General features: G+C 37.9%; 1 long non-coding RNA gene across 3 annotated transcripts; it reads right to left on the bottom strand.

Annotated features, from left to right (window-relative positions):
* Positions 1-9,146: 9,146 nt before the first annotated feature.
* On the bottom strand, positions 9,147-100,446 carry LOC110363921 (uncharacterized). Of its 3 annotated transcripts, XR_010471384.1 has the most exons (5): positions 99,855-100,446; positions 53,995-54,226; positions 44,823-44,996; positions 31,150-33,435; positions 23,396-30,598 (listed from the first exon to the last, which is right to left on the bottom strand). It is a non-coding gene; the product is annotated as an uncharacterized LOC110363921 (long non-coding RNA). The 3 variants fall into 3 exon arrangements; XR_010471385.1 differs by lacking the exons at positions 23,396-30,598; positions 31,150-33,435 and adding an exon at positions 9,147-14,533; XR_002422322.2 differs by having other exon boundaries at positions 23,396-33,435.
* Positions 100,447-107,615: the final 7,169 nt, after the last annotated feature.

Below are 107,615 nucleotides of genomic sequence, written 5' to 3'. Positions count from 1 at the left end.
CTTTCCTGGATGTGCACTATGAGGGAGCAAGTGCCAAAGCCAAGGCAAAATTGCGAATGGAGCCCTGAGTGTAGACGGTGCTGCAGAGCTGAGAAGATCTCAGATCTTGGTGTATGCCCTAGTCATATCCTGGTCCCTGAGGAGTATGATAGTGAGGTGTTCAGCAACTGTCTTTAGCACTATTGTATTCTACAGCAGGAAAACTCAGACATCTGGGTTTGAATAGGACCAAGACCCTACGACAACCTGTAAAAATATTTGCCACTCAGTCTAATGTCTATCTTGGCATCTTCTTTGAGTACTGCTATTGAGCCAAGCACAAACTAAGAGAGAGCTACATACTCTTTGGGGAACAGCCTAAAAGAACAACCTGAAATGTTAAGTACATTTACTTCATTCATAGTAATGCATTTTAAGCATATCTTTAGGCAAACATTTATGTATTTAAGTTTTACTAGTACAAATATTCCAGAAAATACATCTTCTCTTGGTTGCTTGCCCACACAGATATGAGTACCATTTGTTACATTCTTAGTCTTGGTAACTTCCAAAATTTTCCACCTTTCCCCTTTCACACAGCTAAAAACATCTATTTCTCAGTAAATCTTGTGTATAAAAGACACAAATATTTCAAGTTATTCCCCAGCATATGTGTTGAAGGAATAAGGGATGGGAGAAGAGAAGAAAAGCAAAGCAAAGCAAAGGAAGACTTCCCTCATTGAAGGAAATATGCTTTTTGCCTTTTGATAATACAGAGTGTACATAGCTGATTGGACTCTGCACAAATTCACCTTCAGGCAGAGCCTGAGGAAAGAAAATACGGTGAAAATATTGGAAAAGTGTGCACTGTAATGAAATGTGCTACAATTTTAACTTTAGTGAATTTGCATAAAATTAAAAGATAATGGACATCATATTTCCTCCAGTTCCTGAGCTCCTGAGCTAAAATATTAGAAAGTTTAGTATATCGAAAAGAATATAAACAGCATTTTCCCTTCTGTTAATCAGACAACATGAAAAAATAAAGGTAAAGCTAAACCACACATATAATTCAAAACATAAGCAGATTCTTTAGCTTATGCACATAGTGTCAGAAAATACTTCGGTAAATAGCATCACTGTGCTCCCAGGAAACAATGGCAGAGCCATGGCATGACTAAATATTCAGAGGTTAACATATCTTTACACAACAATCTGTAGAATTTTTGTCTATGCATCTTGCTTTAGGATCTATCATGTCACAGGCGTGTCAATCATGTTGAATTAAAACTTCTTTTCCTAAACTGAGTCTTTCTGTAGTCATGAGAGGGCAGTTCATGAAAAAACAGGTTTCTGCCTCTCAAAAAGTTCTTGGCATACATAGGTTAATGAAACAAGCACCCTTACTAGGATTTAGAAATCTAAACTTGAGATTCAGTGAATTTTGATGAGTATGGTACAACCAGAGGTCTAGACTGAAATGTGGTATGTGAAGCAGGTATTTCTACTTAAAGTAATTGAAGAAAAAGTAATCCTTTCCACACTACAAAGTTTTAACATGGAAATCAAAGCGTTCTCTGTATAGCTTCTTGAACTTCTCTGGATGTGACCTTGAATTCATATTGCTGTTGACACACAAGGATTTGATGATTGGGCAGTATTTCCAGTCCTTACATAACGGCTAGATATTTATTCCCAGCAGGACCACCTATGTTGTAACCATAAAGCAGACACAACGGGTAGAAAAACCTTATATACTATCACCCGTGATGAACATTATATCAGGAATGAAAAAAAACAGAGACAGAATTATATTATACACTTCTTAGCTGTGGGGTTTTTAAATATTACTGATATATTTACCTCAAAACTTAGTGCCTTGGTTCAGAAAAACCTCAAGAGCTGTAAAATCAAAGCCATGTGATTTCTACTACTTACAATAATTGAACCCAGGAAAGATACTGGGCGAAGCATCTTGGTGCTGCTGGCCGATTTTTTAAGAAGGTCCAATGGCAAGATGAATGGACATGTACCTAATAAAAGGTATTCAGAAAACCTTAGTGAACTGTAGTGGAAAAGTTGCATTCAGACTTTCATTGAAGACCTCAGTTAACTTTTATCAAGTAGATACTGAAGTGTAGAAACTTGACTGTACTTCTGCTGAAGTCAGTACAGCTTTGACAAGTTAAGGAAATTAAGCACAGGTAGGTCTATTGTTCTCACTCTGAGTAATTGCATGTTTCAAATTAGATATTAATTAAAGAACACCTAATTGAAGTAAAGAACTGCAGTGGGAAGAGGATTAGTTTCTACAAAACTGTCATTATTCACTGCTCTGCACATAGGCAAAGCTTCTTTTCTGGCTCTGTGTCCAATGCGGTAGGTCAGAGAAGATAAACTTTTACAGTGAACAGAGTGACTTCAGCTCAGTGAAGCTTACAATATGGCTACAGTGTTTACCTTGTATCAGAGTAAATTGTTGTAACTCTATTTATTCTGAATTATCGGTCGGAGACCTACCAAGCAAACCTTGTAGGAAATCTTTGTAGCCTGGAAATATTTGTTATTTTTAAAATTTTCCTAATATGTAGCAAAAAGAAATAAAATTAAATTAATGTAAAACCCAAGGAATTCCATGTTGTACACAAATCAAACACTGAATAAGGCTAAGATGCTGACATGCAAGGTCATAGCAGCTGTGCTAAGACTTGGCTTACCTCCAAGGTTGCCCTGACATTCCTCGTGTTATTTATAATTCTGGAAGTTAAGAGCAGATTTATTTACTTAATAGTAGGCTAAATCTATTGCTCCAGAGCTACCTTAGTAGAAAGGCCAATATACATAAAAGGCTAATGTTTATGGCTAGCTGAAAATATAAGGAAAGCAAACCAAAATAGACTGAAAACTCAACAAGAGTCTTGAGATGTACCGGTAAAGAACAACATACTTCTTTTAGTTAGATACTCACTGTAGATTTAGATGAAGAACATGATTTCATCCAACATTTTTGCGGTTAATTTGCAGCCAGGATGTTTATATAGACTAGAATTGGAAATTTGATTCCTTGCTGACTGGTTATATTTCAAATCAGAAATGAATTTCATGAGCTGAGCTCAGAACCTGGCTTTTATGCAGCCAGTATTTTATACTCACATCTAGAACTCACTCAGTATCTTTCTCTTGTCCCTGATTATTCATTGCCATCCATTTCTTTCACACAAATACAAAAGAAATAGAAAAAAGGTTATAAAATACTGTGGAACTATAAACTCTACTCCCACACTTCAAAAAAAGTGATAAAAAAACAACCACGTAAAGTGATGAAAAATAGTTTGATATTGGTTAGTTCTGGAGGAAATTATAGTATGAAATGACACCATAGCATATTCAGAAAGCAGTCTTTGGAGTTATTACATTTTAGGAGTGGACCAGCACAATGTATCACCCTAAACTAGTAACTGATTCATCTGATCAGTAACGAGGATGTGGAATACAGTTATTCTGCTGTATGATGCTGACCTAGGAAATAAATCAGGAAATTCAATCTCATGCCAAGATTTTTACTTCAGATTACAGGTTCTCATTTTTTGCTACGCCTCCTAATTTTCCATTTTTTTGTTGTTGTTTGTTTGTTTGTTTGTTTTTCAAGATGACTGTGTTATGTAGAAGATTTTACTGCACAAATAACCTGGATTAAATTTAGTCATTAAAAAGAGTTTAAGAAAGGCAGATTCTGGTTTTAGAAACCATGTTGGATGGACATTAAATCAGACACCTGCATATAGAAGAAAGATCAGAAAATGAGGATTCAATCCATTATTTATTTTCTTTTTAAACTTTCCCATCGAATACTGATATTTGGGGCACTGCTTTACTTGAATGCTTCTCCCAGCTGCAGTTAAAATTCTGGGTTTTTTTGCTTCATATGAAGGTAGCTATAAGAAGGAGCAGTTTCAATTAACAGATTTCTAGAGGATGCTCTAAGGCAAGAGAAGCTCAGCCTGCATGAGAGTAAGAAGCATGTTCATGTAGCATTTGCCTCTGTCTTTAGGCATATACCACCAAAGCTGCTAGGATTCAGAGGTCAAGCGTCACATTCTCAGACTGGATATTCGACATGAAAATCCAATGAAAAAAAGATAATTCATCGCTATCAAAAAAGACTTTGAGTCTTACGTGGTCACAACCATGCCATTGCAGTCTCTAGCCATGTGATTTCCAACCTGCTAGAGGGTCTTACAATTTTGAGAGCATTTTCAGCTTTGCAAAGGTCAAAAATCTGAAATGAACATCATATCTCACAGTAAGTATTTAAAGACATGACTCCTTTATGTGTCTGCATAGTTTTTTTTGTTAGAAACAATACTGTGGCAAATATCTTAATGGGTTCTATTCTTTTGACAGAAAATACTAATCTAGTCAAGAGAAAAAATGTTTATCAAAAAGATTCACCTTAAACCGGGTCCTGTAAAAATGAGACTTTTTGTGGTTAAGGCATTCAGAATATTTTTTTTTCTAGTTCAGAAATTCGTTTTGTTAATTCTTAGGCACTAGAGTGTTTTCCTTAATGGCATACCATTGTTAATCAAAAGGTCTCGTCTGTATTTCTCAAAATAAAGCCAAAGAAAAATCACACTGTGCCTGAAGGGCAGTGCAAATTATATCTCTTGCTTATCGTCTATTTCACTTCATTTTTTTTCAATAAATATTTTAATTTTCTTTCCTAAATTACATTCAAATACAGTTTTATATATGTACATCTACCATTCCACTGCCCTCTGCTGGAAGGAAAATATCCTATAGCCTATTTATGAAAAATTATGCAGTGTCATTGAGTAGGGGCTGGTGTTTCTGAACTCAAAAATCGTGTGTTCCTCCCCTTGGTGAAGCCTGCAAGCAGTTGCCTGGTACATATTGTATGTATCCACAGGCAGATATGTTATCTGTCTCCAGCACCAATAAAGATTCCATTCAAAAAAGTAAAAACACCAAGTTAAGAAAACATGAAGACGGCACAGTTAAGTATCCAAAAGTCAGGAAATGCTGGAGGTAAAGTTTCACATGGAAATGTGTCCCTAATTTCATGTGCATATGCATTTACAGTGCAGATTTTAATTACACAGAGGAAAACCTAACTCTTTTTCTTCATGGTTTTGAGATGCTCTCAAATTCAGGTACTTTTCATTAAGGTTAGTCATAGGTAGGGATTTGTCTAAACATATTCCCTATGTTAAGCTCCCCAAAACAATTTCAGCTGCTTTTCTGCTTTTTGTTATTGAAACCAGCCCATACATAAACAGAACATGCAAACTAAATTAATTCATAAACAGACTCAACACACAAAGTCAATTGGAATTGTTTGAATACTCTGATCTTCAATTAATAAATTATTTGTAGAATAATACATCTAACCATCATTTACTACCAAGCCAAATAGCTGGTATTTTGCATAAGCAAAAGACAATTAAATCAGGACCTACCTCACTCACTAACCACATAACTGCCTGAAGCAAACGAAGGATGAGTTAAAATCACTCATACAAACACAAAACATTAAATGAAAATGAGTAGATCTCTCTAATGCACTATCATTGTTAAAAAATAATCAATAAGGCAATGCTGATTAAGTATTTGTCTCACTGCATTTCAAAATTTCTCTATGTTTTTGAATGGTGCAGCTTCTCACTGGAAACTAGATTTCTTTCAGGTCAAGAAAAGCATTGGTACATAAAAAAAGACGGATAAAAGAGACTGGGAAGCAAACAGCATACAGAAGGGAAAGTCTTCCTATAATTCTTCTGGTTTTGATTTAGCTTGCAATGAAAGACCTGGGAATCACTTCTCTTATTCTGAATTCATTCTAAAAAAGAGAGAATGAGAATCAAAGAGTTTACTTGTTTCATCAGAGATATTCTCACTAATTAAGATTTATTTACAGGTTAAGAATAAAAAATTGGACATGTGCTGTTAGCTTCAAGGTAGTACATATCCTATAAGTGACACAGCTATAAAATATATTTGTAAAATCATTTATGTTTATTTCAAGTACAGTTTTGCTATAAGACAACTGAAGTCAACCACAAGAAATATTTTGTTTAAAATCATACCCAGCATACAATCCCGTCATTCAAGTTTTCATCAGAAACCAGTATTGTTGTTCACTTGCAGCTGCTTTTTGTCAGACTAAATTTTATTTTACAGAGCATTACAGTAACATGAGTAAACTCCTCCTGGCAGGAGTTTGCTGCATATTGAAGAAGCCCTGCTCCTATATTACCTGGAGGCAGCACAATGTTCAGCAAGTCCCTTGGATCCAAGTGTATGTGGTGAGAAAATATAATTAAATGGATCTTATTTTTTTTTCTGAGGCCAGTGGTTTTGCATTGCTTTGGAGCAGAAATGCTAATAAAGCAGTGATAGACCCAGCTGTGTTTTGCTGCTGAGGACTCAGAGTACAGAGAGTACAAACACAACATCCTCCCAGACCTCGGACAGGGAGACTCGTGTAACCTGGCGTTACCAGCACAGTCGGGCAGTGTTAATTTCTCCACTTGAAGGCTTCAAACACAGATGTTTAAGGTTTGTTCTTACAATTTAAACCTATGAAGGAAAACAAAACCATCCTGACTTCCTTTGCTGAGGGAAATTTTTGATTTGGGTATGTCTGTTTGACACGTGCTTACTTGCTCTTCCAGGTCCCAGAGTGTTCCAGCAAATAAGCCACAAAGCTATTCCCCACTTGTCCAGGCAGGAAAATCTCCCCATACAAAAACATATTTTTCTTTCCCTTCAGCTGAACCTTTGCCCATCTTCACGTAGTGGGCCTCACTTTAACAGAGGGATTATTCCCTGTGTATTTAAATGCATAGGAAATAGGAAATTGTCTGAAGAACACAGTGATCCCATGGCTGTATTGCTTTTCACACCAGCCTATTTTGAAGACTAAGGCAGGATCCTGGGGTTTGCAGCTCAAAGCCAACCTAAGAGACTGGTCACCCTTGCATTCCCTCTCTTAGTTCTCAGCACAGTGAAGAAGAATCAAGAAGCATGTAAATGTTTTGACTAACACATTATTTGAATGTTAATGCACAAAATGTTGCCTTAGTTAGTGATTTCGTCGTCAATTTGGTGACATTAGGGAATGCAGTGAAGTGCAGTGACAATGGATGAAATGGAATAAACTCAGTTTTTAACCTAAATTAAGTTACTGTTACGTGTGTGTACAGAACTAGCATGAAAATTAAGTTTAAAAACAAGAAAACAAACAAACAAAACCTCAAGCTAACTAGAAGAGACTGGTGAATAAATTATTTAAAAGGAGATTTTAATTTCTAGAACCAATTTAAATCTTCAATGGCTAAAGCCAGGTACAGTAGTATAAGGTAACTATTAGTTTTACAATAGCACCTCACAAACACTCAGAATCACAGAATGTTAGGGATTGGAAGGGACCTCAAATGATCATCTAGTCTAATAACCCCGCTGGAGTAGGAACACCCAGATGAGGTTACACAGGAATGTGTCCAGGCAGGTTTTGAATGTCTCCAGAGAAGGAGACTCCACAACCTCCCTGGGCAGCCTGTTCCAGTGTTCTGTTACCCTCACTGAGAAGAAATTTCTTCTCATATTTAAGTGGAACCTCCTGTGTTCCAATTTGTACCCATTGTCCCTTGTCTTATCATTGGTTGTCACCGAGAGGAGCCTGGCTCCATCCTCGAGACACTCATCCTTTATATATTTGTAAGTGTGAATGATGTCACCCCTCAGTCTCCTCCAAGCTAAAGAGAACCAGCTCCCTCAGCCTTTCCTCATAAGGGAGACGCTCCACTCCCTTAATCATCTTTGTGGCTCTGCACTGGACTCTCTCCAGCAGTTCCCTGTCCTTCTTGAACTGAGGGGGCCAGAACTGGACACAATATTCCAGATGTGGTCTCACCAGGGCAGAGTAGAGGGGGAGAAAAACCTCTCTCGACCTACTAACCACCCCCCTTCTAATACACCCCAGGATGCCATTTGGCTTCTTGGCTACAAGGGCACAGTGCTGGCTCATGGTCATCCTGCTGTCCACCAGGACCCCCAGGTCCCTTTCCCCTACGCTGCTCTGCACTGACAGGTGTAATAATAAATAAGGTATCTCATATTTCTGTCTTACAATATGAGAAAAATACATTAATTTCTAGAAGCTTTGGGAAATACATGGGATTATTCTTGTATACATTCTTGCATCCTTATGTAAGGTATTAAAGGGAGTTATGTTAAAGAAATGAGTTTCAGTATTAAAATATTTTGTTCTACTGTAGTGAGGCATGGGATGGGGAAGAGGAAGGGAATAAATTGCTCAGTCTTCTGTCATGAAAATTTTCTTTTTCTCAGAAGCACCTGTTGGTTCATTGTTTATGTATTTCAATGAACTACAGCTTTTATGAGACTGCCTGAAAAAGAAAAATCTCCCTCACCAGTAGCTTTTAAGGAAAGTACTGAATCCTAAACCAAAAATCTTCCAGTTGACTTGGAAGCTTGTACATGCAGCAGAACATCAGGCTGGTGAGCTCTTTGCAGTCTGTGTTGCTAAGGAGACCACGAGCTGATTTTGGAGAGCAGTGTAAGTACATTTATATAACAAGGAGTTGCAGGTTTCAGTACCACAAGTTTACTGATTTCTCCAGTAACATGTACTGGGTACCTTTGAGAGGCTTGTTTTTTTCTCTTCAAAACGTATCTGGGAGAAAAAAATGGAGAAATATTTGAGACAACTTTAAGGACATTTTCCACTTATTTATATTTATTTATTCTTGCTCTCATGCTATGTAGGTAATCAATAGTACTGGAGGAGTCAATAGATTCCAAAGATAAGAACAGACTTAATCTAAGCCAGGCCCATACAAAATACTGCCTGGAAGTTGTACACTGCTCCAGACTCATTTGTATGGCCAGCCAACAGCTGTCAGACAGCAGCCAGCTGTCTGGTGAAGATTCCTAGCTCCAACCCATGAACACGCCTCCTCCCTTGCCAAGCAAGTAAACAGAGGTAGGGCTGACTGGGATAGAATAGCTGCAACCTGGTGCTGACTAGCTGAACTTGCCTATCATTAATTTGCAGGTGTGTCGGATGACAAGGTGTGTTGAGTATAAAATTATTTTTCTAAAATGATTCCCTCTTGCCCTGGTTGAGTTTTATCCAGCTTTTTCCATTTCAGCTGTCCATTTTGACACAGTATTGAAAAGGCTATACTCCTCACTCAGGTAGAGTTTAGCAGATTATATTATTTGTCTTCCTATTCCACAAAACCCCCCTTCCATATTAATAGCTACTATTTTATTTAATAATTTCAACACCATGTAATAAGAGAACAATACTGAAACATAGATATTTCTTTTTTGTTTGGCATTTCACATGGAAATATACAGACATGTTGGTATACTGGGAAACATATTTGTGTATTGGGAAACTATGTCCTTTTACTGTCAATGTTATGTCATCAGTTTTGTAGTTAAATCAAGACCTTTGCTAAAGGACTTTTTGAGGGGAAGTTAATTTGAAGAAATGAGTTTTGCGTTTAATTCCAAAAATTACTGGCACTGTAGGACTGTAAAGCTGCAGCTCTAGGAGATTTTTGAGCACTTATTTCACTTCGCAAAACGCTAGCAGTTATGTTAATATATCCACTACAGAAATGAGTGTGAACAGTTCAATTTATTCACTTATTTACAGAGATACATAAGACTGCCTAAATATGAGAGACAAAAAAATCTTACAGATGGCTACCAAGGTTAAAACTAATAACGACTGTTGGCCACAGTTTCCTGCTTCTCATGTTATTGGAAAAAAACAGACATTAATTCCTGCTTCCTAAAAATTGCGTTGATTTAAAGGGGAAGGAGACAGTCTGGTAGCCCTTGACTCAGGTAGGGATAACAGAATTGTTCATCTACATGCTGTCCCACCCAGGATGACCTCAGGACAGCATAGTCCTTGAAGAAGTTATGACCAGAACTCTAGAGGGCTTCCTAACTGAAGTCAGGGGTGGAGAAGTGTTGCACAGTGGCTTTTGAAGTAATTTGAGCTCCAGAAGACTGTGCTTGAAGAGGTGTGTCTCCATGCTGATAATGTCACACTAGGACATAGTCTAGTCTGTCACCTGGTATCATACGCTACACCCTTTGTGTCTTTGAAACAAAATGGCCTAAAGGATGTTTGAATTCTGTGGACTTCAAATGACAGGATTTAACTTTTGACTGTTCTTCCAGAGGTCTAAACTTGCAGAATGATTCGCAGAGACTAATGGATTTGCTCTCTTGATAGTTCTGTGATCAAGGAGTTGGCGACATCAGAAAATAGGTTGAGCCCAAAATGCATAAAATAAAATAATATGACTCATAGCACCTTATTGAAGATCAGTAGTGCTGTAGGGAATCTAAATGTAAGATTTATTTGATACTAAGCTCTGCCCCTTGTAAAAGATGAGAAGAATGTATTTAGATATGAGAGCAGGTGTCCTGTACGCTGAAAGACACAAACCAATCTCTCACAGAATGGGTGAAATACCAGTGGACAAAACTCAACTTCTATTTAATGTAATAGAGTCTTCTTCTAATCAAGTTGATACTAAAATTTTCCTTAGTTTAGAGCACTTAGCTCCTATAGTGTTGTGGTTACAAATGACAGACTGTTTCCAGTTTGTTGGATATATCCCATGTATATTTCCTGCTATGCTAAAGAGGTTGCTTGGGTGGCAACCAAGAAGAAAGTTGTATGTTTACCTCACTCTAGCTCCTGTACTCTGAGTCAAATTGAAATATCTGGGAAGGGGAAGGAAGTGGGGAATTGCTTCTTTCCTCAAGGGCAAGCTCAGCTCTGCAGAACTTTTCAAATGCGGTGTGGAAAAGGCAGTGAGAGAAACAGTATGCAGCACGAGTACAGATGGATATTCCTGAGACAACCAAACTGCTTGTCTACAGTGTGGTGGTGCCTCAAACCTGAGCTCTGGAGAAAACAGAAGAGAACCATTCCTAAGAATGCAGAGAAGACTTCAATATTTATTTCAATCCACAAAGTCATTGTCAGTTGCTAGCTTGGGTAGGGCTTGAAGAGAAAACACACAACCTGCAAAAAACATTGGTTGGGATTGATTTTTTTTCATGCTTCGCACATCTAGTAGGTCTGATGTTCTGTACTTCCTCCTTTATCTTCTTCAACTGCTTTGTGCTAATGTCACAAATAACATTAGACTATGAAGGCTTTTCACAGCTTATGTAAGAGAAAGTGTGAAAGGAAGATAGCACAGTGGTTCTGCTTCAAGATTTTGGCAAATTCAGCATGGAGACAGCAGAGAGACGTAAGTACAAAGTAACCCCAGGCTGGAAGTGCAGGACCCAGATATCCACTGTGTTCTGCTAATGCATTTGTTATTAATCTGCTCTTCACCTGACAAGGATTATAGGATTAGAGGGATAGGAAACGATGACACTAAGTAGTTCAAAGGGCAGCTACATCAAACAGTAGATATCACAGACTCTGCTGAAGACTGCCTATCATCCAAAGTCTTGAAATCTGTAATTCCAACTAACTCAGCTGTGCTCAAAGTTGTTTCGGTCATATTCAGTGTCACACATAACAATATTGTAGTGACTTACTTGATCTTGGAAAGAGTTCTTGAAAATAGAATATCTTCCACTAGAATTTCTAGGTTGCCCAATATTTAGTATTTGAGTGTGATCAAACCATTAGATTTACAAGCATTCCATTCTGATGGACCATTAGCCTTCATTTTTAAAGATGCCAGATTTACATTCATTTCCATGGGGAAAGAAGTAAAAGAGAAAAGGATGATTATTTTTTATTAGCCCCTTTTTAGTCTCATCAACTACTCCTTTTTTTTCCCCTCTTTTGTTCCAATCAGGCCATAGACAAAACTACTAAATTCAAGATTTTTAGCATGATAGGATGATTTGCTGAATTTAAAATAACCAGTATATGACAACCAAAAGAACAAAGTTAGACATTAGGTCTGCATTATCAACTACATTAAAAAATCCTGTGCAACAGACATTAATGAACATGTGCAACACTCTCATAGATTTCTGAAGTAGCCTATGAGGAAAGAGATTTGATCCCTGCTCTTCAATTTGACCTTTAATTTGATGGTCATAGGAATCAGGTCACTTGTGGCCTCAGTCAAACAAAATGTTTCATCCCAATAAGAGTAGAAGAACAAATCCTAATCAGACTAATGTGTTCACAGCTATTTGTTCCACCATAGAATTTAAGAAGATACTAAAATTAATGATTCAGCTGATTTGCATTCCTGATGACAAATGATCTTAGGAAGTGTGGTAGTGAGAGTTCTGAAGGAAAACAACTATAGAACAAGACCAGTAGTAGTTACTGGGGCATTTTTCAGAAGATTCACTACTTAATCTTTCTGGTAAATCACCAATATTGTCTGATTCTAAATTTTGTTTTTGTTTTCCAAAACCATTATATTTAACAGAATATTTTTTAGAATTAAAGAAGATTTGGAGTGAAGCTTCAACAGCATCCAAGTAATTTTTAAAACTATCTGAGGTTTCTCTACAGCTATAAATGATCTTTCTGCCACTAAACCTAAATACTTGCTCATAACACTTTCAAACTAGTCCTTATATCCTGGCAGAAGACATATCTCAGCTTCTAGCAGGAAGGAAAGCTGTCGCTTGCACAGTTTTACTGGATTAGTTACTCTCCAGGGAAGCTGCTTTCTTCAAATCTTCTTTATCCAGATTCAGTCTTTCCACTAGACTAGCTTAAAAGCAAAAACAAAAGTTTAATCAAAGAAAACCAAAGCTTTAGTTCTTGATTTCCAGACTGGAAAAGTTACAAATGTGAAGGAAACCAACAAAATATAATTACCAGTTATACTTATCAGTATTATACCTTGTGCTTTGAGGAATTATGTCAAACATTTCTACTGAAGGAACAGCTTCAGCTTGTACCACTCCATGCCCATCGATGTTACTGCTTGTCATGTGGATTAGGACTAGTTAGAAGGTCTGAACAGTTCCCATATTGCTGGAGTTTATCGAAGACTTTTGTGATTTATTTTCTCCCTTTACTCAGAACAGAATCTTACCCCTCTTTCTTTTCTCTGGCATTGTAGGAATATAGCGTAGGAACATAGCTTCTGGATCTACACAATAATGACTGTGTTGACTCTACTCCTCCCACCTTGTCTTTCAGAAGAAGCTATAACAGGTGTTTTAAATTCAGATAATTGATGCATATATGAAGTGCATGTGATCGCCCACAGTGTTAATGCATATGGATAAGTAATGAAGGTGAAAGAAAAGTTATTTCCAATGACGCCAGTTTTTCTGCATTCTTCTTCTGCACTCTGTCCAAGCCTCTCCTGCAGGTGCTCCTGTTGTCAAACGGAACTGGCCTCTCATCTACCTGGCAAACCAAAGAAGAGGAAATACATCTGCCCTCCCAGCACTGTGAGGGCAAAAAAGTGTGTGCTGCTTTAATAAAATATATTATCCCTCACAACAACTGTCTTCTCTTATATTCTTGTTTCATCGTATGTACAACAACACTGCTGTACATGCACTGTAGATGTTGCAACTGCAGTTGATGTTACATTTGTTGCTTAAACTCTGGTGGTGCACCTCTCCATCTCCTATAGAGAAAAACTACTTTGGTAGCTTTAACTATTCCTAACGTATTATCCATCAGGGCAACCTCTTCATGGAGGTGGCTATTGCTGTTCAATTTCCTAGGTGTTGAAACACAGAAATATTAGAAAATACCAAAGTGGACTTGTTACGTGATCGAACCAAACTAGAACTTGAGAATCCTGGCTTTACTGAGCCTTGCTAGTGACTATTATGGACCACAGGTCTCAATGTTTCCAACCTAACATAGTGAAGGGGCAGAGTATTTTCAGTGTCAGACTTAGGGTCATCAGTCTCCTCTAGCACTGACAATAAAGACAGATTTGTAGTCAGTATGAGTGCCAAAGCCTCTTGACTGTTTGAAAACCTCTTGACTACTTGGATTCAAAAAGAATCCACTGTCTGGACAAGAAATACCGATGCAGGTACAATTTGCACTCTGCTCATGCCCAGGAATTAAAAAACAGCAGCTTTAGTATCTGTTCAAAACCAAACCATAGGTGTCTATGGCAAAAATATGGTTGCTGAAACACGGACAGGCTACAGAACTACCTGCAGCAAGTGGCAAGGTCATGATAGAAATATGAAGAATATTTCCTGGACTGGAAATTCCAAGGTAATATGGGGAGAAAGGGCATAAAAGTTACTGTGCGCTCAGAGCCAAGTGCAATCTTCATATTGTTTTACAGAGTTGGAGAAATGAATATGAAGCAGAACAAAACAAAGCAACTCTCCCCTAAAAGTGGTGAATAAAATAATACACAAAGAGTTTTGTTTGGGCAAAAATGTTTCATTTCACTGGTTAAGTGTTCTGATTCAGCTGAGTAGCTGAGATGATGTAGAGCACAGGGGCATCTGGAAGATGAAGGTGTATCTAAGGCAAAACGGAGTCTGTATTAAGCACCTGAAAAATGAAAACACATAATAATGTGAATATGCATGCAGATGACACTCAAAAGAGAAATATTTTACTTTGCTTGTCTCAGCTGAGGTGATTTATGGAAAATTTCCAATTTGACTGACAAAATATGTCCATCTAAGCCTAACTTTCAGCACGACTTAGACTTTTAACTGTTAATGTCTGTCCTAAAATAACACTTAAAGAACAGTCTTAGTAACTATTTCTTAATGCAAATGTTGTCGGCTATAGTCTTGCTCCAGTATGATTTAAACCTTTGCTAATTCAGACCTCCAGCAGAAATTGCTTCCCACTCAGTAGACATCACCACACAACTAAATCCATTCTTCTTTTGAAAATTCAAAGCAAAGAAAAGGTTGAGGACAGCCCACAATACTGATCAAAACCCACAAATTAAGTAACTGAATGAGAAAATGAGGAGGCATTTGGCAAAACTTTTCTTTCACAATAACCCACACAAAACTTGATTCCATTTTTGCACCAAACATTCAGAGGTTTTAAAATCTAGATTACTCAAAACTAGGAATAAATGTTGAAACAAGTGTGTTCCATCATTCTGGGCCAGTAATTCTGGGCCAGTATTTAATACAACCAATGCTCAAAGGCAAAGCTGGAAGATGTCAAAGTTCCAGATAAGAAATGAAAGAGTAAACCTCTTTTATTTAGAGGTTTTCATTGCAATTGTCTTCACTGCATCTAAAACATAATTTTCTTTGATCGTATACATTTGAAGCCCAGAAATTAGTTAGTTAGTTAGTTAGTTAGTTTGTTAGTTTGTTTGTTTTGTTTTGTTTTGTTTTGTTTTCGTTTTTTTAAAAAAAGAAAATAATAAACCAGATCTGCTGCACCCAAATACTGGAAATTCTGCAGATGTGCAAGTCTAGCATGTCTGGGAAGTCAAACAATAAATCCAGAGTGTACATGCTATATCATGGTCTTACTTCTATATAGGTGCTTGTGTTTGTGTGTTTGCCTATGAAATCTGGATGCTGCTCAGTGTAGGATGTTGGACTAGATGACCTGTCAATGTCCTTTCCAGCTTTATGTTCACATGGTTCTATGATTCTGGAATGACCACGGCAGACAGTTTTACTTTAGACTGTTTACAAGCATTCAGTTATAATTAAATGCTACCATTGTATGCATGGATATTTGAAAATGTTTAAATAAAAACCTGTGATTTTATCTTAGGGAAATCATGTGGAGAACAAACTGGTCCACACCATGTCACACCATGTTTTTCTGGCAAATGTGTGATGTCATATCATTTCAGTGTGAGGCTATGCAGTAACGAATCTTAGTTATTTGACAACACAGTAAAAGTCTTCTCTGTGCCACCAGTGTCTTGGAAACTACTCTCTATGCTTGTGCCACATCACATTACTGATCAAATCAATTTATCTTGTGTCTATCACTGGAACTTGCTCATAAAGTTGCTGCTCTTCTTTGCTCTGTTGCTGGTGACCTACTCTGTCAGGTAGAGCTGAGCTGAAGGTTGATGTTCTTTTAAAACTTAGTATTTCATAGGCTTCACTTGTGACATGTTTTGTGTATCTCAAGAACACTAGAAATCTTATGAGGATTTTTTTTTTCTGTTTGGTAAATTTATCACAAGCAAGATGCTTCATGCAAAGATGAGAATCCCAAAAGAAGAAAGAGAAAATGATTGTTCCTTTTCAGAAATCTTTTCAAGTTTTCTTGTTTTATTTTTAGCAGTCTTTACACAAAACCATGCAAAATGAAATCAGAAAATTTCAGTTTCATCTAAAGGAAATGGCTTAATAATATTTTTTTTTTTTTTTTTACAATTTTCCTTCAGAGGAAATTCTGAATTTTTATTACTTCATTCTGTTTTGCAACAGAAAATACTGAACTTGTGAAAATCTGTTTTGTTCCCAATTCATGTAAAGCTCTGATTTTACCTGCATAATACATACATTTATCTTTAAAATGTCAATAACAGATTGTAGTCTAAATATTTAATTTATTCATTCTCCCAGCAGCAAATCAGTCTTTTCTGCCACATGCAAAATTATACCAACCTTTTTTTTTTTTTTTGCCTAAGAAATCTTCCCAGTATTTTTTAAAGTTATATGGAAAATCTATTATTCCTACAAACTCCACTTTTCACTGTTCTCTTATCTCTATTTGCAAAAGCTAATATAACAGTCATGAAGAACTCACATATGTAGCAACGAAGTCAGACCTGAGAGATAATAACAGGAGAGGAGTGGGCTGTGGCTAACTAAATATTCAAAATATGAAGAGTCTGTTGTGAAGAAGCGGTAAAAGTGCTTGCAATGTACAATGTATGGGTGTTGAAATGTGAAAAAGGGTATGTACGTTACTGCTTTGTTTGATTTTCTCTTCCCTCTAAGGGGGTGGGGAGGATTTTCTCTTCTCCTTCTCTTTTCTCCCCCCAAAATGCAGATACATTCTATACCAAAGAACTTGAAAGTGATTTGTAAGTGCTGCTATTAGCACTGTCTGGTTGAACTGCACACTCAACTCATTAGCTTTTACTCATCAACAACACAACCACGTATAACCATTCTTCTGGATCCTTTAAAATATTGGGCTCTGCAGACCCAGATGTGTAGGTACATCTACAGAAGAGTATCCCCATATTACAGTGGGATTTACCCAAAATCTAATCAGTAACTCTGGGCAAAACTTACACCAGTGTGCTTAATCAGAGCTCTTCCTTGGCAATTTGGCAATAAAATAACAAATTACTAAAACTCAAATTTGTGGAGTAAATCAGCAGAAGTAAGTATGCTCAGCAAGACAGCCTACAGGAGAATTCAGAGCTGATTCAGGTAGGAGGCTGGCCAAAAGAAAGGGATTAGCACTTTGAACAATCATGGCAATTGGCAACTCATACTCAATTTTGTTCTACATGCCTGTGAAACTTGGCATAATCACATGTGAGCCCAGGCCAAAAATTCATAGGTACTACAGTAAATCAAAGAATAAACATTTAAAATTACTGAAACATTCTGCAACAAACTACAACTGAAAGTAGTTGAATACCTCTCTTGATGTCTTCAAATCATACCTGATTGTATGGCTTATGCATGAAATCAAGCAATATAACCTAATGGCACCATCTGGTTTAAGAATTTGTTAAATGCAAGTCAGAAGTAAAAGATACCTATGGGCTACATTTTATCAGAAGGTAGTAATCACTGTGCTGGCTGCTGTAATTGTGGCAACGGGAAAAACAGTTTTGTCCAGAGCCTGGAAAATGCTTTCATGCTTCGTGAGAGTCTTTCATAAGCTAGTGACGATATGCCAAACCTAAATTCAACTACCTACAAAAATCTATACACGTCTCCATCATCCTAACAAAATTAATTACAGACATGTGTCTCTTTGTTTTGGAATGGTATATACTTTGTCCTGGACTTAACACTGGTTTTTAGGTGTGATTATCCATTCACTTGAAATCAATGATAGCTGCACAAACACAGCCCAAGGGAAAGTGATGGCTTCAGAAATGTGCATTAATATCAAATACCAGAAGACACAAGAAGCCCACAAAAATATCCTCTTGAGGATATTGTTAATGATGACTCCATCTCTCTATCAGTCAAAACGGCTGTGGTGCTGACACCAAAATACACACCGAGTGATGAAGGGAAGGCAAAGGAAAGTGTGATCATCAGTTTGCTTCCAGCTCTAATAAGTGAGCTCATTAGTGGGAGTGACCATTGCATTCTACTACAGCTGGTCTGGTGCAGACTCTGAATGGACTGGCAAAATAATGCCATCGGATACCATCAGTTTTGTATACTGCTGCCTTTCATGAATTTAATAACCAAAATAAGGAAAAGTTTTCATGGTTCAGAGAGAGTCAAAATAATGAAGGACGTACCATGCATTGCTGAGACCACACAAGCACAGACAGAACAGCTGGCAAAATAAAGGAGGTGGGCTGAGAGGGTACAGCTCTTCTGTCTAAGGAAATAAGTGTGTGCATTTAATTCAAGAAACACAAAGATTTCACAGGATCAACTATCAAACCTACCCAATCCAAATCTCTTCTTCCTGACCTTTCATTTGCTGATTTACTTCCATAGATAACCAGAAACAGAGTCCTCATCTGCACCTGCAGGTTTTCCCCATAAGCATTCCTGGTCAGAAAGGAATGAGACTTGGCAGCAAAATGTGGCACCATGTTTCTAAGTGCCCCATTGCAGCAGATCACCTCAGGGAATTCAGGTAAATAACTAAATATAAGGGCTCTTTCAGGCTAAATCACACAGCTGGAAAATAACCATAGGCTTACATGAGAATTGTGATTAACAGCATCCTAGTGTCATTCGACACTGCCCTTGCCACATTCTCATTGCACTTACAGTGATTTATAGAATGTGTGTCTTTATGATTACACAGTAAGCTATAAAACACTTTGGTTGCAGCTGTTTTTCTATTTTGATAATGCATCAAATTTTTTTGAAGTCTCAGATAAGTATATTTGAACTGCCTTTTTTCTGCCCCCCCTTCTTTTCTGCCAAAACTAATGTCAGTTTGTTTCAGATAGTGATGAAGGATGGTAAAAAAATGCAGAACAGTGTGCTTGTGAAGTTGGAGTGGCTACCTAGCAGCACAGGCAATGCACACAAAGCAGCCAGGTGGTGTTCCAGTGAGACAGAAACTCTTTTTATTGATATTTCCTTTCCAGCTCAGAGAAGTCTGCCTGAGCTGGATTAAAAAGAAAAAATAAATAAATAAATGAGGAAAGTGAAGGGAGCTAGGTAGCTTGGCAAATACTGGAAAGAACGTGTGCATGCACATACTGTTTGTGCACATGTGTGAGCAGGCACGTGCGTGCAAGTACATGGGTGGATGTCTTTTTTTCCATCGCACTGTGAAAGTGGACTGAAAGGGCACTGCCCACACTCCCCTCCCAGGACTTGACCCAGTGGCAATGGCCTCACATTCCTCAGCTGAGAAGTGAGTCTGTTTGCTTGAGCTGAACCAGATGAAAGCAGCACGACCAGGCTCTTGCTTTGCCTCAGGCCCTTGCTTTTGAAGGAGCCAACCCCACTGTTTCTCTTTGGGACTTATTCCTGGTTTGAGAAGACTTGGCTAAAAGGAAAACCTTCCACTTAGTAAGAAGGGAACATGTATTTTTCATTTGCAGCTTCTTTTATTTTAAATTTAGCAATAGTTTGAATTTTATGCATGAAAATCGCAGTTAAATCCCCCAAACCAAATCAATGCTTTCATAAACTGGAACACATTTTGTGTAAGGCAGCTTCTTACAATTTCATTAATAAGTAAGAACACGTTTTATCTCTACTGTTGGTCTAGTATTTCAGTAGCTGGGGCATTAGAGAGTGTCATTAGGAGTGTATTCCTGGTGGTATCACTGACCAGCTGCTTGGGCAAGTCCTTTCACTTCATTGTGCACCCACCTTCAAAGGAGTACACGTTTCTGTCCAAAGTTATACTGTGGATTGGGCAGAATGGGCACCTTTTCTTCCATCTACATGTTGTACTGTGTTCAGCATGGTTATAGTTTTAAAGTGTCAATATTTTTATACTAAATTATGGTGTCATTTCTCTGAAGAGGCTATCACCAAAATACTGAACATATTAATATATTTCTTGATGTAATCACCCTCTCATGAAGAAGCCCATTTAGTGGAAGCCTCACGTTAGGTCTCATGCACAGGGTATGAGACTGTCACAACAGCTTCCTATGTATACTCTTCCAACCAGATCTATATGTTAACATAATGCTGTGCAGTTCTGAAGCATCTCTGAAGTGTTCTAACTCATATCTGCTAGAAACAGTTAGCCAAGCAACCTGTTAACCAGATGCATCTGGTACTTCAGGTCACAGCAGGAAGAAGCCAAGGGACAGTACTGCAGCAGGAAGATGCGCAGCTCTTCCCCGATTGCTTGTTTTGGTACATTCATTACATGATCTAACAGTACTCCGGTGCACTTTGTATGTTTTGCAACACAGAGATGCCAACACACATGGTACAAAGAGATAGTTGTGGGAGATACAGAGCTCTCCACATACAGAACAGTGTACCACCACGGTATTCAAATATTTTTTGTATATATTTTTCTTATATGAGCTGGTTGTAAAAACATTTTAAAAACCCCATAACACAACTTTATGCTTCCCAAGGTGGAAAGGTTCACTGGAACATCTCTGTTTTTCACATGTATACACACCAACAAAGTTTTTTCATCTAACCTGTATTTTATTTATCACAATCTCAGTTCATTCTAAAGTTTAATACTTCTCCTTTTGAGACCAGCTGGTTTTTGGTTTGGGTTTTTTTTTTGTGTGTTTCTTTTTTTTTCATTGGAAGAAATTAAGGCTGAGTCAAATGGTTTCAGTGGCTTTTTGTTCTTTTCTAGTGTTGTCTGGAAGCAATTTTCTCAAGCTTTGTAATTTATTTGTCATCTTCCTCAAAATCCCCACACAAGAAAGAATGAAAGCTTTTCTTTGGAATTAAAAACAAACAGAAGAAACCTTGACATTTGATTTTTATACATATCTTTCATATCCTGAGTGTAATAAATAGATGTTTTTAGCACTGATGGCTGGGACCTTGAGGAAAAGAAGTCATGATTGAAGTCAGGTCTTCTGGAGAAGATAGTTAGTGTCTCCAGGGATTCACTCACCTAATGAAAAGCAAGCTACCACATGGTTTTGTGTTGTAAAATCTAACAGATAAAAGGAGAATATGTGTTCCAATCTTTAACCTGATCTTTAGAGGTTGCTACTATACTCCAATACCAACAAAACAATTCCACAGGAAAAATAAAATCTGATAATATTGCCTTCTCTTACAAATGCCATTTTCTTTTTTTCATGATCTGGGAAGAGGTTAATGGTCTCTTGAGCACACAAGAAAATTAAATATTGGTAACATAACACCAAACAAGAGACAGAAAAAATTGATTCAAAGCTGAAGGTACCTAAAAGAAAAAAATCCTTATATTTGGTTGTTTTTTTCTCTTACATTTTTACTCATTTATTCTTCTAATGTCTTGATCCAGCTCAAATACTTCCACCAAGCAGAACTGTGCCAGAACAAGAGAGGGAATAAAACAGTTTCTGAAACATGTAGGTTCTAAATCATTCTTGCAAAATAATCTGTGTCTTCAACTGCATCTGGAAATTTGCAGAGACTTTTGTAAGAATTCAGTTTGGCCTGTATGCTGCCAAAACACAGTGCTCAAGTGTCAGGTGTCACATTCTGTACCAGCTATGGTTTCTGGATTGATTTAGAGTTCAATCCCTCGTAATACATGCAAACCATGTAATCTCAAAATGGAAAAAGCCCTGGTCTATGTTTAAAGCAGACCAAAGCCATTTACAAACCAAGGATGGGCAATAGCTTTCCTCAGCAATACCAGAATGTGACTATTTTACAGCAGCCTGAAATCAACACTACAGTATTTGGTAAACACGAGTTACGAAAAATAGAAACACTCAATAAGAGGAACAGGTATAATCCCTACACATATCCAGCTACCTCCTATAGCTCACCAAGCCTACCTCAGGTCTACTGGACTGAATGCTAGTCAATTAGCTGACATCTATGCATGATTTCTTATCAAGGACAGACATAATCACTCTCAAATATTAGAAACAAATAGTGACATTGAACTAATTCCTTGTTATCTTAAATTTGGTTCCAGACAAATCCTAGACAAAACAATAATCATGGTCTTCATCCAGTTCATTACTTCATACTGTCTTTCTCACCAAAAACATAAAAACCCAAGCTGAATAGTTCTCCCTTAAAACCATGTGCATTCTCAAATTTTCCTCCATTATCCAAGCACAGATATACTTGTCTCTCACTAAGAAGTCATTTTTATAACTGAAACTTATGTGGAATTATAATGTTGAATTTACATATCTGACAACATAAAAACCTGTCAATCTTTTGCTGTTCCATGTCATATAATCCTTTCCATGAAGGAATCAAAAAGTGGCTAAGATGCCTACCTACACTACTCCTACTGGAATCCTTGAGACTCATACCTTTGGTGGCTAGAAATATTATTCTAATCTCCTACCTAACTTTATTTATGACAAGTTTAAGAATCATTCTTTTTCTGGTATAAATGCACCTCCTCACTGCATTTACAGAAAACACCTGTTATTTCTTCTAAGGCTTCATTTTGCTGTGGCAAACAAACCAAGCTCTTTTTCTCATTTAGTATAACAGCCTTTCTCTTTCCTTAATTGCTACTTCAGGCCTCCTTTAGATCTGTATTTCTGTGATTCTGTGATTTCATTTCAACAAATGCACCTAAAAAATAAGCGAGTAGAACTGCATACAATTTTCTAGATGAGGGCTTTCATGAGCTACCTAATCTTTTCTACAAAATACGTCTCTAGGTACATCTTGGGAATGTGTTTTTCCTTCATAGCCACAGCAAGTAGGGGACCTGTGGTCGTTTTCCAATTAGCTAACCTATGCTAATTTTTTCCTCTCCTTTCTTGTTATCAGATGATGAATATCCATCTTACAGAGGACATTTTCATCGTTAACAAGATTGTTACTTTGTACTGCTAAATTTAATTCAATTTAAAATTATTTCTTCCTCAGTGGTTCCTCAAAAATCCTATGTTAATAAAGAAGACTCTGAAGTTTGTAGAGAAACTGAAGTAGGGAAGTTGAGTGACTTTACAGCAAAGACAGTGTTAGAAACACGATTCAGGATTTAAATCTTGGTGTTTCTTGTACTTTTCAGTCCAGTAGACCTGAGGTAGGCTTGGTGAGCTATAGGAGGTAGCTGGATTTGTGTAGGGATTATACCTGTTCCTCTTATTGAGTGTTTCTATTTTTCGTAACTCATAGTAACTTCGTATTTTTCAGATATTTATGTTTTTTAATTACTTGGGCTGAACAAGACTATTCTTCATGAAGTCGGATATGAGAGGGTATTGTGCTCTCATTTTTCTAGATCCTACATGAAAATGTGGAAATACCCACACTTTTTTCCTGCCCTTCTACTCCCATCTAAATATGTGTATAACCCAAAATTCATGGAAGCCAAATGGCTGTAAGTAATAAAGTAGTTAGTAACTGAAAATTACTGCAATTGGATTTCCTAGGACATTATTCTCTAATGAGTTACTGCACTTTGGACTGCGAGATCTGAAAATAATGTTGATCAGCATGTTGGTATATCTTAGTCAGAAGACTGATTCCAGGAATTAAAGTTTGGAGAAAAGGACCATTTTAATGTCCCTGTTTTATATTTTTGTCTTCCTTTTTTTAAATTTATTTTCCTTCTTTTTCTTCTTTCTTACTTTTATGTTTACTAGATATTGCAGAAAGACTTTTGTTAACACCATTGAGCATGAAATACATAGCACAAACCACACTGTATGAGGAGTTTACATCAACATCTTGCACTGGTGACTCTGACAGTATTTTCTGTAAGTGAAGGTATTCTTTTTCTGAACTGAAAATCACGTCTGCTTACAATCCATGATTCATTGGTGTTACGCTATGAAATATTCATGCTAAATACAGGTTGCTATCAAATTTTTCATCTATTTTCTTAAAGATTTATGTTATTTTGACAGGGTTTTTTTCTATTGTTTAGAAGAAGGGACAGAAGAAAGTGGTTACATGTAGAAGCCTCTACTTCACTATAGGCCATTTAATGTTACAGCAGACTACGTAGATGTCTGTCCATGTTTACTATGCTGCCTGTGGATATAATAAAAATATAACATTTTTTTCAGTACAAGCAAGTGTGCATGTTAGAACTTCCTCATGGGAATGAAGAAAATGTTGAACATGTAGGAAGTTTCTTCTCTCTTGCTTATGTTTCTACTAAATGTAAACAAATCTGTGTCTAATTTCAAGAGGGCCACTTCTTCCTGTGCCACCAACAGAAGACATCTCATGCTTATTCATTTTGCATATGTGACAAATCAAGATTCTGCAATGTTGCAATTTGAGCTCTCTAGAAAGTATTTGTTGCCTCTACCACGGTTTCTTACATCTTAGATAAATCATTATATATGCTTTTGTTAAGTTTTGGTGGTTTGTTTGTTTGGTGGTTTGTTGTTATTGTTGTTGCTGTTTGTTTGTTTATTTGTGTAAGTTTTGAATTTTGTAGTTGTTTGTTTGTTTGGGTTTTTTTGGTAGAATGTGGTGAACTGCATGAGAGGCTTTAATAAAATTCCAGGAAATAGTAAGAACATTTTAAATTCATTGCATTTTCTTGTGAAAGACTTTGGATAGTAGTAAGATGAAACATTATCACCCAAGAAAGGTTTTTAGTTGTACATAAATGTGCATTTTGTTTGTTACTTTTAAGGGCACATTCCTTAGTCTTGTGGATAAATTGTAAAATACTTTTCTATCTGTATAAAAATTTCTCTTTTTGTAGATAGAGGAAATTTTTTACAAAGCAGCTTAAATCAATATTGTTCACATTAATTTCAGCATTTCCGGCACTTTTGCCTACACAGCAAGAACTTTCCAGAGGTATGAAGTTGGGACAGTTGAATCTCCATGTAAATAAGACGTTTTAACCTGTATTTTACCCTTGCTCTACTGAATCTGTTCCAGTTTGCTACTTACTTGTATATTTAGTTCAAGTAATCTCTTAATGGAAAATAGCTATATCTGTGTGCCCATTTAGCTTCTACAACCTGTTGCTTTACTTTCCTTGATAAATCATTGTTTCATTTATGATGTTGGCTCATACCCCAGTGTCAAGTTTAAAATTAATGACTCTTTGTTGGTTTTATTTAACTTCGCATACTACATTTTTTATTCAAAACTTACCACAGCTCCTTTAGAAAGTAGAAATCTAACATCAGTTATATCTAGTTAAAATGTAATCTATTAGTTGTAGTGTATTATAGATTTGAAATCTAATTTTCTGCCTCATCAATAGGCCTTAGACACTATTCTTTTTCCATATGCTTCCTCCATAGGTTAATTAACAGTTGAGATAAAAGAGAGGAGGAAAGACAACTCGGCTTTTAGTGCTTTGCAAGAAGAAGTGGCAACGAAGATCAGGCTCCTACTCTCAGCTGGATTACCGCTTCAAAGTACGTGACTCAAATGAGGAGGGAAAGCAAGCAGCAATGAACAAGGGAGGAAGAAAGCTTGCAATAATAGCATGGCTATTTTGAAAAAGAAACACACCCATTTTGGTCCAGAGAAGAAATCACTTATGAGCAATCGTAAGTAATTTCTTCATATAATTTGTTTATTCACAAAATGTTTCCTCATACACAAACTGTCAGGAAATACACAGAAACTTCGGCTAACAATCTACCATTCTTCAAACAAGAAGCAATTGTATTTGATTTTGTTCCTCTTTGGCACTCTTTCTAATCTGCTCCAGACCTGCTTCAAACCCAGAGATTTAAACCTGACAAATACTTTAGCTTCAGGCTCTCTATGGGAGAAATTATTTTCTTTTTAAAGTCAGTCATCTTTTGTTTCATTACTCTGTCAGGGGTTTAATCATGAGATAAAGGAAAAAAATCTTCTACTGAGACAGAGTTCTTACTGTTATGAACATTCATATATTTATTAATGACTTCAAACTTGAATCCTAGCAAGGTTGAACACTGTAAGGTTTAAACACTCTAGAGCAAAGATTATATGCAAATACAGTGGTCAAAAATCAAAAGACAAGTGCTTAAATTTGTAACTATTTTTTTCACATATAATATATTGGTTTTATCTGCATATACCTAAACTTGAGTCACTTTTCTCTGGTACAAAGTTTGTGTAAGGAGAAAATTCAAAACACCATCTATATTTTATCACATTCCATAGGAAAAAAAAAAATGAAGTGTTAAAGTAACACAGGTCTCTGAAATCAGATCATAGTAGGAGGTCTTAAGCTTTTAGCAGCTTTCTAGCCTGCAAGACACTGTGCCAGAAATTCTAGATCTAGGTCTGCTATGACCAGGAATTTAATTGTATAACTGTAGCAAAAGCACTTCTCACTCATTCAGCTAACCTTCTCACTCTAAGCTGCTTCTGCAGTAAACAAGATAACAGTCACATATCACTGATACAAAAGTGTTCTTGTTTTGATAGTGGCCTTTCTCATAATGATTTAAGGAATGTATTAATTCTGAGCCATTTCTCCTCCAGGAGTCTACATTGTAGTATTTTGTCCTCAGGAATTTTTTTGTTTTTAAGTTTCAGAAAACTTTCATAATGGAACCTTGTTAAAATGCACACCAAGGTACAAGATAAGCAACGTAGCAGAATCTTTCCTCTAATTATTTTCAATAATGATTATGTGCCAGGAAACTATGTAGTTTACTATATAGTACTGACAATGAAGTTACATCTTCACACCAGAGTGTTTCAAAAAGATGGACCCAATTTGAAATCACTATATCTCTGCAATCATAAACTGCCCATGAATGAAACTCTTACCACTTGGGAACATAGAGCATTTAGGGTTAGTAAAGGTTACTAAACCCTGATAACTCATTAAACCTTTTTTAAGTTTTTGTGTAATTATAACATGTTGCCATCTTGAAATATACTGCTTTGAAATTGGGTCCATCATTTTGAAACAATGAACTCTGTTGTCAAAGAATAAAAGTATGGTAATAGTCAACAGGGAGAGAAAAAAATAAAACTATTTTGAATTAGTCACACACAGACTTCCTCTGGAAAAATTATTCTGAATTTTAAAGGATTTTTTAAAAAATCAGTCTCTCCAACATCCTGGAATTATGCCATTGTATCAGAATCTAACATCTCTATAATTGTCTCCAGCATTTTTTATTTGTGCATCTCAAATGTTAAGACAACTATCGATAGTTCGGTTTTTCTGTTTTAAAGGTGCAGAAACTGAGGCACAGAACAATTAAACTTTCTCCCCAGGTTCACAAGACTCAGTGCTGAAGGTGGATATACAATCTGTTTCCCAGAGACAGATTCTACCATTCAGAAACCTGCTTTGCTAACAAAGGCTGTACATTGATAAGGTTTGTTCAACATTATTTGAAATATCTAGATATATTAAGTAAGTATTGTAGCAGTAGCTCTAAAATGAATGGGAAAAAACTTCCTTCTCTAACAGAGGCATGGCTTTTGACCAGAAACATTGGAATGACAAAAAGCCTACAAGGAATAAAAATATAAACAAACTGGGGACAGAAAGGGAAACGTGAGGGTAAGAAGAAAGGAACTGCTGCAAGACTAACAACATAACAAGATGGAAAGAAAAACGGCCATTAAATTACTTTTAAGTTCTGTAAACTTTGAATCCACACCTCCCTTCAGACTCTTCTCAGGCAAGACTGTGTAGGAGAGAAACTCCTCTTAAAAAATTGTCACCACCCTAGCTTGTAAGAATCCTCATCTAGAAAGCCACATATTTAATTGCCATGGTAGAGTAACAAAAGTGTGGCAGAGGAGCGAAGGCTGTGAAGAAAGGAGTGAAGAAACTGCAGTTATAGACATTTTGGGCAAAGGAAAACTACCAAGATTATAGAAACTATTGAAGAAAAGCAATCAGTAAATTTCGGCATAAGTTAACTGCACACTTCTCTCTTGGTTGTGTCATGTGATATAAGGATGCAGGTTCCATTTATTCATCTTTAAAACAGGCAGAATTGCCCTTTGGAAGAGCTCGTTGCTAACCACTGATTGTGAAAGGAACCTAGCTTGGACTAGGTGGGTATAATTCAGATATTTCTCATGAAGTGAGATTATTCTCAACATCACTACTCACTAAAGCTAAGAGAGTTTCCTCCTGATTACAGAGTAAGCTTTCAAGAAGAGAGAACAAAAGTCACAAAAGAACTGTAAACCCCATCCAAACTTATTATGTAGTACCACCCCACACCCTGCTCTTGTAAATATATTCAAATATGCTTATTTTAGACATGACAAAATGATTTAGACTTCAAAATTAAACCTCTGTCCTCATTGGCACCAGATCATCACCCTTTAACCCTACTCAAAAATATATTTTTTTAACTTCAGAATTTCAATTAGAACTTTATTTCCTTTCTTAGCATCTTTGTATCTATAAAAGCTACAAAAATTCAACTCATGCACAAAGCAAAATAATATATAACTTTACTGTTATAATTGCCCGTCTCTTTACATTCTATGGCAAAGGAATCTAGTGTATTCCTATGATGATGAAGAATCTAAATTAGAACTTCATCTCAGCCTCCTCATATTTAGAAAAACTACAGAAAATTTCAACTTATACATAAAGCAATCTATAAAGTAGTTAAGGAAAAACATATAGTGGTTAAAACAAAATGTGATAATGATGATGTGTCATGATATAATTTTACTGTTATAATTTCCCATGTTTTTACATTCTATGTCACAGGAATCTAGTAGATTCCTCTCATGTGTTGGTATTTATATTTCTGCTTCTGTTTGATACCTATACCTCTGCTGATGTGCTGGTACCTATAGAGTTGGCAAAGCAAAATCTGTTACCCCACAGTTCATCTGTTCCTGTGGTCCTCCTGAGTCAATATCTTTCATATGCTTGTTACAAGCATCATTCAATCACTTTGTTTATTGACTCATTAGCTTTAATTGGTGCAGTGAGTTCTATATCAGTTTCACAAAGAATTTTACCCTGTTCAGTATGCTTGGCACTCATTATGTTATGTTTTCTTTATTCTACTGAAAATGATACATTTTGGTAAATTTATTCAGTGTATTATGTCAACTCAATTGTATGTTTAATTTATTTCTTTCTGAGTTATATTGTTCTTGGAACACGTCACACAAAAGCTCAGTATTTTCCCACTTATTGCTTGTATAACTCACAATATGTTATGCATCCTACAGCATTGTTAATCTGTAGCTTGCCACTTTCTCTACTATGAATGCATTTTTCCATCTTTCTTTCTGAAAGGAAAATAAATAGCCTTTTGATGAGCAAGTCATTTTGCATTTTGTAAACAGTTGTGAAATCTAAATAAAAAGTTTCTATTTTTTTTTTTTTAAGAAGCAATTCATTAATGCAGCTCTAGTGCCAACACTGCTTTCTTTTATGTCATATTTAGCAAATAAAATAAGTAGATGAGTGGGACAGTAAGACAAAAGTACTTGTAAATGTGTAGAATTCAGGAGACCAAAGGGGTACTGTCATCCTGAGGTCAGCCAGACATTCCATCAAAAGTGCTCAAGTGTTGGAAGTCTTAAACACCTCTTAGGTTTGTTTATCATACAGAATACCTTCCTTGCAAAAATCTCAAAGATACTACTTTAATATCTACTGCCTTTGTCCTGAAATAGCCGTGCTTCCTGCATCAGTATTGAAGAGTGCATTCAGGGAGAAAGATTAGCAGATTAACCAGTAATCTTGATTTTCCTCAGGCTGTTCAGATTTCAGGACTGCTGCCTAAGCGAGGAAGATACTCTTTCTAGACAGTAGCAGTTACAGAAATAAGGTAAATCATGATCCTATGTGTAAGTTCACACAGAGGTTATTACTCCTGAAAAGCAAATTTGTGGTAATTGCCTGGAGAGCTACCTTTTTTGCATAAGTACGGTGTTCATGTCAAATACAGTAGGAATTTTCTTTTTTTTTGATATGTAGACTGACACTAACGAAGCAACAATTAATTGTGACAACCAAACAGGTCAAGTTACTTATGAATTTAGCCAGAATGGATGACCTTGTTGATAGGCACATGATTTTAAGTTTTGATTTTCTTTTCATTTTGTCATCTAAGCCATTCAAGTTGGTTTTCTTTTCCTTACTGTGTCAGCCTTGATTTTTTTTTTCTAATTTGAAAAAATAAGACAAAAAGTTTAGCCTTTTTTTCCCCAGTATGGTTCAAGAAATATAACTTTTATTCCCTTGCAAATATTTCACTGATGAATTCTAGTGTCTCCAAAGTTCAGAGCACAAACAAAATTTGGCAGAAGCATCTTCCAGAAGCCAGGTAGTCGTATGTTGCTTCCACCATCAAAACTATCCAAACTGTAATTCAGTCAAATCTTCTAGCCAGAAATTGCTCAGTAAAACATTTCTTTCCTACAAGTGTCCCAGCTTCAGGAAGGAGAAAAAAGCCTGTACAGAGATGAGAAAAAAGCAGGAAAAGGACAACAGCTGAAAATCATGAGATAGTAAGGGAAAGTAGTGACAAAGGGTAGAGAAAAACACATACAAAAAGCCTCCAAGTCATCTGAATTCATTACCTGCAGACCATGCAATGAACTCCAGCATTCATGAATCACAACTCTCTTCAGGAATGTGATATAGTGATGCATATCCATGTATGTTTGCTTTAGCCTGTTAACTTGCCTCTCTCTCTCTCCCGCTCTCTTCCTCACTCTACTATCTCCAGTCCTCCGAACTCCAGCTGCCTTTTAGTGCCATTTTAGTGGCTTTTTTTTTTTTTTTAATATGGTAGCTAGCTACCTGTAATAGACACATATAAAATGGAAATCTAAAAGTTTCAGGAAGATATTATATTCATCTGAATTCACAGCTGTAACAACTTTGTAGGGCTGAAACAGTGCACACATGCACTCACTGCTGATATATTAACACACACATGCACGCACACACATACACATGCCTACATATGACTATTTCAAACACTGTGGGTCTGTACTCACATTTGGACTCTCACATTATGTTAATGTTCTTCTAATACAGATCACAAAGTATTGCACTTGCAGGCTAGATGGCTTTTGTTTTTTCTGTGGGTATGAATACAACAGTTTATTGCCATTACCATATAGTACTAGAATATGAGTTGTCCTGTGGGACTTAAAGGGATTTGTGCCCTTAATAAGTTGTACAAAGCATCTCCTTTGTATTCACTGGTAAGGGAAAGAACACAAAATAAATGAGTCGGCATAAGAACAAAAAGCACATGTAACAAATGAACACTACTGTGGAAAAGTGAATTCTGCCCTTATTTGTGTCTCAGATTTCCCACTACAGTGTTTTCAGCAAGTTAGTTAAGCTATTTTCATATCCTTCAGTAAAATAAACTAACCTGCTATTGCACCTCATGTCATCACAGCTACATTGCTTTGGGTACCCGCGCCGGTTCAGAGCTGCTGCTATTCAGCCCTGACTTCCCCATAATGCGTGCCCATGGGAGACAATCTGCATTTCACAAGGGGACCCCATTCTCACAAACTTGATCCTACTAGTTCTTAACTTTTGGGATTCTGACTAGAAATTTTGACACTCTTTTCACCTTGATCAAAAAAACCTGAAGTTTTCTGGAAGTGTTCTTCTGTGAAACACCAATGTGCAGCAGGGGCCGGGGCTGCCTCAGGGATGGGGAGGCAGCAGCTGAGCACAGTATGATGGCCAGAAGCTACGGGGCCTCACCAGACCTACAGTGCCTGAGAGAGACACATGGGCTGGCTTCAGCTGGGACTGCTGCTCATCAGGTCAGTTCATGGTGGTGGGACAGGTTCAAAGTTAAACTGGATGGTCTGTTCCACTGGTCAATACCAGGTCTGGTAGAGTATAGACTGTGTATGACACAGTTCTGGGATCACTGAGTAGGTCAATAGTGATAAGAGAGGTTAAGGGTCAGGGATCAGACTGACAGTGTCCATGGCTGAGCTAGAGGCTGGTCCTACAACACAGCAGCATTAGGACTGAAGGGCCAGCGGTTACCTGATTATGAGGCTCCTGGGACAATGGGCAGGAATGGGGTGGAGTCTGGAACACAAGAGGTTGCACTTAAATTTGAGAAGAAACTTCTTTTCAGTGAGGGTGACAACACTGGAACAGGCTGACCCCTTAACATACTCAGCAAAGGTCCTGACATGAAGTTCATTAAAACAAAGCTTATACATTAAAAAAAAAAAAAAAAAAAAAGGCAGCAGAAGCTTTAAATTTATCATTTTTTATGAGAGATACTGCAGCAATTGCTGGTTAAATGGATGTGCAGTCTGAAAACATGTGCAGAAGCATGTGCAGGCCTGTCTTGTATTGCCCACGAGGTTCTGATATTGTTGGCTTGTTTAAAAGAGTGCCCTTGAGGAAGCACAACATGTTCCGCACAGCTGTAGTCCAATCCGATGGGATAAACTAGGGAATGCATATTGCCAAAGTACTTTATAAAAGTCAGTCCCTCTTGTATTTGGGTTTCTAAGAAAAGGAGAGTGAGAATATATTTTTGGTTTTATTAAGGTTAGCAATTAATGATGACACCCACAGACTGACAGTGATGGCAAGAGTCCAGTGCAGTGAGCCCTCCCACCTCAGAGCACCTATTGGATTCAGGGTCACATACTTTGGGTTTGTGGAGTTTCTGTCATGCCTTGAGCAGGGTTTACAAAGGCAAAGCTCCACTTGTTGTATCAGCTCATGACAAATGAAAACTACCTCCTCCAAAAAAGCACTCAGACCATCATTACAAAACCTAAGTCTAACTTTATTATTTCGCTAAATTCAGATCAGATAGAACTAAAACACATAGCATTGAAAGCTGCCTGCCTAATCCAGGCTCTTCTTCTGGAGACCTTATTCAGGATTAAAGTCCTCACTCTAGAGAAAAGCTACCAGCTCTCCTGGGTCCGGTAGGAACCGAAGAGCCACATCTGCCAAAATAAGCAAGCCAAAGGCAGTCAGCATCTTTTTGCAAGTTTTTGTGATTGCCTAAAAAGACATCTCACACTATAGCAGGGATCTACACATTTTGTCCGAAGAATTATCAACATCTACTACCACCTTTACCTTCCAAATATTTGGGTAACACTCTATAGTCTTTATATAAATTTAGAAACCATAAATTTGGGCCAGGGTTGTGATAAGGACACTAACAATGAAACAACCTACTGAAATAAATACCAAATACTCAAATATAGAGTTGAATTGTATCATCAAATGTTTGAGAAAAGCAAGTGAGGAAAGCAGAGTATATTTTGGTTACCCTGTGAGGAGAGAAAGAAGTAACATTCAAATTATCCAAAATGTATTATTCACTTGGATTTCATTTCAAGGCTAACAGTATGGCCTATTCATTATACCTGAAATCTTTAAGGAAATATTTTTAATGTAATTTATAGCTCTATTCAAACAAATGGCATTTTTGACAAAACAAGTATTTTTGCCTGGGATCATATTGCATGCACCAACTTTTCACAAGGTTTACCCAAGCAATCAGTGCTCAGAACAAACAGGAAATTTCACTGAGAACATTTCAAATGATGCCACGTACCATCTAGCAGCTGCTGTATTAGTAATGCCATAAAATAAATACCAGCATCTTTTATAGTGATCTTCTTTCACGGATCTAAAAGCATTCTGTAATGAAAGACAAGCACTGGCTGTCAAATTTGCCCCCAGCTCTTGTGCATATACACTTTAGTGGTGGCTTATCTTGTCATTGCAGGAGACAGAGCAAACAGCAGGTGGAGGGAGACAGCACTGCAAGCAACCAGGCTCTCGAATTCTGCTTAGCAATTTCAGGCATCAATATGAACTGAATGCCTGAGCCACCCTCACCCAGCTTGACTATCAGAGTGCTGACTGGGAAAAGCACGTGAACTGTAAAGCTTGTCTGTTTTTCTCAGCTATCCAAGGAAACTACATGTCTTTCCCTATTAGCTTGGCCTCTCATGTATCCCTATACCATCGTGGCTACTGCAATGTGAATACCACCCCAGCTTTCAGTCCAGTAATGAAGAACACTAACTTCATCTCTCGAGTTTTGATAATGTGAAAACCTGGTGGGATGGATGTCAATAATTTAAAAGTAAATTGGTCACCACTGAAGGCAGCAAAAGCAGCAAGTATTAGCAATCTAGTCTGATGATCACACCTTCCTCTCAGTTTTAGGGCAACCACAATAATCTGATTAAATCTTAATCTTCATTCCATTTAAATATTAATCTTCACAATATGTCAACATTTCTTTTTTAAATACACCAGTTTGTTTGTCATTTATTCACCTGGTAAATCTTTATCCCTCTTCCTTGGAAGTTATTCTCACGAACTTCTTTTACAGCAGAAAGCCATGACATAGAGGGTGTTCCTCCTATTCAACCATGACATCTCCTGTGCAGTGCGTTCCTGGATTTGTTTCCTCAGACTGATTAGGACTAGTCTCAGCTGTACCCTGTCTCTTTAGTGGAGAAGGCTGCTTAATCATCACTTTCATCTTTCACTGCAGGCAGCTCTCCCTTTTCCATTTTCTTTCCCATCCCTCTGGTTTATCTTTCCTGAAGGTTATAGCACTCTTCAGAGGTTCAGTCAGACAGTGGTAATGAAGACTGGCCTTAGGAAATTAGGTCAGATATCTGTAACTTTCAGGATTAGCATCACAGATGCCGTCCTGTGAGCTTATGCATAGGTACATGGCAGCTGATGATCTGCAAATCAGTATTGGGTTTCCTGACATTAATATTCTCTTCTTGTTCCCTAGTGTCCCAAGAATGGAGGTCCACATATAGTCCTTCTCTGAACCTCATGCCCTTGAGCAACTTGATAACCAGGGAGGTGGATAAGCAGCACATCCCCAGCAGCTTCCTTGAGTTTCTGGAGGGTGGCGGTTGGTGACTGCCTGTGAAGGCTCAGACTCATTCTGAAACTGCCCTGAATTCAGAGGCTTGATCACAGGATATGATCACCGACATGACACACTCGGGGAAGAACTTGCCAAAAGGTTATGTGGTGAGTCCCTTTATGGAAGAAATGTTGCGTAGAAAAACTTCACAAATTAGATATACAAAGCCAATTCAGGGGTAGAACACGTCCAGTTCAGGGACCTGGCTGCCTTTTCTGTACTTATCTTTTTGAACTGTGAGGTATGAAGACATTGCTACTGTCAAACCCAGTTAGCAGAACAATCCACCCTCTGAATGCCTGCAACAATCTTTTCTGTTCATCTAACCACTCACATCCTTTTAAAAGTCTTTTCTTACTTCCCTCAGATGCCGCTGTCAATGTACTTATGTTCCCACAGCACTTTCATTAAACCTGCTGTTGTCCCAGTTCAATGTCTCCTAACAGCTAATCTATTTCTAGTTTCTCTGAGTAAATATTTTTTTCTGCTGTGTCTGCCTCTTGGCTTATTCCCTATCTGGATAACAAGAAAGTTAAGTACTGAATAAATGGAAGCCCTATGGCTTTTATAACGATGAATGAGTGTTTGCTCTTGTTCCTAAATGAATCTCACTTTCAATTGGTGTGCACGGCTGTACTGAGTCTATAAACTATAAGGAATGGCTCCTCAGGTGTCTAGGCTGTGAATTATGAATTTTCCATGTAAGAAGAACTGAAACATGAACAGAGATGGCAAAGTGCACTACATGTATACAGCACATATACAAGAGAGGTAACTTAAATAGCTGTGCCATAAATATTCTTCTGTGCTGAAGTCCAGATATATTAGAAATAGCATGGTCACCAGGACTAGGGAAGCGATCTTCCCCCTGTACTCAGCACTGGTGAGGCTGCACCTTGGATACTGTGTTCAGTTTTGCACCCCGGTCTACAAGACATTGAGGTACTGGAGTGTGTCCAAATAAGGGCAAGAAAGCTGGTGAGGGGTCTGGAGCACAAATCTCATGAGGATCAGTTGAGGGAACTGGAGCTGTTTAGCCTGGAGAAAAGGAAGTTCAAAGGAGACCTTATCACTGTCTACAACTACCTGAAAGGAGGTTGTAGCATGGGGGGTGTTGGTCTCTTCTTCCAAGTAACTAGCGATAGGATGAGAGGAAATGGCCTCAAGTTGTGCCAGCAAAGGTTTAGATTGGATATTAGGAAAAAATTTCCTCATCAAAAGGGCTGTCAGGCACCGGAACAGGCTGCCCAGGGAAGTGGTCGAGTCACCATCCCTGGAGGTATTAGAAAGACATATAGATGTGGTGATTAGGGACATGATTTGGTGATGGACTTGGCAATGCTAGATTAATGGTTGGACTTGATGATCTTAAAGGTCTGTTCCAACCTGTACAATTTTATGAATCTATATAAGGAATTTAGTTGTTTGATGGTGGGGGAGTCAATGGTAAGGAGCAAGACAATATAAATATAAATATAAATATAAATATAAATATAAATACAAATATAAATACAAATACAAATATAAATACAAATACAAATATAAATATAAATATAAATATAAATATAAATATAAATATAAATATAAATATAAATATAAATATAAATATAAATATAAATATAAATCTGTGAGACTTAGGATTTGGTTCCAGATACACTTTTTCTGACAATGAAGCTATATTTAGAGGCTATGTACTGCTGCTGTGCCGGTCTGTTTGTTTCTTTCTTTGCACAGCGATTCATAACTACTGAAATAGTACTGATACACAATTTATTTTTGTGTCAATACATAAATTGCATCATGGAAATGGTCAGAGTAAACAAAAGCCAGCTTCAACCACTTGATCCCTTCTGCCATTCTTAGCCGAGTAGACCTTGCTTTGCCGCTTGCCTTAGGAGAGATTAACTTGTTGGCCAAGTTTTCCAGTTCCTGTCCACCAAGTCAGTTCCACCACCTGATGCTAGACTGAAGAGACAGAACCTGGGGTGATGACCAGATTCTACTGCTTCTCTGTCTCTGCTAAACTCCTTTGGCACTATTGTTACCAGTACTGTCTTCACTAAAAGGAATGGAAGGAAGAAGCTTTCACAGAATCTAACAGAATCTAAACATCCTAACTCTACAGGCTTAGTAGCAATCCAGTGCTGCACAAATGATTCAAATGAAGCTGGCAAAATCAAAAAGAAAAACACTGTACTAGTAACGCACATCCGGCCAGTGGCATGATGTGTCAGCAGCATAAATGAAAAGTACAAAGGACAGAGGTTTGTTAAATTAAGCAATCCTTAAACTACATGAACCATGTATCCAGTTTGGCTAACCACAAAGAAACAAGGGCCTATTCTGAGAAAAAGCAGGAAAGATGCTCAGCATGTACTCAGCAAACAAATATTTCCCTAGTATATACAAACTGAGAAATTTGCTTTTCCTTTCAATTATAAAAAGAATTCCTACTGACATCATGTATGTTTATATCAAGCACAGACTAGACTAATTTTGTGCATTGGCTATATCAAATATTACTTACTTTTAAGGACACCACACTATTAAAGAACTCTGAAAGTAACCTTACTCCCTAATTATTTTTTTTAGTTCTTATCTAGTGTGCTTGTTATTATTTCTGAAAACAAAACTTCAAATGAAGAAAATCAGACTGCACTTTCTTCCTTCCTCTCCTTCCTCCAGATGAAAAATAAAATACTGAATTACGCAGATGAAGGCTTTAGCCAACAATTTCAACATCATTAAAACAACAGTCACCATAGTTAGCATGTCTGTGAAGTGTGCTATCCAAAATACCAAGGGTGGAACAAAGAATCAACATTTTCCTCCTTAGATTGTCAGATTTTTAATCCCTCAAACAATCAGTAGCCATGTGCCTTCAAAAGGATTACATGAAAAACAGAATATTTGTCAAAAGGACAACAGTTTCAGACTCTGTAGACCATAAGAAGGGCACCATGAAGCATCTTGATCTCTTTTTATCTTTGAGGTATTTGTGCTGGGACTAGACCTCTTTAGTGCCCTGGAGGTCAAACCAGCTTATTTCCCAAATTATATACTAATACAAACACTTTTGAGAAAAAAAATAAATAATTGAACAAAACAAATTATGGGAAATGTTAGTTCTATTGAAAACACTGGGAAAAAAATGTCCAGTGATTCCAATTAGATTTTAATTCTCTTATTATGTATTTGCCTAGCATTTAGCTCACCCTAAATTCACTTCCCTCCTTCTACTGCCTGTTTTACTGCTGATCTTGTTGATTCTCTTTTAAATCATATAAAAATATAAAGCAGTGTAGAGCTGGCATACATAGCTAGCTGGTTAACCTAAACTTTGCTTCCCAATTGTGGTGTGGGGAATGGAATATGAATGAAATAATTACTCAAAACATGCAATCAGCCTGGGATTCATGCCATGAAGTATCATTTAGGTCAAGAGTCTAGCAGAACTCAAAAAAAATCTTGGACTTGTGTAGATAGTAGCATCCAAAACAAGCATTTCCGAAAGCCCACAGGAGTTTGCAGAGGGAGTTTGGCTTCAAGGCAGATATCAACATCTAAGTAACATGGGTTAAGAAGAATATTCCTGTGGCCAATGGATTCTGTAACATTTTCTGAAGCAGCTGACAGAGGTCCCTGTCAGACACAGCATGCTGAACTACCAGCTATTGGCATGATTGTATATGCCACTCTCAGATTTCTTGCTGCAAAGGGGAGATCTGTTTTCAAACGTCCCAAAATCCAAAGCAAACATTTCTGGTGGTATTGAAGCTAGAAAAAAGTATTTCTAAAGGCCTACTTGATGAATGCTAGCATTTCTCTTTGCAATTTGACTGTTATCTTTGTTTTCCCCTGCTATATTACATGAAAAAAAAATCCTAAAATACATGAGATTTTTGCCATGTAAACAATTTCCCTCCCACCAGAGGAATGTTACATGACGACAGGGTGTGTGAAATGGTTGTAGTGGTCACGTGATGAGATTGTGAGGCACTGTCTGCATTAAGGCTACAGAATCACAGAATGTTAGGGATTGGAAGGGACCTCGAAAGATCATCCAGTCCAATCCCCCTGCTGGAGCAGGAACACTTAGATGAGGTTACACAGGAAGGCATCCAGGTGGGTTTTGAATGTCTCCAGAGAAGGAGACTCCACAGCCTTCCTGGGCAGCCTGTTCCAGTGTCTGTCACCCTCACTGTGAAGAAGTTTCTTCTCATATTTAAGTGGAACCTCCTATGTTCCAGTTTGCACCCATTGCCTCTTATCATTGGTTGTCACTGAGAAGTGACTCCATCCTCGTGACACTCACCCTTTACATATTTATAAACATTAATGATGTCACCCCTCAGACTCCTCTTCTCCAAGCTAAAGAGATCCAGCTCCCTCATCCTTTCCTCATAAGGGAGATGCTCCACTCCCTTAATCATCTTTGTGACTCTCTCCAGCAGTTCCCTGTCCTTCTTGAACTGAGGGGGCCAGAACTGGACACAATATTCCAGGTGTGGTCTCATCAGGGCAGAGTAGAGGGGAAGGAGAACCTCTCTCAACCTACTAACCAGCCCCCTTCTCATACACCCCAGGATGCCATTGGCCTTCTTGAACACAAGGCTGGCTCATGGTCATCCTGCTGTCCACCAGGACCCACAGGTCCCTTTCTTCTACACTGCTCTCCAACAGGTCATTCCCCAACTTATACTAGTACTTGGAGTTGTTCTTGCCCAGATGCAAGACTCCATGCTTGCTCTTGTTATATTTCATTAAATTTTTCCCCGCTCAACTCTCCAGCCTGTCCAGGTCTCGCTGCATGGCAGTACAGCCTTCTGGCATGTCAGCTTGGTGTCACCAGCAAACTTGCTGATAGCACCCTCTATTCCCTTGTCCAAATAATTGATTAATATATTGAATAATACTGGTCCCAGTATCGACCCTTGAGGGACTCCACTAGGTGCAGGCCTCCAACTAGACTCTACCCCATTGACCACAGCTCTCTGGCTTCTTTCCTTCAGCCAGTTCACAGTCCACCTCACTACCTGATCATCCAGTCCACACTTCCTCAGTTTAGCTGTGAGGATGCTGTGGGAGACTGTGTCAAATGCTTTACTGAAATCAAGATAGACCACATCCATTGCTTTGCCATCATCTATCCACCTGGTTATGTTCTCATATAAGGCTATGAGGTTGATTAAGATTGAATGACCTTCCCAACCACCTGATACCGTGAGGTCCTAAAGCTTTGGTATACAAAGCATACAAACTCTTTGTTGTTACTAACACTGATTTAGCTGATAGTTAAACTGGCTTTAAATGGTCTAAGAATGGCATAACTTGGGTAGTATGCTCATTTTTCTGCAGTTCTGGAAAATTCTCTTGGGATGGAAATAAATTCTGCGCTGATGTCAGAAATCTTTTCCTCTACACACTTCAGGGACCATTTCTGTCCAACACTTTGTGGGAAGAGGTGACATAGGAAACGTCAATACTGAGCCACAGCAGTTGATTTTCAACACTTTATTGCAGTGGCAAACAATGTTCCTTCAGAGTTAAGAAAATCTTTTATTTGGGTCACTTTTGTTTGTTTTCCTAACAAAGGAAATGGACTAGTGTTTGAACTTCAGTATCTTTGTTTCACTTCTCGAAAAAAGTAATGTAACCATGATATATGTACAGATGGCCATTCTACAGGGAAAAAACCACAAATGACAAAAACAAACAAAAATTAATCCTGTGCAGTACTTCTGAGATACCAACTATGCTAACTAAGGCAAATTAAAAAAATGGTAAAGATCCTGTCTTAAGGAAATTGAGCCAACGTGAACATCCTGGGAACTCTGAAGGACCAGTTCATTTACTGGATACTCTAATTTAATTGAAATAGCACATGCTGGGGTTCCATAAGCAAATGACCATTTTCTATGCCCATGAATTTCTGAAAAGCAAACAAAAGTAATAAAATTTGGCACAACAAAAATACTGTAATTTTATTTCAAAAGAAAGATAAAATTCTGCTCTCACTACACTGGTGCAACTTCCTGTCTACCAAAGTAACTTAGACAAAACCTGGTTTTGTTGTAGTTGTTTTGTTTGTGGCGTTTTTGTTGTTGTCGTTTCATTTTGTTTTGTTTTCTTGGTAAAAGTTAGTAATGGTTTTGTTTTCTTGGCAATAATTAATAATGGTTTTGTTTATTCTCTCTCTCTCTCTTTTTTCTTTTTTTCTTTCCTTTTAACTTTGGAATGAAAAATGATCCTTTCAGTATTTTTGGAAATATTTTGGAAAAAAACATTCAAAAGGTGCTCAAAGTCTGAGAGATCTCAAGTTATGCAATATCTGTAGAACTGTGACATTTCACATGGGCAACAGTGAGTTAAAACTCAGCAGTTTTAACTCAGCACTGATCAGTTCCACCGATCTTACTGGAATTTAACCCTTCATGCCACATGTCGGACCAAGGATTGTCTGAAAAACCCATCTGCACAGATAGGAATCTGTTCAAGGTCATCATCAGTAGCAATAAGATCTCTTCTTATTAGTGAACTTGAATGACAACTGGCACTTTTGACTGCTCTGCCTCTGCCTTCTACTTCATCATTATGGTCAACTTAACTAGGTAACTAAGCATTTGGACAGTAAAAGTTCAGTTCACTGTATACTTCCAAGACCCATATGGATCATATGGGTCATTAAAGCACACAAATAGTGCTGGGCTTCTTAAAGAGAACTAGAAGACCAAAGTGCAGGCTCTGTTCTGTCACCTAATCACCATTAAATGTTATAGAGATGCTGCCTAGGTTACTGTATCTGTAGACAACTTGGAAGGAAAATTAATGTATCTGATTAACATCTTGGGAACTGTAAAACAATGGTTTTAATACATACTTGAAAGCCAAAGCTAATAGTAAAAACTATTTAGATTGCCTAATACCTCCCATTTAATGGTTCCTTTTCAGGTACTTGTAGCATTGCCAAGCTTCAATCATTTGGGATAAAATTTTCCATCTTAGGTGTCTCTGTTGGATCAGTTTTGATTTTTTTGTTTGTTTGTTTTGGGAATATTACAGAAAAAATGGCTCATCTGCTTTCAAGGACAAGGCTATGGAAAAAACAAATGCTGTACATGTGAACTAACTCCAATGACCTTAAACCGAGTGTTTCAATTTTCAGATTAAAACCTGGCATGGAGGGAGGGAGGAGGAAATAGAGGGAGGGAGTTGTAAGCACACTTTGTATCAAAGATGTGCCTTTTGTCATCCCTGACTCTAGTTGATTAAATTTCATACTGTTGGGGGAGGGTGGGGAAGGAAGTTCACACATGTTCAATAGATTAAGATTTTAACAGTTTCATTCCCCAAAGATGTCATCCCCAAGGAACTGAACATGATGTTCTCATGACTTGTGCTCTGAGTGCTGAGTCTGAGCACGTAAACTGAGGTCAGCAGACACTTCTTTGGGTCTCACAGTGATACCTCTGATTTAGGGAGCTAAAAGTAGTGGGGAAAAGAACCTGGGGAGAGGGAAGGGAGTAAATTGTGATGGGTGTAAACCATGGAATAGTACTGAGTGGGATGGAAATAGATGGGATAGATCAGATATGAAAACAGGGTACAGAGGGGAAGGATAAGGATCATCAGTGTAATCATAACTGATGAAGTAAAGACAGGCTTGGACAAGGAGCTTTGGAGATTTAAGACTGCCATCTTAAATTTTAATGTTTCATAGTCTCATCTCATTGTTTTCATTTTTTAATATAACGCTGTTGTATATAATTGCTTGTAGAGATTAGACAATACTACATGTAGCTCTGTTTCACTCTCCTTCATCCTAAACCTCAATTTTTCTGCTGAAGCAAATGTTGATAATAAAATATGAATAGGTTCCAGTTAACTTTTAAAAGAAGTTTCTCTTTCTGAGGAACTACAAGAAATGTTACTTTGTAAACAGATGTCCATATACTCAGAACAAGAGAAGGTGCTGTGAATAATGTAAATTACTTTTAAACCAGAAAACTTCAGGTTTAAAGAATGGAAACACTTCAGTGCTTTGTAAGCTATTTCAGGCCAAGAAGCATAGGACAGCACAATTCAAACAGCGTTAGGTTCAGACAGTAACATCACCAAGGAATACCCTATACCTCAGTAAAAAGCAACTGCATGCCCTCAATTTAAGAATCTCCACAGCTGTTTGGTTCTCAGTTACCACAGAGAAGTCCGTGCCAAAACTCATTCAAGTGTTCATACTGGCACCAGCTCTGAGGACATAGGTTTCTATCAGACAACTCAGTCTCAATCATCCCTTCTGTTCCCAGAGACATCTTTACATGCCATCTTTCTAATTGTTTCTCTTTTCTGATATCAGAAATAGAGAATATTGCAGCTAGAATCTGTATTTTCCCCCACTTCTTTTGTCTTGTATTATTAAATACTGCAGTGCAAAACCCCCCCGGGTCACATAACTTTCTCCCCAACCTCATCTTCTCCCAAAGTCTCTCCTGTTACTACTGCCAGTGTCCTAGCAGATGAACTGCTGCTATGTTGAAAGCAGAAACACTGGAGAAAAAGTATCAGGCATACTGAAACAAGATATTTTCTGCTGGAACTAGATTATTGTGTCTCGCGTAGAGCTGGTAAAACCATATTTTATCTTCTACAGGCAATTCTGACAAAACTTGTGGCAGAATTTCAAATACTGAAAATTTTCAAATGAAAACCAGATTCATTTCAATTTCAAGATAATACTTAATGGAACCTGAAGTTTGCATGCCTCATTCCTTCATTTTTCTCTATGGAATGGACCCAGACATGAGATTAGGACCAGGCAATTACTCCACTATATCTTGCAGTGAACCCTCCTGGAGAGGTCACTTTAATCAGGTACTAAAATAAAAATAATTCCGTGCAAGTAAAAGTACTTTAATAACCTGATTCATTGAACTGGGTTTGTTTGGTTGTTTGTTTTCAAACAGGAATTTATTTTTCTTCCCAACATGTATCACGTAAGACAAGTGTAAGATAAGGAAAAGTAAATAATCCTGCTTTTCAGTATTTTTGAATTGAAACTCAGCAACATTTGAGGAAAATATAAAAGTGGCGAATAACCATGAACTAGTTAACACAATCTTCTGACCACTCTCTTCACTCCTTGCTATGTCTGCAAAGCCATGGTTAGCATAAATCAGAGACATCATGCCTGGTACCAGTGCTGGCTACCAAAGTCAATGCCTGCACAAATGCCATTTGCAAAACAGGATAGTGTCCAGGGGTGAGTGAGGATGGCTTCTGGTGCAGTGGCACCAGATAAAATTAACATTATCTTAAGAGAAACTGCTTGTTATGGAAAAGTAATGGCTACGATAGGGTTTACATAATCTAGATTTTAAGAGACTTAGAGCAGTGGTTTTGTTTGTGATATGGTTTATTTATGAGAGTAGAAACACTAGGCCTCTAAAATTTCTGGTTTCAAAACTTTTCATAGTACCAACTCAGCTGTTTCTTTTTTTCTGGGAAAAGGAAAAAAAAGAGGTCTCTAATACAGCCATCAGAAAACTTGACATTGGTAGCATATTCTGTATGCATTATTGACTGTATTGCTGAGAAGAATAACAGTGAAGTCAAAGATAATGGTGAAAAATTATCTTCAAATCCAAAAAGGAATGATAAGGCTAATGAAACAAACAAACAAACCAAACCCTTGGCATTTAAAAGGAGGGAACTGAAGTTAATAGGAAATGCAGAGCATTGAAGCAGATGACCTACCTGAAGACTGCCAAAAATTAGTCTACTTCTTCTGATCTTTCATAATGTGTAAACAAAGATGTAATCCAGAAAAAGTCTTCACATTTATGTTTTTCAGAAGTCCAGATATTGACATTGATGCCAGTTTCTCATAAATTCTGTAGTGGAGTATCAGCAAAGTCCACAAAATTAAGGCTAACAAAGAAAACACAAACTAAACAACGGAAAGACTTTTATCATTTGCACTACAGATAACAGTTTATAACCTCAACTCTTTATGAAAACTTGCATTAAAAGCTCTTGCACTCAATGTAATGTTTGGTGTTTGTGGTGGTGTGGTTGTTTTGGTTTTGTTTTGTTGTTTGTAGTGGTATGGATGTGGTCACATGGATCCGGCTTGATATGGTTCTTCTATAAGCTACCTGGACTATCTGAAAAGCTGTCTTCTGACAATATAAAGTGTCTGAGGAAGTATTTAAACAGTAGGAATGGCTCTTTGTGAATGCACTACCTGCAGGTTAGTTTAAATAGATCTGCTGTTTCTATACTCCTTACAGAGAGACATTCGATGTTCCTACACTTTCTTGGTCAAAGTCCTACATCCTGCAAGCCAGCACAGTATAAATTAATTTTACAATATTGTGATGATTTACATTAGCTGGTATAGGGTCCAAAGCCAGTCAGTAAATAAAAAGAGATAGTTTTAAGATGCAGGAAACAGGTTTCAAGCAGTGTCTGGAGGCACTGTATATAATTCAGGGGAGAATCATTCAGAAGAGGAAGCTTTAAGGCTATCAACTAGTCTGGCACTTTTCATATGCCCTGAATTATCTTAAACAGTCAGTAAGAACCTTTTTTTTCTGAAGTGATATGTGAGTAATACAACCCTGATCGATCTAAATCCAGAAACATATAATAAGAAACATTTAAGAAAGAAAGTGGAAACAAGAATTAAGAATCTCAAAACCTTTAATCCTTCTAATCCTCTTTGTTTTGGGGCTGTGGGTGTGGTTTTAGTCATACAATTAATTATACACAGGAATGGTGATTGCTTTCCAGCAGGACGACAAAAAGCTTTGCTCTCGGAGGTCACCAAATTTTGTCTCACTTTGTACATTTGCTTTTACTGGCCACCCTGCTGTCTGTGCCACCCCCAGCACCAGGAAGCAGATGGGACTTTCTTCCATCTGGCCCCTGAGCAGGAAACGTTTGACTCTTTGACGGCCGCAAACAGACAGCCAGGAGCTGCGGTGGAAGAGCACGACAGGAACCGACAGGCTCTCAGATACCACAGTGACTTCCGACTGGTGGGCCATCAAGATTGCATTGCACTCTCCCATCCTACCCAAAACCAAGCGTTCTTGAAAAATTAGAGATGCTGACCTCAGGTACAAATGCTGGAAATGGGACTAATTAATCTGGAAATCAATTATAATTATAAGAAAAATCACTCACCCATGTTATCCAGATACCAGCTATGCCAAGACCATAATTGCTCTTTACTACATTCTTCCTGTCCCTTTGTTCTACAGGATTTTTTTATGCAAGTACATACTGTATTTTCATTGTGTGGCCATCCCTACTTACACGCAAAATTTCATTTTGTTGTCTGGCACATCAATACAGGGGAGGGGTTGCTCATTAAGGTACAAAATAAACTGTGGCTCATTAATGTACACATCCGTAATGCATTCAAATTCAGAATGACCTACTGTGAGTAATTTACTATGGAATATTTCTGGAGTTTAACATTAAAATGCCCTATTCTGAGTTTCCACTTTTATTGCAATTAATTCTAAGCAGATCTATAAATAAAAACACAACTCTCCCATAATATTAATACTAACATAAAATAAACATAGTCACAGAATAGTTCACAGAACAGCTGAGCTTGGAAGGCACCTCTAGAGACCATGTAGTACAACCCCCCTACTCAAATCAAGAACAACTACAGCAGGTTGCTCAAAGGCATGTCCAGATGGGTTAATCCTACAAATCACAGGCTAAGTATTGTCATCTGGGGATTTCTTTGCTGAGATTGTTGATTTTATGTTGTTGAAAAGGGCTTCTGATCTTGCTAGCACAGAAAGCAAAATTAGTTGCTTATTGAGTTAATTAAGAATTAGAAAACATTTCTTTTTGTATTCTAAATTTCCTCCCCTTCGCTCTATATGGAGTGTCGACCTGCTGGAAGGCAGGAGGGCTCTGCAGAGGGATCTGGATAGACTGGAAAAATGGGCTGATTCCAATGGGATGAAGTTCAATAAGGCCAAATGCCGGGTGCTGCACTTTGGTCACAACAACCCCCTGCAGCGCTACAGGCTGGGTGCAGAGTGGCTGGAGAGCAGTCAGACAGAAAGGGACCTGGGGGTGCTAATTGACAGGAAGCTCAACATGAGCCAACAGTGTGCCCAGGTGGCCAAGAAGGCCAACGGTATCCTGTCCTGTATCAAAAACAGCGTGGTCAGCAGGACAAGGGAAGTGATCCTTCCCCTGTACTCTGCATTGGTGAGGCCACACCTGGAGTATTGTGTTCAGTTCTGGGCCCCTCAGTTCAGGAAAGACATTGAAGTGCTGGAGCGGGTCCAGAGAAGAGCAACACGACTGGTGAAGGGACTTGAACATAAGACCTATGAGGAGAGGCTGAGGGAGCTGGGGTTGTTTAGTCTGGAGAAGAGGAGGCTTAGAGGTGACCTCATCACACTCTATAACTACCTGAAGGGAAGTTATAGCCAGGTGGGGATTGGTCTCTTCTCCCAGGCAGTTAGCAATAGGACAAGGGGGCATGGGCTTAAACTCTACCAGGGGAAATTTAGGCTGGATATTAGAAAGAAATTCTTTACAGAGAGAGTGATCAGGCATTGGAATGGCCTGCCCAGGGAGGTAGTGGACTCGCCGTCCCTGGAGGTTTTTAAACTGAGATTGGACATGGCACTTAGTGCCATGATCTAGTAAACGGACTAGAGTTGGACCAAGGGTTGGACTCGATGATCTCTGAGGTCTCTTCCAACCGAGTCGATTCTGTGATTCTGTGAAAATCTCCACCTGGTCTAGGTAGTTAATCTATTTATTCATGCATTTATTTGCTAGTACACATTCTGTTTTGTTTTCTAAATTCCCAGACCCTGCATTGCATATTACAAATGAGATAACAGTCCTGCAGCAGCATCCAGCTTAGCCAGCTCTTCATCAGGGTGGTTGGAAATCCGATCATCGTATGGAGATCCTGCTGAAATTCTGTTTTAAAACTTGACTGACTTTTCCACTTCTGACTCCACTAACATCTTTGACATTTACACTGTCTGCCTTCTTCACACTTGTGAGCCATTCTGCTTTAATTTTATCCCTTATGACTGTTGGTGAGATACCATGCGATCTGTTTTGCCTCTAAGTAGCTGGTCTCTGGTTTTGTGTTGACCAAGAAACAAGCCACTGTCCATTCTTCCCTAGTATGGATAGCTATATTTTGTGTGTATAATGAAGCAGACTTTGTAAAGGAATCATTTAATTTTCTCTACAGCATCACTGGAAGTAATTCTGGTACCCTGAGCCTAGCATGTGATTTTAGCTCCCTGGATCTCACCATGTATCTTCTAGGAAGACTCTGATTATTTTGTGCCTGTGCATGATTTTTCTGTATTTCTAGACTATTGATTTACAGTTCTGTATTCTGGGCCTTGGTGTCAACATAGATTTTATGATAATTTCTTCAGCCTGAAAAGTGTTCTCAGAACATTAAAATCAGATATGCTGTACCATGATCTCTCTTTGGATGTGCCTTTTAATTGCTGAAAAATAAATCTCCACAGACATAACTAACAGCAGGGATTCATCAGTATAATGTAAGCCACAGAAGAATACAAAAATGGGCTTTAGAGCAGTTTTTTTTTTTTTCTTAATTTAAAAAAATATACCTTGAATCAGCTTACTGACCAGGTAAGAACTGAAATGAATATACTAGGAAATAGGTAGTCTCTATTTAGCTATATTGCACCTATTTATGTCTTTCCATGTTGCTAAAATATTCCCAACAGAGTTGACAGCTCTTACCAAAACCAGAACAATCAGGGATTAGTGTCAATTCCTTGGCATTCGGCAAAAATTAAATCATATCATGACTACTGAAGAGGCAAGTAGTTATACTTGACATTCAGTTCTATCATTGTATGAAGCACTCAGAAGCTATTCCAGTTTTTGAAAATACATTTACACGTATTCTTAAAGTGATATATTAAAAAAATATATGTCCTGGAGTGCTGACAAGAAGTAACTATTCATTTTATGTGAATTATTGTTTCTCTCCTTCTAAATCACAGACAAATATCTGAAATATTTCAAGCTGTCCAGTACAAGAGAGGTAAATAATGAGAAATGAATTCATCTATTCATATTCCAACTTCCTTTTCTGTTACATAACCACAGCTATTTGCCAAATAAATGTCTAAACAGTGCATGAAACTACCTCTGTGACTATTTGAAAAGAGTGGGTAAAAGATTTAAATGCTGTCCAGCAGTATAGCAATTCATGTTATTTCATGTTTGACTTTCATTAACTATGATGGCATTTTTGTAATGTGGATTCACACCTAGTAATAACTACCTTGAAGAAAGGTGTTAAATTTAATTGTATAATATCACTAACTTTCAGTATTATTTAGAATAAATCTTAGAGAGCTGATGATAGACAGCAGTAGGCAGGATTACCGGTATGTATGTAAAATCAGTGATAGTGACTGGATCAGATTCTGGCAAGTGGAGATGAAAATATTTTCTCAATGCAGTCACAGAAAGAAAGTAATTAGTTCAAAGATATTCCATCAAATGACAATGATAAAGATGACATCTATGATATTTTTATCTAATTGTAACATGATAGTAGAATATTAGGAATACTTCAAATATCTCTGCTGCAGGTGCCTAGATTGAAAGGCACTCTAGCCACCTCATAGAAGCTCAGCATTGAGCTGAGTTCTTAATTTCTGACATTGCAAGATTTGGTCACATCTGGAGAAGCAGAGGTTTTCCCATGAAACATAAACTGAAACTTAACAGTCATTTGCTGTCCACATTTTAAAGGTAGATGTGCTTGAAAGAAACAGAATGTTAATAGGACAGTGAGGGTGACAGAACACTGGAACAGGCTGCCCAGGGAGGTTGTGGAGTCTCCTTCTCTGGAGACATTCAAAACCCGCCTGAACGCCTTCTTGTGCAACCTCATCTGGGTGTTCCTGCTCCAGCAGGGGGATTGGACTGGATGATCCTTCGAGGTCTCTTCCAATCCCTAACATTCTGTGGTTCTGTGATTAAGCAGCTACCTGATTTTCAGTGAAAATTCTTCAAGAAACTGCTGTGTGTTAGTTCTGTCTCAAATATTAAGCCAAGTGTCCAAATTTACATCCTAATCAGAGTGACAGTTGCTATCATCATGCATAACATAAAGTTTTAGTTTACCTATCATTTGGTCACTGATGAGTTGAGGAAAAGCAACATTAAGTTGTGCAGGGGATAATGTTAGGAAGAGAGAGCTACGGAAGACTTTAAATGGCCTATGGTTTCACAGCCCCGTGTTCATAAGGAAGAATGCAAAATTTAGAGGAAAATTTTTGGGCTCTGGTTACATTCTTTGCTAACTATTATGGGACTTGGTGCTGCTTGGTGCTGTGTGGTGTCAGGTTAAGAAAATTACCAATTTCCTGAAAGAACAGGGGTCATCATTACTTATAATGTACTTGTTTAGGTGAGAATCACTTCTGTTACCACTGACAAGACAATTTGATGATTGATTACGAACAATTTCTATTCCATTATATTCTAATGAAAGCACACATAACACTAGGAGATTGAAAAATAGTCTTCACATCACTTAACTGTCTTTCAGTATTCGCTATAATGAAGATTTAATTTTACATTAATTAGTCCAGAATGTTGCACAGTTATAGTGGATCTCTATTTCTTTTTCTTCAGTGAAGATACTTTATATGATGATTTGTGATTTAAGTGACACTAGGTCTGAAACATTTCCATTTTAATTAATTATTCTATTTTACCAATAATTCACAGCAAAATCAAGCATTCTGGAATTGCATCTTGTTTTTCTGTTATAGAAACACCACGCAGCCAAGTATATTTACAAAAAAAAAGCCAAAACCTCTTGAGCGATTTAATTAGCTACTGTTTCCTCATTCACAGGTCAGTATCATCCCTGGCAAAACCATTTTAAAATCAGCAAAAAATGAACACACAAATTATATTTAAAAATTAATTTAGTTCATACATGTGTATAAAAATAATCTTTTCTTCTCTGTTCTCTTCCTCAGCCTCTATCTACCCATTTCTCTGATGCAGATACTGTCTATCCTCATTGTTTAAAATGTTTATCAGGAAGTAGGCATCATGAAGAATGAAAAATGTAATCAATATTTTTGAAACAAAATGTTATGCTATTCCTCTACATTGACAAATTTCATGCTAATTTTAAAAGCAACCATTTAACATAACCTAGAAGTTATGCAATATTTAGGGCATAATGTAGATATTATCCTATATTAAATATGGTAGAGAGTGTTACAGAAAAGCATTGAGCTCTTGTAACTCTAATAAAAAGCATTGAGCTCTTGATTGTAACTCTAGCTGAAGTACTACTGGCAGATATAACTAAGACCGATTAAGTATTTCCAATCATCAAAATTCATTCTGTTCAGCATTTATAACTCTCTGAAAAATTCAGTTCTTGAGCTGAGATTTATCCATTCATGATTTCTCCTTGTAGGAGAAAGTATACTTCAAAGTTTGAGAACAAAAGGTTTGTCTTTTTCTCTTCTCATAGACAAGCAGGTAGTTACGCAAAAAAGTAATAAGCTCCATGGCTGAAGACTGAAAAATTAAACTTGGCATACAGGTGTACCTTTGAATAGCCAAAAGAACACTTCTTCCACTTCACCTGGCTGCAAGTTTTTGAAAATTGATGTGAGATTTCATGACAAATATTACAAAAATAATCTTATTCCTAATGAATTTGGGACACTATTTTGAAGAAGAAAAAAGATAAATTGTTCATTGTGTACATTCTCGTATGCATATTCACAAGAAGAATAAATTAGCCATATGGTCAAAAGTATATTAATAATTTCTCTAACATGATAAAAGTTTCATCACAAGCTTCAGTTCAGACACAAATTACTCTCTCTTTTTCAGAAACCAACATTCCATACAATAAGGTATAATCTCACTGGAGAGCCCTTCTCTGAGTTTCTGCAAACATTTTTTATTTCATTTCAGTCCAGTCAGTCTTTGGATCCTACAGAAAGAGATCCCTGCTCTCTCTTGTTGAATATTTACTGATAAGAAATAATAATGAAACATACAATACTGGATATGCTACATTACTTTTGCTTTTAGGCATAGACTAATACTACATGATATTTAGTTCTGTGATAACGTATCCAATCCTACACAACGCTTGTCAGTCTATGGAGACAGGCAGCCAAGATCAGCAAGGTTTCCTTTCAGGGGTTCCTGACTGCAAACTGTAAAACTTCATACAACAGAGACATAGACAAACCGTGTACGTGTGTAGGGACACAGGCAAGCAAAAACGTAACCAAACAGGAGGGTTGCAGAGGTACAGCAGGTGACATAAGCAATGGTGCACAAAACAAATTAGAGCTTTCTACAAACCCCTATGTCTACCCTGGTATATCTGACTCCTTAAAATTTTGGAAACATTAAATGATACCATACTAGTTGCTGTTGACATCTTAATTTCGGCATTTTGTGTTTGGGATATTAACTATGACTTCATAAAGTTTTTTCAGTACCTCTTTTTCTGTGTTTAGTTGTGCACCAAAAAAATAGATAAGATACCAAAAAGTTAACAAGTTGCATTATAACACAGCTTCCTATCTGCTTCTTGCCACACAAACACCACATTTAACGAAACATGAAACAATAAGGCTGAAAAAAAGACTCATCAAGTGGATCAGCAATTTGGTCCAAATAATAACTATGCATCTGAATGTAAAAGCGTGGGTTGTTTCTAATAGATGGTGTGTATATTCAGAAGAAAAAACAGACTTGAAGGTTTCAGAACTACTGCTTTAGTGTCCAACTACTATTTATAGACACTGCTGCTTTCTTTCTATGTTAACATCTAGGCAGTGTAAAAAAAAAACAAGCCAAACAACTGGAAATAACGATAATGGGACAACTGCAAATAAGAGAAGTGGGGCATGACTGGTTTTTGTATAATTCACAGCACTCGTATCGAACCTGAACTTGCAAGTGGAAAAGCTTGCAGGTTACTGTGAGTCTCTTCATTCTGCATAAGGTCACTAAATTAAAAAAGTCTTATGTTTTGCTTTTGCACTCTTCACTCTGAAGTTAAAGCCTCAGCCTCAGACAGTTCTCAAAGCAGATAAAAGCCAAAGTTTCAATATTACTGATCTCATGATCAGCTATGAATTCTGCCATTAGAGCATGTGATTTGTGTGCATCTTACCGCGCCAACTGATAGGGTTGGAAGTCCGTAATTACAGGAGACTGGAGTATAGTTAACTAATTTTTCAGGGTTTAGACCTATGAAAACATCTTCAAAGTTTCCATCACATAAAATGTCATTTATACATATTGATTAGCACAGAAATACAAAGAAAATAATATAATAGATAGTAATAGGTCTCTTAAATCTCTTTTTACATTGTGTGATGAACATACAGCCTGAAATGAAAGAATAAACTAATGATTTTCCTGTAACTGATTTTTAATGAACAGGGCAGCATTTTTGAGCTAGTCTTTGACATTCTTTATAATGAGTTTTTCTGAGCATTGGCCAAATTACCTATCATCAGCGGTTATTAAAATAAAACACCAATTTCTTTAATTGCTGCAAATTGAAGTGTTGCATGCATAACTGTTGTGAATTACTCATCGTCCCAGTCTTGTCCTACTTCTATGAACAATCCTAATGACATCTATGGGAGACCAGTTAACGGAGAGAAAAACCTGTTTAACAGGAGCTTAATTTAACACAGTTTAGCAATTTCCAGTGTTCCATACTAGGTATGGCTGTCAAAATGAGGCACTCCGTCCAATCTTTATTTTAAAGTAATTTTATGAATAGCAATAACTTCACTATTTTGGAAGGTGTCCTATTCATTCCAGTATTATTTTTGTAAGTAGTAAACAATAAACATACCTCCATCTGTTAGGCTTTCTGGTCTCGCATCCTGAATGCCTTGAAGTGAACTTGGGGAAGTCAAGATGACCTTTCAAGGTAGTGCATTTGAGGATCAGGTGTAATTCTTCTGCAGGCCAATTAAGATTATTTATATAAAAACACAGCTGCCTTGATAAAGGAAGCCATGTAGTTTTGTCAGACCACAACATTTAGCAGCCTGCTTGAGATCTCTCATCCTGTTGCTTCAACCCTATCACCCCAGGAAAGGAAAAGAAAACAAATATAAAAGAATGGAACTCAACATCAGCAAAATAAACAAACACCTTTCACATAGCAAAGCTCTTAACACAGCTGCCAAGTGACATAGAAGTAAAACCTTCCATTCTTGCACTGGAAAGAGAGGTAAAAATACTCTCCAAAATATCTCTATAGAAGTTGAATAACCTTTGAGCTGGGAGAGGAATTTTGTGGTTCTTTATTTGTTTTGTAGAACCAGTTTAACCACCTCTTGGCTGTGAGAACATACAAGTCTTTTGAAGACTGATTCTCCCAAAAAGTATTCTTGCATCAATAAACCACTGAAACACCTGTTAAAGTGTTTTCCTCTTCAAGACATCATATGCTTAAGTGTTATCCAGAGAAAGTTTTACTAAACTGAAGCCTAAAATAAGTATAATTGCTTCCTACATAAAATCTATATATGTATATGAACTCCACTGGCATTCCAGAGAGAAAAAATCCTTATATCTGGCATTAATTTAATACTGCCATATAGAAACTGTCAGCATCCAAAGGGCTGAGTTTTTTTACTCATAGTAGCATTTTTTCACTGTCAATACACTATGACCAATAATGAAATATTAAAATTTCTACTTAATTGTTGTTTTGTTATTTTAGACACCAAAATATCGCTTAACATTGTCCCTTGATTATTCTATTTAAAACACTTGCAACATGCTCAGTTCACAATCTGTCAGGATCTACTCCAAAAGTCCCAAGTTTAAAGCTAGTGATTAAAAGACTAATTACAGTCAGAAGTTGCAGTCATTTTCTATTAAGCCAAGAGCTACATGTTTGGAATACCCTAGTAGCACCGACCTATATGTTGATAATGAACAGCAATTTACCTCTTGCAATGTCACCTATAAAACTGGAAAGCAATATTTTGGAATTAATGTACTGGAAGAGGAGGTAGAAAGTCAGAAAATTAACAGTTTTACATAAAAGTATTTTCTATTTAAATATGAATATATTTATGCTGATATCATAGTCAAGGTTTAAACACAAACACAGCTCAAAATCATCCTGGGTAAAGTTCTAAAAAGTAATTTCCCTTCCATTTCCTGAAGCCATATCAGGACCTCATAGGACCTGCACTCCACAGTACTGTGGTAGAGATCTTTCCAAAAGAGGGCATTCTAGCATGATGACATACCTATGTATAGTAATCAAATCAAATTTAAGAAGACCATAGGAGCAATGTTAATCACAAGCAGAAGAACACAGAAGAATATAGAAATTGTGCAAAAACTACAATAGTCACTCTTTCCAGGGGACGGGGGACAGTGGGGGGGAAGTAGGAATCTTACAGGATTAACAATCATTAAATCTGAGAAAAATGATTAGTGTAATAAATATGCAGGAAAAACGAATAACTATGCATGAGAACAATAGGGTCTAACATAGCTGCAGGAAAGCAGCTAAAAATTACCAAGATGCAAGATGTTTTTGAAGGACTCAATCGCCAGGTATCGTGTATCTCAAACTGAATAAGCTGAATGACTCACAATAACCATGGGCCTTCAATACTATTTCCTAAGTAAATGACCTTACAAACTACGTATATAATAGGAGTAGTTGATGAATATAATAGTATTTAATGAATATAATAGGAGTAATTAAGCACATGACAAAAAGCTTTCTCTCTAGAGTAACAAATCTCTAAAATGGCTTGTCATCCAGTGAAAAAAGGCAAAGCCCAAATATAATAAATAAAAGCACTAAAGAGATGTGACTATCACATGCCCACAACTGAAGAGTATTACAAGTACGGTAAAAACAATGTTTTCCAATGTCACAAACATGTACTGTCAAATATTAGTGGATAAGGATATCATTCTTTATCTCATTTCAGTTGACAGATAAAGATTCTAGAAATTTACAGTGAAATAATAACACTCTTGTTGCTGTTAACTGTGATTGTTAATTTAGTGACATTAGTGTCAACTAGTGTGGCTACTTGTTTCTGACAGTAAGACACATCCTTAATAGGATTTTCAGAGTTACAATCTACTTTCTGATATAGGAACCCAAATACCTCAATTCTGCCATTAAGAGGCAAGGAAATGAACCTCAATTAAAAAAAAAAATGAAACCGGGGTATGGTACTTGCAGCCCCCTCACAGAGGGCAGCAAACAAAAGGCAAAGCCAATCCAGCATAGGTACAGGTACTAATTAATTGAGAGGCTATCAGAATTTGTAAATTCCCAGGGTCTTTTAGATTAAAAACAAACAAACAAAGTACAATGGTGTTTACATGTGTTAAATGCTTAAGCCTTATGCTCAAGAAAAAAGAGATCGTTAGTGATTCATGATCACTGAGATTACTGAGAGCCACACACCAGAACTCTGGGACATTCTGGTCTTATTACCAAAACTACAAAGATGCAGTTTAGACAAGTCACTGACATGCACAGCTGAATTTTAAGCTAAGTTAACACAATCCTTAACTTGTTTGGAAGCATCAGCAAAGTTAGTTACAAGCCCATTTTTTAACAGCCAAACCGGGAAGAATCCAAAAGCAATTAGATAATGACAGAAATGGATAGCTGCATAGCCTCTGCTGAAATGGTCAGAAAACAGTGGAGATAGTCCTTGCAAGAATGCTGGAATTATGAAGATGAGGTAAGTATATGCAATGCCAGGAGCAAGAAGACTCAAGATCCAGAGCACTGAGAATGAAATTATCTCCAAAGCAGAAGCCTGTAGCCAGAATACAAATAAGTGATAAACTGCCCCAAAATCAAAACTGAGACCTGCAAGTAGGTGAACAACTGTTGTATATGTGCAGACATATATCTAGCTACAAAGAGAGTGCAAGTTTGTTGCATTTTTTTACAAGTCATTCAGTAAGGTAGGGATGGACTTCTCACCAAAGCTAAATTGTTAAATTGTTTCATGGCAGAACACCATCCACACTTGTGGATGCTATCCAAGGCATAAAATACTGCTTCAGTGTGCATTATAGCAAAAAAAATGAAATATTTCAATAAAAACCAACATCATCTGATTTCAGAGGATAGAATCTTAGAGATAAGATGTTTTCTATTCACTATCTTGCCACATGGCAAGTCACTACTGTCCCCAGATAAATTGGTTATTTGGCTGGCAGTGACTGATTTGGGCCTTTACAGCATCCAACAAGGATGTCTGATGGAACAGTACCCTTCGTGACTATATTGTAGCCATCCAAATGGGGATGCATGTTATGACATGGCACTGGAATGTGATGCTCATGTCCTGGATATTTCAGATAAGGATAAGCATGAAATGGAGTGTAGGACAGACTGTCACTGACATGGATTTGTCAATACTGAACTACTATGCCACTGAGCTATCAGCAGCATGTTTGGACTGCAACATGTGATGTGAGCAAAGCCCGTGATGCCTGTCTAGAACAAACAAGATTCAGTGAGACTGAGTCCACTGACAACACCTTCTAAAACCTCCAGCCATTGCCTGAATCTCAGAGGGCCTAACTATGCAGTCATAAGAGCAGTGTTTCATGTCTCCTGCTCTACCTCTAGCTCTTCCTGGCACTCATTAATCATAATGTGTTACAACATAGTTCTTCACAACACTAGCAGACACAGAATTTTTCATTCATATAGTGACAGAGCTAAAAGAAGCAGATGAGTTGATTCTCTCAAAGAGAAGTACCCAGAAATAGGTTTAAAATTGATTTGGAAAGAGGTAGTACACTATGTGTGAGTCTCTGCAAAGAGAAGAGTAGCATCGAGCAGCACTGTTGTTTGAATTAATTTGTCTGCTTTAGCTTCTAGATAAAAAGGGATCTAGGGAAACAATCATGAGGAGCTGTACTAAAACAGACTAAGAAAAATGTGAAAAGGGTATCTCAGCAGCAAACATGCAAAGAAGTAGGCTTAATGGAAGACTAAGTATCAAGAGACTACATGACATATTTTAAAGAACTATCACATTAATGGGGTTGTCATCTGTAAGGAGTCGTAAATGGCTAAGAAGAGACTCAGAAGACATGGAAAATCTCATTGTGAAGACTATGATATGGAGAAGTTGGTTAGAAATCCTGGCCCTTCACTCTTCCACGCACCCTTCAAGATCAAGTATTCCCCATGAACCCCTCAAAACACAAACACATGTTGTTAGTGAACTGTGTTTTAATTGAAATATCTGCTTTAGAAGCACAGTAAAACATGCAAAGAGTCAGAAAGATTTTTCCTATTTGAAGAAGGGATTATTATCCTGTAAATGTGGTGAAAAGATGGATTAAGCATCCTCTGCTACAGATAACACATGGATTCCCCTTCATTTCACTAAAGCTTTGTGGTCCTATATGGACCTCTATGGATAGAACTTGGATAAACACATCTCACAAGATCAAGATTCTGTAAGACTGCAAGTTAAAGAAAATAGATAATTGTTCGGGTTTTTTTTCTTCAGACTATTGCTTACCTGAAAGAGGCAGCCTTTTAAAAGATGACACATATGAAATGAAAGTGATAGGAAGGACTGATACTAGAGCAACAAAGCCACTCCTCAAACTACTAATTCACTCATTAGGCACAACTTTATAAAAGGCTATAACTACTGCATCAAGAAATTAAAAGCCCTCAGTGTTCCTAGCAATTTGTGATGAACAGAATGGACAGCATTCACTGAACTCTTTCACATTGAATTAAGTTTGAGATGTCCAGTGGAACTAACAAGTTAGAAAAGTGAGAAAGGTTAAGGGAGATGCCGAAAAAAAGCGTCACAAAAACCTAGTGTTATACAACTTCTATTACCATAAAGTATCATAACAGAGAGTCTGAAAAAGAGATTCACATTATAGAAAATGTTATGTAGCTTTTTAAAAATAAAAGCTGTACATTTATATGTTTTTATTCTCATTTTGTTTGCTCTAATCTATTATTCACTACAAGGCTATGCGTGTGGCACGTTACAAAGATAATATTCCAAAGAGACATAGAAGTTCTGCATCATCCCAGAAGAACGCTCAAATACAGCAGTATTTGTAGTAATTTAATCATAGGTAGCAGTGAGTAACCTTATTCAAAAGTTTTTGTTATTCTGATGTCAGCTTTCAGAGTTGTGACTTGGTACCACTGTGCCAGACGTTGCCCAAGAAATAAAGGAAGGCATGATTTTTGGCCTACTATAATAAGTCTCATTAGAGGCAGCTGCTTGATATAAGACTAAAGATGCCCCTACAGAGACTCTGGTATAGTACTTGAAAAAGATTAACTGATAAAACATCATCAGTCACTACAAAGATTTCTGGACTGTGTGGCAAACTATATACCAGAGTTTTACAAAGAAAAAACTATTCAGAACTTAACATGCCCTAAGTATATATCATTTCAGTTTAAAGAATTATCATTTCACTGGCCAACAGAGGAAAAGGTTTTAGTCTCTTCAAAAATGATCCAGGCTGGTATAGCAGCTATTGGTTTGTTATAAAAATAGATATACAAATAAAGCGTACAGCAAAGTACCACTTATACCTCCTGATAACTGCTAAAATCAATTATTGTATGCTAAGAACCTATTGTTATTTCTATTTCTGCTCTAATCATATGTAGTATTAAAAATTGCTTAAATTACTCCACAAATTAAAATGTTTCTGCAACTTTGCCTTATTAGCAGATCAGAAGACCAAGCTGACACAGAGATATCATGGGTAATTCAACACGCTTCAGTATGTTTCAGACCTATATATTTTCTTTACAGTTACACAGAAAACAAGCATCTCCTAGTGTACAAGAAAAAGTAAGTACCAGGGAAGAAATTTCCACATAGGAGTAATTATGTGTGTTACAACTGCATAATTTTTCTTTCTAGAATATAAGAAAGCATTCACAGACCAAAAATGCAAAGAATTGCTGAAAAGTTTCTAGGATCCTATCCAAATAGTTGAGACACTGAGATGTGGTCTGATCAGCTGTATTGTCCTTGGACACCTGTAAATGATAATCCCGTTCAGTCCATTGTTAACCTATAAAGCACTTTAATCAACTTTCCTGAGAAACACCATACCAGGAGGACTTTGCTGAAAAGCCAATAGCACAGGGTGACCTTAAAATAGGAGCATATCAGCTGCTGACCAGATTAATCAACTGGTAACCAGCCCAGCACCTGTTAGGGTTTTTTTATGATCCACTGGCCACATACGTGTTTCTATTAACCCTGCCTTCTTTTCTGCTGCCTCCCGGGGATGATATCACACAATACTCAACACTATTTTTCTCCAGCAGGGAGGGCATTTGATGGTCAATACACTCTGATTTAAAGCAAGGGAAGATTTCCTGATACTGCCAGATGAAGTGTTTGGCTAATCTTCAGGATATGTTTCAGATGATGGGTATTTCCCCATCAAAAGTAACACAAATGTCAATACCATAAAACTGTAAAAGTGACAGCCACATGGAATACAAACAAAATCCAGCTTTTAAAAGATAATCTGTAGCCTGAACACTGCTCTAGTGCAGTAGAAATCTAATTATGCGGACTGACTAATCAGTATTAATGCTTATAGTTTCTTACAGAAGGCCACAAACCCTTACCATATATTTTTTAAAAAATAAAATTATTATTTAAAATATGATTTAAATTAGTGTTTAGTCTACCATTCTATCAGCCAGTAACCATAGCCTTAGAATTCAGAGCTTAGATGTGATAGCTCAGTGCAAAGGAGTTTTGATGAAAGTCCAAGCAACCTAAAGAGAGGTGTCAGATGCATTTCAGTTTAGAAGTGGCAAGACAGTAAAATTGTTATGCTACATAAGTTTTGCTCTGTGATACAGCAACTGGTAAAGGATTTAAAGTGCATCTCTACCATGTGATAGAGCCCTGTGAGGGCTCATGCTAAACTGATCTCGATCATCCACATGACACAGAACCAGGCAGAGCTAAGGTCCTGAAACAATCTGGTAGTGGTAAATTACGTTCCAGAAATAGTGCATTCGTGAGAAAACAGAGGCATCTCTGTGCTATGCTCCACTGTGCTGTACAGACACACTCCTAAATCTGACAAGCCCTCAGAAATAAGTTGTCTTACTTCTATTCTTAATATTCAGTGCAGTTGAAATTCAACTGCTACAAAAGTCAAAGTCACATCCATCTTTAGAAGGACCTATTTGAGGCCTTTGTCCCCAGGATTATTTACCGTTAATTTACAAATCAAAATGCTCTTTATTGACAAAAGAATCTCTGAATCCCACACCACAAATTCAGAAATAAGTTTTGCAGCTACTCCTAGAATCAAATAGGTCAAAGCTCAGTTAGGTAAACCTGAAGATGACAGTAATAAGTAAATTGCCGATTTGAAGACAATGAATTTGGAAAGTCCTTCTGATAATGAGAGTTCATTCAAGTATTTCCATTTATCTTGATTACTATATTATACTACAGGGTAAAGGATGGTCTCTGAGGTTGACAGAAGCTAAGTCATTTAAACTTTTTTGGGCAAAAGTGTTTGAAATATTAATATATCAGAAACACTAGAAGTTAATGTTAATGGGGCATAGATTTTAGGCAGCAATCATTTAAGTAAAGAAAAATGTTGCCCTCAAAGTGAAAGCATGATTGTTAAGCGAACTTTTTAAGTTATGGTAATCTATTATTTACTATGGAAGGGATGAAGTCATGTGCTGCTGTTGTATGCAGCTGCTATTGATAAAACAAAACACATTTTCTATGTTACTTAGCAAGCCAACCATCACACTCCATATCAATAACATTCCTTCTTCATCCTCAGATGTAATATAAACCTTGATGGTGGAATAACAGGGAGGACCATGGCAAGCTGGGAAAAAGCCTGTGCCATTAGATGGCCACTTCTTGCTTGTGAACAGACTACAAAAAACAACATTAAAAGCTAAGAAATAAATATCAGTATTAGTCACTACTTGCAGACGGTTATTTAAAAGTAGGAGAAAGTCCAAGGTGATCTCTTAATTACAAACAACATCATGGATGTAAATAATAAGCTCCATTATAACTCTGGACACTTCCCACAGCTTGTAAATATTGTTGTTTTCCCCTCAGGGAGCAAGCTAAAGAGTGATTTTATTATACCCCAGGAAATACAGGAATATAAACAAATCTAAAAATATAAGTATAAAGTGGATTTACAGGAAAAGGAGACTCTTCCTTATTCTAGGGTGGACCTTGGTCCTGTAATTAGGAAGGGAATAAACACAAGTGAAGAAGGTACTGGCTTCAAATCCATGTTGCTTTCCTAGCACCTTTCTTACCAGTATGTAAACTCATATTTATTTTGTCCATTCACAGTAAAAAACAATCACTGTTATCTGTGTTAGCTGGCTGGGTAGCTTATACTATTAGTGAACTGACTAACAATAATTGAGGTACCTACTGATCTGAAACTAAATTGGCTGAGTTTGGCCTGTGTCTTTTCAAATGTTACACTGCACTGCACACTAGCAGTATTACACAATTATTCATTTTAGCTACTTTATTACACCTCACATGCATTACTAAACTGTTACTTAAGTCACTTGACTCGGTTCTAAAATGATCAGATTCCAGATTTAAAACTTCAAAAGGACCAAACTTGTCTCCAGTTGTCACAGATTTTAGCATTTCTTTGTAAATCTCATATTTGCTTGGGCTTTGAGCCTTCCTTTCAGAGCATCACTGCTGATCTTCAACCACATATCATTGCTGGAGGGTAGACAACAATAAAATGCATCACTGGCTGTTGTTACTGCCTGGTGTAACAGTGGTCTTACGGTCTCACATGTTGTGGAAACACAGGTGTACGTAGAAGAAAACATATATGAGAATCACAAAGCTTTACCACTCATGACATTAGACACCTGCAGCACCCACTCAGGAAGAGGCTTTCAATGACTCATACTCTGCTCACAGGACACTGACTTTTGTTACAGTAATGGAAATTGATATAATATAGGGAAGAGTGAGATAAAGCTCCTACAGCTGATGCTCATCATGTCTTCCTTCCATCGTAGTTTTAACAGATGTCATAGTCTTAAGAGATGCTACTGTCAATTCCGGCTAATATAACTATTTAAATAATGAGGCACTTATTTTTTTTCCACTCCAGATGTACAAAGCTCTGTGTTCTCTACAGTAGGAACACATATCATAGATATTTTTGTTAGAGATGCAAAAAATGAAATATTGGGTTAAAACTTGGTCTGTATTATTTAATTAAATACATGCTAAGCTCAGACATGGTATTATTTCCTAACAAAGAGTATTCATTATAAAAAAGTTGAGGTTACCAAATACAATCAAAGCATTTCTTTGTAAAACCATTTAAAGAAAATAACAAGCTAAAAAGGCAAGGCCAAAATAATTTACACATTTCCTCAGAGACTACTCATTAGAATGCCGGTTTGGTGCTTAAATGTTATACTGATGAGTGTTTAGGAGAAACCCCACATCTAAAAACCCCTTTACTTGTTAATTCTTCCCACTTAAAAAGCTATTTTATGTCGTATGACTTAAAGCACTTTTAGGAAAAAGGTTATGTTCAGCTTGGTTTTACATTAGCATGGGCGTAGATGCTAGAAGCAATTAGCAAGGAAGCACTGAAAGTTCCTGGGTAACACAAAGGTTTATTGCTTCAGAGATTAAGATTCTGTTCTTTTCTCTTTCACAAACTTCTTTTGAGATGCTGAAACTCAATTATTAACCTTTCAAACTTTCCACACAGTTTCATTTCTCGAACAATTAGATGCTCATTATGTGTAAAAAAATATGTAACAATTAAACAGAGCTTTTGTTCTCAGGACTCCTCCACTTTTAAGTTCAAATTCTGATTCTGTTAATTGTCATGTACTCTTCTTTTGGTATTAACTTTAACGGGACTTCAGCTGAGGGATTTTTTCATGTATCTCACTATTGGCTGACTCCAGCCTTCAGAATACATAGAAGTCCTTTTGAAACCAACAGTTTACCAAAGTATGACATTTACCAGGAGTGGTAAAAACCTATGTTTTGGAGATGTAAGATCAAGGACTAGTTTTTGCCCTAGTATTTGTACGACATCATTACAGAGACATTAATTCTCTCTACATCCATTCCTACTACATACTAATTACAGTTTAAATCCCATTATAAGAGTGAATAAACTGAATACTATTGTAAAGATGAGTTTAATCTTGACTTAAGGCATCAATTTATCTGTTCAATACTCAGAATACTGGAAATTTTTCAGAAGGGCTTATGAAGAAGGTGATATTTCAAGGACAGGCACAGCAGGAGTTCTAAGAATTTAAAAGACAGCTGAGAACAGTTCAAGACCAAACTTTCTATCAGTTAGGAAATGAGAAGGAAAAAAAATTGATCTGGTACATTTAATTGCTGATTTACGTTACCTTCTTTCTGTATCAACATATCCCTTAAATCAATTCATACTATTTTCCTAGTATGGTATTTTTTAACCTGAGGCCTAAAGGTGCTGGAAAAATTTGGACCTGTTGCTCAAAACCAACAATGTTTTGTAAGAATGCCATCTTTAACATTGCAAGAAACCCTGCAATTTAAAGGTAAATAAGCCCTAACTATAACTATAGTTAGATAGGATACAAAGGTTCAGTAATTTCAGACTAAAAATTACTCTAAAAATCAGTTTTAATTGAAAGCAAAAATGACTCTCACACAGAAAAATATGCATAATATTTTTATTAACTGATTTATTATGTGAAAAATAAACAAACTGTATCCAAAACTACAACTTTAAGATTTGATGTCTATTTTCTCAAAGTATGCTTTTATACAATAGGGGACAGACATTTCCATGTTTTTGTATAATTTAGTTCACTAATTTAGATCTCAGTTTACTACTCAGATGTTTAATGCTGTAATTGTGCCATATTTAACAACTGATCATTAAAAGAAAGGAAACTTGATGTAGTGTATTTCAACACTAGGTTGTTAAAAAGTAGGTTTAACAAAGAAGTTTTAACAAACAGGTTTGAAGATGATGAGGTGTTTATGACTTTGTATGTGACTACACTGGGACAGATAAAAGTAACTAGAAATACATTCTGGTTTACACAGTATAAATCATGGCTTAAAAAATTGAAAGCAAAATGGATTAAAACATGACAGCAAAAGCAAAAAAGTCCTGGACAGTGAAAAAGAAGAGGGTTCTATTTCGTGGTATCTCCCAAGATTTATTGATTATAATTTTTTATGCTATTTTTACTTAGAGTCTGCCAAACATTCAAAGTAATCTATTTTCTAATAAGGCAGCCTACAACTAAATGTCCATGACTTCAGTTGATGAAACACAGAGGAATCATAGCTCACGATGAATTTTGCTGATCATGGGAAATACTTTTCAGGAGAAGGGGAGAACTGATACTTTCCAAGCCTCTTTTTCCATACTCAGTTATTCATCTTCCACCTACCCATTCTCTTCCTGTGGTGCTTTTCTGCAAGAGGATTGAGGAACATATTTAGGATTCTTACTGGAATTCCCCAACAGACCCAACCTCAGATTCTCCAAAACAAACAAGCCAACCTCTTGGAATCACTTCTAAAACGGTTTTCAAAAGTTCATTACGTAAGTTGCCATCTATCTCACATTACTCAAACCCCGTGATACAAATGTCAGCATGCTGATGAATAGGTCACGTCCAACCCCTTCCCTCATCATATGGCTGTGCAAGAAGGGCCTGACACAATCATGCACTGTAAAGGTTTCTGCTACAGCTGAAGCAACTAGAAGACCAGCTTGTGTACTCTATTTATAGTGTTTCTAATTACATGTGTATTAAGTAGCACTGGCACTTAGGCTGTGCTTTAGAATAACTTCCTTTTCCACTGACGGTGTTTTTTTCCAAGCTGGCTCCAATTATCTCAAGGAGCTGGGCCTGACATACTAAAATGCCACTCACACATACGCTTAGGACTGACTTGGGATGGTAATGTCATTCTGCCTAGAGACTAGCAAATTTAGAAGAGATCTTGAGATACCAGTTCAGGTAACCTAGAGAAGTCACGATTATATGCAATGTAAATTCAATGTGATTGCCTTTCTTCTTCTCCTTTTTCCTAGCTGTTCCACTGTAGTGCTTTTCTCTCTATTACTACTGCTGCTAGTAGTCCTTCAGTCTTTCAAAATACAATTTTGACATTCACTTGTATGATTCCATTCAGACTCACCATCACAAAATTCTGTGGATCATTATAGTTCTTGGTTTGAAACATCTTCTTACAGAATAATATGAAAAGTTTTTGACACACCCATTACAGTCCAGACTAAGTTTTGGTAAGAGATCAAGGGAAGAAAGGCAGGTTCAAATGATGGCAGCAGGAGATTTAAAAAAAATCTCCTTGGTAGAAGTCATAGTTACAAAGCCTGATATACCACTTTTTATTTAAATTTATTATCAGAAATTATGTACCAGAGTAAACCAGTAACTGCACAAAGTGCACTGAATTCTTTCATGTTGCGTTCTTATTATATCTATTGGCCAAAATGGGATTGTAAAATCCCACTTGATTGATAATTCAAGATTTAATCGCCTGAATCCACTACTCTTTCCCACATGCCACTGCTGTCACCGTGTTACCACTTCCACAAAGAAATAATGAAGAGCTAATTTTGCTTTGAAAAATAGGGATGGAAAGAAAAGAAAGCACAGAAGAAAGGTGTAGCCTTCCTTTTCACAGTCAGCAACAGCAAAAATAATGTCGTTCATATTTAACTATTTGGTAACTGTGAGTTTAAACATTACAGTTACCTTATTTGAATAGAGGGTTCCTTTCGTAGGAAAGTGAAGACTGAAGTGGAAAACCATGTATTTAAGTTTTGAACCCTAAGGAAGAGTTTCATTGTTTTCTTAAGGAAACACTTTTTGATGGCATCATCCTTCATGCTGTTTCATTATTTCAGATAGAACTGCTCCCACTGCACAACAGACTCATCAGCATCTGGTAAAGTTATTTTCCTATTTTTGTGGAAACATGCCAAGACGTGCAATAACAGCTAGTAACTCTGTAGTAACGAAGTAACCATTTCCTGGAAATTTAGAAGTTTAAAATTATTTTTAAATAAATGTCTAAAAAGCGATGTAGAAACCAGGGTTCATTGCCTTACTCCTTTAAAAGAAAATATAAGAAATGTGTTTACTGAAGGAAAGGCATTATGCAGCATATTATTATTTAGTAGATACAGAGTTATACTGCCTACTCACCGTTGCTTTGCTGGTCCATATGGCTGCGTTTAAACTGCACTGCAAACAAAGGTCTGGGTCTGTGGCCATTTACAGGCCTGCCTTGCACACTCTATAGTATGAACTGCTGAGCAAAATTGGGGTTATTTCAGGGAACATCAGGCTTATGTGGCCCCTTCATGACAGTACTGCCTCTCTGGATTTCAGCTGTACTGCAGAGATGTCACATCATCACAGGGTCCCTCCTTGAAGGGCCATAAGGTCGTCTGCTGCAGGGGGCAAAAGGAGCCATTGGGCGACCTGAAACAAGGCTGCTCCTGCGGTTCCACACGTACCTGCAGCTGAATGGGCAGGGCGAGCACACATGCTTGCTCACCACCATAATATCATAGAACATATATATATATAGTTTATATAAGTGTGAACTGTGGACAAGGTATCATAAGCAGATGCAACAAAAAGGGAAAGTGGGAAAATATTTTTAATTCTCAGTCATTATTGTCAACCAAAAGCTAACGAGAGACGTGGGAACATGAACCAGATCTCCTACATCCCTGCCTCACACCAGACTCCATCCTCTCTAATTTTTTTTTTTTTCATCTTGTTGTGGATGGATTTGTTGATTTAGAAATATCTTCAGCACTATCATAGGACAAGCTGAGGCTGACTACACTGAAGTGTTTTGTTTGAACTCTAGACCTTACTCTGGTACACCTTCCTTTTATTGTATAACTGTCTCCTCACTTAACAAAAAAATAATGAAAATGTATACTAACCATTTCAGTTAGCTTACAAGGCTCATGATGACTTTGACAACTGATGTATGTTTGATAACTATATGGCAGTCATTTCTTAATGTTTTCGTCAACATTTCTCCACATTTCATTCCAGGAAATCCTTCTATTCAATCCCAGCCTCCGAAGATGGATGAGCTGGGTGTGGGTACAGCTTGCTGACCTTACCAAGGTTTTGCTTATGCTGCAGACTGACAATCTGGGAGAAAACTCTTCTAGAAATACTAAAAATATCACTCATCCTGTGCTTTTAGCTTCACCAGTGACCTGATGTTCACGCTTCTCTCTCTGCATTGGTATTCTTCTGTCTTATCCTCTCTCTATATATACACATAAATGAATGAACACCACTACCCGCACTTTGAGCATTCCATCATCTCATCTTCCCTTCTGCCTTCACCACTCCTTTATTTTACTCTAGGAATCATATTTGACTTCACTCTGACCAGGCACTAATATTAGTACCTACCTGGCCCTGTCTCCTGTGAAGGCCAGGTCTCTTCGTCTTTGAGTGTCCATACAGAGGAGGCGTGAAGAGCTGCGAGGACATAAAAAACAAACCCTTGCACACTGCATAGATTTTAAGGGTAGCTGATGCAGTCTAGACAGATATTGCAATCTTCCTCACCAGTGCCAGCCCTGCATTCGGATGAAAGAATACTGGGGGATCATTTCAGGGGATCATAGTGACATTTTTTTTCTCATAAAGCTCATGGTAAGGAACACTACAAATGTAAGAATAATCTATCTGTACACATAACCTAGTGTATATAATGCTGAATCACATACTCTCCAGGCTAGAATTCTTGATCGGGGTGAGAAAACTTTAAGACAAAATAAGATCTTGTAAAAACTTTCACCTTGAATTTAACATGGACAGTGTTTTACAAATTTCAAGCCAGAAAAAGGAAGTTACATGGTTTTGTTTGCTGGTTTCTTATTACCCACCTGCACTTACAGTTCTAACGAGGAACAGAAAACAAGCCATTATATAGGATCAGAAAGAATAACAGAAAAGAGGGAGTTTTCATTTTCCCACAGTTTATGGCATATTTTTTTCATCACATAGGGTCCCCATTTCTTTCCAGCTTACAGAAATCACTCATTTACTAATGTTCACCATGGGACTGGTGGGAACCTGGAGTACAGGGAGTTATACTTCCATTTAAAAAGCAGATACCTTTTTTTGGACTCTGTATTGAGGGCTCAGTGCTCTGCTGACGCAGCAAAACAAATGAACTACCAACTAACTTCTTGCCATGCTCTGCACTGGCTATAAGTAGCATCCAAGGTTCATTTCTGTGTAACTCCTAGAGCTGTTTAAGAAATGCTGCTGTTTTCTTCCATAAAAATTTTTGTAACTCAGAAATATCAAATGTCCTTTGTGTTGCTGGATACTTGCCAGATAAAAAATCTTTAATCTTGCTGCAAATTTCATGTAGCTATGTTCTTGAGAGGAATTACAAACAATAAGAATCACACTTAACTGAGGGCAAGCAAAGAGAATTTTCTGCAAAGGCAGATATTTACAAATTTCATTTCCACCAAAAAGCTTTGAATAAAGGAATGGCAATCTGAGGGTTCAGCAAGAAGAAGTCGTGTGTCATGTGGTGATTAATGACAGTTTGTCCTTGCATATGGCCTACCTGATGCATCTTCTTTCTACATCCTAATTAAGAGACTTCACTAAAATAGATTATATTTTGGAGTTTAAAGAAGATACCAAATGCAAGGTTCCTGAGGTTAGAACTAGAAGTCTACAAAGGTTTATCAGGTAACCAGCAATATATTATGTGTTTTAGAGCAGCTGGATTCACATGAGAAAGCTTACGGAGAAGTACGAAGTTTGGTTAGATACTTTATGACTTCATGTGACTTAAACCTGTTGAAAAATCCCCCTCTAAAAACCTCACATTCCTGTAGCATTGCAACAAATTAAACCACCTTAAGATCTTTAAGAGTGGAAGTACTGTTCAGCAGTGCACTCATGATATGTTGATATAACAATTTAACCTAGAGCACATGTATTCTACCTAATAAATTTGAAGTGATGAAGTAAAATCAATGCAATGTAGAGACCTAGTTCTGCAGGAACATACAGACATCTTTGATTTCAAACACTGACTTAACATGTGTGCACAGACCTAAGGATTTTCCTAAGTCCTTGTGGTATTCCATCCTAAATGGAAAGAACAGAAGTGGAAAAGAATAGACTGAAGAAAAAAAGCAAAGCAGCAAGTCAAAATGGTTTTGTGGGCCAGATGCAACAGGCAACTTATGTCCCTAGTGTTCACCTAAGATTTAAATGGTGATTATGTATTTAAAAATGATTCTCAAATCCAGACAAACACTCCACTCCTCATGCTTTCCATTAGAGTCCTCTGTGTTCTTCTGAGGATGATGAGAATTTTCCAAGTCTCAATGATCTGGACAACTCAATGTCTGGATTGGTTCCAGGAGACAGAAGACATCTATTTCTGTTAAAATATGTAGGGTCACTGGTCTAATATGTATTCTGAAATGATTCATAACACACATCTGGAGCACTGGGGTCCCTACAAATGTGGTAGCAAAGCTGCTTTCTACTCAAAGAGGGGACCTGGAGAGGAACTCCTGCCCATGCTCTCTACATGATACCCTATAAGCTAGGACACTCACCGTATTGACTTCTATTCCGGACCACGCTAACTACCACCTGAAACTGCTCTAGTATTTTACTAAATAGCTATTCCACATAAAACACAAGAGTGATGCTCAGAACAGGCATCACAGACCACGAGTTTTTGCTCCTAGAGAAACGTGGTAAGTAGCAAACTACAGAAGATTCCTGATTCCTCATAGATTTTTTTTTCCTGTCTCAGTGATTCTTGATTTTTTTCTGCATACTTTCAATACATGCAATGAAAAGTATTCTCCTTTATTCTTCTCTAGTCTCTGATGGGGAGTTTATTACAGGTGGTGAAAGCTGTCAGTATAAAAGCCTTTAAGCAGAGAAAATCACTGACCAAAACCTTGTACTTCCAGTATAAATGCTCTAAGTAGTGACCTATAGCATGAGCAATGGGCACCACCAGCTGTGCCCCGGCTAGATCTTAAAAGAATGAGCCCTGTCCAAGCGTTTTTTAAAGCAAGAGCTGTGGTCTAAGTTCTGCACCCCCGCAGAATAAATAGACCCTTTTTAAAGCCCAGTGCAGATTACCTCTGAGCTCCAGAAAGGGGAAATATTCAAAAAGGGCATCTACCATCAGCAGCTGCTTTCCCAGTTTTCCTACCTGTATGGGGAAATAGTGGAAGATTTGGCGAGGATGTTAGTTAAATGTAAATACGCTCAAGTGACTTGCACCTGTCTGTAGAAAAAGCACATACATCACCCTAATTGTTTTACTACCCTGTGTGCTTGATGAGTAGAACCTCCGTGTTAGATAACATAGGCCTGTGAGAAACTCTAGGCACCTTATCACTATGTCTGAAATTCCTGCTTTGTTGTGAGAAAGAGCGGGAGGCTGCACCTGCCTGAAGCCTTGAAATACAGGCAAGCTCAGCAGGCCCAGTCATCTTCCAGCAGGGCTGAAATGACCAGCGTCTGTGTCTCCACCTGTGTCACCTGTGCCTGGGAGCTCAGGTGTGGCTTCAGAGATCCCCCAGTAGAGAGGTAACTAAAATAAAACTTGCTCTTTCCAATGCATTCGTGGCCTCTGGCTCATCTTGTGACATGCCTGCGTATGTGTACACACTACCATTTAGTTAGCCTTAGGCAGCTGCCTGTTGATTTTAGGTAGTTGCATTCTCAAAGTACCGCAAGGTTTTAATCTCATTTTGACACACTCCACTCCCAGAAACCCTGGAGAAAGAACCACGATGTTAACTCAATGTTCTGAATTCACCAAAAGAAATGGACTGAAAAAAGATCGGGTAACAGACAGGTCTAACCTGGGCTGGTACAGATTCTATATTCACCAGAGAAGCAGCTTAATGCAAGGTTGGGATCACGTCCAGATGGTGTACGTTCAGCTTCTCTAGATGCACTAGTCATTTCCTGTAAACTCACTTATCACATTGAATTAGCTTCCTGAAGCCAAAGAAGTTTTACCATTGAGGCAACCAAGAGTAGCTTTGCTCAGCGTGGCAAGCTTTTGCTGCATGACAACTGAATTGTGATTAGAAAATGTTTGTTTCACACAAATTTGAAAATCTTCCCACTACCAGTGGAAGCAGAAAAAAAAATTCCAAGTTTGTAAAACTAGTGAAAAGAAATAGAATTTTGAGGTCACATATATGTCACTTAGCTTGAGTGGAGTTTCTAAAATTTCTCAAATTCGCAGTAGCAGTAACAGTTTGTTTCTGTTACTGATTTATTCACAGGAAATGGCTTTACAGCATAGCAACACACCACAGATAGGATAATTAGGTACTGTGTTTTGGGTACTCACAGTAGGTTTTCCTCTAATATACCAAAAGAGGAATATTTTAAACAAAACATTTGAGAAGCCTTCTACATCTCTTAACATCCGGAATAATAAACAGTCTTGCTACCTTTGCATAATCTGCAACTCCCCAGTATCTGCAGGAAATCCACAAGAAAAACCTCATTTACGCACATATTCACCACAGCAAAATCATGTGGTCAGCAAGGTGAAAATAACAGCCGAAGCCTGATGCAGCTGGAATACATTTGAAATATAAAAAGACAAAACAACCCACTCCTCAGCATTATTTTTTACATATACAAAGTTATATTTTATTGTATTATATCATAAATGTAAATAAAATCTAAACACACAAAGATATCTTTAAAATACTCGAGTGTAAAACAATTCAAAAATTACAAATATTTTCAAGTGAAATTTTGAAATGGTTAAAATGCCTATGTACTGGAAGAACACAATCACACACTTAGTCACTCTACTTCATTATCACCCTCTACATCAACAGAAATCTTCTGTGCTGGTTCTAACTTGTCTACTTTGAAATCACCTGAAATCGAAGTTTGACAGTTTCAGTTTAAAAATCTACATATATATCAATTTATATCTATAATTACACATTTTCTAAAAGAAATCACTAGATAGCTTTCGGGAAAATCAATGATACCCTATTTTAATTTGATGCATATCTCATTAAGGGATATTTTTAGATAAGTATGTTTCGTCCTACAAAGAAGTGTTACATTATGTTTAGTTTGTTGAGTGCCACTGAATAATACCTCTTTCTTCACAATGTAAAATACATCAGAGCTTTATAGCAGACAGCTTTACAACTTCAAAAAATGGCACATTAGTCCTTAATTCTGAACACAAATGCATCACAAGACTAGGGAGGGGTGAATCACTGCTGTTCAAACACAAGACAAACATGGGGTTTTTCTTTTTTCTGGGGTTTGAAAAAGTTACAGCAGGGGTGTCAAACTCATTTTCACTGGGGCCACATCAGCCTCATGGTTGCTTTCAAAAGGACCCAATGTAATTCTAGGACACTATAAATGTAACTACTCTTACATTTATACAGTCCTAAAATTACATTCGGCCCTTTGAAGGCAATTGGGAGGCTGATGTGGCCCCCGGTGAAAATGAGTTTGACACCCCTGGGTTACACTAAATTTGCTTGTTTGTTTTCTTTCAGTTTTATGCACTGTGGCACTTCCTAGATTCAGACAGAAGTTCCAATTTCATACAGTGCAAGGAGAAAAGCTCTTCCTCTGCTACTGTATTTCTGGTCTGATGAGAAACAGGAAATACCAGCAGTCTCACCAGAGCGCCTGTCTCTGAAGACCTCCTGCTCAAATGGGGACAAATCCATTTGAGCCTGAAAACCTTCTGAAATTGGCCAATTTCAAAGTGGGACACAAAAAACCCTAGCAGAAGTCAGTAGCTTCATCACTTCAAGCATCACTTGAAGATGCACATAAATAAGAAGTGAAACAATACTGTTTGACATGGCTACAAGAAGCATTAACTACTGATAAATATCAAACGGAAACCTCTTCAACTCTATGTACAGATCTCTACATATAAAACATGCTTTAGCAAACAAACAAAAGTAAACATTTTCAAACAGTGGGTCATGTCTTTACTTTGCAATAGCTTAAAGGGACTGGACTTCTACAGGGTGCATAGTCACCTTCTCTGATAAGCAGAATCCTTCAAGTCTTATCATGAAGAACACAAAATCTCAACCACTCTGTACTGCAGTTTTTAAATCCTTGATTAAACATTTTAAAACTCAAAAGGTATTTAATTTCGATTGACACTGAGAAAATACCTAAGCAGAGTGGCTACACTGGTGCCAAAAGTAATGCTGACAACAGCCAACAGCAGATGCTTAGAGTATAAAACAGACAGACTGATCTTTTCTCTAGGAAGGATTTTGGCAATCTGCTAAGGAACCTTCTGAGACAGAAAGCATATTTGAGCCATTATGTTTACTAACAATATTCATCTATCCTACATAAATTTTTGAATTTTGAAAACAATCATATTTTTGGTGTACTTGGGGCAATTAATCCAGCAACTCAACTATGCATTGTGTGAAAAAGTGCTTCCTTTGTTTTGCTTTTACAGTTCCTGTGTTACAAAGTGCACAATCATTTATTACTTGATTCCTTTCTTGCCTTCTCCATGATTTTATTACGCTTCTGCCTCTCAACCCACCTCTGGTCTTTTTCCACAATAAAGGGGTCTCTCTTCATCTCTTAACTCCCTCTGTTCCATACTCCTGACTACTATTTTTGTACTTTATATCCTAATATTTACTTTCTGGAATGAGGAAATCAGAACTGCACTTAATGTTCAAGATGTAAGCATATCCTGGATTTATCTGGTGGTGAAATGACTCTGTTTATTTTGCTCTCTGTTCCTTTCCTCATTCTTTTCATGTTTTTGACTGATAATATAACAGCTGATGTTTTCAGAGGTCTGCCCACAGAGTCCAAGATGTCTTTCTTTAAAAGTAACAGCTCATTTAAAGTCCATGGCCTCGCCAACATAATGAAGGTTTTTTTCTCATCCCCTTTTACATTATCGATATTGACTCAGACATCATGATTTTATCCACTTGCTAAGGGTTACAAAATCCTTTGGAAACTAGCTCTAGTTTTGGCCAACCTGAACAACTTCTGATTATTGGAAAAATTCTTCATAACCTCGTTTCACCACTTTTTTCAGTCTCTTTATGAATAGCTGAACATATTTCCCAGCACATACCTTCCTGAGACTCCAACAGACTCCTCTCACCACCATGAAAACTTACTAATCTTTTAACCAGTAATTTATCCTTGAAACAATATTTTTTCTTTTCTCCTGCAAAGGTTCGGCCTCTTCACACACCATTGTGAAGGACTTTGTGAAAAGTTTTTAGAGATCCAAGTATGCTTGACTCACTAGGCCATCCTCATCCACGTGCTGTTGACTCTAAGAACCACAACACCTGAGTGAAAATGGCTTCCCTCTGCAAAAGCCATGTTAACTTTTCATCTATGTATTTGGCTATTAGTTTTATTCATTATTATATTTTACAAAGATTTTGCTGGTAATGGAGTCAGACTTATAGTCCGTAGGTTGCCAGAGCATGGCAACAGTGACTGCTACAAGAGGTGTGTTACACGCATTTCTTAGTTCGCTATTTTCATAGCTGAGCTCTTTTAAAACTCCAGGGTGGCTACGGTAATGTGCTTTTATTCTTATTCAGCATTCTACAAAACAATATGTTAAAATACAGTGACAGATTGGCATGAAAAAATAATGAAATTATATATCCTGCAGGTTTTCTATGTAATCCTCTACTATTCTACAGAACTTCATGTTCCCATAGCTTCTCGACTGTTTCTAAGACTGTAAAATATGAATATGACATCCCTCAGAAAAGCAGTCAGGCTAGGTCTTAAAATAACTACATATCTTTAAGAAGACTAAGCTGAGCTTGAATCACTGACTAAAGAAGATAGCACAGGCTGTGGGGAACTGCAGTGAAGCAGCAAGAACAGGCAAAAGCTTCCTTCTGTCCTGTCTACATCCCACTGAAAGAACCACTAAGGGTAAACAATTAATTAATGGAGTTTTAAAGGCGGCTCCTTAAAATTCTTCAGAGCTTTGTCATTATGGCTAATATGCAAGCAATTTGATACAAAGTTTTTTCAGCCATAAAGAGGTTTTGGAGGAGGAACACGGAACACAGGAACTGATACACCAGATCACAGAAGGTGGTCAGACTAGGAGCTGTGATTACTACCCTGTTTGCAATAGTGGTCAGTATAGCTGCTGTAGGCTGTGGAACTGCAGGCAGGCTTCCCCTGCCTGCTCTAGAATATTTCCTGTAAATCGTTTTTCTATCCGTCCCCCTAGGCCAGTTTTCCTAGGTCTCCCAGACAAGGGCTGACTGGAAACCCATCCTCCCTTCACTCTCTGGGGACTCTGGTGTTACAGTTCATCCTTCAAGAACACGCGAGGTTGAGGCATTATCTGCATGCATCTCCTTGTTGTAGATGATTTTTTAAATAAATTTGGGGCATTCTTTCAGGTGAGGTCATAGGACTCCCAGGAAACAAGAAATCCAGTCCAAACCCATCCTGAATTCTGCCTGTGAGTCATGGGATGCGGCATGCTCTTCTTTTTCTTGGTTGGATCCACAATGAGTCCCTACTGTAATTTAAATATTAATATATCTGTTTTTCTGTCTTTCCTACGATTCCTGCCCAAGACCTTCATTAAATAGGTCAACACAAGGTGTGAGAGGCTTCTGCAATTATGGCCTTAATCGTGACACACCCTGCAGCCTGTCCACCTTCTATTGACAAGGCTGTTTGCAGGTGATCTGTTGGTTGTACCAGTTAACACAGGGAGGTATGTCACAGCATCCTGTACCTCCACTGAATTTAGAATTGCATTTGGAGGTCTGCTGTCTCTAATGACTATACATACTGTCTGGAGGAAAACAGCCAAAAGGCAGTGCAGATAAAATCTGTTAGCTTCCCCTCCACACACACCTACTGGAGCTTGCCAGCAGTGCAGTTTTCAAGACTTAGCATTAGGCTGTCACTTCTTTGACTTCCTTTCTAGGAGATTTCTACATTCAAACCTCCATCCTCAGCAAAGCTGTTGGAGAAGGCTAGCTTCATGAAGGATGTGGCTATCTCACTGTTCTAAGTCAGGACAACTCACGCTTTTTGACCATGGCAGACAAAACTGAACATAGAGGAGGCAGAGCAACTGCCCCAGGCTGCATATCCCACCCCATCGCCACTCTGTTTATCCACTAGCAACACAACATCACCTTGCAGCTGCAAAGAGTGCAGATAGGGACCATGCAGAACAGGGCTGAGCACACACAGCACAGGGCTACTGGTATGCATTAGTGTGGATTTTGCTTGAGCTGCTCAGTAAGAACCTCGTCTATGAGAACTGCTCTGCTGCTGTTATTACTGCTCAAAAGTAACAGAGTTTCAGAGAACAACAGCAACTGCAGCCCAAGAAGATGAGAATCCCACTCAGTCTTTTATTGAAGTACACAATTTGGCCACCCCTCTTAGTTTATCTCTGCAGACATCAGCTTTAGTTTGACCATGCTTATACCCAGCCAGAGTTGCAATGTCCTCCCACTTGCATCTGAGTGATCAAAGCCTGATGATCCTGCACTGCCTGCATCTGACACGGGCCTGACAGCATCTGGCTGACTCCATACAGATGGAAATGTTCCTTCACACAGTGATTCACAAACAATAGTTCCTCAAATTGCAACAGCACTTCTTACAACAGATAAAATGTAAAAGCCAGGTCTAAAAGCAACAAGCCACTGAGGATAATGTTATTTATTATTTTATACAGTACATATATGGTATTACACTCTGTATTACTAATACAGCAATGCACTGAGCAGTAGGCAGAATATGTGCATAGGGGAAAAAAAAAAAACAGAAAGCAACAACAACAAACAAACAAAAAACACCAAACAAACCCAAAACAAAACCAAAAACCCAAACAAACAATGATTTGGAACTTAAATACATAATCTTTAAATCAGAATTTAAATTCCAGGAACCTTTTCCTAAAACTGAACAGAGCTGAGCACAGTGGCCTCAAGTTTTAGGTTTTTTGTTTGTTTTTAAGTTGATAATAAAACAGTAAAAGTAGGATGGCAAAGAAAAAAAATGTTAGTCTCTCACTCTACAGAGCCTCTCAACACTCCATGCTTCCCTCTAAAAATACCTATTTATCATCATCTTTATACTTCACTGAGATCAATGGATGATAATTACAGAAGATTAGAAAAATGCAGGCAATATTATCTGTAATTTATTTGGTGGATAAAAGATAATCAGAAAAAAGGCATATGAACTGCAGTTTTCTTATCTTTTGTATATCATCCCACTTTCTGTCAGAAGGCTAAATCTGTTGAAAGTACATTAAAATAAATTTGCAAAAGTTTGTAATTGCAACAACAGCTAGCATTTTCTAACCAGCCTTGGGGACTCTGCAGTAAATTATAATATCCAGTAGATGACATCTCTCTATTAATAGATACAAAAAATGTCCTGCTCTTCCTACCATTTGTATGCCACATATGGAAGTAATTTCCTGTTACGGTATTAACCGGACTATGAAAAAAAAGGACATTTGCTTCCAGGAGGCCTGACCGACATCTACTCTTGTATTTTCCAGCAGTTGTGGATGCACGATATGAAAGCTCTGAGGAACAGAGTTTTTATATCCCATTCATTATCTCTTTAATAGGAACAAATCTGTAGCCTGATTAGAAGTATTAGCATGGTCATATATGCATTTCCCTAGCAGGAGACAAATACTATTTTCCACTGCAACTGTCAATATTTATATTCTTCAAAAGAATTTTTGTTCATGAATGTTATTTACTTAATATACATACAATCTTAAAGTTTTATAAATGCAATTGTTCTAGTTTGTAAACAAAAGTTAATCAGTTAATCTGGGGTTATTTAAAGCAGGGTGTCCATCAGAAAGAGACTCTGAAGTCTTGATATATCTCATGCTGCCACAACTTTATATACAGTCAGCCTTTAGGATCAGGTTGTATCTGTTTTGCTTGTGACATACTCTTTAAAAGAAACCAAAACATGGAGATTAATAAAAAAAGTAAAAGTTCAGAACATTATGCTTTCAGATATAAATATGCAGAAGAAAAAACATAGCTTTCTCAGTACAAGACATAAACTGGCTGAAAACAGTGTTACAACCACATTTGATAATAATTTATTTATACAGAAGAAGGTGCTTGAAACGAACTACTTTATAAAAACACACAGTAGAATAAACTGTAACTATTCCGAGAAAAGAGAGAAGGTGGATAGTTCTGACCAAGTCTCTACCTGTCAAGTGCATGGTTTGCAAACACTACGGCTGCAGCAGGCAACAGCCTCACTGCAGATGCAGCTACACGGACACATCTGGACCTGGGCTGGAAGATCTGAATTGCCTGGAAGGAGGAGGAATACTGGACAGGTCACCATGTAGAACAAAGCACTTCTGCTACTCCAAGCTGTGTTCACACTTAGCTCTACCCAATGCAATATGTAGCTGCAGTAAATACACCAGGAAAGCATGCCCAGTATAAATCTGGATAATATGGAGTTTGTGCTTAGAAAGAGTGTGAACTAAACAGTAACAACAAAGTGCTACACAGGGCCTTAAGAAGGTACAGTTTAGAAAGAAGGAAACAGAGAGAGATTTCTAACTGCTAAGAAAGTGTGTATATGCATTTAATCACCTAACAGTAAAGAGATGAAGAAAAACTTTGAGGACTTCAATAAAGCACTATGGTATCTCCTGTGAGTATTCTTAGATTATTAGATGGCATATAAATAGGAAATGAGGTCATTGGGGTGATGTTAAAAATCAACAAACATGCTAAATCTAGGACACACAGTCTGTCTATAAAACTAATTACAAGCAGGCTGTATCACATTCCCTCTCATAAACTTGCACATTACAGAGGCAAATTTAGGTTAATTGTGTATTTGGAGAGAAATGTAAAAGCATTTCAGTTGCTGAGAAATGTTTTCCTTCATAAAAGAAAAAAAAATATAAAAGAAGAAGAAGAAGAAGAAGAAGGAAAAAAGAGAAGTATCTCTGGAGGTTCACTGCTAGCTTAGTTTCTGGTTTGTGTCAACTTGTTTATATCAGCTGCTGATTTGCGTCACTGGCTTGGCTTTGTGGTTGTATCTGGGGCCTGATGGACACCCTGGTGCATTAAGAAATTCACCACAACAGCACAGCATGTTAAGATCAGATAGCACAACCTAATGTTGTTTTCTTAAGAACACACAACCCTACCGAAAAATTACTGGAGACAGCTAAGAGAGGCAGACTATCAGTTTGATGCAAACCATGTTTAAATTCAGATAATGAGGAAAATGTCCATGTAGCACCAAAAGAGTGCATGCCAAATATTTTTAAGGGTAAAAAAACCTCATAAATATATTTTAAAAATGATTTCTATTTCTAGGAATCAAGATAACTAACATCACTTCCTCTAAGTTTTTAGTACAAGTGTCTTGAACCACTGCATATTCACTGTGCTGTGCAGGAAATTTTTTTTTTACTTTGAGATGTACAGCTTTATTTTAGCTGCGGCTTTAATGAGCTCCTTAGAAAACAAAAACCCAGATCCTGAATATTTAAGCTTGAACATCTGGTCTGGTCATTTGGAACACTGAGCACAACACAACTTACATGCTCTGCTTAAAACGCATGCATTTTATGATATTTTCATAGTATATAGGGTGCCCACACAGAAGTCAACATTACATTTTAAGCTCTGTGCCCCATACACAACACATGTTCACATATAGAACTGTCTAATAAAATGCCTGTCTAACTGAGCACTTCATAAATGAGTAAAAGGTAGCGGATGATGCCTTCTTGCTATACCAGATGTATGTAGCTGAAAATGCCAAGCAAAGACTGCCACAATTCTGAGGGCAGGTTTAAATAAAGCTAATAACCTTTCACTTCAGCTTATGTTCTGGCTTCATATTTTCTGTCCAGGCTTCTGCAATCAAGCCTTATAGTTCTTTCTAGTTAGTGACAGTTCATAGAAGGTCTAGTGAATAAACAAAGAGAATGCACGTCTATGGTCGTAGCAGAGATATTTCAGAAGAGAAAATAAATTTTTTTCAAAACCATGGTTGCTTTTGAAGACTTCCTTTAGGAAATAGTGAAAGTAGTTTCAGGGGCCTCAAAATATTCCATGAAGATGTTCCTGAAATAAAACAGGGTTTTTCTGTTTAAAAATTACAAATTTGATCAAATTTTTGTTAACATATTAAAATGCCTTTAAAGAGAAACATTACAGCTGAAATATTTTGATCAATCTGTTTTACTTCTCTTTTTATTTCTGAGAATTTCAAAATAGTTGGCTGTTGCCCAACTTGAAATGAAGTCAGATTTTGAAATCTCAAATTCCTGAGTAAAGTAGAATGATTATCCCCTAGGTTGTTCTGATAATACACCATATTTTAGATGGACGAGCTGAAGTTCTAGAAATGAAACAATGAATCCGGGAAGGCCCACCAAAGGAAGAAAAAAATCCTGTTTCTAGACAATAGGTCCAGGAATAACCCAGGAAAAAGCGTGCCCCTATCTGTATAGTCTAGAGCTGGTTTTCAGCAGTATGGGGTTCCTTCCATCAGGACATGGTAACAGCTTATGTGAAGCTTCTTTTTCTTGTCCTGGTCCTCATGAGGAGTAACAGATAAAGTGCTGTTCCCTGCACAGAAAATGGAAGTGAAGGTCACAAGAACTGTTATAGCAGCTTTACACTTCCCAAAAGATTCTACAATGCAGGACTAACTCCTTTAGTAGTGAGTATAATTTCATGGGGTAGGGTGTGCAGTATTGTCCCTCTGAAGTCAAAAAACGCTTACCTCCATATCTGTCCAAACACACAATGCTCCTTCTTATTCTAAGGATTTTCCCTCTTTTACCCCTCTCCTATCTGTTAATATTAACACAAAGCACCATGTGGCATCCTGACTGATGACCTACAGTCACAACTTTGGATAGACATCGAGAGGTTCAAGAGGAGCTGGAAGGTGTGGTGTCAAATAAAAACATAACTTGGCCACTTGGTTGCTGTGTTCGACCTGCATTTTGAAGTAAACAGCAGATTCTGTTCAGGGTTGTTATGATTTACTCTTTCAGAAGTATAATTTTTAAAAAGCAAATATAGGAGACAATTTTCATTGTGTGGTGTGTGTGGTGGTTTTGTTTTCTCTCTTTTTTTTTTTTTTTTTTTAATCAGTAATCACTGTTAAAGCACTGTTAAGAGAAACAAAAGAGTTTTGATTTCATTCAACATTTCCACATTGCTGTCTAGATCAGGGCTCCTCAGTTCTGGAACTGTGAGCTTCCAAAAACATTGGGAAGTGTTAACACAGCTGGTGGAGTCCACCACAGCAGCTGGAAGAGGCACACTGAGGATCTGGTGAGTAGGAGTGAGCCAGTAAGCTGAGCTGGAGCAGCTCTGTGGTTTCAGGACTGTGGCACAGACCTTGGGCTTTAAGGTCTTCTGGTCCTGCCAGTTTCAGTGCAGGAGGGAAGGACCCAGCTACAAAGGAACAATGAGGAGTAGTTTGCCCATAGCTTGGAGCCTGAAGGTTGTACTGAGGATACCAGCCCAACTCCAGCATGGGGAGGATGGGAAGAACAACACAGAAGGGATGAGTAGTGGTCTCCAGCTGCAGTCTCACTGGATCTGTGCACCAAAAGAGCCACCACCCCATCCATGTGGGAGCTACTTCCCTTGGGGACCCCTCTGCTCTCCAGCACTACAGTAAGTCAGGAGCTTTGCCTTCCCCATGTTCTCAGGTCTCTTTTGCTCCTTGTTCAGCCATCCCAGAGAGTTTTCCCAGTTCCCAAGTTCCGTCCTTTCAGGCCTCCTTAAAAATAGCAGAAGAGCCCTGAAATATGCCATTATGAGGGTCAGAGAAACTTGGAAAAGAGAGTTTGCAAAAATATTTACTATGTGAACTCCCTTCTGCCTGTCTTCATAGGAACTGAACGAAGTGACCACGGAGGAAACTTGAGACCAAAGCTTCTAACTGAACCCACAATTAAATAGAAAATCAACATGCCCTGAAATGACAACTGAAAAGCTATGTCAAAAGCACAAGTCTTCACTGTCTTCATAGCTTTACAGTCATTTTTTCCAATTTGTTTAAGTATGTACTAATTGGATAAGAAACACAGGAAGATGACTCTCTGGTGCTTTGCTGACAGCTTGAACTACTTCTGCTTAGTTCAGAGGTTTGACTGCTTATTGTCAATTCTGACCATTAGTCACTTACTTTGATGTAGCAAAGTTGGAAAACAAGTTCAGTTAGTCCTTTGGACTAACAATCCTCTCTAGCTGAGATCATAAGAAAATGAAATTTTGGCTGTAACACTTACATTTTATTTCTTCAGTCATTTCAGTATTGTGAGATAATTATATGATTGTAGGAAGAAGTATTTTTTTTTAAAGAGACACATACCACTTTTGAAATAAGCAACGGTGAATTGAAAAGTGTACGTAATGTTGTTCAAATATTTTCACATAGTTTTTCCACACTCCTACTTAATTTTATGTAACTGACATGATAAGAATGACACCACGGGTGAAGCAGAGTTAGTACAGTTAGATAAAGTGATAGACATGGTATCAAATTGTAACTATTCTTTTTCAAAAATGCCATGCTTAGTTATAGATTTATATACCAATAAAAAGACACATACGTTCCCAAGGTAATGAATTTTTTCCTCAATGCTATTCATAAGGCGTACAAACAACCTGACCTTCCCAGCATACTGCACCAGCTGGCTTAAAAGGAGGAGATATATCCCATGCCCACTGTGCTTCTAGAAAACTTCCAAATAATCCAAGAGAGAGGGGTAGAAAGGTGGTTGTGAATGTACATATAGAAAAAATATTAATATCTTAATGAAGAACTGCAGATGGCCGTATTTCTCCCATGAGTACTCGTTGATAAGTATTTTCACACAGCGTGACTCTGAAAGACAGGTAAAAAAATAGCATTGACCTCAGGAAATATCCTGGACTTCAAAGATGAATAGACTGTCTTCTGAAGACAAAAGATTGGAAAGGATTCATGTAAAGCAAATGATGCTCAGGTGGCTCTGCAAACCTCAGGGATGGGGACATTTTGCAGAGAGGTCAGTGACAGTCACTTGAAGTCTAAGGGAAGAGGTCTTGATGGTTACCGGTGTACTACAGTACAATTAACTTTTTAATGTTGATATATTTATATATATCCCATTTTTCTGCCACTACTGTGATGAGGGGAGATACTTTTTAAACATCTTGGCCTATCAACATAAAAAGTTGAAAGCTTGCCTACCAACCAAGTTATGGAGGGAAAGTTTAGTCATGACAGGCTGTAGCTTAGAAAATAATTACATATTAGTCTGTTATTCATTTTCTGGCTCAAGCAAAATTGAAGACAACCTCAGAAAGAAACTCAGAATGGGTCTGAACTGCACCTTTTCCCTGAAAAATGTGTTAATAAAGATCTGCATGAAGGACAGCATTTCTTACTGAGGTCTTGTAAAGAAATCTTCATCAATAGATGAAAAAAGGACAACTAATTGCCCTCACAGCAATGTCTCTCCCTTCATACTGAAGCTTCATGGTCTCACATGGGGCCTGTCCAAAGGTTGAAGCCAAGAGACACTTCCAAACACCACTTCAAATAGCAGGACCTGTACTGCAGTATTCAATGAAGTTTGAAGTGTTGAGGAGGACAGCCTTTGACAACAGCAAAACCACATCTTAGTGAAAATTGTGCAGCTGCATCCTGAAAAACCATGCCAGATGATAAAGCACGTTATGCCAGATATGGCAAAAAGGGACAAGTCTTTCAATCACATATTTACACCAATGCCAACAAGAAGAATCAAGAATATCAGACTGATGCCAGTGGCAGAGTGTGCACTGCCAATCCTGACTTCTTTAGCGATGTTTCTGTAACGCAAATCATGATCGATCCAGCAAGAGTATTTCAGGCTCAGGAAGTACAGTCTCCGTGGAACTTTGCTCTACCATGACAGAGAAAATTAAAGCAATGAGGAGAAAGTCATTCTTGGCCCAAGAAAAATCACTGCTTGGCACCAGAGCAAGCTACTCTGATGATACCTGACAGCCCCCTTCAGTGGTTGTAGGCACATGGATTGTCCATGAGAAGGAATAGTAGGTATTGTTCACAAGAGACCCCTGAGGCTAAACACTAGACGGAGAATCAGACAATTTCAAAGGGAACTAACAAAACTTTCACCAAAAGCAAAGAATGACACAATTAAATGGTCAGATTTAAAAGTCTGAGGAGAGTAAAAGATATGAAGTATTTGCTCCCTCATTCCAATGAGTGGAAAGTGGGAAAGAGCATGTAGACATGCCTTATCAAACAAAAGTTCTCCCATGGCAAATGTTTGGCCATATGTACAGGGATAGTGTGACTGTAGATGGGAAAGTAAGAATATGAAGGAAAATGGTTTTGCTAAACAGCCTACCAAAGACCTGGGTTACTTCAGGGATGTTTGTCCAAAATGTCATGTTTTTAAGCTGTTGCAAATCAAAGAGAATCGAGTTTCACGAGAAATATGTAAACAGGTTGGTATGACACTCACTGAATGAATGGATAACCCATTTTAAGATAGAGTCAAAAGCTGTAATGCAGTTATTGCTCAACTTACATGTTTAACTGGTGCCAGTATCACAGAATAAAAACACAGTTTAAATATTACAACATCCAACTACTGGCTTGGTGACCACTTCAGGTCAAAGATTCAGTCTGCTTTCTCTCTGTGGTTTAACAGAACAGAGGTTTGAGGCTCAGAACAGAATTCTTTTCCTCAGTCTGACAAGTGACCTTCAACAAATCAGTTCAGTGTGCCACAATTTGCCTACAAATTAAATAAAGCACAATACTTGTGTTTTGTAGCAAAGTACTTTCAAAGCAATTGATCAAGTGTTCAAGTGCCATTACTTGCATATGTTTATTTGAATGCACCATTTGACATGTTGATATTATTAAGCCTATTATTGCTATGTAAACACATACATGTTTTCACCTGATTTCTTAAATGAGTACATTCATGTAAGTTACCACAGTTGTCTTTCTGGTAATTTTTTGAAACTCATGGATGACTCAGATGCTCTACCCCATCACTATTTTTTAAGCAATGTGTATTTCTCAATTTAATCTTCATTTAAGCTAGTTTCTCTCACACAGAGGGAAGGAGTCTAACAGAGAAATAATGGTGTGGCTAGAACAGGCCATGCTAACCCTTCCACCCATCACTCTTACATCCCCAGTAGAAGACTAGCAGATCTGGTAAACTGGAAGAGACACACACTTTTCAACTATTGCCATGCAAAATCCATTAAATCAGAGCAATTTTCCCCTCCCTGCTCTTAAAGCCAAGACTCCAAGCTGAATCTGAACAGCTAATACCTTCACATCTTGTTCTGTTAACTCTGCAACAAGAAGTTCAGAGAAAGCTGAGGCACCAACATGCAAATACTCAGGTGTTCATCAGTGAGTTTACTGGCTCATTATTTTTTGAAATTTATTGGATCATAGGACATTTACATTATCACATGATAAATCATGCTGGAGTAGACCTCAGGAGATTCCTACTCCAACCTCCTGCTGAAAGCGAAGTCAGACAAGGCTTCTCAGGTCTTTATCTACTCAAGCTATGGAGAACGCAGAGCCCTACTGGCAAAATTGTTCTGGTGGCTGATTGTCCTCATGGTAAAAAACCTTTTCCTTACATCCAATCTGAATGGTTCTTCCTTCAGCTTATACCTGCTGTCTTTTGTCCTCCACCATGCAGCACTTAGAAAGAGCCTGGCTTCATTTTCTCGATAAACTCTTCATTGTTAGGGAAAGGCTGCTGTTAGGTCTTCTCAAAACCCACTGAAGAAGTGCAGTTCCTTTAGGCCACCTTTGCAAGGCAAGTGCTCCAGCCTCCTTGGTTGTCCTCTGCTGAACTTGCTCCAGTTTATCAACATCTTTCTTAAAATGGAGTGGTTTGAAACTGGACACAGCCTTTCAAATGTTGTCTCATAAGTAGGGATCTCAGGAGTACTGAGCAAAGGTGGACAGTTCTTTCTTTTGATTCTGTTAGCTTCTGATTCAGGAAGCTGTTGATTTTCTTCACTGCCAGGGCATGCTGCTGGCTGATCAGCTTGCTGCCTGCCAAGACTCCCAAGCCCTTTTTTTCAGATCCCTTTCAACATGTCTGTGTAGAAGTTCCTAATGTCCAAAGTGGGTCTTATGCTTATAAAATACAAATTCCTGTCAATTACATCAGCTGTGCAACCAGGTGTTGACCCACGGAATTTGTGTCTTCCTCCCCAAGTCTTTCCTCTGCACTGGCAGGACTCAAGAGAACACCACCTGGGCCTCCAAGCCTTTGACCCTCATTCCCAAAGCCATCCAGTCACTCGATATACTCAGGGTGTCCTCACCCTCCCCAGCTGTATTAAGCAGCAAGAGAGACAGCACAAGGGCCAGACAAGCCTTGCCAGTTTCTTTGCAACATGCTGGATCTGATTTCGCAGCAAGCAACAGACCTCCCTAGCACTAAGTCAGACTAGCAAATTGGGCCTTCTGTACCCCCAGAGGGGAGTACACCCACTACTATAACTCGTGACTTCCCCTTGGTGCTAATCCATTGTTCATCAGGTGGCTCTCCTGCTTCCCCAGCGATGGCCTTCTCTCTCTTGCCTGCTACCAGCACACTGAACCAGTTCCACAACTGCAGATCTGCCATCCTCCTCTTGCCAGGAGTCACAAGCTTCCTGCCCTTCCCAGTCTGGGACTTTCCATTTGCCCCACAACTGACCATGCTCTCTGGCTGCCCCCTCTCTGTGCAGTTACAGGTTCAGGCTCTTGCCTCCACATGATCTCTACGAAGATGCTGTCAACATCTTTTTTATGTTCCCTGATGTTGTGCAGTTTTCCCTCTTGATCCATAGCTCCATGTCTTGGCAAACTATCTCATCATCTAGCACACACCTTCTTCAGGCAAGAACACTGTTTTCTCCTGCTCCAGCCTTTGGGAGAGGCACCAGGGTACTCTCTGCAACCTGAGATCTGGAGACCTTCATCCTCTCACCTGAACTGTGACTTGAGTAGAGGCCTCTGCTGTGCTGGGGGTAGTTGCTCCATTCGGTGCTGGGAAATGTGCCCTGTGGTGCAATACTTATGTTGATGAGTCCTACATGGCCTTTATCAGATTTCTGACCCATGTGCCTTTCTGAAAAAAACTGCTGCTTCTGAGAACTGTACGCTGGGACCTGTGCTAACATGAGCTGAATGGGTACCTCACCCTCCCTAATCAGGATTGATCAGCCTTTCCCAGCAGTAGAGGCTGAATCTGAGGATGGCAGAAAAAAACCTCCCAGCAGATTCAGAAGCAAAGCCCAGAATTGCTCAGCAGTGAGTACTGGCAGAGAACAGGAGCCTGAGGAGCACCACAGCTCCCATGAATTGCCACTCTGAGTGCTGAGTTCCTCTTTGCAGCTCCTAGTCACTGTGTTCCCTAAGGGACATTGCTACTCCAGGATTAGGCTGGCTCCACTGCAAGGTCAGTTCTCATGAGGCTCGAAGCCCATTTGAACACCTCTCGACACCAGTTCAGTGGGTTTTTGAACTCAGTCCCACTGCCTGCACTACCCTCAGAGCAGCTAGAAGCCTGGCACAGGCAATGGCTGCTCCAGGACAAGACTGTCTCCTCACCCCCATCGGTTGTGTCCCTCCTTGCAAGACTACAAACCTAGCAGGGAGCAGTGGTCACTTATGGAGGCCGTCACCATTCATCCATGTCACCTCCACAGCAACTGGAAACCCACCACAGGCATCTTCTGCACTTTGCCAAGGTCCCGTCCCCAAGAGTCTCTTCTCACGAGACCATGAGACCACCTGAATGTCCTCTGAGGGGAGCTCATGTAGCCCATGACTGTGGCTGTCACCACACACTCTTGCCAGCAGTATTGCCCTCATAACATCTGAAAGCCAGGGGGATTCCTGGAGAAGTCATCACTGGATTTTTAAGATAGATGGATATTTTGTACTTTCCAACAGTAGTTGCTTTTAAAGAGACCACATGGTTTTGTTTGCATTTAGGCATTTCATTCTTAAATTCCTCAGACCTCTCAGGTGGAGAGTATACAGGTCCAGATAATGCTTATCTTTAATAATTATTTCATTCCAGTACCTAATTTTGGATGCTTCATTCACTGACAAATGCTTTATCTTACTTAAATTAAAAGTTGACAGAAAGTCCCTTTAAATCTAATTTTTCCTTTCTCTGCACATAAAAAAATCTCAAACACCCAAACAAGAAACTATGTTATAAAGACGGATAAGTTACACATATAAGGGTCATGCCACGTCCTTCAATATGCACATACTGCTCCCACTGAAGTGGAAGGGTTGCATGCACACTGGCTTAAGGTTAAAAGACTGATATCCTGTTTAGACTAAGACAGATATCATCAGAAGTGATAGGCTAAAAATGCGACAAAATATTTTCCTTGTATCTTTTTACAGCATCCGTGTAATTCTCTGGGCAGAAGGGTCAAAACAATACAAAACTCAACATTTCAAAGCTCTACATCATCTAATAAAATAAAATAAATGCCAAAACTCATAAATAGTAACAAACTACTATGAGATGGAGAAAATATTGGTGAAAAAAATATTTCTAAGCCAGAATGCCAAATAGACTTTCACAGACGACAATGAGGAAAAAAATACTTTAAATATAAGAAGAATGTGCTTTAAAATAAAGTAGAATAATAAACTGAAACTTAGTAGTAAAGCAAGTAAGAGCTAAAATTAACTAATATATGAGATGTGAAAGGTTATGAAAAGACTGTGAAGCAGGAACAGTCTTTGATGGGGCATGTGCAGATCTCATTGATAGAATTTGTCCGTATCTACTGAAAACAACGTGGTTCATTGTATACAGCAGGATTCGTAAATAATGAGAAAAGTGCCGCAAAAGCGAGGAACAATGATCAGCCCTCTGACTTCACTGGTCGTCATTTTCTTATCCAGTTTACATGGACTGAACATCTGTGTCATGAGACTGAACTCATTCTTTTCATACCACCAGGAGGCAGGTCTGGAGTCATGAATTGCCCACAACAGGTAAAACTATTGCCACCACATCCTTTCAGGTTTCAGAATTAACTGAAGGATTTGCATTAAAAGTACTTTCTTAAAACTGCAGGGTTCTCCCAGACAATAGAAGCAGTGGGTATCCCCTATATACTTCTTGCCACTGAAGGATTAAAAACTTGAATTTAAACATCCAACTATTTTGAACATACCATTCTGACATATTGTGTCCAAAGCAAAGTACTTGGGGATTCTAGTGGGGTTTTAGCTCTGCACAAATGGGTACATTCTTGACATTTTGTCCCAATGTGGGTGAAAAACATTTCAAAATCTTGAAAATTTTCACACAACTGAAATTAGGTTTGTCAGCTTGCACTAGTTAACACAAAAGCCTTTTCAAAGGAAAATGCAACTATTTGATGTAAGTGTGGATGAGAACACATATTTTAGAACACAAAGGGCTAAAATAAACTTAAGCTGTTGTTTTTAACAACAAACAAATATTTCTGTAGTTGCAGGAAGTGAGCCCAAGAGTCCTGGACACTGTGTGCATGTACTGAGCTCAGAAGCACACTGGGATGCAGGGCTTGGAACTGCTCCTGCTTGCAGGTTCATTGCACCAGGGAAAGGAAGGGAAGGAAGGAAGGAAGGAAGGGAAGGAAGGGAAGGAAGGAAGGAAGGGAAGGAAAGGAAGGAAGGGAAGGAGGGAAGGGAGGGAGGGAGGAAGGGAGGGCAGGCAGGAAGGAAGGAAGGAAGGAAGGGAGGGAAGAGGTCTGCAAAGTCCCCTGACATCTTACATCTCCAGTGTCACTATCATGCAAAGGCAAAACCCACAGCTTACAAGAGGTTTCTCACAACCCACGTGAGCAGGTAAAAAAAAGAATCTTGTTTTCCTGTGGAAGTTGAGCTACTTGTTGAGTTTAGAGAAATCACTGGGGCAAAGCTGCACACAACTGTTGGAAATGTTTGTACTTACCAATAGTATCAGCTCTTTTGGGCACTGTTAGTATGTCAGCACCACAGACCTTCTGTCTTCTGCAGCACATCTTCATCAAGCTAGCTCACACACTGACATAGGGCTGTGGCTCAGGAGAATGAGACAAAGCCTTTGTCAGGACCCAGAATGCCCTAAGAGGACTCACTGGCCTTGATCAGCCTTACTTGGGGACTCCAACCACCCTCTCCCCATCAGCTCAGGAGTCCCAGCTAAGGTCAGGCTTTGCCAGGTGATCTGGGCTGTCTCTGCCTAGTTCTCCTTTTCCTTTCCTTTCAGTTGTCTGACAGTAAGTGTTTCTAACTTCGTAGTCTCCCTATATTTTCTATATTTACTGTTATAGTTGCATATTAAGTCAAACTGAAAGAGTTTGCTGTAAAACTAGAAAACAGCAGCCTTGTGAAGCATCACATGCTATTGGCCTTTTAAGATGATGTTGTCAAGAAGCAAGTTATGTGTGTAACAATGCATTTGTGCTGATAAAGGTCAGTATGTTAACAGAAACACAAACTGAGTAACATAGTATCATGGAATTTTAGTGCAACCCACCAAGTTTTCCTAGTTGGTGATCTGTAAAGTTTCTTAGTAAGTCAGCGTATTAGCATTAGTACTGCAAGAGATCATTTTATACTGCTACCATGCATGGTTATATTATAAAATATTAATGATGAGCTTTTTCATTCACCTAGTGAAACTGCATCTGCATATAGCACTACTTAGAAGACGATGATAACTTATTAAAAAAATAAAAGCAGCCTTAGTAACTGGTTTTAAAGTTATTTGATCTATTTGGGATCCTGAAAATATAGCAGAACAGCTTATATGCAGGAGACAAAATACGAAGCAAAATACTTTATGGTGTCAATTTCCCTCCCCAAATAATTGGAAATAAGTAGTACTAATAATTAAATATCCCAATTCAAGTATCAGCATACCTGTCTCTTTTTCAGTTCCTACACTACGATTGTATAATCACTATGGATAGAACGTCATGAGTAACTTCACGGTTCTGAAGCTCTACTTGCAAGTATCAGTCAGCACAAAAGATGACCTTAGATCTCTCTTCAGCACTAGTTATTTTTCCCGTTAGCAACTCAAGGGTACGCGATACAGCTTCAAGCTATAAAAACCAGCCCTGTGTGTACATAGATAAAATTTAGTACCTGCTTGTCAAATTTAAGAATGAAATTTTGCAGAAAAGCAACTTAGTAACTTATTATAATAAAATATGGAGTAAGTATTAACAGCATGCATTCTTTTTCTGCTTCTGTTTATTTTAAATGAGCAATAATTTTTGTTCAGTTAACAAAAATGTATTCCAGATAACCTATGGTGGTATGAGATTATTTTGCTTTGTTGGTAGCATCTGAAATGAGAGTTCTATTGTATTTTGGAAATGCCAAGACTTGGTCTAACTTTGCTTACCATAACCAGTATACAGTTCCTTGAGAACAAGAAATCCCAAACACTAATTTCCTCTAAAATTTCCTCTAAAAGTCAGATTTAGGACATAGCTGAAGACTTTTTTTCCCAGTAAAACACAAGGCCGAAAAGCTACGCTTAGTGTTAGATCCTGCAAGGCCCGCAAAGCTGGGCAGCAGGCTGGAGCTGGCTGTAGTTAACTAACATGAATGTTATGCTCAGGATTCAAAGCAGCAGAGCTGTATGAGGTTGCTTCACTGCTGCTGCTGCTGCTGCTGCTGTCTGAGGGCAGAGAAGAGGTGTAAGAGCCAGCAGTGGCAAGGGTGAGTGGGGCCAGCTTAGCATTGCATTGGAGTCATTCGGCAACAATTATACCTGGTTTGAATTAGGTTTAAAGTTATGGTTTGGTAGAGTACAGGCTGGAAGTTAGTTTTAAAAACAGATTATTGACAGCCCAGGGTGAGATCTGATGCTGGGAATGCTGGAAATGCTGAGCTGCTTATGAATACTTCTAGAGGAGCATGGATCCCACAGTTTGGGTCAATTCTCATACTGGAGTTGAAGTTTAAACAGCATTGTGTACTGGGATCTCATTCCTGTCTTTTTGGGAGGTAGCATTTGGGTTGGGAAGTCTTAATGGATCTTATATTATAAACAGTGCTTAATTCTGCATGACCTACAGCAGCAGAAAACAGCTAATGCTGGGAGAAACAATGGCTTATGATAGCACAACTATGGACTGCTTGGCTAGTATTGAATCTAGGGAAAAATATTAAATTATTTGCATAGGAGTCACAATTGACAGAAGTACTCGGATTGGCAGTGACAATAGTTACAAATCTTTTAGCTTAAACCTGTTACAAAACACTCAATAGCTTTGCCATCACTGTCATAATAATCTTCTTTCTACCTGTACCCTAAAAAAACTGATTGGCTTCATGAAGTGAAGAGAATACAGAAGACACATTTCCTATGCTAGGGAACTCTGGGTGGCAAAATGCTATGACACATGTTACTTGTACACAGACTGTTTCATTTCTTTGCTCAGTCTGTCCAGATATTAACATCTCCACCTATTTAGTAATTACTTTGCTCTCCTAGTATCTATCACTGCATTGAAAAAAAAAGGTGCTTGATGGAGACAGACAATGGGCTTCTCCCCATTTTTGCAATTTCAGAACATCTGACTCTACTCATTGTATGAGGATATTTCAGAGGACAGATAATACAACATCTGTGATGTGCATCTGTGAGAATATATTTTGTGACTTAGTGAGAGAAGCTTTTAAGTCTCTAGCAGTTTTCCCATTTTCTTTTAATAAAAACCTGAGAGCTGGTCTTTGTCTTTCAGTCAATAGGACTACAAAGTTGTCCAAATGTGAAGAACATGGGAACAAACACATCACTAGTGCATCTTAGGAGACACAGAACCTGTTTATGAAGTTTTTGAAAAAATCAAACAACAGATGAACTTGCACCTGCTTAATTTGCTATTCAGGATGTATTGTGGAACTCAAAGATATAAGCAGCTGAATAGTTATATGATAAGTAATTAGACAGCAATAATAATATTGTCAGCTAATAAGTACTATGCCCACAAGTGTCTCAGGAACAGAAATCTACTGAAATACTTTAAAAGAGGTGATCTCTTAACTTTTAAACAGGCACATGACTTCATTACATGAGCATGGTAATAGTCCTTCGTGTTTAAATTTGTTGCAAATTGATAGCTCAGAAATCATTTTTACTAAAATAGAACAACAGAAAATTAATGGTTTTTTCCCTGTTTAAGTAACCAAGGCCTCAAATGTGGAATGTGTTTTTCTCTTTAGCAATCCACCACATATTAACTTGAATACCTAGTTATATACCAAGACTATTAATAGTGAATTTATTAAAGTGTGCCAAGAGTCACAATGTAAACCAAGAATTTCAGCATGAAATTACAACTTTCTTGAATAAAACTATATAAAGTACCCAACAGAGACTGCAAATTTCAAATATTAGTTGTATTATAGTCAACTACTGTGGTGTGAAATAATTAAGTCTACAGTTAAAAATCCTTAGCAGTTTCTCATAAGTCATGATCTTACATGTAACCTCTACAAAAAAAAAAAAAGTGCAAGGTGACAAAAGTGATATGATGAATTTGATGAGTAATTGCAGCAGGCAGGATGGTACTGGATTGATTCATCACTGCTTGTTAGCCTTCCCTGTCACTTAAGACATTGTTCCACTTCACAATGACTTCTGCACACTGTGAATATGACTGTAAGGTAAAAATATTTGACCTGAGTGTTAAGTATGCAATGCTTTCCTCAAGTTGCTAAGTTTCCTTTGATTGCCCCACGAAAAAAAGAAAAAACAAAACAAAAAACCCAAACCAAACCAAAAAACACCACCAAGCCAAACCCCTGAAAAAAACAAATGAAAACCCCACACAGGAAATCTGCCAGCTATCATTGCTTTGTAAAATGTCTACTAGCTTCTCTCCAGAGTATTTTCTCTATTTTTTCTTTTTCTCAACTGTATAGTATAGACGTCCATCATAAAACAGTTAAAAATTAAAAACAAAGTTTCACTTAAACTTTTATTCGACATTTCTGTCTAGTGTACTTGAAAAGTAGTAAATGGAATTTAATATGATAATCCTGAGAATACAAGACACAAATTTATTCAGGAACTTGCTAAACTGATCGATGCACTTTTGTTCAGAAAATAATAATAATGTAGCACTCCAGGAGAACAAAAGCTGGAACATATGAAGCAATGTTTGAAGTTTATAAAAAGGTGGTAATCTTTTGGGTTTGATTGCCATGCATGGAAGTTGGAAATAGTTGTGTTTTTTAAACTAAAAGGCATTGTATTTTTAATTATTACTCATAAGGAACTCTAGGTACAAAAGAGAAGCCATGTTGCATTCTTAACGTAGACTATTGCTTATTCCTTTTGACAAGGATCATTATTTAAAGATTTCTAGCTTCCATTCAGAGTATAAAATTCAGATGGAATCCATTGTGCATCATGCATTTCAGTCCTGGATAGATCAGTACAAAGTTGTCATGAAGTCAAAATAAAACTCTGCCTCACTCGCTTGAGAAAAGGAACATGCAGAAGATCTAACATATAGATCACAACAAAGCTCTACAAACAGTAAATTTAAGCATATCTTATTCAGTTTCTGTTCAAAACTGTGGCAGTTTTAAACAAAAACCACACAAGAAATACTGGCTTTGCATTCTCCTCGCCCAAAAGGAAATTTGTTATCTTTATGGTTTAATATTTTGTGATCATATGTCAGTTTACATCCCTGTGTTTGCAGTACATGCCAAATCTCAAAGGTGAGGCTTCTGCAAAACAACCAAAAGAGCCAAAGTTTGAAAGCTTCTGTGTGATCCCCACATGCAGAGGGACAGTGAGCTACCAGTGAAATGCTCTCTTTCTACTCTGAAGGATATCTTAACTAGGCAGATGTTATAAGGGTTCGGGTGAAAACTCCCTTAATCTCCCCAGCACAAGGTGGATGCTGAAACTAGGACCAGATGAAAACTATTCTCCTTTCTGTTAATCCATTCTTAGATATTTTGGTTTCTCGGGGTGGTCCTGAGGTTCTTATAAGCAATTTTCACAGAGCAACAACACCCACTTTGCTAATTTCTAGACCTTTCCCAGCCTCAGGGAAATCTGGATGAATACCCTGATTTCTCCCTTTGGAAAGTAACCATTCCTTCCCTGTTTGCCAAAGAAAGCTTTTGTTCTCCAGTTCTTACAATGCCATCCTTCCCAAGGAAAAGTGAGCATATTCTTTTTACCAAGTAAGCTACCTCAAGCTCTTTTCTATATGTTATCCAGATACATAAGTGGTCCTTAACTTGATGATTTCACCGTATCATTCTTTTCACTGACAACATTTTTGAAAGCTTGTGGACAGTAGAAGTGGCACAATATTACAAGAGAAATTTTTTTTTTTTAATTTATTTTTTTTAATAAAGAACAGGTACTGTGTTCTGATTTTTGGGATCTGTCCCTTGATTAGTGGGGGTTTTTCCTCAGTTCCCTTGTCCCTTAAGAATGTATATGCGTAATAGTTCATTAAGTTGCCAGCTTTGTGCAGAGTATGAACAGGACGGTCTAAGGCAATCCCTGAGTATCAGATCCTCTATCCCTAGACACAGAATTTTACTCATACTCACTAAGAGGTTTCATTCCCCAAATCTGACACCCAAGCTACCAGACAGTGATCAAGCAATTTTGGATCACTTGAGATGTTCCCACCAGACTCTTCAGGACTTCTCAACCTCTATAATGGCATGATGTTCCAAGGAGAGTCAGGACATGCTAATGATGTTCCCACCCACAGCGGGGAATGCAACATCTACTATTTGCCACTGTGAAATCAGATGTGGGACCAGAAAAGCTATAGAAGAAAACTAAAACCAAGTTTATTTCAATACATGGCGAAGATCACATTAGAAAGAACACTTTACTATGTTTGGAACAAAATACAACAAAGAGAAATGACAAAAATACACAAAGTGTCCTTTGGATGCTCTGTTTGGAATGTCTCTGCTCTGCCTAGTTGGCAAAATGAAGACTTGAAACTAATGGAAAATTTTTACAGTGGTTAAGAGTGTGACCCAGTTCTTGGAAGAGCTGCAACCCCAGGCACAGCCTTCCTGAGTAAGAACTACTATTTGGAGTAGGAGTAAGGAAACCCCCGAGTGTAAATGTACCCTTGCATATTTCCTGTCATCTTTAATCTTGGTAGATAACAAATTTCAACTTCTGTCCTAATGAAATGTAGTTTGTTGCCTGAAAAGCAGCTTGTTGCTAGATAGTTTTAGAGAGATTTAATATTTCTTTTATCAACAAAGAAACACACTATTATACTGGCTTCTCTATGGAAACTGAGCATGACTGAAGTAATTGTTTAGAACTTGTGCACACCAGCTCACTTCACTACACGATCTTTCTGTAATACATACATTTGAGGACTAGTTATTATGTAATATTTGCATGATAATTGAGAATGCATGTTTCTATCTGCTCTTTGTAACAACTACATGTGGTCATGAATGAGAAAAACTGAGGTAACGGGATGCTTGCATTATGTGCATCTGAATCACAGCCAGCATTACTTGAAACAAGACACTACAGCAAAAAAGAAAATTTCAACTTTTGCTACAAGAGTTCACAATTCTGTACACGTCAAACACGTGGGTCCCAAACCAAACTTGTTCCTAAGTTCATTCTGCTCTTTTTTGTCTTGCCTCTATTTTCTCTAAACTACCAACTTAAAAACGTAGAATCATAGAATAATTTTGGTTGGAAGAGGCCCCTAAGATATTACAGCTTCTCCAACTCATACACCAAGAGGAAAAAGAAAGATGAAGGAAATTATTCTATGGGTCACAGATCAAGAAAAAAAAGCAGAACTCCCTCAAGCAGCTCTACCTTCTACTTCTTCCTTTTTGGCTTTGAGATGAGTCCATACTCCTGATGTTGTAAGCAGAAAGCAGGGCTTGTCTCCTGGGACAGCGCTACCACCACCACCTGGCTAGGGCCTAAGGATGCTCCTTCACACAGCTTGGGAAACAGTGGAATGGGAACCACAACTGTGGCTGAAAACCACTGATGCATGGAAACACTGACTGCTGGTGGTGCAGGCAACAGCTGGTTAACCCATGATTCCTCTCTGGCCTCAGATCAGTGTGAGGTTTGTATAATCAAGCACAAAGCCTATAAAATGCCTGACTAAATGTGAGAATATTAGCAATGAAACTCATCTGACATGAGGGCACAAGACATCAATGCCATGGTCATCCAAGTTGTCTCGTACCATAGTTGAGTAAAGGAGGTAAAAAAGCACATGAAAAATAGAAATAGTTTGAAGACTTTCAATTGAAAAAGATTAAAATGTAAAGATACAACAAAAGGAAAGTTTAGAAGAACAAGGTATCTTTCAGTGAACAAAAAGCCTTATTTCTTATACATTTTTACATCTCTGTCACTAAAAAAAAAAAAAAAGCAGTGCATTTACTCTAAAAGTCTGACTTTTTTGTATCAGAGAGAGAAACTTAAGTCTGAACCAAGCAGATGCAGTCAGCTGCAAACTGCTTGAAAGATGATGAAGTTCCACAGCATGTGTGGGTCACTGAAACAACAGTACATACTGGGGGATGATTTAATCATCTTCTACAGCTGAGAAACACTGAGATATCTTGAGTATGTGCCAATCACTTTCTTTAAAGTGCAAAGAGGACTATGCAATTGAAGTGTCTTATTTTTAGTTATTTAGGGATGACAGGTAGCTCACTAAAATGATATGAAATTCAATGCACTTTTCTATTGTTACGTAAGTGATCCAACATTTTCCTTTTCAGGGTGCCTCTAAAAGAGATGAGGACAACTTCCTTGCTCCACAAACAGGGCTTTGTGTAGTTGCAGTGCAGTGGCTATAAGAAGGTGAAGTATGCCTTTGGAGTTTTTTCCAGCAATTCTTATCAGACTGTCTATAAAATAGTAAAAATGAAAATAGTGTTCAACTACCTTGAAAATACTGCAGCAGACTTTCTGTGTAAGATAAGTACGTATTTTCTGTTTTAAATTACAATTAACAAGTCTACAATTGTGATTCGGCTATATACAAAAATTGATGCTTTTTAAGTGAACATATAAAATACCAATTTTGTAAAATAAGCAAGAAAGTCTCTCTGTTCACTTGAACCAGCAGAAGTTGATCTGAATTATTATTTCCCTCTATCAGGGATCTTGTGTTGCTGAAGCATATGAAAAGAATTTCCAAATCAGCAACACACAATTATCATTTACCAGGATGTGACTTCATACTGGAGGCTGCAATTAAGTGTTTGTTTATATTCTGTGAAAGATGGACTTCTCCCATCAAAACCAGAATTGCACATTAACATAAATTTGGAGTAAAATAATCAAAACGGGCATACTTGGTAGTGCCAGAAATGAAACAAAACAGAAAATCTGAAGAATTCTTCTTTGGCAGATTACTCCTAAATTTCATAATATTTAAGAACTGAAAGAACCATTAAATCATCTAACCAACCTGTGAATGTAGGCGGCCATTAGATTTTATCCAGGTGCCCATGCACAAATCTTAAAGACTTCAGTGAAATGTTTCCATTCTCAGAAAATGGAACTGTATGAGCTGTATGTCCCAAGCAAAGACCAGGGTTTGGCTCTCAGCAGTGACTGATGCTGGCAAAGCCAAAACAAATGATGTCAACAGGCAGACCATACTGGTAACTGCTGAAGGAAGCAAAAGTTTGCAGAAGTTCTGCCAACCCAAGCCAGAGTAAAAAAAACTCTTCCCTGGATCGAAAGATAACAATTAGTATGAGCCTAGTAATTACCTCAGCCTGGTAAGTACCTCAGCACAGGCACTTATGTCATCTCAGCTTTCTAATAAATTGAATTAGTCATTTATTGTAATTCTTACACAATTCTGTTTTTGTGATCCTTCTTTAGGCCATCTCTAGAAACTTCCATACCTGGCCAAGGGCAGTTATAAACGAATAAGGGAAGGATTAAACATATAGGATGGAAATTACATAACAATTAGCTTAGCAGCAGTTCCTATTAAAAATCATGGAATGAATAATCAAACTCCTACATGACTGAAGTAACGTCACAGTTGTGTTGAAAATAAACTGTGTCAGATCATAGAGCTTCATTCTGTGAGAGCTTTGTGTAAAAGGAAGAGACAAAGGATGTCCTCCATCTACCTTTTGTAGTTTTTGACACCGCCTCACGCAACACTTGCATAAACACTCTATAGCTAACTAGTCTAGAGGAAATAAGCACACAGATGGTATAAACTATTTAGGAGCTACCATTATTTCACTATCAATAGGGAAAGCTGTATCAATGTGATGCTTGCAGGAGTCTGCCCTGGGTCTGATACTATTTGACACATTAGTTATTGAACTGGCTGGGATAATAAAGAGGAAGCTTTTTAAACTGGCAGTTACACCAGTCAGTGAGGAACTGCAAGCATTTTGGACAGGAGGGCTATAATTCAACGTGATCTTAACAAATGGGAAGTAAATCTGAAAAAGGAGACTGCAATTCAGTCAGGACACGTGCAAGACTTACACAAAGGGCAATAAGCATGCACACAAGTTGGGGAATGTTTAGCTGGCAACTCTGCCAAAAAAGGGATCTGAAACTGCAGGGTTCACAAACTCATGAGTAAATAACATTAATAGTGTTGGGAAAAAGCACACATGCCTGTTATCCAGATGACTGGTAAAGCTGTTATTTTACCTTTCTCAACATGAAGGCCTTACCTGCAATACTGTGTTTAAATCAGTCACATTTTAAAAGATCTGGGCCAATTCCATAGTCTACCAAAGGCATGGCTGAAGGTCTCTAAAACACAATCTATGAGGAAAGTGAAAGCACAGAGATTGTTCAGGCTGGAAAGAAGACAGAGGGGAAAAACAACTCTTCAAATTCTGAAGAATACTGCTCTTGACAGATGCAAAGAGGAAGGCAATAATCTACTCTTTTTGCAGTAAGAGGAGTAATAGGCCTGAATGGCAGCAAAAGGGGCATTATTAGTGAGATGTGATTGTCCCACTCTACTGGGTGCATGTCAGGCTGCACCTGCAGTACTGTGTACAGTTTTGGTGCCCACATTTCAAGATGTGGTCAGCTTGACAAGGGTCCAAAGAAGGACCAAAAAGATGATCAAGGGGCAGGAAAACCTGTCCCATGAGAAAATACTGAAGGAGTTAGGTCTTTTCGCCCTGAAGAAAATGTGGCTCGAGGGGACCTCATCACAGTATTCTAGTACTTAAAAGGTGGCTACAAAGAAGACAGAGGTTCTCTCTTCACAAGGAGCCAAAAGGAGAAGACAAGGTGCAAAGGGTACAGGTTTCAACTTGATATATCAAGAAAGAAATTCTGAAAATAACCAATCACCGGAACAGCCTCCCCAGGGACAGAGTAGAATCCCCATCACTGTAGGTTTTCAACACGCAACTGGGCAGGATGCTATACAAGCTCATCGACACTCCCTTTTCACATCAAATTTGGACTGCATGAGGTCTTTTGCAACATGGGTTGCTCTATGAACTTCCCAAGAGCAGGGATAACAACACATCAGGGCACAGCCAGTGAAGAAGTTGTGGAAATTACAGCTCTGGAAGACTTTTGAAAACAGTCTGTGAAGATATGGGTATAGTTTAACTTGCCTTGAAAAGGACAGATACACTCCAAGTCACTTGAGAGTCCTGTACTCTATGATTCTAGGGCAAATATGGCAAACAGACATTTCTCTTCACAGCTTATTTGATTAGCATCAGTTGCTCTGACTACTAAAAGTGGTAAGTAGAATTAATTCAAAGAGCTAGTGTGACATAGGTGGGCTCTCTCAGGTCATAGAAAAATTTAAATTGAGGCAGTGCAAATAAAAGGTGAGAGCTATACAATCAAAATTACACAGTAATGGAAAGTATACTATGCAAAGTACACTAAAAAGCATAGTGAGAAGTTATTCAATATCCATTCACTAGTAACTGTTACATAGGAGTGAGGATGCAAGTATTCTCCAGCTTTATCCAACAACAGAGAGAAGAAGCAGGCTGTACTGTGGAAACGGAAAAACAAAACCATTTAGACAAGAGAAGGTGATTCAATAAGCAATATAAGAAAGCTTCAAAGAGCTGGGGTAATACAAAAAATGTCAATCGTACAAGGATCTGCAGGCCTGAGTCAGGGAAATAATCAAGAGACCAGAGACATGTACAGGTAGAATAGCTGAATCAAGAAGTATAATGCTGAAGTGGAGAATTATTGAAATTACTGTATCTGATAGGTAGAACCTGACCACATAAGATTTTGGGAAAAGACAGCTAATTATATAATGACCATAGGCAAGAAAAAGTTTGCAAAATTATAAAAACACCTGGCAAGAAATCTTGCCCATCAAAATACCAAAGAGATGGGAGTAGTAAAAGTATCTAGCATTTCAGGAGTAAATCAATTAACATTGATACTGTTATTTTCCAATACATTGGTGTTATGCAGAGGTTTTCCATTTGACTGATCTATGTACATGTGTTTGACATCTTTGCCCTGATGTGGTCAGGTTGCTTATGTCCTTGTTTTACAAGTTTTTTTTGCAGTGGCAGGAAACCAGCAGCAAAACACATGGCTATTAAGTTCTACATCCTGAAGCTCTGTTCTCTTGCAGCAACAAGAGTAGCTGCCTCTAGATTACCCAGTGTAACAGAAAGAGGATATAGAAAGACCATACGCAGCAGCTTTATCAGGCAAGAAACAAACAAAAAAAAGGTACAGAAAGAAAAAGGAGGCAATATCATGCCAAGTAAAAATTTTGACTGCATTCCAAGAGTCGTCAGAGAAAGCCTGAGAGAAAACCAGAGTGTAGAAGAAAAAGAGGGGGGGAATCAAGGACAATTTCTAGATTTCCAGTTTCAGAAACAAATTTGAAGACCTGAGATAATAATTATATATTGAAATCAGAAACTGGGAAGAGAAAAACTGTTTGCCAATAACTTCTTTGTAAATGAAGTCAGGCCTGTACACAGGAGGTAACAGAATCAGGACAGACTTATGAGTTAGAAAATGTAGAATGATAAAATGTACATGGAAACAATGGCTGAAACAGATACTGATTATGTAGTGTGACAGGGTAAAGACAGATAAAAAGCTTGCCAAGAGAGGATTCTTACAGAACTCTAGAGATGGGGACACAAGGTTGTAGAGCTACTCAACACTAAAAAAATGAACGGGTAGAAAAGTATCTTGAGTCAGTTCCCGGTGTCTTGCTCAACAGAACAGGTAGAAACGGGAAAACAAACACTTAGATCCTGTCCACGCTGAGTATCTCAATTGCAAGATTTTGTTTTTTAAACTACATAAATCTTTACAACTCATTTGTGTTCTTGCTTTGCTTGTTACTTAAGGATAAAAAATTAAGTGTTCTGCTCATTCTGCTCTCAATCATCAAACCATTTAGGTGTTTAATTAGTAATTTTCTTCACGAAGTTTCATTTTGAGTTTACTCAGAAATTAATCTGAAATGTCAACTTACACTGACTTCTAAAACTTCTTTGTAAACCTCATATGTGACTTTGCCGTAACAGTGTGTTTAAGTAAGACATGCTTAAGTTATTTTTCCTGGGCAGATACCAAAATCTGACTATACTACAGTACTAGCGTACCAACCTAATAAAGGCAGAATTACCTCATAAGTCAGTACCCATCACTGTTGAAATAAACTACATGTTAGGTTGAACGCAGATAAAACTGAGATTCATTTTATTTGGTCCCAGACTCTTCCACAGCAAAGTGAAACCAAGTCAAAATGTATCCCATCTTTCTTGGACTTTGAAAAATCTTAAAAGTCACTGCAAGATATCTCACTTTTGACTACTATTGAGACACACTCAAGCCGAAGCTGCTCTCTACAAAAAACAGCTCTTTCATATGCATTGGCAAAGTGTGGCACAGTCAACTGGATCACCTTGAGTCCACCCTAAAAGGTAGACTCTTGTATTTGAATACAAGTCAAATGTGCCATTATCCCTTTGCTAATCACAAAAGGGATGAAATTTTTTAATGTTTTTGATTTTAAAAAGTGCACAAAACAGAACTTTTAATTTCTTTTTTTTTTTTTTTTCAAAATTGCTATGAAGGCAAACAAATCACCTTGTTTCATTTACCTCTCAGTAAGACTCTACAGCAGAATGATTAGAAAGAAATAACACCAATGTGCTACAGCATATTTGCAATGAAACTCTTAAAGTATTTCCCAAGTTAAAACATGGGAAATCTTTTGCTGGCAAGAATAGTGATTCTTACTCAAGAAACCACTGGAAGCAAGGAAAGAGATGAACCTTAATAAAATACTGAAGGATAAAATATCCCAGTCAGATAAGCAATAATGATTAAAAAGATGGGTTTGAAAAGAGAGTTATGAGAATCTACCTAAGGACTAGGAACTAAAATCTCCTAACTGACCTGCTAAAAAGCTTTGAAAAGACAAGACACCAGAAGAAACAAATCAACAATTACATTTTGAAACAAATAAAAAAGTACATTATAAAAATAAATTAATAATCATAGCCAAGCTCTCATGATTATTCTTTATTAAAGCATATTGTATAGCTGATCAGTACAAAAGAAAACAACGTAATTAAAATGTATGCAAAGATGTACTAACTATACAAGGAGGGCAATGGTATTCTGAAAAGTTAAAAGGCAATAATGCTGCACTTAGTTGGAGGCAAATTCCAGCTCCAATATCCATGTTTCCGGAATACTTCAGAAATATTGGACTTAATGACGTGCTGCTACACTGCCATCCTGTGGCAAGGTACTTGCAGCTTTCTGTGAACATAACACAATTTTCCTGATGACAACCTGCTTTCAAAAAGACAACATTCTTGTTCTGAAGACATGAAAATACCAGTACAGATTTAGTCAAACCTTAGGAGATGTTGCTGAAAAAAAACACTAACACTTCTGAAATCACAATCAAAATTTTGCTTCAGAGGGGTCATCACCTCACTGCCTGGAAAGACAATCTGAACCTACAGCTTCTCCAACCTGGTTTTCTCACAGTTTAACAAAATCAGTTTAGCTTATTCTTTTCCTCATGTTATAAAAAATATAGCACATTGTTATAAATAATCTAGTATGTTGAACATATTGGTACATAACCTGAGATATGAGGAAGCGTTGATCCTCCTATTAATATCAGCCCATGTAAAATAAAAAAAAAAAACTCACAAAAAAATTCTAAATCTTACATTTCCTGTTAATACCAGACGCTAGGATTGTGCTGCTTCATAGTTATAGCCTTACTCCAACTCTCTGCATTAATATGACAACTAAGGTTTGAGTTTCTTTAAAACACTCAACATCCCATGCTAGAAACACCTTCAAATTAAAAAAAAGAAGTCAATTTCTTTAGATGTTTTGCTTGATTTTAATACAATAACCTTTTGCTCTGGGCAAAGACTAGCAAAATATGAAATAACTCTTCTGCATTATAGAGTTTTAGCTTTGGGAAGACTGTCACCCACAATAAAGTGATAAACAGAAGAAAAAATTTCATGGCAATAATTGTTTCTCTACTCAGTCTCAACACTTCAATTTAAGACAATAACTATGGCTCAACAGAGTCAATGAGGATAAAGGACAATTTTAAACACATGCAAAAGTTCTCTTCTGAGAAAGGACTAAGTACATTATGTGCTAATATACCCCCTTGAACTACAGGCACTAACTTTAGGAATAGGGGGTGTGTCAAGGATTGAACTAATATGGAAACCTTCTAATCTCAAAGAGTTGCAGCTCTCTGAGAAAAGGCCACAGAAATATAGGGACATTTATATTGCCAACATCTGCATATTGAGGGAACACTAGATTTTCAAAATAGTTGGACCTTATAAATTGCTTCCAAAGCACTAGAAATTTGGCATGCAAGACAGAACAACCTCAGGATACACAGCATCTTGCACAATTGGTTTCTAAGCTTATTAAAGAAGCTGGTGGTTGACTCTGAAATAATTTTTGAGATATTTCCTTTTCTTGTCATTAGAATTCTTCTATGCTGCCCCATAAATTACTCAAGCTGCAATGTATATCAAACAATCAGACTGTTTGCTCAGAATAACCAATAACAGAAACTGATTTATATTTGACTATCAAGAGAAAGTAACCCACTGATCACTAAAACAAGTTCTGGAAAAAATATCACTGAATCTTTAGAGCTAAGTTGCCCAATTATCTATGTCCTGTTTCTATTTTCTACACTCAAGTGACGCCTAGAGGTTGTCCCTTGTCTGCAACAGATTTTACGCTTTTGTTGAAAGTTAGACTGTTGTCCCTTAAACTAACCTCGGGGTCCCTCTGTGACACCCCATCCATCCAAAACCTACACTCATTTCTTGAGCCTTCTACTGCTTGAAGGAACTTTGACATTTACATTTTATAATTAAACGTGGAAGAAATGCACAAATAGTTCCTCCATGTTGTTATACCTACAGAAATAATCCCCACTGCTTAAATTAGCTACTAAATCAGACAGGAAACAAGTTTCTGGAGTGTCTGCATAGTTCCAGGTCATACTTTTGTGCTGCCATTTGCAAAAAGCTGATGTCTATTTCAAACATTTAATAGACACTCTCCTGACTCCCTCCAGTGCCACTGCCCAGACTTCATGCCTCTGCAAGCAACTTTTGTTAGTCTCAGCTCAACAACGCTGTACTACACTTCTGCATTTTAAGTGGATGTTCCCTGAAGGCGTCCTCTGTTTCTGAAGTTTTTCACAGTATTTTTTCTAAATTCCAGTTTCATAGTTTTCAGGTTTTTTGTAAACAGTTCATCATCCATGAGAGGAAAGCAATCCTACAAACAGACCTGGAACACAGGAGGTACTGCTGAGCTAATTACCGAGATTTTTCACTTCTGTAAAGCACGTTGCCCTAACAGCACCCTAGCAACGCGCACCGCTTTTGGATGGGGCAGCCTCTCCCATTTCCGACGTGCAATCACATAGGGGCAGCGGCAGGCCGTGGGTACCGCCGGCCCGCTTCTGCGCCACTAGCCCCCGCCTGCAGGGACGGCCGCTCCGAGGAGGTTTTTCTTTTGGCTCCTGTCCCCCCGAGCTCCGCCAGACACCACCTGCCCGCATGCTATGGCGGGCCTGGCGGCGGGCAGCGCTGCCGCGTCCCCGGGCCCCCCTCACGTACCCCCCCCAAGGGAGGGCGGCACCGCCGGGGAGCGGCGCCACCAGGCCCGCGGAGGCACGGCAGAAGAGCCCGCGCAA

The sequence above is a fragment of the Columba livia genome, chromosome 3, assembly GCF_036013475.1.
Source record: "Columba livia isolate bColLiv1 breed racing homer chromosome 3, bColLiv1.pat.W.v2, whole genome shotgun sequence".
In the NCBI taxonomy this organism is placed as follows: domain Eukaryota; kingdom Metazoa; phylum Chordata; class Aves; order Columbiformes; family Columbidae; genus Columba; species Columba livia.
This window is presented reverse-complemented; position numbering and strand designations above follow the sequence as displayed.